Source organism: Phyllostomus hastatus, unplaced genomic scaffold, assembly GCF_019186645.2.
Source record: "Phyllostomus hastatus isolate PE091 unplaced genomic scaffold, TTU_PhHast_1.1 phas_contig_159, whole genome shotgun sequence".
NCBI lineage: Eukaryota > Metazoa > Chordata > Mammalia > Chiroptera > Phyllostomidae > Phyllostomus > Phyllostomus hastatus.
In genome coordinates, this window is record NW_025333640.1 from 27,611,098 (window position 1) to 27,755,276 (window position 144,179).

Below are 144,179 nucleotides of genomic sequence, written 5' to 3' on the forward strand. Positions count from 1 at the left end.
GCATGACTCATCGGGAAGTTTTCTCAGAAACTTAGTGGCTGTCTGTGAGGTCCAGCCACTAATGACCTACCTTCCTGTTCAGGCAGGATGTTTTCCCTTAGCCAACGACAGAAATCCCTTCTCTAAAGAGTTCTCCTGCTGAGCCTTTGGAGGATTAAGTGCCTAGTGGAGGGCCCACCACCAGGGAAAGCTGGAGTGGTTTTGGTTTATTTCCGAACTCTGTGGAATCCGTTTTTGAAAACCGTCAGCCAAAGCAGATTAACAGAACGATTACCGTAAGCTATTTGTGGATTCTACCTAGAGTCCTGAGGGTTTGCACTGAAGACTCTCCTATCTTGAATGGGATGCATTTGAACAGGGAAAAGTAAAACAACCCATTTCTATGAATCTTGGCGTTTTATGAAAATCGGGCCTAAGCTAACCCAGTAGGATTTGTCAAGGGAAGTCTTGTTGCTAGAGGAGTTATTTTTCTCAGTGTTTCCCCGTCCGGCAGGTTATTGGAGGTCTAGTTTATCTACTTCTTCCACTAGGTGGCGGGACTTTTAAGCAACGTTGCAGACATGTCCCAGAAAGTTCTCTTGTTCTGACAGAGGAGTCAGAATTGTCAACATTTGATGCAGGTCAAGGAGTTTAACTGGATTACGCCTCTGGGTTTCTGTGATGGCCTTACTCTGCATTCCTCCCTGTAACGCAGTTTATTTTTCCAGGCAAACGTGCATTAAGAATGTGTTTTTTGTTTTTGTCATCATGTCTCAATTGCAGAAGTGATTTTAAATCACAGATCTTTGAAACATCTGTGGTTTCTTGTTTTCAGGGGGAAAAGGAGTGCACTCTTGACTTTGAACTGACAAAGGGTAGAATCTTTCATTTCCATTTAAAATGTGGCAAGGGAGGAAGATGGAATGTTGGTGTTGGTTGGAGAAGGCTGGAGTCTTTGGGCCTGAATAGATGAAAATACTTAAAAACAAATAAAAAGAATGATAATTAGGATGTGGCAAATGCTACACATATGAAAGTCAATTGTTTTTATGAATTAGGATCTTGTGGGTTATTGGGTTCAAATTAAGTTTTGCTTAAATTTCATCACTGAATAATGGCCTTTTGAGCCAATGATTCGATGTCAGAGGCATTTGGGGTGATCCTGGCTAATTGAGAAACTAGTCAGGATGGTTTAAAATCATATCATCACACACAAGTGGAAAATATTTCCCCAGCTATCTGAAAATAAACTGGTGAAAAATGAAAAGGTCCAGTTGCCATAAACCCTTTGGCTTTTGTTATGGGCAGTGGTGAATAGCATCACTCACTCTCAGATTCTGGAGCTTGGGTTACATGAAACAATCCTCTGGAATTAAGTCGATGGGTGGTCTTTAGTTGGTTACTCTGGCACGTGGGTGCCAATACTTAATATTCATGATTAAATCCAAGGAGGAAAATGCTTGAAATTACAAGCTCCTTTTGTGTTTGGAGAAGAATCCAGTTTCAGCCGAACTTTTCATTTAACCAACATGGTTTAACCTTCCTTAATGGAGAAGGGGTAGAGTTCCAAGTGCTATTAACTGTTTACCTTTGGTTCACTTGCTGCAGAATGTGGCAGGTTTGCAGATGTGTTTCCAATACAAAGACAAGGCACCAGCTTCTCTCTCTCTCCTGCAACACAAACCTCGCTGAAGTCTATACGGGGCAGCCCCAGCTGTTGGGAAAGTTCAGGCGCAGACTCTCCCCAAACATGTAATCCATGGTCTCCCCCTCTGCTCCTGGGAAGGTCTGGCTTCACAGACAGGTGCCCTTGTTGATAAACACCTCCCACGAAGGCAGCCAAAGGTGTAAGACGTGCCTGTCAGCGTGAGTGATGGGTGCCAGATGAAGGAGCCAGGGGGGCCAGGTGGGGGAGGGGCGCTGCGGTGAGCTGGAACCTGAGCCCCTCTCATCCCTCAGAGCGGGACACCTGGAGGCTCCTCCTGCCACTTCCCCCTACCGGCCCCTGGTTTTGTCAGCCTTGGGAGGGTGGAGAGAAGTAAATAAATAGCCTGTGTTTGTGGAGGGAGGATGGGATGAGATGTTTGGGGAGTTGAATCCCAGCCAGTGAACTTCAAAAAGCCTCTCATGGCCGAAAACAAAGCTATCGGGGCAGTTCTTCGGTTTCCCATTTTGGTGGTCCTTCCACGCTGCAAGGCATGCCTTTGACCCGCTGCCCTGCAGCCTGGCTTCTTCCTCCTGCATCGTTTGCCCCTGGAAACTCTGGGTTGAAGTCAGGGCAAGGTAGGGGAGTATTTGAAAAGAACCACCAGTATGAAGTCTGCTCAGCCTGCTGCGTCATCCCTTCAGGGACTTTTGAAATGCTGGTTGGATCTTCTGCGAGGGGGGTCATGCATCACCTTTCATACTTGCAGATAAGAATATTCTTTTCTTCTTTATTTTGAATTTATGTCAGTACTCAACCGAATCCAATACTTAGTGCCCGATAGTTTAAACAGCGTTGTAATTACGTGCCTCTGTGTTCAGTTATCTTGAGAAAGGAAACTTAGCTTAGATAGCTTTAATAAGCTAAGTCTCCTCCAAGAGGCAAGGCACTGCACAAACAAGCTTGTACGCTGTGGAGGAAAGGCTTAGGAATTATGCACATTTCGTTTAAATTTCTGTCCTAGCATTTATTGCATAGAAGCGACCTTAGATAAGCGACTCTACTTGGTGCCTCGGTGTTCTACCTCTGTAAAATGGGGATGTTACTATCTCTCTGTGAGTGTTGGGATTAGGTGATTCAGTGAATGGCAAACGTTCATTGGCAGAGTGAATGGAGAATTCACGCTGATGCAGAGTGTGGGCTCAGCACCTGCTAGCTCCTTCCTTCCACACTTTGCGGTAGAACCCGGTTTAAAACAGGGATTAACCAGGAAGCAAGGCCTCCAAAATGTTATCATCTTGGTTGATTTTTCATCACTGCAGAAAAAGTTTCCCTGGATGCGCTCGAGTTTGCTGCTGTGTTCACTCTCTCGGAAGAAACCCTGGGTCCGGAAAGCAGCGAATGTTGTGGCTGGGAAATGAATAGAAACAGGAATGGTGCTCTAATGAGGAAGACTGTTTTTTTTTTTTCTGGTCATAAGACTTTTGTTTTCCCCCTTAACACCCATCTCCAGGTAGAAGCATGTACCCATGTGACAGCCATTTTTGAAGATACAGATGTGTTCCTGCCTGTTTAATAGAAATCTAGTTTTAGGGGTAATAAAATAAGATGATGAGAGCTGGAAGAAATGATCCTCATGATTAAAATGAATGTTGGAGGACTGAGAAGGAGTTTGAGAACCCAGGGATGCCACCCGGTGTGATCACACAGGAGCGGGAATGAAAATCTAGATGATTTGATTTTCAATCCGAAGTCTTATATTTTAGAAAGGATGTTTCAGCACACGCATTTGTTTGTCTGGTTTTTCTCTCGGTTGCCGCTCTTGGTTGCCTGGAAAGACGAAAGCCAACGTGGAGAAGGTGGGCTTTTGCACTGGTCTCCAAATGACCCTGTACTGGTTTGGGAGAGGAGGAGGCAGGTGAATTCAAATTGAGAAAAAGAATCAAGGATGACTTTTTTGGGGCTGGATTTCTCACAGTGACTTCCGTTCGGGGCAAATATTGGAATAGTGAATCTTGCGTTTGTCATTCATTCTACCAATTAATGATCAGCACAGACTCTCTAATTTGAGGAGTAATTAGTTCATTTCATTTTTTCTGGAGATCGAAAGGTACATTCTTTAAAGGTGTATTCTTGTACATGGGTTCGTTTTGTACTGTATAAACGAGGTCACGGTGAGATTTCTCAGGCTCCATAACTAGGAATTAAAAATTAACAAGCAGTCTCTGGCTCACATCTTCGCGCTAACCTGCGTTTTGCATCTTGTTCCAAGAGCCGGGTCCCTGCCAAGCATACCGGACGCAACATCTGCGACGGGGACCGGAAAGGAGGATTTGGCCCCGAGTTGGAAGGTGTTGTTTTTCCCATGGTTTGATTTGCCTGGCATTCTTCGCCTGGCCTTTTTTCCCTTTTCCTTTGCAAGGAAAGGGCGGAATGGGGAGCGCTGGTTGCTGACGAAGTCAAGAGGGCGCGGAGGCTGGCGGGCTTATTACTTTTGGCAGATGAACGGTGTGATGTGGTTTCACTTCCCATTTGCAGAGCCTTTCTAGAAACCTGGGCTCTGTTCTTTCAGTGAGCCCTCCTCGTCCGCTTCTATATATTCAAAAAAGAGAGAATGAAGGTTCGAAAGAAGGAAAGGGATTTTAAGAAGCAGGTTCACCAAGAGAACAGGGGACCCTGTGGGAAATCAGGCGGGATAGAGCAGGAGATGATCCTTGGCGTGTAAACATTTCCTTTCTTTCCACTACAGAGTGTGTAGAATTTGCACGCCTCGTGTCTCTCGCAGCCTAATGCAGATAATAGGGATGACAGCATCAGTGACACAGGACGTGTGTGGTACATCCCAATTTATAAATGGCCTGTTTGCACACACTGTTTCATTTAAATAAAGAAGGTATGAAACACAAAGCCAATTTTCTGAGTATTTATATTAAAGCCCCCAGAGCTAGGGTCCCGGGTGATGGGCCAGCGTGGCACAGAGGAGGTGACAGTGGCCCTGGCACCTGGGTGTCTGCATGTGGCCCAGCTCAGTCATTAGGCCCCACCCCGGCCTGTTTTTCTCATCTTTAATAAGATAAAATGATGTCAGGTGATCTCTAAGAATCCTCCTGGCACTGCCATTCTAATCCTATGGGCCACTCCCCGGGGTGGGGAGAAATGTCCATCCCTTCGAAAGGGGCAAGCAAGGCTGACTGCTCTTCGGGGAAGTCCCTCCCTTGTTACGGCAGCACTTTGCTTGGAGGTTTGGAAAACCAGTATCTCTTCAAGCGTGCAGCTAGCTAAAAAATACTGCTCTCAACACCACCATTCCTATTTTGAGTTGGGCAGCCCTCCCCGACGAGACCGATGTGGGAACGTGCATGGCACATACTGTGTGACTGCCCGCAGTGTAACGAGACTAACCAAACCAGACTCGCCTACTGGATGCCGTCAGCCAAGTCTTCCTGAATAGCTTCAGTCTGCACACAGAAGTACCGGCTATGTTGTGTGCAGAGAGGGCTCTACGTGGCTGGACAGGGGTAGGAACGTGAGCAGAGTGTGCAGAGAGGAAAGGACGAGCGATCCGTGCTTCAGCAGGGATGGGGGCGGGGTGGTGAGAGAGTAGGTGTGTGTGGGAGTGTGTGTGAGTCATTGTGTATGTGATTGTGAGTCTGTGTGAGTGTGCGTGAATTAGGGAAGGTGGCAATGATGGAAAGAACAAGTATTGTGCACTCAGAGTTAAAAAATAAAAAGGTTGGAGTGTTGCCCCTTTAACTTGGGACATACGGTTCTTCCACACACTTGTGCCTTTAAACACCTTTCAGCAGGAGGTCTTAAAACTAATGAGAGCAACCTGCAAGTAGCAGGAGAGAGAGAGAGGGGAACATCCAGTGAGACTATGTCTTTAGTAGAATGTCAGCTTCTGGGTTTTGGGTTTCTAGACGTATTTCTCCTTAGTTTCAGGAATAAAACTGTCACGTGACATTGGGAGCTATATCTTTTTTCTCATGCCTACTATTCGCTTTTTTTTTAAAGTGGCATTTTGTTATTCATTTTAAGGATTCCGTTTTGAAAGCAAACATTTTTAACATAAACTTTTTTGTTTTGGAGTAGTTTGGGAACTAAAGGTGCCAAGGCAGTGCAGAGGGTCCCTGGGTCCCTGAACACCCTCCCCCGTTTCCCTCGTGAGCATACCGGCCAACATTGGCGTTTCGCTCTGGACTGAACTCCAGGCGTGCGCAGGTCTCGCCAGCTCTCCACCCCCCCCCCAGTCGCTCCCGTGTTGCAGAACACCGCAGTGCAGGGAGCCTGCCCTGTCTCACAGAGGCAAGCAGAGGGGTCTTCGGAAATGCCTTTAAGAGGCACTCTTAATGGGAGCCACTTCACATCAAAGCTCCCTCTGGGCCCAGAAGACACGCTGCCCATTCAGGCAATGTGGTGCATTGCACAGCGGTTTGGTGGTGCCGAGTGAGGGAGACTTGGGCCTTTATTTATAGTGAGACCTGAAACTATAAGCCCCTTGAAGGAAGGGACTCTCTGTTTTAGTCACAGCTGTCTTTCCAGGTCCACCTGGTGCCTGACCCAAAGGAGGCTCTCAGTAAGTGTTTGCTGATGGAACAAATGCACGGAAAGGCGCAGAAGATGCAGAGCTGTAGGAAGACCACATTTGGCAAAGGAAGGGCGTTTGGCCCTCGCAGTCCCCACCCAGGTGGCCTTGGCAGTGGAGAGGAAGGAATCCTCCCCAGCAAGGGGGGGCAGCTGGGGGTGCTTCAGCTGTTCTCAGCGGGAAGGCTCACTTCACTGCATCACACCTGGCTGTATTTCAGAGATGAATGAACGGCTTCTTGTCAGGTTTAATATATGACTTTGACGATGTAATCATAAATTCCCCGAGCTGCGAATTACACCTTAAGGACTTGAACGAAGTTCTAGTGAGAACCCAAGAAACAGGAATCGCCATAAAATGAAAAAAGTGCCAGTTTTGAGGGAAAACTGTAAATTTTCTAGGACATTAGGTTTCAAAAGAAGGATTACACACAGACTAAACAAAGTAGAAGTCATAAAAATTTAAAGACACCACAAAACATAACAAAAATAAGATCCTTTTTAGTTATGACAGAATTCTAAAAGGAAACTTACACCAAATTATGCCACCCAAGCAGAGCCATTAATTAACCTAATGAGAAAATATGTTCCATTTCCATGGCCAGAGCATGTCAGGAAGCCTTTGACATTTTAAAATAGGAAGGAAAAAAAAAAAAGAAAGGAAGAAAGAAAGAAAGGCAATTGCACCATTCTCAAAAGTTTTAAATATTAACTTATCAGTTCCGGAAATCTGAGGTACTTTTGATAATATCCTCAATGACCCCTTGGGGAAATTTTTGCAATTGTTGCATAAATAAAATGTGGATTACAAAAGCAGTATTGGGGAAAAGAAGCTGGAATCTGTGAACAGCCAGGAAACGAAGGGTCAGAATCGTAAGTGCAAGCTTAGCCCCTGACCTTCGGGCAGGACTTCACAAGATGACCTTGAGCACTGAGGAGAGTTAAAGCAAGGACCTCCCTACCCGGACCCGAATAAAGGCCAAAGCAAAGCGTGGAGATATAAAAATATGTATCCTGAAACAAAACAAGAGCAACACAAATCCCAAAGCCAACCCTCTTTCTGTTTTTCAGTAATTCTGTTGGTTCCGTGCTTGCTGTGGCTTCCATTTCAGCTGCGGGTCTTTCCTGCCCGGGTTGCGAGTGTCTGCCCCCGCCCCCCCGCCCCCCATGCCCCCTTCGGTGCCCCGCAGCCCTCCACCTGCTCGCAGCCCGGAGCCTCGTCGTGAGCAGAGGGGGAGCCCCGGGCGGTTCGCCATGCCCTCTTTTCTTCCGTCTGAGAGATGGAGATAATAGCATCCCCCCTGGATTTCTCAGAACTTGTTTCAGGGGTCGGTGAGGTCACCCGGGAGGTCGTCACACGGACAGGGCCACAGGAGTCTAACGTATTATTAGTCAGCACTATTCGATCGCCGCGCAGCCTTGTGCTAGCCCTGTTCGAGTCCAGAAGGAATGAGTCAGGGGTTTATGTATTTCTCCCCAAGATTACTCTTAAAACTGAAATTGCAAAGTGGTCCCAGTTGTGAAAGTTGAAACCAGAGAAGGTACGAAGCCCGTAGGCCTGACTCGCACCGGGCGGTGTGATGTGGCCTGGACAGGCTCCAGGCTCCCCCTTCTCTGGTGATCTGTGGGGGGACGTGACCTTGTGCACTCTCCGAGGTGAGAGACAGTTAACGGGGTCCTGGCGGCCCTGGGAATTTTGCCTCGAGGCCTGAGGTGAGAGATGTTTTTCCAGCCTATGCTGGGAAGCTAATCTAATTATTACTAGGCTATTGATCCTGCCAGTCACGTTCGGGGAGGTCACCCATTTGGTTTACCCGACAGGAGCAGAAGAAGTGCCTCCTGGGACCACCGTTTTTCAGTCTGAGATACCACTGAGCCGTCTCTGTGCCTCCCTCCGGGGACAGTCGCAGGCCCCTGGGAATGCTGGGAGCTGTCCCTGGGCTCCAGCAACCCCAGTTCCTGCTTCCTGGCCTGGTGTCCACACCTGGGCACTGAGAGCCTGGCTTTTCAGGTGTTGGACCAGCCCAAAGATCCTGTGACAGAACCAGAGGACTGTTAAATGAGGCCTGAAGGGATTAATCTTTTTTTTTAAAGATTGTATTTATTTATTTTTAGAGAGGGAAGGGAGGGAGATAGAGAAAGAAACATCAATGTGGGGGTTGCTGGGGGGTTATGGCCTACAACCCAGGAAAGTACCCTGGCTGGGAATCGAACCTGCGACACTTTGGTTCGCTGCCCATGCTCAATCCACTGAGCTACGCCAACCAGGGTGGGATTAATCTTTTTAAATGCAAAAAAAATGCTGAGGATTTTACTATCGAAATTGCTTGTGGATGATGAGGAGGAAACCCTTTCAAATGAATGTCAATTCTAAACTCTAGATGTGTGTTAAATACATCCCACTTGTTGATTCTAGAGCGGTGGGTCGGAGGTCAACGTGTGGAGCCAGCGGCTAAAACTCTTCAGTTCCTCTGAGTGAACCTCGATTCTCAAGCTTCAGGGTGCCCAAGCATCCCTGGAGGGCCCATTAACACACCGAGTGCCCAGCCTCGCCGCTGAAATCCCTGGTTTGGGCCGGGGCCTGGGAGCTCTCCTTCTTAACAAGTTCCCAGGTGACGCTGATGCTGCCGGCCTGGGGGCCATGCTCTGGGAGCCACTGTGCTAGGAGCACGGGCTGTGAGATCTGGGGTGTAAACCAGACTTTTGGCCTCCCCGAGGGTGGCCCTGGACCAGGGCGGATATCAGCTTCACCTGGAAGCCTGTTAGAAACGCGGAGACGGAAGCCCACTGTCCACCCACTGCCTCAAAACCTGACTTTTCTGAGATGCCCAGGTACTTCTATGGACAGGAAAGTTCGAGAAGGGCCACTCCCGAGTCACCTGTGAGTGTCCTGGATTCTCAGGATGGAATTCTCTGTCTGAGTCACATAGTCTTCACTGTGAATACAGCTCTGATTGGACAAGGCCAAGTTCTCCCTGAGAATCAGCTTAATAGCCTATAGTCTACGGTTTCACTCAAATCCCACCCCCCCAACCCCGTCTCATCAAAGAGTGCGTTGAGACCTGTGCAAGTGGCCACTGAACAAAGTCAAATGACTTAGGTACGCTGGCAGGCTTGCTCTTCCCCACAAGAGCTAAAGGCACCAGGAGGGCCTCTAGCACTTCTGCCACTATGGTTGGAGTGATTCCCTTTGAGCCAGAACCCTATGAACCAGACAGAAGCTGGTGGGCGTCCGCCTTGCAGCCCCGCTGCACAATTCCGCAGAGCAGACCCCGCCACGCTGCTCTGGGCAGGGCGGGCTGCCACGTTCTCTGTGTGAAGGCAGGTGCTCCACATCAAATAACACGGCCCCGGACCTGAGCAGCCCAGAGGAAAACGTCAATGAAACTAAACAGTTATGACAAGAACCAGTCGACCACCCGGTCCACCCTGGCCCAACTCATCCCGCCCCCCTCCACCTCCCTCCTCTGCTCACCGAGCTGAAGTGCCTGGGAGCATCTTTAGAATTTCAAATGCTCTTTAAAGGAACAGACTCCACAGGCCTGAGGAATCGGGGCAGATTTATGGAAGGCCCTGGGCACCAGGGACTTCCCCCAGAAGAACTGACCCGTCAGGATATACAGTTGAGGACAGGGTTTTCAGATTACAGTTTACTAAACGTGCAAGATTTGGCTACAAAATCAAGTGTTTGGTGTGTGTCTCGTGGTTTTGCATTGTTCTGGCAAGTCATTCATTCAATGAGTATGTATGCAGTGGTAGGGTCTATGGGGTAATACAGAAATGAAGTTCCTTGTTGGGGAGGTTACTGTGGAGATAGAAATAAAATGGAGTGCAAGGCTGAGAGAGTCAGGACTGTCCTGGGCACCAGGAAAATGCAGAGAGTAGCGGGTCAATCTCTAATCTAGGGAAGACACAGGATACGGCAATATGGGCAGAAATTGGTGACTGGGGTTGTGGATGTACTCTCTTTGATGTCACTCAATTTCAGTCTCCAGTGGACACCGGGCCCATTTTGGGGATTAATGGTAATGTGCCAAGGGAGCTGTGGCCAAGGGGGAGAGCCTCGAAACCAAGGCAGCTGGAGAAATGAGCATGGACTGGCGGGGGTGGCTTTAAATCACACAAGGGCTTTCCCAAGTATTGAAAAGGAAGCCCAAACTCTTCACTGGTGCCTACAAGACCTTGCATGATCGTCTCCCGCCTGCATCTCCAACCCCATTCTTCCCTTTGCTCTCAGCACTCCAGCTAGCCTGCCCTCCAAGGCCGTGACCGTCCTCCCTGCCCTCCAGGTCTTGGTTTTCACTTCTGTCAGGGATGCCCCTTTGCGAACTCTGCACAGCTCCCTCCTGAGATGACATCGCCGTGGCCTCCCTGTTTAAAGTGGCTCTCACTCCCACTTTATCTCTATGCCATCACCCTGCACGTTTCCCTCTGAACCGTTCCGTTTCTCAATTACTATACAAGAACGCACTCCAAAAATTTGTGGTTTAAAGCAAAAGCTATGCTTTTGTTATATCTCTAAGTTTCTTTGGGACAGAAATTAAGGAAAGGCTTGGCCCGTGGCATTGGCTTTTGCTTGGGGTCTGTCACGCTGTTGCAGGCAGGAGGTAACTGCAGCTGTGGATGGCAGTATGGGGCTGGAGCAGTTGGCCTGGATGAATATCACTGTCTTTCTTACTGTCCCCTGATCTCTCCAGAAAGACTAGTTTTAGGTGCTTCTTCCCAGCATGGTGGGCTCAGGGGAGTCCCACTGCTTCTGTGAAGGCTGAAGGCTTCCAAAGCCATAAGTTCTTATGAGCAAAGTAGAAGTCATGTAACCTTCCATGACAGTGGCACTGAAAGTCACTTAGCATCATTGCTACTTTTTAATGGCCCGGATTCAAGGGTGAGGGAGTAAGACTGCACATTTTGATGGGGGGTGACTCTAGGAAAGCATGTGTGAGGGGAGATCTTGATGCACACCACCTCGGAAAAGACAATCTGCCACAATACCATTTCTTACAGCATGTAATATAGTCTTTATTGTTGTTTTCTCTATTATGTCTGCCTCCTGAGAACACGTGCGCTCTGAGGGCTGGACCTCGTCTGTCCTGATTATTCCTGTACCACCAGCCTAGAGGGAGGGGTGTGTAGTCGTGGAGTGAATGCCCAAATGCCAGGACAAGTTGGGGCTTCGACTCAACTCTTTCATGAAACTGAAACACGTCACTTGTGAAACGGTCTTTCTCCTTTGACCCGCTCACTTTCTGAAGGAGGCAGCGATACCTGCACAGCAGCAGTAAGAAGCCTCCCCTACCTCTTCCGTTTAAGGCAACAATTCTCCAGTGCTACTGAGTCCTCACTGGGGAGACACAGACATTCCGAGGCTCTGTCTGTGCTCCTCGGCCGTCTTGCCCCAGGACCGCATGACCCAGACCCGATTCGAAATGCAGTGTTTGCTGAGCAAGCACCTTCCTCCCGCTAGTCTTCTGCCCTGCTAGCTTTCCCAGCCACTCTCCAAGGCCCCCAGTGCAGGGCCGTGGGGGTGGCGAGGGGATTGTCCCTACAGATGCCCAATGGAATGATTTTATAGATCACATCTGACCTGGCCAGGAAGTGAGGCAATTGGCCACTGATTAGCTTTCCATATAATTTTCCGCATCTCGGTAAGGAACTGTTTGTTTGCTGGGCATTTGGGGGCTGCCATTAAGTTTTGTTTTTCCTCTCCATTAGCTCAACTCTCTACTACCTATACCTCAAGAGTTTTGTTAAATTGCTTAGAAAGTCATTTGGGAACAAGTGGAATTGAGGTTGAATTGGTCTGGTCAAAGTTTCTCAAGCAGTTTGGGAGGTGGTGTGGGTCGTGTGAGTGCTTTTTAGGGGCGTACGTGGAATACACTTTGAGGGTCTCTCCAAGGAAGTGGGATGACGTGTCTTCACAGGGTGGTTGTCAGGTGAGGATTCCTTACAAATATTAGTGTTGCTGCTCTTCCTCTATAGCGAGGCCAGAAGCAAATTGGATAATGATGTAAGGCTGGAGGTGCGAAGTTCTAACATGGAAGAGCTCCACACTCCCGCTTTGCTTCTGCAGCAATATTCGGGTTGTCTTTTTTTTCATCAGGGACTTTAACTTCCTAGAGCATTAACCGAAGATGTTATGTTTGGAGCAGTGTGACCATGCCAGCCTGTCCCTAGTCCAGGCTACCTGCCTGCAAATAAACGTTTCTGAACCTGGGTTTGTACCTTGTTGCAGCTGCTTCCACCTCTGGTGAAGTGGCTCCGGAACACAAGAACAAAAAGGAGAGCAGAGACCTTGACCTGGAGTTGAACAGGCAGGCCGACCCCCGCGGTCGACATCGGGAGCTTGTGACGCCAGGGGTCAGTGGGAAGCTGTTGTTAGGCTGGCCCGGTCCTCCACTAGGGCCTGGACAGCGATGTGGGAACGAACAGCAGGGAATCCTGAGAGTGCACGGGGTGACAAGCGATGATGACGCATTTACTTAATGGACTGAGCGGAAACCGCACCTGGAGTCTGGATTGGAACACAAGACCTCACACTTCTCTCTTGGTTGGCCCAGGCCCCCAAACACAGGCCTTACGTAAATAATTAACTAATATGGATTGGTTTGAACAAAAAACTTTGCTCTGCCTTGTGAGTACTTTTGGACACAAGCAGTGTTCTCTTTAATACTGGGTGTTACTTCTCCCTCCGCAGTCTCGGCACTTGGAGAACGAAGAGCCGCCCTGGGCGCACCTTTGCGTGCCCGGCAGGGCCGGGACTAGCCTTCAGTGGCGGGTTATTAACTGGTGGCGATTCGCTGTATATGTTCGTTCTTGACCTGATCCTGTGATGAAATCGCTGTTTCCTGGTCCCCATGCCCGGTTTTATTGTGTTAACGAAACGAGAGAATGTACACAGAAAGAAAGCCTCCCAATTTCTTCTTCTCTCCCTCTCTCCTTTCCTTCCCTCCTCTTTTTTTGCTCTCTCTCTCCTTCTCTTTCTTACTTTCTCTTTCTTCCTGTCCCCCCCTTTCCTACCACCATCTTTCTTTGATTTTTCTCTCCCTACAGAAATGTAGGGCTGGGTTTCTTTATTTTTGTTTTTTTTTTTCCCCTCTAATCTGGTAGTCAAGCTTTCTCCCTTTACATCTCTTGTATGTATAATACATTGATATGAGGGGTTTTTTTTTTTTTTGAAATCTAGTTCTACAGAGGGAATCAATCAGGGGAAGCACATTCGTATGAGGTCCCAAGTCAAAACAGGTAGAAGTGAGATGCTTTCCAACAAGCTTCTAAGAAGCCAGCAGAAACAAATAAAGTCATTTCTTACAATGAAACAAGGAAGTGTAGAGGCCGGACTTCCCATATGTCCATGGTGGGAAGGGGGTTAAGTGAGCTCAGGCCTAGAGTAATACTAGCACAGTGTTTTGCGAGGTAAACGGAATCGACCGCCCACGTGACTGCCCCGTTCGATACGCAGCATGCTTCTGCCATCCCCGCGGATTTCGTGTTTACCAAAGTTGGTAACCAAGCGAGTCCAGCTACATCACAGGCAGAGGTACCAGCAAAGCGTGACTACGTTGTAGCGCAGTAAACTCATCGTCAGAAATAAATGTTTGAAAACAAGATGCGGGTAAACATTATCATGAACTTGGCAGCATGTTGTGGCAGGCAGCACGGATACCTGGAAGTCTGGCGTAATTAAGTCACTGTAATTGTAATTGTAAAAAAACCAGATAGACAAATGTAAATGAATTCCAAGTCCCCTTGGTCTTTTTCTCCTTACCAGAAATAAACGATGCTGTCTATTTTGCCAAAGAGATGCTGGACCAGTCTGATCCGTCAGATACACAGTATATTCTTATCCACAAAACGCCATTTTCAAAGTACTTTCATGTGGTATCTCCTTTGATGTTTGCAAAGCAAGTGGCAGTTATCCTTGTATCCAGTTTACCAAATATGGAATCAGTATAGATGCTAATTTCTTCCCGGTATTAGCTTTCTGACTCCTCCTGCCTATGACATTGGAAAGACCACCAATCAGTGACCGCTGAGATTCTGACTCAGTTTCCATTGCTGGCCCACAGTCCCACCACCAGGCCATTATCCAGTCCAGGTTATCGTGGGCATGGACTATGAACACAGGTTACTTTGTACAGTTATCATTAACCTGTAGATGTTCTATATTATTAGAATAGCACGTGACCTTACATTATACCCTAATGCCAAGGGAGTATGAGAATTGCCATACCGACCCACCTGCCCTCTCTTTCCCTTTCTGGGGCCACACTCCTTAAAAGAATACCATTGTTGTCTTTAAAGACATCCTTGAAATTCCAATGTACGTCAGCTTCAGTCTCCATTTAGGTCTCTGTTTCTGCGCATGGTGTTTCTTCTTGCGCAGGTCCACAGAAGAAAGAAGACAACCTTTAGCTTCATGCAGCAATACCTTAGTCCAACAATTCAGAGGTCCCTTTGGAAAGATTTGGAGGGATGGGTCAAGTCCTCTGAAGGTTTGCTACTCAGAGAAGATCTCAGGGGAAGGGACATTGAAATGACCTGGGAGCTAATTAGAAACAGGCTCCACTTCGTACTGTGTGAATCACAGACCGCTGTCCAGGAGATCTGCAGAGAACTGGAGAGAAAGGACATTTAAGGGTCATTAGGACAGACCTAAAAGACAGAGCACTAGTGCCCTGGGCTGAGGGCCTGGGATCTGGGTCAGACACAGTGTCCGAGCTTAGGAAGTGGACACAGTCTTGCAGAGGTTGGGTTTCCCAGAGGTTTGGTGAGCGACGCCTGCTGTTTGAGGTGTTTGACACTAGAGGGCACTAGAGGGTGACATTGGGCGGCACAGCTAAGTCAGCAAGGCCTCTCCAGGAAGCCAACGGGCATCTTAAAATGGTGTGCTACCAGAAGTTTTTTGGAGGTCTCTTCTGTTAAGTTTACTACAGTCACCAAATGATGACTGTTATTTATTTAGCAAGAACTGCGTGCTGAGCACTGTGCCAGGGCCTTTACGTGAACAGCCTCATTGAATCCTCAGAGCTGCTGCTGTTGCCTGACGTTCTAGACAGGACACTGGGCTCTGGGAGGTCAGGAAGGACGTTTGCAGTCACACAGCTGACAGGTGGCAGAAACGAGGGAGCCCGGCCCCGACCGGGGCTGGGACGGTGAGCCTGGGACTCTGACCCGCGCACTGCTCGCCTTCTCTGAGCTGCCCTGGACACACCTCCAGGGCAGGCACCAGGGAGCAGAGCCTGTGACTCTGTGAAACAGTTAAAGCAGAAGAACAAAGGAGTAAGTCACAACGCTGTGCATTCTTGATGCACTTCCCTTGTGAGGCAGGAGTGCGTGGAGGTGACATGCTCGGGCTCAAGGTTGTTCTGTAGGACGGAGGAGCCATTAGCCAGGGGCGGCCATCGGGCACTTGCAGTGTGGCTACTATGACTTAAGAACTGAAGGTTTCATGCGCTTAGTTCTAATTAGTCTACCTTTACAACTGAGACTCGAGTCAGCTCCTGGAACGGTGCTAAGTGTGTTTCGAACAGCTTGGGTATGTGACTCTACCTCTTCCACTGTCAAGTATTTTGATAAAAATTTCCTGTCTGAGTTAATTTATGCTCTAAGTGTCGAATACACACTGGTTTTTCAAAGACTTAGTATTAAAAAAAAGAATGTGAAATATTTCCTTAATGATGTATATATTGATTACATGTTGAAATGATCATATTCTGGCTACCTGGAGTCATATAAAACATATTATTAAAATTACTTCCACCTGTTTCTCTTTACTTTTTTAATGTGGCTACTAGAAAATTTAAAATGACACATGTAGTTCACATAATATTTCTGCCGGACCAGGCCGCTCCTGAGCCAGACTGCTGGATTCAGATCTTCACTCTGCCACTTAATAGCTGTGTCCCTCCATTCCCTCCTTTGGAAAATGGTGCCAGGCTCCCTACCTCACATGGTTGCCGAGAAGGTTAAATGAGTCTGTACTGGCGGAGTGCTCACTGGATAACAATTCTTCAAAGGTTTCTGTGTTTCTGCACATCTGGTAAGCAGAAGCACCAACTGCCTTTCTTGCAGACTATTTCTTCAAGGGTGCTTGTTTAGCAAACAGCCTCGGAAGACAAGGGATAGCTTCTCCCTCTAATGTAAAGGTCAGGTAGGTTTGTCTGCTGTCCATCATAAAAGATTTAGTGTCCCTAAGCTCAGAGTTCCTCTTCTGCAACTCAGCTGACTGCTGTTCAAGCATCGCCTGGCCCTTCTTTGAGAATCGGGGCTCGCAGAACTACTTGCTGGTTATGACCTGTCTGGTGAATAATAAACTGTTCTTTGTCTCCAACCTGGGAGTCTTGCGTCTTCTGCCAGCATCCATGAGATCACGGCAGGCTGCTTGTTAGCTCCTGATTAGAGTGAAATCTCAGACCCTTCCCAGTCCTGATGGTACTTGGAAGAGGAGCCTCGCACACAGCACCATGTAGATGGTAGGTGTTATTGCTGTCGCCCCACTTATTTCCACTGGGATCTGCTGGATCACTATGCTGTCTTATGCCTTCTTCGGCCACTTCCATTGAGGGAGGGATCTGTTCCCCACTCTCTCTTTGGACCTCGACATTGCCCTTGGCTGTAGCTCCCTGCTTAAGCCTCATGGGCACTTCAGGTTGCATGAGGTGAGATTGTTAGAGAGCCAAATGGATTTTATTTTCTCTCTTTAAATATTATTTGCTATTGCTCCAAAATTCTTCTCTTCCAGGAGAATTTTATAGAACAAAACATAAAGGCACATAGTGGCATCCTCATGCCACTGGTCCCCTGTCTACACTTTCTCTGACACAGAGGAGGGCTGGGCATGTGACGAGTGTCAGCCCCTGTCCCTTCTCTCCACCAGCAGTTCTCTCTGTGTGCGGTGGTGCCACGCCCCTCGTCACACTCAGAGGGGTGTGTGCACGTGATCAGAGGGCACGCTAGATTTTGACTGTACTATAAAACTGTGCCTAGAGTTAAGAATTTTATTGGTTTTGGGGAAAGGCCAATGTGAAACATTTCAGAGCAAAGAGTATGTGTAGTACAATTTGGAATAAGCTGCAGGATCCAAACAAAGTTCAAGGGAGTGTGAAGCATTTCACTGTGAATTGTATAGAAGGGACCGTCAAACACATGTGTCACCAAGACATGTTAATCGAATCGTGTGGATTGCCTTTAGCGCTGATTTTCGAAGTAGCCAATATAAGGAGACACTCTATTTCTTACAGGCAACTTCAATTTACTTAAAATGAAATAAAATGAAGCCTTCAGTTCCTTGTTTGGATCAGCTGCCCGCAAGTGCTCGATGGCCGCACGTGGCCAGTGGCTGCCGTGTTGGGCGCTGCAGCTGCAGGACGCCTCCGTCGTCACGGGAAGCTCTACTGGGCAGCCCTGCTCTGAAAGTACGCATCAGCGTTTGAATCAGATATTAAGTCTTGTTCCACAGTGAATAGCCCTAAGAGCTGCTTCCAAGACACTTTGATCTAATTCTAGATGCATTTACGACTTTAAGTTTCATGATTATATCTTGGTGTTAAGATGAAAGTATAAAATCTTATTTCTGAAAATTCAGCATAACAGAGAAGTTCATTTTCTTTTTTTCAAAGTTTATATCTTAAGTATGTTTATTCACAGTGATATCTCTCTTTTTAAATTTTCTTCTTTTGATAGGAGTTGTTGGTAGCTTTCTGTGACGACCACACACTACCGTGGCAGAATTTACACAGCTTAAAACAAACATGCACTTTATTTTACGGTGTGCGTCCCTTTAGCAACCTTGCTTATCTTCAACAGACACACGGAGTCCACCGTTCATGAAAAGCTCGCCCTTGCCTGGCGACCACAGTGCGACTGCCGCTGTCGTCACAGCAGCCCGGAGCCCCAGCGTGGTGACGATGACGATGATGATGATGATGATGATGACGACGAAGTACTGCCCCGCCCCCCTACATAGTCTCTCTGTGTGGCACCTCCTACTCGACTAAGCGCAGCATTGGAATTAAGATATAGGACATAACCATTTGCTTTTCAGAGGCCGAAAGTCATCTTCCCATCGAGCCTTTTCCTGTTTCCCTAGTCTGCCCTTGAAGTCCACGCAGCCTGTAAAGCTTTAGATCCTCGGGCTTCCGAGTGGGGCACTCGGACCGGCGGCGTGAGCGTCCCCTGGCGGTTTATTAGAGAGGCGCAGCCTCAGCCCCACCCAGCCCCACTGAGTCAGAACCTGTGTTTGGCCCAGCGCCCAGGTGACTGGGGGCACGCTGAAGTCGGGGAAGCGCCGTTTTAGACATGCAAATGAGACCTCAGGAAGTCTCACGTGGTGTCTGGGGCACGGTGTTAATAGGTTGGGTTGAATTCTGTCTCCCCACCCAATTCATATTTTGGGCTCCTAAACCTCAGTACCTCCGAATGTGTCCTGGTTTTGAGATAAGGTCTTTACAGAGGTAATCAAATTAAAATGAGGTCCTTACGGCGAGCGCCCATCCAGTACGGCTGGTGTCCCTGTGAAAAGGGGAAACTGGGACACAGACATGTGTTGTAGGGAGACTATGTGAAGACAGGGAGAAGATGGCCGTCCACCAGCCAAGGAGAGAGGCCAGAACAGGTCCTTCCCTCGTGGCCCTCAGCAGGACCCAGCTCTGCCACACCTGGAGTTCAGACCTCTGGCCTGCAGCGCTGGGGGGCGATGAGGTGCCGTTGTCTCTGCCACCCGGCTGGTGGTACTGTGAGGCCGGCCCCGCAGACTCGTGCGGGCACGTCCTCTGTGTCATGAATCACCTGCCTTTTAGATGATGTCTTGCAGGCATTTATGCCCTGGACCCACCCAGAACATGGCATCTCTCTGTCAGGTAGCGTGCCTGCGACAGTCTTCTTGGGAACACAGTTCGTGGAAGAGAGACGCTGCTGACAGTTGCAAAACTGGACTCTAAGGGCCCTGGAGGGAGTGGCAGCCTCCCTGTCATGGCGCCCTTCTCCACCACAAGGACAAATGATGATAGAAAGTACGTTTAAGAGTGAGAGCTTTAGGGGTGTTACAGGATTCCAGAACTGCCTTAGGCCCCAGAGATTCCACTTCTGGGAGTATATCTGAAGGAACCGAAAACACTAATTCCAAAGAATATGTGGACCCCTGTGTTCATTGCAGCGTTATTTCCAATTGCCAAGAAGTGGAAGCATTTCCATTTCTATCAATAGACAAGTACATAGAAGAGCTGTGGGACATACACACAACGCAATATTACTTGAATACAGAAGAATGAAGTCTTACCTTTCGAGACAGCACGGATGGACCTAGAGGGTATTGTGCTCAGTGAAGTCGGTCAGACAGTGGTAGACAAATACCATATGATTTCACTTACATGTGGAATCTAAAGAACAAAATAAAGGGACAAACAAAATAGAAACAGATTCACAGACACAGAGAACAGTCTGATGGTGACCAGAGGGGGAGGGGGTTGGGGCCCTGGGTGAAAAGGGTGAAGGGATTAAGAAGTATCAATTGGTAGTAACAAAACAGTTACGGGGATGCAGAGAATACAGGGAATACAGCCGATAATATTGTAATAACGGCACATGGTGCCAGGTGGGCACTTGAAGTATCGGGGGATCACTTTGTAAAATATACAATTGTCCAACCACTATGCTGTACACCTGAAACCAATACAAAATAATGTTGAACGTCAGCTGTAATTGAAAAATAAAATGTAGCCCTGGCTGGCGTAGCTCAGTGGATTGAGCGCGGGCTCTGAACCAAAGTGTTGCAGGTTTGATTCCCAGTCAGGGCACATGCCTGGGTTGCAGGCCATGACCCCCAGCAACTGCACATTGATGTTTCCCTCTCTCTCTCTTTCTCCCTCCCTTCTCTCTCTAAAAATAAATAAATAAAATCTTTAAAAAAAGAAAGAAAAATAAAATGTAAATAAAAGAATAAACCGTATATAGATGGGAGGACCAGAAAAAGACTCAGAGAACACATCAGAGAAGGTAACAGGGAACCTCAGAGGGAGGAGGAGAAGAGTCAGGAAGAGTAGAGAAAAATGAGTAAGAGCGTCTTTTCTAATTATGTAGCCACCACAAATTAATAAAAAGGAGTAGTTCCTGGACTCCTCTCTGAGATTTACAATTTCAAGTTTGCAATATATATGTGCATCCCAGGATTAATAACATTTCATAACAATAACTGGTAGAGTTGCAAGGAACCAAGTCTCACTTTACACCTAAGGCAAGAGCCCCAGTGCAGTGAAGGACTCACCCAGTGCCGCCCAGCTAATCACTGGGAGACACGAGGCGGGGGCCGCAGGCACAGCCCCAGCCCAGGGTTCCTGCCGGCACACCTGGCATGCGCGGCGTCTGGTGGCTGTGGAGCATGCAGCGAGGTAACTATGATCATCTAAATTGACTTACATGAACCGCATGGATTTTGCATCAAGTAGCTGTAATTAGAAGGCTGTAAATATGTGAAAGGGATCTGATGACACCTTATTAAATTGCAACAGTGAGCTCACGTCGTTTCTGATGTGGGCAGAGTCCCGAGAAGAATGAGCTTCGTCTTCAGGAGCGACCAGGCTTCTCGCTCCTCTCCTGCCCCACCCTTCCCCCCTTTTAAACTCTGTCTGCTTGTTTTATCATAGAGAATATTGTATAGAAATCAAAGAAAAACTTGTGAAAATGCAGAAGATAGTTCATCCCAGCTGATTTTCTTCATTATCCTTCCATGTATTTGAATGATAGTAGGATTCAATCTCCAGAGAGAACTCTTTGGAACTGCAAATAGAAAAGGCTGTATTTTTTTCTGATCGAGGACTAAGTGTGGCTGCTATCTGAAGTTGTACTTCCATTGTCAATAGTACGTTACTCTAAACATTCTTTTATAGAAGTGAACGTAAAGAAGCCAGTTCTTGGAACTGTCTCTCACATGAGCTGTCAGTTTCCTGGGCAGAGTGGGAACGGACAATTTTAACAGTGCAGATGTGAGCTCTGAAACTTCTTAGGGACAGCTGCGGGGATGACAGCCTTTTGCTCTGGTGGCCACCTAGGTCGTTTAAGGGCCACAGGTCGGCTTCGGAGGAGGGGCCGCTCCGGCCCCACTCGCTGCGATCACAGTGGGCTTCGAGGCCGTGGTTTTTTATCATGCGCTCCTGAGGACAATCTCGGCGTGTCCCTTTGGGATTCTACCATGTTCTCTCTCTCCATATGTCTTAACTCATGTATGTAGCTCACTCAGTCTAGAAAGGGAACACAGAAATCACGCCAGGCGTTCACCACGAAGGGACAGTAACGCCGGGAATCGATGCCACTGGTGATGGCAGAGCTACGAAGTCAGTGAGGGGGCGGTGAAGGGCCCGATCGGCAAGGGCAAGAAACCCCATCCGCCTCTAGGCCGCTAGGGACGTATTATTATTCTTTTCCTGATGGCAAGTGTGCAGGGGCTGCTCTGAGTCTGCCAGAGAATCTAGAAAGAGGAGACAGGCCCTCCGGAGGTTTCTGATCTGGTTGCAGAGACCAGATCTGCGCAAGAAACAAGGAGGGTAATTACGGGCGAGACCCCTGGGACAGATTCTGAGATGTGGGAGAGCAGAGGTCAACAGGGAGAGGTCACCAGGAGGGAGTTCAAGGACACTTCTCCTGGTGTCACGTTGCCTAACTCAAAACCAGGGAGTCACCCAAACTAAGGGCCTCTGTGAATAAGCTTGTAACACATTTTATTCTCTTAGCAATAGTCATAGAGACAGAGCTTTTCTTCCTGATGAGTCAGAGCTGTATTTACTCAAGGAGAAAGGAGACTAGATGAAAGCATTTTGTTCTAAAGAATACTGGCAGATTTAATACCCATGTTCAAAACAGCATACCTGTCCTTACATAAATACTCTCTATGGGGTTAATGGGAAGCTAAGTGGCAAGGTCAGCAAAGTCTGGGGGAGTCTGCAACCCCCCGTTTCTCATGCCCTGCCTTGTCTGCTTGCCTCTTCCCTTCAGACTGGGCTCTCAGCGCTCTCAGTGGCTCGTTTACATCCCTCTTAAGTCTTACCTACCTGAGAGGATCCGACTGAAGTCTTTTACAACTTCGAGTACACTGAAGCCAATAAAACATCTCAAGGCTGCCTAATACACCCACACAGTGAAGCTGACCTTTAGCGTTGGCATACATTTGGGGGAGTAAAATTTTAAACTCAGAATATGAAAAATGACAAAAGGCAAGAATATTCTGAAGTAGTAATTTGGGTATAGAGTACCTAAAAACTGGGGTTCCTATTATCAGGATGAACATTTAGGAACACTTTTAAATACTAAAACAAAAAAAAAGAATTTTAAAATAGCACATGCATATCAGGTCGTAAGATAAAGTTTAATACATTTGATCATGTTAAAAGGCACAAAACACAGTCAATCTAACCAAATTTCAGGCATGCATTTACATAAATATATTAAATTAAGAAAAGAAATTGTACACTTAAACATCCTTTTCACCTAAAAAAATCATTAAATCCACAGATCAACAATAAAAACCAATTCTCTGCATTTACCACTTCAAGATACAGTTGTTCTATTTTAAAGATAACACAAATACACTTGTTAGAATTTATATGCATTATACATATATTATATATTACATAGATAGTGTGTATACATATGTCGTGTTTGTACAGATAGATAAATATATATACATGGGTGTGTGCACACGTACAGATACACACAGGTGTACTTTCGGCCATCTGTACTCCTAGCGCTGGATTCTAATGCTGAGCTGAATCGGAGCGGGTTGGGCGTGATTAGTACCTTTCGATTCAAACATGTTTATCATACCACTGGGCTCACAATCCGCCACGATGAATGTCCTGGCCTGTTCTCTGTCACATAATCACACTAGATACCTCAGTAAATATTTACTGAAACTAATGAATGGATGGCTGGCTGAATAATAGAAGGCTGATCAAAGAGAAATGTGTCTTGTAATAGCTTGGTTAAATAAAGCAGAGTAATGCAAATGTCATTCTCTGAGCCAATGACTCCGCGTGCTTGTTTTCGGGGGAACATTTGTAGGAATCCCAGCTAGTGCGTACACCAGCTCTGCTCCCTCAAACACGCACCTGCTTTTGCACGTGTTCACACAGCCTTCTGCCCTTCGCTACTAGGGATTCAAGCAAGGCTTGGCTGGGTGTCTTCTGCATGTGAGATTATGGACGAATCACCCCAATTGTCAGCAGCCTGAAGGAAAGCGGACAAGTAGGGAAACCGAAATGTATTAGAAGAATGACAAAGGCAACCATTCTTTTAAAACTGCACCAAGTGCGTCCCAGACAAAGCCCAGGAAGACTGGGGAGTTTCTTTTTAGATTTCTCTTACGCTTGTGAAGGATAGTGATTTAGCAATGGTTTCATTTTCATTAGATGGGTTTTTTTTAAATAAATAGTCTTCTTTCACATATCCTAGGGAATCAAGCTCCACAAATTCCGTAATACCTCAGTGTCATTTACCTTGTCACTACATAGTTCTCGGTGAAATGCATGTCCAAAAATGTGCTGTCAGTGTATCTGATATCTGATAAAGTTGTCAACTTGATTTCTCAACAATAGTATTATGAATAGAATGAATTAATGTATTAAGTAGTATTAGGCCCTATTACACATGGAATCTTATCTTATTCTAGGAAAGTTGTCTCAGATTTTAAGAATATGATGTAAAGAAATATCCAAAATATATTTTTGGGCAGAGACTATCCCAAACCTGATCATACACTGTCCATGTGAATGGAAAGTGTTGCTAGCTACCTATTAGTTTAAAAGGAAATGGACAAGAATTAGTTTCTAACTGCAAAGACAAAGTTTATTTTATATTTAACTATTATGAATTTCCCATCACTGTTAATGCTCTGTTCTTTCTATCTTACGTGCCAAAATGTCTTTTTAACTCAGAGATTATAGTCAGGATAACTCACCAAACTTTTAAGTTAACTTGCTTATATATGTGTGTGTATGTAGCTTGATTTTAAATAATACATCACCTACACTTGCAAAACCATCCTGACTGAAATGTGACATCATTTCATCCGGACTTTGTGATGTACACGAGAGGTAACCTTAGAATTCATATTGATACTTTTTTTTTGGTAAACTACTATGTAGTCTGGCTAAAAAAAAAAAAGCAGTAAACTTTTGAGCCTAGTTTTTTGTTGATACAAAAGATCCATTAGTTATTTTTAAAATTTTTCCAACCAACTTGTATGTGACCCATATAAAAGTAAGCAAGGTAAATGATGGATCTACCTTGGGTTGGTATTTGAAGAATTTGGGTTGGTAAATGAAGAATTTAAGAAAAGTGCCAATCTGACAAACGAAGAAATCTCTCACGGCCACACTACAACACTCCCTCGTGTGCTCGGGAATGCATCTTAACTCTCCTAAACACTTATTCTAAGGCAGCTTCCAAAACTTATGAGGAGATATTTAAGAGAAAGAAGTGTCGAAGTTGGCTAGGACTAGTGTTTGACAGTTCCTACGGTCATTTTTGATATCAGAATGCTTCTGTTCTTAGGTTTCCCACCTTCACTGACATTCTATGCAGTACTGGACGCATGGCTAGCTCGTGTTGGTGTGGTAAAGAGAAAGAAGGTAAGAAAACAAACATATATTTCTTTTGGATGTTCTAAAGAGGAGCTGTATGCAGGTATCGCCAGCATTCACAGGAACAGGCCCACTACATTCCTGGGGTGTTATAGAAATAGGCGCATTTACCAGGCATGGGATCTGAGTTCTCTGCAAATTCAAGTGTCATCTGAGGCGGGAAAAGAAGATGCTAACGTCTCCACTGAGGAACTGTTTCTTATTCTTTCCTCATAGATTTGGAATAATCTCCTTCTAGGAAATAGCTACTGATGTTCCCTGCCATTAGCTGAGGCTCTTTGCTGGGGATATTGGCGTGTCTCTTCTGTGTCTGTGAGGGCGTTCTGGCTGAACGCGAGCATCTGGCTGGTCATCATTTCTGCTTTCGATCACGCCTTTCAGTGACTGCCAGAGATCAGTCTGGGGTGTTTCTGTTTATCTCCTGGTCCTCACGATACAGAGTCCCAGCGAATGTGAGACCAGGAGAGGGTATTTTCCGGGAAAATAAATAAAAGATCATAACCAGCAAAAGTCGATAGCAACTTACGGCGGGACATCTTCATTATGGGTGTATTGAGGACATGATTGTTGAGTTAAAAAAAACAAACAGAAATAGAGAAGGGAGAGGTTAAAAGGAAGAAGGCTATATTGGGGTGGGCAGGGAGGGGGGAGGGAGGGGGAGAGAGAGGGAGAGAGAGAGAGAGAAATAGGTCTCATAAGTAACATTCTATAGAGATGCTCAGAAACTTCATTGATCGGCCAACTACAACTGCCTGTGCTATACCTTATTTTTTCTCTTAAAAATTTGGACTTGGTTTCTCTTTTATCTTTTAAAACTAAAAGTTTGACTAATAAAAGTTTAAATTATTGTGTACTTTAAATGACCCTAGATGTAGCATCTAACCTCATGCCTTCATACCTAGTAGACTTTTGTATACGATTCAGAGATACAAACGATATTAAAAAGAAATATATTAAAATTGTTAGTACATTATTATCTAATTATTTTCAAACAAATAAATAGAGAAGTGCTTGTTCTGAAGTATGCAAATGAAAAAGTTTTCTATTTAGGTTGTGTGTACATACTGGTGTAGGTTTCTTTGCTCTTTAAGAGATAATCCCTTAATCTGAGAAAAACATCTGAGTACTCTTTGTGATGAAACAAATTTTTTATAATCCACATTAAAACAAAATTCCAAGAAAGGTATGGATGAAAGTACTTTTTATCATCACTCGGGTTTCTGAAATCGCCCCTTCTTTTCACTTTAATAATGTGTCAGTTCTGTGTTCTTCTCATCACCATATGTGACTGGCAGGAAATCAAGGTTCTCTGAACTAGGGAAAAGTGTGGCAGAAGCCGTGGCAGAAAGTTTCTTTCCAACTCTTTATAACCTGCCATAACAGCAGTTCCGATTAAACTGACACTCATATATTAAGCTCTAGAATGGACAAAGGCATAACCACAGACCTTTTCCCACTTCGCTACTTTGTTTCACACACCTGTGTTCCCAGCGAGGGCACTGTTCTTCCAGGTGGAGGGGGCGCGCTCTGGACCGAGTTGGCGCAGATGCCGTCACCGTGTGACGGGGCCATCGCTTTTCCTTAGCTCATACTTTTTAACCAGTTCCTCTCAGTCCCTTTTTATGAATCACTGAAGACAGTTCTCCAGTTGTGGATTTTAAAAACCTACTTGAAAAGTTCCAAAGATTTTGGAAATGATCACTGAGTTCAAAACGCGTAGCCATCCGTTAACCTCTGCTATTTATGTCTTTTCTGAGAACGGAAAGAAATGACTTTCTGTTCTTTGCTCAGGCATAATATCCGCAGGCCTCGCTCTCTTCCTTTTTGGAAGACTTTGGTCTTTCCTTCCAAGGACTCACAAGAGCAAAGGCAGTGACACTTGGGGTGCATGTGTTCCTGGGGAGAGGCCTGTGCCAAAATGTGGGTCTGGTCAGTTTAATATAGATATTTTTAAAGAGGAGAACTAATGGCAATATCACACCTTGTTTTTTGCAAGGGTCCTTTTGGAAGAGGTGGAAAGATTAAGGACGTGAGGAGAAAGGCTGGATTTTCAGATCTTGCTCCATCTATAGCAATATCGTGATTGCTTTCAGTGAAGCGATGACTGGGAGAATGTGTATAAAACTGCACAATCTGCCAGGTTTAGACAGCTGGCTCCCTCACAAGAAGTTCACATTCTGTTAATGTCACCATGCTGAATAAGGGACAATTAGATGGTAAGGTTCATTTACAAAAATGGTTGTCAGGACATTTTTTTTTTTAATTGTAAAACTTTCTGTGATGGAATTCAGTAAAAGGGCTACGAAGAGAAAGCCGTGGAGACAAAAGACTGCTATTAACCTACAGATGAAGGCTACTGCAGGGTTCATTGCAAGATTTGTCACACTGTTGGTCCAATGAAGTGTTAGCGTGACTAGCAGGGACCACCCCTTTTCTGGGGTAAGAGGGCAATTTGGTCTCCATGCTCATTTAATCCTGAGACTTCTTTGAATAGACTGTCAATTGAATCTAAATTGTGCAAAATTATGCATGCACTTTTTAATGCAGGCTATTGTCCACTAGGCACTGAACCAAGATTTCTCAACCCATTTCCATTTGGCATGAGGTCACTCGAAACTTAAGTCATCATATACGGAAGACAAGCACAGTGCACTTCACCGGTCTTTCCACGCTGTGGTTCCTGCATAAATGCTCCCTGCGCTCTAATTGCATCTCTCCCGCCTTAAAACAATAGAGGAGTACTAGTGGCGAGATCGTATTCTTTTTAATTGAGGTTCGTATTCCTAAAAGTAAGGAGCAGGTCTGGAAAGTCAGCCTGTGCTGCATAATCTCCACTACTCTCCAATTTAGATTCTGGAGGGACTGCTGTTCACTGAAGGGAAACCTACAGAGGGTGTGCGTGTGTCACGACAGGTTTTTTTTTCAGTAGTGCAAAGAGGCCTTACAATTTTGTCACAATCCAAACACGGAGAGCTGGCCTTGAAAACCGTTAAGAGAACTGTCTATCCGATGTTTTGCAATTGTAAGTTAGAACATAGCATTGCTTTCAAAACCTGGACAGAACATTTACAGAAACTGATTCATACATTCACCACGGAGGGTTTTCACTGAGTCCTGAAGGAACATTTACACGAGTCATATTTGGCAAGAATTACTGTATTAAAAATGTGTCCAAGTGACCGCTTAGCACAGCCAAGATTTGCTAAAAACGAGTGAGTTCTTGTCCAGTGGGGTGCGACCGAGTGTGCCATCTGTGACATTCTAATCACATCCACTGACAGTCTCGCTACGGTGAAAAGCACTTGACCAACGTGTAATGCTGGAATTTTATAAGGATTGGCTGTTTTCTTGCTTTTTCATCCGTCGTTAGTGATTACATGTCGGCCCAAGGATCCACTGCTAGGTTAGATCCACAGCACCTTTAAGGCTGTCTGCTTTCTCACTCCCCTTCTTTCCAATTAAGTTGGTGAAAAATGTAACTTTAGTATTTTACAGGACAGGGTAAAGGTGTTTCATCTAGGTGATGTCTATATTATAAAAATAAAATTAAAAATATAAATATGTAACACAAACCCAGTGCCTATTGTTAAATAAAATATACAATAAAAGCAGACCTTTTAGGAAGATTGGTTTTAGAATATGCTGTTATGATTTAATTATAAGACACTTGAAAACAGTCTTGATATTAAGCTAGAGTAACCAGATTTCTCTGCCAATAAAAAGGTAAGTGCATAACATTCTGTAATTGGATACAATGATAAAAACGAAGATTACAATTTTATATCAAGTTGCCCACACTGAAATCCATCAGGGAGTTCTGAAACATTCTCACATTATAGTCCTTTAATATAAAAATATTGCCTTTTTTATTAGTTCCATCAGATTGCACGGTAATGTTTCAAAACTCCATTAAAGTTGACTTTAGTTATTACAGACAGAAAATTCCTGGGAAGTCAAATAATCTCTTCTGGTGACATAAAAATGCCGTTATCAATTTACAGTGGAATTTCTGTGTAAATTGCTCCACACGAGGAAATATATATTTTTAAAACCCATCTGTTCTGCAACCACGCCCATGTCCTGGGGTTGTGAGTGGGTGCGTGTCCGTGCACATGCGGACACATGCACCAACACACACACACACAGACTCCGCATGTTTCTGGAAACTACTTTTAAATTAAGAGAAGAAAAATGAAATCACAGGAGTGTGTAGCGGGGTAACAGTCTTTCTTTTTAATGACAGGATAAAAAATAAATGCCCACTGGAAAGGAATCTTCCAAACAGTCCCAGAAACTATACAATGTAACTTGTTAGATCCAGCAAATAGGATGTCATGTCAATGATCTGGTCAAGAATACCTGCCCGGGTCACTCGGCGGACGTTTCTGTCCACGTGTTCGCACTGGGGGCCGAGGTACCCTTTCTTGCAGAGGCACTTGCTGGGTCTGATGCAGACTCCACCGTGGCGGCATGCCGGCTCGCATTTTGCTGGGAGGGGGGGAGAAAGCAATGAAATCACACTCCCATTGTGTGTGTGTCAGAAACAGCCCACACATTTGAGGAGTAAGGGAAGGGAGGGAAAGAAGGTGGGAGCCAGACGCAAATGGATCCGAAAGGTAATACAGACAAAGCGGGAAGAGTACTCTCGGACCTACGGTTCTTCGGGGGCGGACCTCAGCCGAGAACCAGAGACGTTTCCGCAGAAGCACAGATCACGGAAACACGTTCAATCCCTTGCGTAACTGACTCTTTAAAACGGGGATTTCAGTTTTCACCTCTCGGCTCCACTAGGGCAGTCCCAGCGCAGGGCCTTCCAAGCAGAGCTCTGTGCCCACTCCACCAGGCCAGGCCTCGAGGTGAAGAGGGCCGGGCCCACGAGAGAGCCCCCCCACCCCACTTGAGCATCTCCAATGCAACGTAAAGGCGCAGTCAGTTCTGACTGACCGGCTAGATGGAGTGTCTACCATTTGGACTCCCCAGGACCCTCCTCCACGCTCCCAGCAGGGACCCGGCTCAGGCCTCTGTGCACGTGGAAGGTCCTTCCTGGGTCAGTGCCATTGGCCAGCCAAGGGCGTTCTTTGCAGTCCTTTTCAGGGCTACTCTACAGCAGAGACGCTCAGCACAGAAGGACCGGATCACCACAGTATGGGTGAGAGGGCGAAGATTTGGGATGGAGAGAGCAGAGCCAGTCTGTAACTTAACCGGCTTTTACTGATAGGCTAAATCTGGGCGGGTAGCCCTGCAGGCAGAGTCAAATTCCTTGAATGCATTTCCTTGTGGGTTCAGGGGACAGGGTCATTTTAATCTTTGCAAATGCATTAATCAAAATCCAAAAGAAGAACAAAAAGGAAACGGATATTTTTTCTCCTTTGAATTTGTGGGAGATGAGTCAGCTATGTGAGTACAGGAATAAAATTCTAGCTTGGGTCACAAATATGAACGGTTTACTTTTATAAAATGGTTCTGGCTTATCTTGTATATTCAAATTATTTAAATTGATTGTGTGGAAAAACTAAAGTACTTTTATTGAAATAGAACTCCATGTTAACTCAGACAATATCTGTGTTCATTTATATCACCTATTATTATATTATTAATATCTGTTATGGTGTGTATCTAATACCACCCATATTCAAAAAATTTGTTTACCTTCAGTTTTAACATACTCGTGCTAGAAGGCACTCAATAAATACTTGTTATCTAGTAGTTTGAGAAGTTAGGCAAAACGCAAAGTGAGGAAGAAAACACAATGGACACCACATAAACGGAACAGAGAGAGCACATACTGTCAGGCATGGGGGGGGTGTCGGGCAGAGGGAAGCACAGTGTCAGAATTTAGAGTAGTGGTGTAACTGAACACTGATTCTTTTTTTTTTTTTTGTCAACTAAGGAAAAGGGAGACAGACTGGGACATATAAAGTGCGAGCATTTGTTTTAAATAATGTAATTACTTAATTTCTGTTGGATTTAATTCTGATAGCTCTTTGCTGGATATGTAACCATAGTATCAATCAATCAGGCAGTGTTATGAATACTGACACAATTTAAGCTTACAGTGCAGACTGTCTATGTGGCTTTAAATGTTGGTTAGTTTTTGTCACACAACGTATCAAGTAGACAAGTTAGGGTTGTGACTTTTCTGTAACAAATATATGTTTAGGATTAAAAAAGATAAAATTTATGAATTAAGAATGGGGCTTTTCATTTTCATTGGCAAGAGATACTGTAATATTTGATATAGCAGAGATACAAAGTTTTTGTAAGCAATATGCATATGCTGGTTGTTGAAAATGCACTTTTTTATCCTGATGGCAACTTTTTTCCAGTCTTACTTGAGAAATAACTGATAAACATCACTGTATGAGTTTCGAGTTTCTGGCGTGCTGCTCTGCATGCCAGAAACTAAACAGATTGTGAAACGATTACCACAATAGGCTTTGTTCACACCCAACACCCGATATGGAGACAATGGAAAGGGAAAAACTATTTCTCCCGAAAATGCATTTTCAGCATATACCTCTTCAACTCCAAGTATCTACATTTATGTAGGGTTTTTTGTTTTATTTTTAATTTCACACCAAGTAGAATTTGAACATCACTGCATGTGAATGAGGAAAATCCTGGGTGAAGGTCAGAGGAATCCTGGGATGCCTCTCCTGACACCTGGTTGATGGTTTACAGGGGAGTGGGAAAAAGGAGTTAAAAATCTCACATATGCCTCTAGGTAATTGCGTTTCCCCCTTTTATTCAATGACACCCACCGAATACCCTGGTTTTGGTGCACTGTAGCCAGAGAGCAAGCAGTTACGTTAGAGAGGCATTTGTGGGGTGTTGGGAGAACGCGGACACTGCAGAAGGTCCTTGGCTGGTGGGGAATCTCCCAGCCAGGACTGAGAGCCTAGACAGACGATCTGCTTCCAATTTCTACTTTTTGAAAGGATGCACTTATTTAAACGTCTTTTATGTTTATGTCTAGCTTATGTACGTGAATTGTTTGCATTAAGAAAACGGGGAAGATTTCATTTACTCCTTCTGGAGCAGACCGAGCATTGATATTACTGGAAATGACTGAAGGTTGAACACTCGATAATTCTAGAAGAAATAACTTGGTGTCAAGCTCTCCAGTCCCTTAGGACCATCCGATGCCCCGGGTTTCCCGGGGACAAGGGAAATACTAACCGATCCTGCAGAAGTCCCCTTCCCATCCTGGGCTGCAGCAGCAGGTCCCTGTGGGGGTACAGTAGCCGTTGCGACAGAGCCGGGAGCACTCGGAGGCCAGCGTCTGGGCAGGCTGCACGGCCACTCGGCACGTCTCGGGCACCAGAGGTCTGCATCGGGAGACAGCGGTGGAGAGTGCATTGTGGGTGAAAGTCAACGCAAGGAGGAAATCGATGACTCTGCAGCTGACAAAGCATCTCTCTTCCTTTCTAAGCAGACCGTTCTTTGAAGTGACTCAGAGAGATCGGCAACTCCCTTTCTTTTTGACAACTTTCTAAGAATGGAAAACCAACCAACCGGTTTTCAACCAGAGAGAACGTGACAGACAGCCTAAAAAACTTGATCTGATCAAAATAAATAGATTAAAAAATGTAGTTATATTGATATTTTACATTTAGTGGCTAAGAACTTCTAGCAATTATGAATTTAAAAATAAAGATATATATATATAGCTGTTTTTTAAACTTTCCCCCCAGATCTACAACAATTTTTAGGAATAGTATCGGAGATAGGTTTCACTTGTTACGGACCTAGTTGACAATATCGCACAGCTGAAGGTATTCATCAAAATGAATGCTCGTAGCCTAAAAAGCTTGGGAATCCATTTTTGTTTCAGTTTTATATTCGTTTTCAGATACTTTTTTTAGGCTGAGTTTCTTGAAGGGCTATCCCACTGCGTGTGTGTGTGTGTGTGTGTGTGTGTGTGTGTGTTCTATCGCCTCAAAATTTCAACTCCTCATGTAAAGACTGATATGCACATAGGTGAGTGTGTATATATACACACACACACGTTTAAAATTTTAACATTGTGTCCTCCTAGGCAGAAAAACAATGCCCTTGGTAGCAAAGAGAAACATCTGACGAGTAAAAAGTCACAGATTTCCCTTTATTTGCCCTGTGACAGCCGTCATTCAGAGAGGGATCCAGGTGCCTTCAGAAGAGGTTTACGGTTCCAGCTGTGTCAGGAGGAAGAGGCCGTCTTTCAGGCTGCGCTGGGCTCCGAACCCCTCACCACCTGGCGATCTTTGGGAGAGGATGGGTGGGTGGTGGTGTGCTTTCCATCAGTCCCTGCTCCCCGTGCCGCAGGCTGGTGAGAAAGGAATGCAAACGAACGTCCTCACCAGTCAAACTGCCCTCATTAGAGCGGCCAGAGCAGCTGGATTCCTTAAGCACCGTATCGGAGAAGGTGATAATTATAGGTCAGAACCACCATAAGGGGTAAACGGTGTAGCCTTCTGAGAGATGAGAGTAATCAGGCCCTTGAGACGCAGTCTTCCCCAGTTTTGCCCCTATGGGCACTGTGAATGGCAATCATAATTGGGGGGCTGACCTCAGGCTGTTTCTGCCATGACTCAAAACCATATTAAAAATACACAGCGACTGCTTTAGCTTCTCTTGCCCATTAAAGCCCCAATCTAAGTTGAAAGTACTGTGTTTTACAACTAACGTGACAATTCGGAAAACTCCCTTACATCCATTCAACTGCTTATTGAAATGTAGAAACGGTCCGTTTCCAGAAAGGTCCCTAAGGCATTCCATGGACTGAGCACATTGTCACTCCGAAAACATTAACGGATAGCTTCACGTGCTTCCCAAGGGGGTCTCTCCGGGGGTGAGGGCGCCCGACGGCTGTGCTGAGCAAAGTGGGGGCATCATCTCTGCCTTCTCCTCGTTGTGGTTGCCTCGCTCAAGTGTGCCCTCTTTCTTCCTCCTCGGCAATTCTCCCTCTGTGAGATGGTGGTGGCATTTGGGACCATCCGAGGAGCCAGGAAGTCCCCGAGTCACCTGCCGTGATCACTTACCAAGGGGCATTGAGCACACAGGTGTCGTTCAACGTTGACTGGTCACTGAGATTCTGCTTATCCAGTCTCACTTGTTATTCACTCGCCTGCCCTTTCTCTGACTCATTCAAGAAGGGAGACCTGGAAGCCGAGTGTGTCAGAAACATCTTACATGTTACGTGGGATGCAAAACACGGAGGCGCGTCACTCGTGTGCACTCGACCATGTGGCTTATACGCCCGGGCAGATGAATCTAAGGACAAGACCCCATTTAGATCAACAGTGTAGGTGGCTCTGGTTAAAGGACAACAACCAGGAGGTGTTGCCTGCTTGCCTCAGAGTACAGGGGCATTGCGTCACGTGGGAATCCACCGGGGAAAGGAAGTCGGACACGAGAACCAGCACCCGGTGCTGAGGAGCAGTCCCTTGGGGCGGCTCCTCGATCCTCGTCTGCACGCTGACCGTCCAGCTGGATGCTTCGGCTACTTTTGATCAAGCATTCATATACATGGAAATACAGATTTGGGAGGAATCCAACTTGTTCTTCTGCCTAAGATTTAGTAAATGTTTATCTACCTACGGGTGATATTATTTTATATTTGGCCTGTTTACTTTCGCTCATATATTATACAAGATGGTGTGGCTGCCACATACAGTTTTATTTGAATACCTGGAGCAATCATCTTTTTCTTCTTTTATGAAGTCGACAACAAACATTCCTCACTTAGCAGGTCCAATACATTTTCTTTCTCTTTTAAACTATTATTCTATTGAGAATGCATTCACCTGAAAACTATATAAAACATTGCCCATTTCTCATAGGACTTGATGTCTCTTAAAGAATGGGTTATGCTTTTTTCCCCCTCCCCCATTGGAATGAAGTCTTTCTGAGGACAAAACCTACATATTCCATCCTCGTCAAGACCTGTCATTAGGCGGGCACGTGCTGTGCTCTTCGTGGAGGTGAGACATAAACAAGACGGAGTCCCGCCCCTCACGGAGACGCCACGGGGGAGGTGGATGTGCAGACACAGAACTGGAACTCAGTGCGAGCTCTGCTGTGATACGGGCGCAGCTGAAGTGACACGGGAATACAGACGAGGGAGCCATCAGCGTGGACTGAGGGGTGTTCTAGAACGACGGCATGTAAGCCACCAAAGTACTTTGTCTCCTTCAACCACTGACACTCATGGGAGCTAGGAGAACACTACATAGGCATCCAACGGATTTTTGTTAAATGGGATTGAACGCACACAGTAGATCCTTTCTCAAGCAGGTTTTCTGGACTATAAACGACATGAAGCTAAAGTCCCAAATTTTGATGTTACACTTTTTGATTCATTTGTCCATGTTGACAAAAGCAAGTCATTGCAGCAACCGATTTTTTAACTCGACTAAAATGAATTAGCTTTAAAAAATGATGCTAATAGGTAGTTTTTTTTCTTTAAAAAGTACATTTTCTTCTAGAAAACATCTTTTTACAAATTTCTGTGGCTGTTTTACGGGAGATAAAAGCTGCCTGAGTCTCCAGCGCTGCAGCATCTGGCGACACGCCGCCCCACAGCAGAGGTGTGGGGTGTCCAGAAGGTTCCATGCTGTTATCTTCCACCAGGCCAGGGAGAAACACGGGGATTCAAAGAAATGTTTTTCAGAGGCTTCGACTCTCTAACAAATGAGTCTTATTTTGGAGAATATATCCTTCACTACTCCCATTTCTCCATTTTATGTCTTTTTAACAAATACCATTTATAAGTGGGAATTCCATCACGTTTTCATAGCAAGCTGTACAATTACTCTAGGAACTGATATTCCAACATTTAAAATTGATAGTTTAAGAGAGCCTATAACATCCATATAAGAGGAATTATATAACCATTTAAAAAGAACATGACCATTAAATAATTTTTTCATAAGTTACAACATTACATGATCTTTTCTGTTTACTTTGAAATGAGTGGTGGTGGTCCCACACAGCACTGCATGGGTCACATAAGTATGGTTCATACGTAAACATATGCAAATCTTGGTAAAGCATGAAAAAAATTCCAGTTATGCTTAGGCCATTACTATATGTATTATATGCGTGCTCATCCATTTGTTAGAAATTTTTACTTCACTCTCGCCCTATTTTTCTGTAACATACCTTTAAAATTTCAGATGCTGTATTACAGCCCAGAAAGGATTTGTTAGTTTTTTAGGCCCTGTGCACCACCACAACTAAACTACAGCCCCTTAAGAATAACAGATAAGCTGGCAGATGTATCCACTTTTCGTTACAGGCTACGCAGGAAAATCATAGTAGCGAAACTGTGGAACGTGCTGCCTCGTCATTTCGACTGACTTCCAACCCACCGTGCTGAATGGATTTTTATAGGGCACAGGCTTGTTCATGACCTCCAGCGCTAAGAAATTCTGTCATGTTTGAAAACTAGTCCCTGGTGGGGCCCGTGTCCCTGTTAATAGCTGGAAGGTCAATGGAGCTGCTAAACAGTTTGTGTTACCGTCAGGGTGGCCATGAAAACACCGCCCGCGGCAAGAGGACTTGGCAGCTGGGTCAACAGGCACGGTGGGGATTTATCAACCTAGGGGGGCCACGTGCATAAAACTTTGACTGATGAACGGGGACGCGACGGGCTTGTGGGGCTAACGCCTCTCTGCTGTGCACGACTTTCCCTGGGATGGCCGAGCTAGCTGCCTGCCGGGTCCCTGCGACACATGCAGGGGACACACAGCACCGACTTCCTCTGACGGAGCGATTAAAAAACACACACACACACACAAAACCCGGCCCTCTTCAGCATCCAATATAATAATGAGTAGGATGAAGATATTTTAAGAAAATAAACAAAGGGCAGTGAGAGGGGCCTTGGAGGGGAGCCACAGGGAGGAGGCAGGAGGAGCCGTTTTGGATACGGGTCACCCAGGAGTTGGAGGTGCCACCTTTCTGTGGAATGACCTCTCCAGCCTGGAATTCGCGCTGTGCATTTATAGGCCTCTTCAGGGAATGGTCTGCCAGGATTGGCAGGGGAACGGATAGGCAGTAGGTTAAAACGCACTACGGACGTGGTAATGAAATCAACGTGATGAAGAATTCTGTTGTACAAATTCCCGGAGAAACAATCCCAGAAACATTAAAAAAGAAAAAAAGTCATCTGGTTTACAGTCATCTGAAACAAAAATGAAAGCATCTTTGTCAAAAGTGCAAGAAAGGGTGTGGTCTAACAAAAAAGCTTGGGGAATTCACAACTCTGTTAGAATTCGTTGGTTTCTATCCCGCAGGAGCGATGCTTGACTCAAACGATTTCAGAAGCATCCAGCACCCAAGGGTGCTGCTGGTGGGCTTTTGGGTGTTCAGACACTAGGTGTGAGGAGCTCTTTACAGCTAGCTCTGCGGGCACTTTTACCCTAATTTGGAACTAATACAACCTCAGATGTCAAGGAGATCACCTGAAAGTCATTCTTCTTGGCATGGAATGCACACCAACAATACTAAAGAATTTAGTATCTTTTAAATGGATTATTTAATGATCTTCCTAGAACGCTGCAGGGAGGAGGCAGGGCAGCGTGATCGCCGGCACCTTACCAGCGGGCAAAGCGGTGCGCTGCGGTAAAATCACTGCGCGCAGGGGCTGGCCGAAGGAGGTTCGGAGACAACACCAACTGACTCCCGGTCCTACTGGGGGAGACACGCTCCTACCCGTGACCTGTCTCGGGCTGCACTGCTGAGGGAAACTAAAATGACTCCTCAGCTCTCGTGCTCACTGTCCTGGGATCTGCTTTCTGGAGCTGCTGGCGGAAAGAGCACCCCAGATCGGGCACGCAGGACCCAGGACCACAGACCTGGGGGGGAGGACGGGCGGTGCGCTGGCCCAACAAGCTGGCACCTGGGTATGGACTGGGGCTTCACCCCACGCGGTGTGAGATATGACTGCTCTGCCACGGAAGACCCTCCTGGGGAAGAGTTCAACGTTACAACCTGGAGGCAAAATTCTCCCTTTTTTTGGGTTTTCCTTAAGTAACTCCACGGTTTTAATGAAGTTACTTAAGAATTTGCAAAAGTTACTTAGAAAACCTGGTTGTATCCTCATTGAATTTTTTTTTTTCATGTTCAGTAATGGCACTTGGTTTTTATAAGAGGTTATCTGGCCACCCTTTTCTGAGAAGTAGGCCCACTCCTCATGTAAACGATTGTACATTAATGTGAATGGTTATGTAATGTGGAGCCTCGCACCGCACTGTCCTCACGGGCGGAGCTGATGCTGCTGGAACCTTGCCCGCTTTCCCCAAAATGGCTTAAGAATATTGCAAATGGTTTGTAAACTCCCTCATCTTTCTTGAATGTGAGTGAGTGAGTGGTTTGTGTGTTGCGGGGCCGGGGCGGGGGGGTTGTGTAGGGAAAACTAGAAACATCCAATCCTCTGGTAAGAAAGTCACTTCCGTGACATCTCATATAGAATATAAAAATTCCATAATTTGTCATTCTTCTCTTCCAGGGCCAGGAGTCAATTGATGTTTGCAACTTACTCTGAAAACATTATTCTAACAAATCCGGCTCCTCCACAAGAATACAATTAACCTAAGCTTTTAATTTGAGATAGATTTTTGATGTAACAAGAAATGTCTCTATATTGTTTTTTTTTCAGTCGATGAGGCCTTTTCTTTCATTTCTCCCTCAAAAGTTTTAGAAAAACACTTTGCTTTCAGGCAGGCGTCCTGAACACTGGGAGGCTAGTAATTAGCTTGTGTTTTCAAAATAATCCCGCTCACAGACACTCACGTGTGTACTTCTAGAGAAGTCCAACTCATCTAGGCAGAAATACTATAATAACAAACGCTGGCATCCAAATCAAAACAACGTGAGGCCCCCAACCAATGTTTATGAAAACACTGGTTTTCTTACAGTCGATTTCATTTCGAAGGGTCCACCCATGCCCGTGTACAAGGACGGTGTCTTGGGGACTCCGTCCCTCCCCCCACCTTCCGAAAACCAAACATGCATCTTAACCCTGGCCCGCGCGTGACACGGCCCAGCAGACGCAGGCACCGGAGCAGGAAGCCAGGCCTTTCAGGTATGTCACGCCGAGACCACCCTCCTAGCGGCGGCCCTCGGATCGCAAAGCCAAGGTCCCTCCTGGCAACCCTGGTAATTAGACCCTAATAATGGGTTGAAGGTGTAAAATTCACCTCGGTGCACCACCGGCAGACTAAACAATCCAGACGAAGAGGGAAAGACTTTCTCGAGGAGGAGGGAGAATTAATTGCACCACGACCAGGAAGCTTGCACAAGCAGCTCGGCTCTGACAAACGTAATGGAAAAACAATGGCTATTTTGAAACTAATGGCATGAGATGGGAGTGAAATCCCCAGGCCTCATTATGACTCATTAGATTGATGACATTTTTATGAATTAACATTAGTTTGAATTTCACTCTTCGCATTGCCAACTTCCACCATCACAGAGGAGTCTGATATACATATATATATATATATATATATATATATATATATATATTCATTCATTACTTTGCTTTTCACAAAGAGAACATTGGTTTCATACTCAAGGAAGAAGAGAACCCCGCCACCACCCCCAGCCCCCACAGGGCACAGACGGGTCCTTTCCTGACAGTGACTGAAAACGGGCACCATTAGAGAGGAACGCTATCACTGCGTGATCAACGCCTGCGTGTGATGCTGTGGGGACACTGTCTAGAATTGCGTAGTCTTCTTTTTGCTCTGCAGGGCCAATGGCAACCTCTGTTTTTCTCAGAAAAGACAGTGGTTTGTGGTGTGGTAAAAGGACAAGAATCTCCATTGTGTTAGTCGGAGACTTTTCCAGAAAAACGTACACAACTTACAACTTGCAAATAATTTAAAAACAGAGCTAAATGACTGCTTTTAGTAAACTTTGTTTAGATTTCTAGAATTTATTTTTCTAAAAGACTTGAAATTCAGGGATTGAGATTTGCTGATGGGTCTAGGAAGATAAGTTAGTGCAGCACTAATTTGAAATTCTCAGCATGGTGTCGCTGGGCTCCGATAGCTCCTGGAGTTCAACACCAGTCGTGTTTGTGAGGATATGTAGGTTCTGTAATAGTGGTTCCTCAACTTGCGGCTAGTACCTGTTAGTACATAATTGCAGTGGCTTCCGATAGTCCGGTTTTATCCATGAAATTCACAACTGACTCATTATGATTCAAGATCATTTGAACATCGTGTGTGTGTGTGTGTGTGTGTGTGTGTGTGAGAGAGAGAGAGATGGGTGGGTGGAGAGGCCAGGGGAGGGGTCAATATACTCTTTAAAGGATTATAACCTTCAGATCTTCTTTCTGCTGAGGTACATAACAAAACACTCTTTCAGTTTTCGTTTGTCTCTTCACAGAGGCCTGCCTGCGAGCTCTGAGCTTCCAGACAGTCTGGAAATGAGGCTCAGATGTTGAACTGCCAAAATAACTTCCCCCGACTGCCCAACAAAAATCATAGTAGGCAGCTGTAACATCTGCCAGCATGTCTCTAGTTTTCTCGAAAGACAGGGAGGGTTGGTTCATTGTCTCCCACGAGGAGAGCTAAAGCCACCTCCCCACAAATCCAGGTCCTCCTCTGCGTTTAACCGAGGACTCATTCCACAAGCATAACGCTGCTCCCCGATGGCAACAAGAATGGCGTGAATATGGGGTTGCAATAGGCCTTTAGGTCTCGGCACAGCCCAGCCTGGCCCTCATGGACTCTCAGGGCCACACAGAGTCTGCGGACAGGGCAGGAGCAGCCATCTTTCTTGGTTGCTAATTGCAATTTGTCCGTCACTAATTTGAATGTGCAAAAAACAATGCGGAGAATACCATTTCTTGACTTAAACAAATATAAAACAAAATCTTACCTTTTGGGATCTACAATTTTGTAGAGTTTTCCATTATGAGTCTGGGTCATACTTTTACTACTTGATAGAATGTAAACTTCCCCTATGTAGAGAGATATACGATGAATTAATCCACAGTATTACAAGGCTTTACTTCCTGTTCCCTAGCAGATTATTTTACTTTTTAAGATTTTGTGCATTTATTTTTAGAGAGCGGGGAAGGAAGAGAGAAAAAGAGGGAGAGAAGCATTGACTGGGGGGACCTGGCCCGCAACCCAGGCACGTAATCACTCATACCAGCGACTTCTCGATTCACAGGCCGGCACTCATCCGCTGAGCCGTGCCAGCCAGGGCAGGTATTTTATATGTATAGTATGCGCATGTGTATATACGTGTGTGTGTGTGTGTGTGTGTGTACACACACACAGCCCACCTCAGGAAGACCACCTGCCTGAAGACCATGCCCGTCTCACACGTCCACCTTCACGCTCACCCGGATCTCGCTCACTTCCCTTCGCCTCCCACTGCTGCTCCGGTGCAGGCAGCTAGTAGCTTCTTGCCTGGATTGCAGCAGCAGCCCCTGAACTGATCCCCCTGCTGCTGTCCTGTCCTTCCACGTTTGCTCTCGATGTACCGGCCGCGGTGCGTCTTGTAAAGCCAGTGAGACCCTCTAGGTTGGACCACACGCTTGTGTCCATATCCTCCGAGGGCTTCTGATCCCTCTCAGGAGAAAAGTAAGTTCTGAGAGTGGCCTGCACTGTCCCCCCGAATTGCTTTGACCTCATCTGCCATGTCTTACCCCCTTGTTCCCTCCTTTCCAGCCTCGCTGGCCTCTTGGCCTTGAACACGTGAGGCACGTTCCTGTCCCGGGCTCCTGCCTCAGGCCCCGCTCCCTGCAGATCACCAGTAGGTTCGCCTTCCACCTGCCTCCCTCAAGTCTGTGCTAACGTACCGCCTGTCCTGGCTGCGCTATTGAAAACTGTGCGGTCCCAGCCTCCGGCAATCTCTGTCCCTCTTCACAACTAGTTTTTTTCTCCTAAGCACTTACTGCTGATTGGGACACAGTATACATGTATTTTTAATTTATTTTTAATATCCTCCTTTAGAATATAAATTTCATGACAATGGTTTCGATTTTTTTAATCTGCTGCTATATCCACAACACCCAGAACAGAGCACTGCACGAATGAGCGCTGAATGGCAAGTTTTATCTCGATTCATTCTGCCCGAGACAGAAAGGTGTGATCACCAACATTGCCATTGTTAATTGATAATCTGAGGCCTGACAGAATTGGGGTACTTCTTTTTAATGTTCAGCTTTTTAAAACAAAACAAAAATCTGGAAAGCGAGAGGGAGAGAGACCTTGACCCTCAATCCCAGCTCTGACTCCTGGCGCGAGGCTGTGCCCACGGCGATGAAAGGTACTGGAGGGACGGCCCGGCAGGAGGCACCCGCTCTAGCTGATCACCAGCACCTTCATGTAACTCAGTGACTGGGGCTGGTCGCATGCACGGGGAGTCAGAAGCCGTACTTATGAGTACATGTCTACAGGGCTTTAACATTTGTATTTGGTTCTCATTCATGAAATTGCCCTTGACTTAGTCAGTACTTCTCCATTCCACGCTATTATTGTGTATTAAGCAAACCCTACTACTTTCTTACCCTTGAAAAGGATGTATAGATTTACATGAAAAGCACAGACTCAACAGAAAAAGTAAAAACGAAGATAAAAAGCAATGTAAGTGACAAGTTAACATTCATTGTATCAAGTACTTTTTAGATAGTTTACCTCATCTGATCCTTTCAACAAACCCATTCTGATTTTATAGTTAAAAAAAAACACATAGAAAAAACAGTCAATAATTTTTGTTTCAAAAAATGCAAAAATTTACGCATTTTCTGATATGGCTCTTCATTAAGCCCAAGTTCACATTAAAGCATAATTCAGTGAAAGTGCATTTAATTATGAAGCACACACGACGTTGTGGCTTTTGGACAGTGGGACTGCGTGTGCCTCATTCATTGGTTCTGCTCCCGACACAGCAGTCAGGGCGACAGACAGACCCCTGGGTGTCTGGACCAGTGATGCTGAAAGGGGCACTGATGGCGAGTCATCTGTAGCAGGGACGGGGGAAATCTCCACGCCTCAGTCACAACACCCAAATAGTCATCTCTAACTCTGCCACAAGCAACTCAATCCTAGTTTGTATTTTAAATGAACGGTATGCCAATGAAGTTTAGGTTCCATAAACTTACATAAAAGGGGTATCTTTCTGGTTCCTATGAGTGGGGCAGGAGAATATAAAAGGGAAAGTTAATTGTAAAATGCTTTCAATGCTGGAACAAGAAAAGGACAGACCGGATTTCTCTTCTCTGAGTCATTGTATCCTTGTGGCTCTGAAATACATGTTATGCATTTCAGGAATCTGATCTGAGGTCCTCGTTAACCTAAGTAAGTGGCGTGCAACTATTTCTGATGAATCCTCTGTTTGCTATAGGGAATCCAAATCTGCAGTTTTAGAGAAAATGTTCAGATTTAGATGGGAAACACAACTCTTGCTCATCACCGAGAAACCCGTCTCCGATGGAAAGGGGCACAGTGGTCATGTCTGCTTGTGGGGGTCATGATGTTTGTTTAAAGGGGGTCCTATGAAAGTGACGTTCATCTCAGAAGTTTAAAATTAGTAGCGTTTCCACTGTGATCACATTCCAATTTCAACTTCTTTTTGTAGACATTTTGATGACAAACCAACAAATAAATTTATGTTATCTCGTAGATCATCAACAAAGAGATAACTTCCACTCCGTTGAAAGCAGGTCTACAAACAGATTATTTTGCACAAATTTTGTGCCCCAGTGGGCAAAAATTTTTTAAAAATTAGGAAATAAAGGATAAGGTGAAATTCAGATTGCAACAAAATTTTAATTTATTCCAAGAGACGTGGTTAAATAGAAAGGTTTTCAGATAAAAACATAAACAAAGGACTCAGATGCATCAAAAAATATCACTAGACATTTAAAATTTTTCCCTTCAGGACTCAGAACTTATCTTTTTGTTCCTGCCTCCCATGTTCCTGCATTGGTTACTTTCATATTGGAAACAAGATGTGCCCTGGCTGGCGTAGCTCAGTGGATTGAGCATAGACTGTGAACCAAAGCATCACAGGTTCGATTCCCAGTCAGGGCACATTCCTGGGTTGCAGGCCACGGCCCCCAGCAACCGCACATTGATATTTCTCTCTCTCTCTCCTTCTCCCTTCTTCCCTCTCTCTCCTTATTCCCTTCCCTCTCTAAATAAATATATAAATAAAATCTTAAAAAAAAAAGATGTGAAGACCCACACTTCCCCTGCCCACCCACCCGCCCCTGAGACAGGTTATTGAGAGTACAAAACTGGACCACCCGAAATCTCTACAGCAGGCCCATTGCTGTCACAGTTCCAGCGAACGGAGCACGAGAGGGTTAAGCTTATTCTTCTGAGCAGGACCCCACCTGTCAGCAGGGGGGTGAGAAAGGAACTGGATAGGGACACTATGTACAGTACCTAGTTCATCTTCTCCAAATCCCAGGACGTGACCGGAAAAGTACCCCCGACAGGAAGCACCGTTGCCGAGACAGAGTGGTTTTTCTTGCCATTGCCTGGTCACGGGGCTTTGCTGGAGAGTTAAGAAATTCCTACAACACAAACATGCCATAAACCCATGTGACTTTGCTTAAAAAAAAAACCAATCAGATGTTTAAAATAATGCTCAATACATAATTGTTGTGCCACAGGCCTGGCTTCTAAAGAGAAAAACAGTATATAGCCCATAACGTGTGTGAATACTGTGAAATTCCCACGTGGGGAGAAAGTACTCGAGGAGGAGAGTTTGTTGGCGGGGCGCACTAGAAGTACCTGTGTCTGAGAAAAGCTCTCCCCTTCACCCAGGGATGATATGTTCTCTGCAGGACTAGACTCCGTGCTGAGCGATCAGTCAGAGAAACGGACAGGGGAAGGCTGGCGGGTCAGTTTGCTTTTCTCGGTCCTTGTAGCCACTAGCAGATGAGCTCTGCCATTGGCCCGAATGCCAGCAGCGACTCGGGAAACAAAATTCTTAACTGGGGTTTCATCCCAAAAATTTCTTAAAATCATCCACAAGGTGACCTCTAAACTTCAGGCTAAAACTTCATTCTGGAGTATTCTTACCAATAGACACAAATTAACTTGCCGGAAGTTCTGAAAGTCAGGCAAAAGCAAAAATTCTCAGCCTTCCAAGATGATCTTTAAAATATTTATGAACTCATGTAAAACGATAGTTTTTCAAATTACTCATTATCATGGTAAACGTATGGTAAAAAGGAAGGGAAGAGCCTAAATAGTATGAAAAGTCCTTCCGAAGTCTTCTTTGTGCTTCACAAAATTGGTTTATGAACTTGATCAAGTCTGTTTAAAAAGCATCTCTTAGGTAGTTCTTGAAACCACCGTGCATAGTGGAAGTAAAAATAAATAATATTTGTGTGTGTCCTGGAGCTGCCTCCCAAAGGGAGACACTCATCTGGACATCGCATGGCGGTCTGCCCACCGATCAACGGGTACACCATCTACCTTTCACGGGATCGGGGCACCTACCCATCACGGTCTCCAAAGACGTAGCTCCCGTACAGCCTTTCCGACTGGCAGCCTCGGTAAACAAACCCACCGACCAAAGGACCGTTACTGAATGGCTTGAATTCCAAAAGTGACGGCTCGCTTTCTGGAAAGGAAGAAACAGTAGCATTAGATAAAAGTAATGTAGGCCACGCAACAATTATTCCAGTCATTTACTTTAACTCTGAAGTGCGTTCCGTGGTACACAACACAGAGCTTGGCTATAGATATTTGGTGAAAATAGTTACTCCTGTTGCCTAAATGGTATAACATATAAGGGACCTCCATGTACAGCTAAATGAAGTGGGACTGCTCTGAAATGCTTGCTGTTATTATAACTGCCAAGACATAACAAGGTTTCAATGAAATTCAAGTCTGGGCACTTTGGAAATCCTGGTTATTTACTTTAGAACCAAAATACTTAAAATAATAATTTTTTAATGTTGAAGTTTTTGTAGGAATGCTTCTGCATTCACTTAATAAATTGTATCAGACCTCTGTTACGTTATATAACCCACTTAAAAGCCCACACTTTAATGAAAATAATAACACAGTACATAAAAGATCTTTAAAAACCACATCTGTGCATTTAAGACATTGTCACTTAGTCAAGTAATGTCTTCATTTATAATATTTGATAGTTTTGCTGACTGATAGAGTTATGTGGCTAATAAAGTCACTGCAGCCACTCCTTCTGGGTCCCCTTCGTACGGACCTGGCACTGAATCTTTCCACACGTGTCGTTACATACTGAAGACACGTATGCTAATTGCCATGGGAAAGATCTAAAGCCAGCTGCAAATCAATCTGGAAAGTTCTTATTCCTTATCAGGTACCCTACGTGCTTAGTATCAATAAGTCACTATCAACAGGCAGTATTTCAGGCACAAACTTTTGTGGAAAGACAGTAATTTTAAAGCCCTCCCCCCACCCCGTGTGATTATGGTGAATACGATAATATAAAAAGTAGAAAAGTAGGTTTTAAATAATTAGTACACTGAGAGGTGGAATAATCGAATGATTGAGGACATAAACTCTGGAGTCAGGCTGCCGGGGTTCAAATCCAGGCCCTGCCAGCGTATACTGTGCGATAGGTAACCTCCCGTGTCTCAGTTTCCTCATCTGGACAGTGTGGCCAATAGCCGTGCCTGTCGCATGGGGTTGCTCTGTGCATGAAATGTGTCAAGTTTGTACAGTGCTCACTACCGGGGCTGGCAGGTAGTGAGCACTGTGCACGTGGTTATTTGGGTTTTGTTTTTTCAGCTTTACTGAGGTATCACTGACAAACAAAATTGCAAGATATTTAAAGCGTGCATCATGGTGATTGGTTATATGTATACTTTTTGGCAGGGCTCTGTGGATGTGTGTTTAATACACAAATGTAGGGCTGCCGATATTGTGACCAGTTTCAGTTGGACCCCCACTGAAGTGCTTGTAGAATTTAGCCTAATTGACAAATAAAGCTGGAACTCCATCAAGCTAGTGACTCATTAGATTTGTTTTGCAAACCACATTATTCTTTGCTTTGGCTTTCATAGGATGCACAAACACACACACACACACAAAAATACCTGAAAAAAAAAAAGTAAAATAACTGAATACCACATGAACGAACACAGCTGCTTCACTCCTGGTACTAAATAAATACCTGTATTGAATGAGTAAATAGAAGAAGCAATCAATTTAATAATCTTAATCTGCTATGTTCCTGAATTATAATGTTTGATAAATTGCTTCCCCCAAAAGGAGTAAATACTAAAACACTGAAAATGTTAAGCATTTTTGACTTCATATTATCCAATTTTCTTTTTTATGTGTCTCTCTGTAGTAGTCATGGCATTAGAAAGCATGTCTAAACATCCCATTTCCATGACTTGGGTAAGTACCATGTTTTTGTAAGGCTATTACTTTGTTTCCTCAAAAAAAACCCCACATTTAAAAATTGCATTCTTATTTGAGACACTTATAATTTTCCTAATTGCTAAGACTAGCATGCTGGTTATTGAAAAATGTCTTACCTTTAACACTTGTTTTTTTCCTCTGCATATAAGATGTTAAGTTCTCCCTTACATGATAAATAAATAGAAGGTATTCATCTTGATTCTCAGAGGAGCAAAATATAAACCGCTCACTTTTGAGGGTCCCCATTAAATTTGGGGGACCTACAGAGCACCACTGAATCTGCAGGAAAGGTAATTACCTGAATGGAGCCCCCAGGACTGTAAGTGTCACCGGACCTTTGACAAGTGAGCCATCGCGCCCCTCACCACTGTTAGGCCAGGGTTTTCCTGCCTTCCTGGTGCTCGTTTTGCAGAAATCCTTTTCTCTTCAATTACTATGCTAAAATAAGCTAAAACCCAAACTAAAGCAAAGTCAACAAATGATGCCCTACTCACCATAATCTTTCCCCTTTATTATCTGTAGGATTCTGGCTGATGATCTGTTCTTTCCATTGGAGTCTGAACAGAGTATTGTTAGATTGATGTTCACATCGGTGGGATGCCGGTCCACAGCGCACCTGCATAGCAAACGGGACACCTGTGAGCTCCTACGTGTGCCTCCCGCGCTCCGCCCAGACAGCCCCAGACAGCCCCGACATGGGAACCCTGTGTGGGCTGGCAAGGGCCCTTTGGTTGGGCTGTTGAGTCTGGATTCCCTAGACGAGGCAGGAGGAAACATCCTGATGTGTTTGTTCACTTTCCTGAAGCGTAATGATCTCTAGAGAATATTTCTTAATTTCCCCTGGTGTCTTCCTCCATCGTGAATTGAAACACTTGCTACTCCGCCATGAAGGAATATCACGTGGACACAGAGCTGCTAAGGTGGAAGAGCAAAAATCTGCTGTAGTGTCCACCCACTTGTGCGACATAAAACACGAAATTAGTGATATATTCGTTCCATGCATCTCCCACGGAATCGCTACACTCTCAGACGCAGGCCCCTCTACCAAAGGGAAGCGTGCACTCCAATTTAGGGAATAAATAAACCTGGTCCCACGACCGTGGAGGTCTTACAGTTGACTTTCGTCTTCACGTTCCGGACCAGAGTTTACCTGTGACTTAAGTTACTGACTGTGAACTCCATGAGGACAGGAGCCACTTCCCGCTTCTGTGTCTCTGCACCACCCAGCGGAAACGTGGGCATACAGAAAGAGCTCACTGCTTGCTCAATGTTTAAGTCCACGAGGGGCTAGCCAGGAGGGGTTTGGATCGGGGGAAGAATAACGTTGAATAATATAATTTTGAAGTTCTCACAAATATGGAAAACAGTGTTGCATGGTTCTTAGGTTTGTCAAACTGGTCGTTATGGACACATGGGGACAGAGTGCCATCCCGAGTACAGTGCGATGTGCAGCAGCATCTCTGGCCACGACCTTCGAGACGTCAGTAGCACGATCCCTTCCTCCAAAGTAGTACACACAAAAGAATGTTTCTGGATATGGCCAAATTATCCATTAAAATCACTGTTTAGGCCACACACACACACACACACACATATGCCCTTGGGGCAATTAAATAAATTAAAAAATAAATCTGAGAGAAGGTTCTGGGTCTCAGGCAACACGTAGCAATTATTTAAACAACAGCAAAACAAAAAACTGCCGCCTCCAGACGATCCCGTTCGTCACGGGGACACGACAAGCACGACCTGCCAAAGCCGGGTCAGCAGCTCTGCGGCGGCAGCCCCTCCGCTGTCCGCTCTCAGGACGGGTTTGCCGCTTATGGTGCCTGGCAGGGATCGCGACATGGTCACGCCGTGACTTAAGGTGGAACTAAATACGTACAGGGTGAGAAAATGTCCCCTATCTTGCTTTTCTTTTTAAGAGGAAACTGTAACCCTCCCCACAAAAAAATAGGTCTGACCTGTTCCTGACAAGAAAGAGCACACCTGGAGGAAAAGGCCAGGCCTCTCCCTGTTCCCATCCCCCCCCGCCCGTTCAGTTGCTGGAGGCCAACAGGTCTTTACTCTGGCTGAGTCCTGGGCCCACTGAGAACCACTTGACCTTTCTAACCTTGAGTTTCTCATGTAAAAAGAGTCTGCGAGTGAAACTTCTGTATGATCCTATAACGGTAGACACGTGTTGTTACATATCTGTCCAAACCTACATACCATGCACACCACCAAGTGCGCCCATTGCAGACTGTGGACTTGGAGTGAGTATGATGAGTCTGTGGAGGCTCAGCAGTTGTCACGAATGGACCGCTCCAGGGGGTGGATAGCAATAGTGGGGGAGGCCTGGCACATGGGGCGGCAGGGGGTATGTGGGAGACCTCTGTGCCTTCCACTCGACGCTGTCGTGAACTTGGAAGTGCTCTGAAAGACCTGAAGCTTTATCAGAAGGTGGAGGGCCTGAGGCCAACCCCCTTGGAGCGCTCCTTTGGGGCACGACGGTGATGAGCGTAAGATCCTTAGCTCAGTCCTGTGTACCAAGGTGCTGCTTCATAAAAGTCTGCTTTACGTGTGGCCAGTAATTGTTTTAGTCCCCTTTCTGCTTTATCAAATCTTCCTCTGTCCAAAATAACCTTGGGGGGAAGCATGACTGTGCCTTCCACCGTCTGCCGCCAGGGAGGAGGGACTCGCCTGCGCAGGCGTGCTGCTGCAGGTAGGTCTGTGCGGGCACCTCACCCTGTGCTTTTACCCTGAGGTCCAGACCCCCCCCCCCCCGCCCCCTGGGGAAGCGGCTGGAAGTGAAGCGCCGGTGGGATGTGATGACTCAGGCCGCTGGACTTCAAAGTGCTGCTTTGTGGTGGCATCTGTGAGCCCTGAGCTGTAGGAATGGAATGTGACAGTTTCCTCCACATCCTGAACCCACCTTAAGTATTCCCTGTTGCACGGAGTTTAAGATCTGCTGAGATGCCAAAGAGGAAATGAAGTGTAGACTTGGACTTTGATGGGGGGGGAGGGAGATGAAGGGCATGAGGGATTATAAAAATAAAAAGTTCGAAACATACTCACCTTGCACACAGCGAACACTCAATAAACATTAAACAGCAATAACACTTCAGCTAGTAAACGAGTGAACCTGGCCGGAGAGCCCTTCGCCTGCGGACTGGGTGAAGCTTTCATCACCAAACGGCTGCATCAGACTTCGCAGCTTTCTAAAGCGTACCCCAACTTTTTCACTCTACATCCTTCTTAGTATGGCTTTCTTGGCGGCTCATTATAGTAAGTAGTCAATATTTCATTTAGAACTCCCTCAGTACTTGTGATTTTTTTTTGAAGGAAAAGAATGTCAACATTGAGTCAACTCCTTACAAATTGATATGGAATCGTCACATACATTACGTGAAGCTATGATAATAAAAGCTGTAATTTACTTAAAATCTACCACGTGTGTCAGACACTCCATTTCATGCTTTACTTGTAGATCTGTTTTAAATCATCACAGCATCCTTGCAAGGTAGCTCTTACCAACCCCGTTTAAGGCATAAGAAAGTACCGTTTGGACGGATGGAAGGAGACACAGGGTTGGCGGGTTGGCGGGTTGGCATGCCTCTCGTTATTCAGACTGAAGTCTGAACGATTGCGTGGGCCAACAGTGTCTCTCTAATAATAGCCCTCCAAACTGGAAGGCGATTTTTCTCCATGAATGTGTCTAATCTGCCGTCCAAATCTGCTTCTGGCATTAATAGAATCCAGGGCTGACAGTTGGCTCGGATACCGAACCGGTGCGATTTCAGGGGTGCAGCCTTGCACCACGCTTTTGACTACCCTGGGCCGGGACCCCTCTTTCTTCTCCCGGTTCCTGAACCCCGACGGGCGTTCTCACCTGCCTGGGTCGTGGAGGCCGTGGGCGAACACCTCGGGCGGCTGGTTGGTGCTGTTGAAGTGCGGGTTGCTGCGCGGGATGGAATAGGGCACGCTGCACACGTCCGTGTCCACGTCCAGCCTGAGCACAGACCCTGTGAAGTCGCTGGGAAACGGGAGGACGACGTAAGTGCTTTCGCTTTCGTCACATGCTTCACCTACGCCTAATGCGAACAGGCTGCTCCACAGATCACCCCCGCCCCCGCCGTCTGAGACACAATGATACAAGCTCCACATCGCAGATGGTGACGGCAGCGTGGCCGTCCAGGACCGCGGCGGAGGACAGGGCGCTGCTGCTCGCTTTCCAGGGCTGCGTGCACACCGCCCAGCGCGCAGTAACTCGAGTCAGCGCGCCTCGGCCTGGCGCCTTGCAAAACTACGCCAACCGCGGGCTACCGGCAGCCGCGTGCTACCCAATGCCTGCCGCTCCGTGTTACAGGTGCAGACACTGAGAACCAAAGCGAGGCCTTTAACCACGGCGGCGACACAGCGCAGAGACTGCTCTGCGCTCACTTGCTCTGACCCTTTCTCCTGGCACTTAAGACATGTTAACATCAAGTGGAACCTGCTTTTTGTTTTCTGTTTTTCACCTTAACCCGTCCATTTCTTCCATGTCATCCAGCGTGATCATCCCGTCGCCGAGAATGATGTAAAGGAAGCCGTCGGGGCCGAACAGCAGCTGCCCTCCCAGATGCTTTCTGTGGAGCTCGGCCACTTCGAGAAACACCCGGGAGGTTCTCGAATCCACTTGGTGGGGGTTTTTCCTGCGTGGTGCGGAGGAAACAACCGGATGACTGTTAGGGCCGCGCGGTGCATCCCCCGGAAAGGAAAGAGTGCGCACCTAGGGAAGCAGACACCTGGCCTGTAAAGGGGAAACCCGTCCTTGAAATGGGGCTAATAAAAAATGACCTAGAAGTTACGTCATTTTCCAAGTTACAGAAGTAGCACCGAGGGTGAAAGGTAACTGAGGAAAAGTACCAAAGCTATTATTTTTCACATTTCTCTTTCAAGATGCACGTGGGGTTTTAAGCAAGGCGGAGACTTATGGGTTTAATTATTGCCACCGTTTGGTTATCTATTTATAATTTTTAGACAAAACAATGAAGCGATATAGAGAAAATACGATTAAAAAATGTTTATGCCTGCATGCGTTTCAGGGATACCTGGATACTGTGTATTCCACGACTCGGAGAATGTGGTCGTGAGGCCCCATAGCCCACCGCTCCTGGTTGGTGGTGTAAGACACATACAGCTTTCCGTTTTTCTTGTAATTGGGGTGGAATGCAAGGCTTAGCAGTCCTCTTTCATCTCCTCCCTGCAGTCCAATGAAAAACACAAAGAATCGCGAAGTTAATTATGTCCTTTGTTGTGTTTCCACTGGAACCCCAAAAGAGTCTCTTTCTTTCTTCTGGATAATCTTTGCCCAAACTCTTTTCTTTGCTTCCTTGCCTACTGCACAAAAAAGGATTATGAAACGTTTCGCTTTGCGGAACTCTTTCAGAGTGAGGGCGAGCCAGTTGCCCTGCGTGGTTATCTACGCACAGGACACTTCCACTACTTCTGTCGAGTGATTTGTGCACGTAATCTTGGGAAGCTAGGACGACAGGCTTTAAGTGCTGGGAAGCATTCTTTGCCGGGTTACTAGGGTTGCCTGTAGTCCATGGAAGACAAATAAAAAGGTTCATAATCAGCAGTCACTTCTAATCCAAGTCTCCAAAACCTAAAACACAGTGTGGGCTGCCAACTCCCACTGTCTTGGCATTATGTTTAGAAAACAGTTAAATTGCTTGTGTAATATGTAAACCTTTGTTTTACCCCGGAGGCATCTCCATCAGTTGTCACAACGATGGTGGTCTGTTCATCATAGTGAGGTAATAAGCAGCCCTGGCCTATCTACATAGCAATGAGGTATTTTTCCATGGACCCCTTCACTGCTCAGCGTGTTTCTTTACAGAAGGATGGGGACACGGGAGGAGAGCAAAGAGCCAGGGCTGGGAGGGGGGTGGGAGAACTATGAGGGAGGAGAGGGGACACTAGGAAATAAAATTCCCAAACAACTTTCTTTTGTTATTATGTGAATGTCAAGGACTGTGTACATTAGGCATGCCAAATGCTGTAACAATTAAAACATCATCATGTTCCTAAATAGAAAGGCATTTTATCTTTATTTTCTGCTAATTCAGCTGGAAACGCAACGCGGCCTTAGCATTTGTTTTATCCCACAAGTAGTCTAGGAATTTCTATAAGGAAATCAAAATATCTAAAATTATCTAGATCTGAGACTGAGGTTCGTATCCTAGGGAGCCAGAGAGCATTTTCTCTGCCGTCTGATGTTACCCACAGTGGTGAAAAAAGTGACATAGAAATTGAAGGCTGCTAGTACATCACCTTATACGCACCCTCATGAAAAAAACACCTCCTACGGCAAGAAGTTATAACTCACTCCTCAGAAGCATTAGCAGAGGGCCAGCAGTCTCCAATACTGTAGCCCCTCACGGTTATGCTCAGTACGGAGGCACTCTCCTGCATCTTGTCCCCAGAACAGCATGTATTACTAGCAATGCACAAATCTCTTTGGAGTTTGTATTCTACAAAGATTTGAGAATTTTAAGATTTAGGCATAAAAGCTCAGTTTTGGTAAACATTGTTGATTTCCTGGATTAAAGAAAAAAATGCTTTCAGATATGTGCCATGCAAAGTGGAAACATCTGAACTGTAAGACTATATAAATAAGAAAGTCAACACGAATACCCCGCAACTAGCAAACCATTGTTCAAATGTCAAAAAAAGAAAATATCAGCCTCTTCATTTGCATATCACAATATGCAATAATTTCATAATATGCATATCATAATATGCATAATATCATAATATGCATGCTTAGTATTAATTTTAATCAAAAGAACAATCTCATTGAAGAGTAAGGCCCTAATGACTATGATTTATGTATGAGCCTCTATCTTTCAGATTATCTTGTTATGATGATTTTAACATCAACTTGATGTTGCTGGTTTGCTTTTAACATTTTCATGAAGCCAACATCTCTGGCCTTTCTTATGAGACTTTGAAAGCTCGGATGTGTAACTAAGGTTCGGTTGCAGAAAAGCCACTGCACATTTAAACCTCCTTGACCTCTGTGTGAGGTCACCCACCCTGGGGGTGGGGCTCAGTCTGTGGTTAATTCCTCCTCCGCCCAGATTCCCTCTGAAGCTGCAAGTGCAGGGGATGGACTGTGCGCCCACTTCACAAATGTTTGTGTTCCACTCTAAGAAGCTTTGGTTGAAAGTAGTTCTTTTGTAGTTTTTAATCAAATGGTCTGAAATCCAATTGGAGTTGGATGGCAACAGGTTTCAAACTGCACTGGTTGCCTTTCAGGAGTTAGAAATGCAGAATTCATGGACAGAGGGGAAGACTGCTGGGACAAGAGATGGGCTCCAATCCCAGGTGTTACCTGTCACATGAGGGAACTTGGGGACATCGTTGATATTGACAAAAGTGCCAAATATGGACAGAGAATGAGACATTTGAATGACAAGAAATACATAAAAAAACAATTTAAAAATGTCAATAATTTTGAAATGTTCAGGTTATCTGATTTATATTTGTTTAATATTTACATATGATTTCATATTTTTACATGCATTATATTATTTATGTAAATGTTTAAACAATAATTTCAACCTCACGGAGAACTTGTAGAGCAATGTAAAGAAGTTCCATATACCTTATATCCAAATTCACTCATCTGTCACATGTACATATATATACATAAGTATATCTTTTTCTTTCTTTCATCCTTTTACATTGTTTAATCATTAAATATGCATTCATATTTTTAAGTCAATGTCCAGGTACAAAATAGTGTTCCAGTTGGTTAAGAAACATGACTAATTACTCTTATTTCAGAGAAATATTCCCTTTCATAACTACATTGATGAAAACTTGAATGTATTGTATAAATATCCTACAGTGTTTCTTGAAATTAGCTCTTCAAATTACATAGTATAAGCCAACCCCAAAATGTCCAGAGACCGGGAATGAGGGGTCCCCGGCGGTCAGGAGATGAAAGTGCTGAAGGCTCACCTCTCCGATGCAAACCCTCCTTGGAGGTCTGGGTCAGTTTTCCAGCTCTATACAAAGTGTGTTGATTGGCCACTGAAGGCTGAACTGTGGACCAGGGTCAGAGGCCATAGCACCAGAAACACCACCAGGCATTTGAGGCCTCAGGGCTCTGTGGCCGCTGCAACGACAGCCTTTACCCCGGGTCGCTGCCCCAGCCTGAGAGCCTGACCAGCTAGCTCTCCGGGGTCTCAGAAAGTCCTTGTGCCAATATCACAGACTCTCTTCTTACTCCTTCCCACCCTTTCCCCTCACTACGTGCAGTTTATGGAATTGTCAAATATGGAACTGTTTCTAGTGAGCATCTGGAGGGCAGGAACCCCTTAGGGATTATTAGTTTGGCCAAGCTGCTAACAGGGAGAAGAGCGCATTAATAGAATGGCAAATGGAAGACGGCTTTCAAAAAAGGCACCGACTTCTAACATTATGCTTTTGAAAACTGTTAACTAATGTCCAGAATGTTTATCCTTACCCATGTGCACAGCAGCGGTTTGTCCACATGTGCACATGATCTCGGACTGTGGACTGCGTCACGCATACTAAGCGCTTTGAGCGTGCACTGTGCTCCCGGGAGTGTAATCGCTGCTGGAGCCCACGGGCAGCAAGTGACGCACAAACACGTTAGGGCGTCCTCTGTCCGGGTCATGGGTTTTTTTTTTTTGTTCTTTTTGTTTTTGTTTTTGTTTTTTTTTAACTCACTGAAGCCTCCTGGAGCATCGTCAGCTCCCATGAGAGCCTCATTCCTTCCCCTTTTTTTCTCAGCCTTCCCAACACTACAGCAGCTCCTAGACAGCCCCACGCCGAGCACAGCTGACTCTCCAAAACCAGGGAGTTGAATGACGGGAAAAGAGTGTCCCTATACACTGTGGAACTTTGAGATCAAGCCCTGTTTCAGAGTAAATCATAACCATCCTCACACCCACCCCAAGGGACTCTTAGTAAGTAGTTAACTGCCATTCCATTATCATTCAGTTCTCAGGGTAAATTTCACAGGGTCAACAGAAAAGAGGCAAAACCCCCAAAGAAAGAGTATTGATGACTTTAATGTAGGTACAAGATCAGATCTAGTCTTACGGTTTGGGGATACATATACTCTTCCCTGGTGGACAGATCAAAGTTCTAACTAGTTGACTAAGAATATTCCTGGTCTTTGAAGAAAACTTAGTATCCAATATTTGAAAAAGAGAAATAAATCACAAAATGATTATACCATGAAGTATTTTTTTCTTTTTTAGAAAAATTGCAAAGCACAGTCTTTCATTGTGAAAGACTGTGTGAAAGACAGTTTTGAAGAAAACACTTCACACTTTCAATGGGGTTAAGGTTCATTTTTCCTGATTGCTGGCCTCTTTAAAATTTGCCTTAACCGAAAGCCCCATTTTCCATTTTTGCACAGTTTTTCTTAGTGCCCTTTTGGCAATGGACTGGCTTCCAGTTCAGTAATCTACAAAACAGCCCCATGGTATTGAGAAATCAATGAAGCGTCCTTTAAGGTTAACAATGCAGTGCTAAGTTCAAGATATGCCTTGTTCTTGCCTTGTCAAAAAAAAGTGTGTATTTAACATTTGCTCAACAAATATTTATTGAATGCCTTGCTCTGTGTTACGTATCGTGCTTGGCGCTAGGGCTGAGACAGTTAGTGGAAAGCAGCTCCTGCCCTTAAGGAGCTTATATGTGGAAACAGCTGACAAAGAGCAGCTCTCAGTGCTTTGATTCCCACCAGACTTTCTTACGAGGCTCTTCTGGGGGGAGGTAGAGCAATGCTACACTTCCAGACGTGTGCATGGCCACAGACAAGTATTAAAGAAAATAAATAAATATTCTGGGTAACTCTGACGCAAAGGCTCATTAGCATATTAACATCTGAGGTTTTTCCACTTGAAATTTTGGTAAGGAAAAGAAAAAAAGCTTAGTTGTATGAATGCTCAATTACATGAGGAATTAGGCAGCATCTTCAAACAGTAAGATTGTCTTCTAATTTATTTTACGTACATTACACCGGCGCATGGGTATGAATGAAGACCCCCAGTAGAATTGTCCTCTTTCTTAATAGTGAAGCAGCTTCTAAGAATTACCATAAGAACAGAGTGGTGGTAATTTTAACTCTCTACGAAACACATGCTTTTATTACAGGGCAAGTCATCACATTTCCTTTGTTAATGTCACTCACATGTCTCCGTTTTGCGGGCACACATCAGGGGACTTGGAGACCACTACGGGCCCCTCCTTGTGCAAACAAACCTTCACTTCTCTGAGGCTGGAACCTTTAGCTCTTTGGAAATGCGAAATAGACTTCTTTTAGAATTGTTAGTTCAAACGCAACACCAGATTGTGTCAGTTTTCTGTCACTGCTGTAAAAAGTCACCACAAACACAGGGGCTTGAAAGCATGCGAACCTGTTATCTTGAAATCTGTCGGCGAGAGTCCAGCATGAGTCTCGCTGGGCTCCCACACGTGTCGGTGGGGCGGCGCTCCCCTCTGAAGGGTCCAGCAGGGGTGTCCAACCCACGGCCCAGCCCATGGGGTGCACGCAGCCCAGGGTGGCTATGAGTGAGGCCCAACACGAAATCGTCAATTTATTTAAAACCTTTTTTTGCTCACCAGTTTTCATTAGTGTTTGTGTCTCTAATGTGTGGCCCAAGACAACTCTCCTTTTTCCACTGTGGCCCAGACACACCAAAAGGTTGGACACCCCTGCCTAGGGCACAATCCATTTCCTTTCCTTATCCAGTGTTCGGACACCGTCTGCATTTCTTTTTTGTGTTCTTTCTACTCCATCTTCAGAGCCAGCAGCCGTGGGCCCAGTCCTCCTCACATAGCACAGCTCATACCTCTGACCTCCTCTCTCTTCCAGTTTTCAGAATCTGCGATGATACGGCGCTTCCCCAGGGAATCCGGGATAATCTCCCTATGCCGTCTTTGGTAATCTAATTCCACTGCCGCCCTCATTTCCCTTTGCCACGCAGGGTAACAATGTAGTCACAGGTTCTGGAGATTAAGATGCAGACATCTTTTGGAGAAGGTCATTATTTTGCCCCCCCACTGGAAATATTAATGTGTTTTTAAAAGATCCTTTATTTATGACTTACTTGAGCCATGTTGGCCATGGCCACAGTGAGCACCCTGAGAATGTTGACTGGTGAAGCTCACCTATGAGTTTACAAGGAGATACGTAAGGAAAGCCCTGTCTCTGTAAGCCTTCGCCTTCAGACTCGCGGGGAGGAGGCCGAGAAGGAGGCTGCCTGCTAACGTGGGCATGGGTCACTGTCAGAGATGAACTCAGTCAAGAGCAAAGCTCATGCTGTGTTAACCACAGGATGCAAGAGTCAAGGGTCAGTTCTCCTAACCGGAGGACATTACGCTCACTAAAACTGTATTAGTTTGCTTTGTTCATAAGTTTCGAAACACCGTGGAGTATTAATTTCTTCCCTCTCCCTGGGGAAGATGAGAGGCATTGCTTTTCACTGGGTCCAAAGTCTAGTTTGGTCTCAGGAGAGGAGTCAGTCCCTTGAGGGTCCCCAGTCAGCTTGGGGAGCTGTTGCATGATCTGTTTCTGGGACAGAATGAAAAATACACTTGGTCTCTAGCCCCAGTTCCTGGCACACGGCTCCTGAAACCATTGGGATTTCCTGAGTGATGGGAGCATCTTTTGTTATTCATAACGAACTCCTGCCAGCCTTACCGGAGTTTATGCTAAAAAGGGAACTCAGGCAGTTCCCTGGCAATCTTCAAGATGGGGGCGGGTGGTCAGAGGAACCAAAAAATGTGATTACAGGATTGGAACTTTCAGCCTCACCTCCACCTCACCCCCAACCTGCTGGGAGGGGGAAGGACTGGAGGCTGAGTTCAATCACCAACAGCCAGTGACTTAATCAGTGATACCTAGGTAGTGAAACCTCCATAAAAACCCCCGAGCAGTGGGGGATGGAGAGCTTCTGGGCTGGTCCACCCGTGGAGGGGCTGGGAGGGGGCATATCTGGAGAGGGCACAGACGCACCCCTCCTCCCATGCCTTGTTTCCGTTCAGCTATGCCTGAGTCATGGCCTTTCAAACATACCAGTACTAGTAAGTGAAACACTTTCCTGAGTTCTGCGAGTTGTTCTAGTGAACTTCTGAGCCCAAGGTGGGGCACTTAGGGGAAACTCTGAATTTGGAGCCAGCTGGCCAGAAATGTGGGCAGCCGGGGCACCCCATTTGTGGTTGGCGCCTGAAGCGGTGGCCAGCTGTGGGGCTGAGGGCGTCAGGACTGAGCCGCAGTGTTGGACGTCCAGCTGCTGTTGGATAACTTGTTCTCGAGGGAAAAAAAATCTTATTTGGTGTCAGAAAATGTTACCTTCTCCCCACCCCACCCCACACCCCCAAAAGAACACAGAGATTCCTTAGTCCATCCTCCTGCGTAGGAAGAAGGCAATCGTGAATAACTGTACTGAAGTGAAAGAATATATGAAATACTGTGGAAGTCTCCCTTTCATACCAACCTGACTTTGTAACTTAACGTTTTTATAAAATATCTTGCGTCATTTTATTATTCACTCTCGGCTTTTCTTGCTTCCACTCTTCTCTGAGGGTGAGCCCGGCCTCCGAGGACCTATCCCTTGTAGTGCTAGTTCTCCCCCTTCCTTTAAAATTTCCTCCGTTTTTCCAGACTTGGCTTTTCTTCCAGGTACGTCCTTCACGTACTTGAGTCATTCTCTGCTTTCCTGACCTCGGAATGCTGAGGATCAGCTCAGCTCGTCAAGGGCTCTTTCTGATCATTGGTATTTACCTGCCGCTCCAGGTGCTCTGGGAAAATGCATGAGATTCTCAAATGCTGGCTGGACCCAGACCCCCTCCGCCGCCCTCCCCTGACCAAGGAACAGGCTCTTCTTCGCAAGCGGAGCTGCCAGGTGGTTCCCAGCAGGGCGGCGTTTCTGGGAAGTGCCTCATGGGGTATATACTGTCTGGTATGCAGCAACCGGTCCGTGTCGAATGTGTGTTTAGGGCTACGCATTTTATCTTCTACAGGTAGCAAATGCAAAGACAGATTAGAACATGTCCAGATGGGAGAATGGAATATATTCTAGATGGAGACCAACTACCGGAAAGTCCCACCAGCTTTCTTCGGCGATTCTCTTCCCCACGCTCTTCAAACGTAAACAAAACAAGTCAGTCACCCGGGGTTTAGGTTACAACCTGCCCAGAGGGAAGACGCTAGAAGTGGTTATCATCTAGATTTCCAGCTCCCCAGCCGCTGCTTATTCCATACGCTAACGTTCTTTTGACATCTCATGCCTATAGGGAAAAATGTATATGCACACTCAGTTATACGCTTAAAAATGATTATGGTCACAATAGCTGATGCATGTCTGTGCATGAGTTATTTTATATAAGCCATATATTTGCCAAATCGAATTGAGTTTCATATTTGCAGTTTTCCTTGGGCATTTTTACCTGTTTGGACTGTGGGATTTGATGCACTAGGCGTATTAGTTAGCGGACTGACTTGTGTCTTGCACCTTGCCCAGGTAGTGGTTAGCTGCTTATAGAGCAAGCCTCCACTATACGCGGCCCAAGGAACCCAACGTGGTATCAGGGAACGGCTTGAACACTAGGGACTATTTGTCTCAATATGTGGCAAGTACTAACAATGTGGTTTTCCAAAGTTCAGTTTTCCAAAACATCCTCTCTAAAAGATAAATGCTTCAATAACATCAAACTTTGAAACATCTTTTTGAAATAATAAAGTAACAAAGTAATAAAATGACAGAAAAGTCTAAAGTCTTCTCAAAAACAAAATCCTAGCACTAAATGTTTTTTTTTTTTTGAAGAAGGAAAATTTATAGAAAAATTGCCAACACATAGAGAAAGCAAAGCTCTTATACTTGTGTGTTCAGGCTTCATGAAAATAAATGAAAGGTCTCACAAAAACGACAAGGATACTTACGGGAACTTAAAAGAAATAAAAATGACGACTTATAAAGCTGTATAACTACACTTAACTCTTCTATTACAGTCTACAGGTTTAATTCTTCTTAGACCTTATTTTTTAAAGTATATATCTCTAGACTGAATTGTAAAAGGGTCAATATTAGGCAGTTAGATTGTTAGACATGGCAAAACCTCAGATATGTAAATTAAGAACTAGATCAGTTCTCTAGACCGTAAGCTTCCTGAGGGCAGGGCCTCATCTTGGTGTTTCTGGTGTCTTACGAAGGGTCTCATCTATAGTAGAGACCTTGTCATAAAAGTTGTGCCAGAGAGGATGCTCTTAGTATGTGCCAGAGAGGAAGCTGAGTATTTAGCAAGCATTATCTTCTTCAACTTTATAATGACTCTAGAGTTTAATGCTATTTTATATCCTTATTTTCTGGTAAAGGATTTGAGTGTCTTGCTCAACATGCACAACCAGAAGCGGCCTAGATGGTCTGTGATTGGAGGACGAATAATATATTGTTATATCGCCCCATCGCATACATCCTGCATGAAGAAATGAACCAACAAAGGATAGATTGTCTTCCCCCATCACTACCCATTGTTCTCGGAGTGAGGTGTCCAGAGCCCTAGAAGGGAATGAAACGAAGCTCACAGCTGAGCCATTTTCTCTTGTGGGAGATATAATACAGTTTATGTCTGTTATGTTAACACAAAGGCTAATTTCTGTTTTAGAGCAATGTGCTAATACACAGACAATCTGGGGGAAAAGATCCTGACTTGCGTACATTTTCGTGACATAAATACTGTCTCCATGGCTGATTTCAAGCGGGCAGCGTGATGTCACCGGTTGGTGTGGGAGATGCCAGCCCGGCGCACTGAGCTCTCCCAAGCCCACGACCACCATCGCGGAATTTCTATTCTCCTTCCAACCCCTTTGATCCTTTCCCTCCAGTTATTCTGCTCTTTTCTTTACCCTCCTGTTTTGAACTTTATGTCATACCTGTTCCTTTCAACATGTAGCACCCAAATCTTTTTGTAAATTAACCTGGGGCTTAACTAACCACATAAATCATTAATTAAAGACAGTAAACATGAAAGAAAAGGTATCTCCTACCAGATTTTTCAACGAAACACGCAAAAAACCTAGCATACCACTGAAAAATAGAGCACAACAACCCTTTCAAGGAGTTCACTTTGTTACTGAATGGGGGAGAGAGGCAAATGAAAACTCCTTGGTAAATATCTTTCCTCTTTCGCAGAAGGTTGCTCAGATAAGAAAGTCACTCTGTAAATTCCAACGTGGTATTTGCATTGAAATTATAGCTACTACCACAGAGATGTAAGAGCCATCCTTAAATTCCATCGATCAATCATATAAGATTATGGGAGGGAATGTGATTTGGAGGTAGGGAATATGTAGCCCTACATTTCAATCAGATACGGAATGCATTTAAATTATGTAGGAAGTATTATTATCTTGCTGCCTACCATCCAAAGAACGTCTGGACTTCGGAAAATTGCAGGCATGGAAAGGCACATTTATACTTATATTTAGCATCAGGCTCACCACATAGTTTTGATAGAGATCTGTCTGTATCTCTTTAGGGGGTTAGATGGTATATGTTACCAGGGGCTTATTAATGGATGATTTGCAGGACTTGAGGTAATCTGAATTTTTATTTTAGAGTTGAAACATACATACTTGGCCATGGTAGGGATATTACTTTCTTTTCAGTTAAAAAAATATATGGTGTTTTTAATAATCTAAAGTTAAACGTAAGTGATGTCTTTAGGAAACAAAGCAAAGGAGCCCTGGCTAGTGTAGCTCAGTGAATTGAGCGCGGGCTGCGAACCAAAGCATCGCAGGTTCGATTCCCAGTCAGGGCATATGCCTGAGTTGCAGGCCATGACCCCCAGCAACTGCACGTTGATATTTCTCTCTCTCTCTCTATCTCCCTCCCTTTCCTCTCTAAAAATAAATAAATAAAATCTTTAAAAAATTTTAAAAAAAAAGAAAACAAAGCAAAGGTGTAGTGGAAACAAATCAACCCCAACACATGTGTTCTCTAATAATACCGATGGCGAGTCACAAGGATATTCTCTCCCCATCCAAAACAAACTCTATGTAAAAATGCTCTTCCAAGATTTGAATATGCATTCTTAACATTGGCAAACAGTTGTGAAAATTACCAGAGAGCAATATTTACACATATTTGTAGAAATAAGATACTGAATTTTGATTCAGATTTGGATGGATATCTAAATGAAGAAACTAATGAAGAATATAAGATTTCTCAAGGAGTGCATAAGAATATGCACATCATTAAAAATACATGTATCCCCCAAATTAGATAATGCTACTGGATAAAGGAAATGTTTGTTTATGTTTGGGGGGTTTCAATTTTTGCTCTTCTCACTCTTTTAAGGATTTCCTTCTCAGGATCTTTCTTAAAGTATAATTAATTTTAAAAGTCATTAAATTGACAAATATGGGGCAAATCTTGTTGAAAAACAAGTTAAGTCCTTTGGAACAAGGGAGACAATTTAGAAAATGCATTAACTTTTTCAAACCCACCTCCCTCGCCCCAAATTTATCTTGCTTGATGGGTAAGAAAAAGGAGGTGTCCTTCTATTGTCTTGCAGCTTGGAAATATCGTTTTTAGGATGACCAAGCCTATAATAAAGAAAAATAATTTTCCCATTGTATTAATAAAAGTTTTATGAGCACAAGGGCTATTTTCTTTTATAAGAATAAGAGTAAATTTTTAATGGGATTATTTGGAATATTGAATTTTTATATTAAAAACAAACAAAGCAAAATGACTCACAGGATTTCATTTCCCATCTTGACAGCTAAAATCTTTGTGGCCTAAAGTCTGACCATTTTGTTTTAAACCTTAAACCCCAAAATATAAAACATGTTTCCTTGATAGTTTCATCTGATTTATACTTTTGTAGTTTGAAAAAGACTTCTTTTTCTCCTGTCAGAAGATGGAACAAAATTATTTTTAATGAATTTGACCTCTTGCTTTTATAAGGTTTGTTTTTTAAGAGGTGTGGCCAATCTGGTGGCCATATAGCTAAAGGCATTATCTTCACATCGCTAGACAGAAATGTAACCCTCGTATGACGGGTTTCCTCGCCATGTTTCACTGCTCTGCGTTATGATGTATTTCCTATTGTTACTCCAAGGAAGAATTCAAATTGACTTATACGAGAACAAACATTAAACAATTAAGTAAGATTATTGCTTTGAAAAAGAAACCTTGAAAAAAAAAACCCCAACAGTTTAGACCACCAAGAAGCACTAATAAATTTAAGAAAATACGAGGTTTCCTCTATGTGACTTCTCTTGAGAAGTTATGTAATAGATGGCTGGAACTTCAAGGTCATGTAAAAATTATGGTACTTTTAAAATTATTTTCTGAGTAGAGTTTGTGTTTATGTGATTTATATGTCAGTTAAACTTGCAATTTACCAAAAGAGCAAAATCAAATTCTTTGGCTCTTTGATATTTTCATTAACCACTATTTTACAAAATGATCAAATGCAGAATTTGAGTAGCATAAAAAGGCTAAAAAATGATAAATCCATTCTTGCACTAAAAAAATCATTCTAATTCCAAAATGTCATTAGTTACAAATCAACATTTAGAAAGCAAACATTTGCCATGCCTCAGATAGCCAACTTAAGCAACTCCTTTTGATTTTTGGTATATTACATACTTACACAAATTCTGAATAAAAACAATTAATATATACTTCTTAAAATGCATCTTTAATATTAAATTATGCAACATTTAAAATATAAAGTTTTGCAACGTCATGGTTTCTATCATCAGGAAACTATGATATCACTCCATGAAGATGAAGTAAGTGTGGGAAGTTACATACTGCAGGTAACTGAGAAATCTGAAGTCCATGTTAAAGATAGGAAAGTAATGATAAAATCAGAGTAGGATTTAGGAAGAAAGACTAAAGGAGGAGGCTTGGATTTCTTAAGTTTGAAAAAAAATGTGAGTACACTTAACTTGCTTTAAATACATGAAGGTTTATTTTAAGGAGGACAGTGTCTGGCTATTCACCTTTTCCATGGGAGATTTACCAGTAGGTGTTTTCAATGCAGAGGAAAAGCTGTGTTCCCTAGAATTCTTAACATAATGGAAATATACTTTACATATCTAGGAATAATATCACTTTGGGCCACAAGTCAGAACTCGGGGGATTTTCTGTTATTGAAATTGCATGAGATTGTGTTCTCCGTTAACCGAGGGAAGAGCCACACAGTGAAGACAACCCAGTTTCCTAATACGTTCATCATTTAACATGTACAGCAATTTGGACAAAACCGATGGCACATTAATGCTTCCTATCTTCATTCGCAGAATCGCCGCACAGAGACCGGTTCCCGGTTCTACCCCAGGGCCAATGACGCGTTTGGTGAGGGTCCCCGCCTCCCGAACGCCAGGCCCGCCCCCTTCAACATCTGCAACGTCATTGCCATCCACCCTCGCTTCCGGCACAGCCCTCGGCTCAGACCCCAGCCCTCCACTCAGTCATCCGGCGGCCAAGGTGGTAAGCCAGTTGCTTCCATGTCATTCATTGTGCCTCGATTCCTGTTCATTCGTGTTATGGACTCAGGGGTGCGGATTGCCTGGGGTTGCAACTTGGCTCCTCCACTTGTTAGCTGTATGACAGGGGAAGGTTACTTAGCCTCTCTGTGTCTCAGTTTTATCACCTTCAAAACCAGGGGTGGGGATTTCTTACCCCATAGGCTGTTGGCAAGTAGTTCATGGACAGAGTGTCGAGTGGGCCCGGACATGCTGTTGCTGCTCGATGGGAGTCAGCATTGTTACCGTGTGCCGTGGCCAGGCTACTGCATTCTAGTTGGGGTAAGAGACTTTGAACAGTAAGGCTGCAGGTGAATACATACATTTTGAAGAGGACGATAAAAGGGAAGAACTGGGTGTTATGGAAAAGCCGGTTGGCGGAGTCCAGTGCAGATCTTGGCGTCAGGGAAGGCCTCTCTGAGGATTATGTTCAGGCTGAGACTTCCAGCGGCCAGAGAGACAGAAGAACATTCCAAGGGAAGAAAGAATAGCATCTCCCAGAGAGACACCCCCCGCCGAGTGTGATTCTTTGGGAAGAGGGAAAGGTCGGGGAAGAGGACCGGAGTCCGCACACGGGCTGGGGAGTTTTCTCTGAGGGCATGTGTCACGGAGTGGCACCGGTGCAGGTTTCGCACTCCGGGGCTGGGTTCGAGTCCTCGCTTTCCAACCTCCCGGCTCTTTGACCTTTGACTCTGCATGAGATTCAGTGCAAAGGTAACTTAGCACCTTTGAGTCTCTGGGGTTTTCTTTCTTACTGTAAATGAATTATAACTTCTGCTTCATAACGGTTCTTTTTCAATGAAAAATATACAAAATAAAAATTGTACATGACTAGCACTCAGCGGGCAGTATTAGCTGCTCACTTCTCAGCTCTTTTCTTCCTCCCTGCAGAGGGCGGGGGCGAGCTTGCAGCTGACGCACAGGGCACTGGGCGGTAGGGGTGTGCTCCTTAAATGTCAGGGAGAACCGAGTTTAAGAGTACGTGCAGGGATCAATGATCATTTATTCGTTTATTGATCATTCTGTCAGACTTTTGACCCCAAACCAAGATGCCTCCCTTAAAATGTATAAGGTCAGCTCTAAAAGAAATGATAACTCAATTGGTCCTCCTGGGCACTTCCAATTTTTTCATTTTGATGGGAAAAACTGTTTGTTCCCCATTTTGGTGGTGCCAAGTGGAGAGCTATAGTTGGCTGAAGTGTTTGGTTTTTCCCCTTAGTTGAGGGCACGTGTGGCCAAGTGACTCTGGGGTGTGAGCCCCGGTGCGGCCACCACTGGGACACCTGGGACACCTGGTTCTCCGTGTGAGGTGCCGGCAGTGACGCTGCTCGTTCTACACTGTGTTTTTAATATTTGAAATCAAAGGGACCAAGTGAAAAAGGCCTTCTTACATATAAAATCTAAGTCTACACAGACACATTTAATTACCTAAATAAAGATACTTATGTTTATGAATATCAGCAACATCCACACAAACACATTAGCAAACACTACACAAGTATTTCAAGAATCATCATATGGTCAACACAGCACATGTCTACGGACAGCAGTTCATCAGCCTAAGGTAAGGATGACACTCACGAACTCATCAGCAGTCCCCCAAAACTGCCTTCTTCTGATCTTCCTTCAACAATTTCAGATGCACCACACACTGTCTTTCACGTTACACCTACATGCTTGGTTAGCGTAGGGAATCAGGAAATATAAAATTACCTATCAAAATTAATATGCATGATATGAAACTTTTATAGGATCTTTTTATCTTACACTTATAACCAAGACGTAAGGCTATATCAAAGTGAATATTAAAAATCCAGGTATCTGGGAACCCATGTTTTTCTATGATTTAAAAAGTTACTTTTTAAAAATTGGAAAATTAGCAACCTCCCCATTGTGTGATAGGCAGCAGAACATCACAGATACAAGGAGACAGTATTTCGTGAGCTACCATACATCATTCCAGAACGGTCGAGAGCGGGGAAGGGCCTGAGATGGGGCTGCCCTGCCTACTGCTGGGGAGAGCGGCACCCATTGCTGCTGAGCTGGTCACACACAGATAAAGTGAAGTTTTCTCTGAACCAGTGCATTTCCCGTTATACATCTAAATGAAGGCAAGGGAACTGTGGACAAGATGAGGGACAGCTCGGTCTTCTCCCTTGGCCACGAGAGTGTCTGGTTTCTGCTGGCTGTGTGCGATGGTAAGAAGAGCCTTCCCCCCAGCTTCCTTCACACAGGTTTGTAACAGACAGATGCCATCATTTTATCTTGCCTCCCGAAAACGGCAGCAAAACCAAACCAAACTTTCTGACTCTCATCACTGAAGCAACAAGTCCACGTGATTTAACAGGGAACACCAACCCCTTTCACAGGATGGCCCTAGCCTGCCCTTCCAGCCTCAGCTCCGCCATCCTGGCTCGTGTTCTCGTTCCCGACACAGTCAAGTTCGATGCTCCCTGGGTTTCACATCCTGACGTTTACACTTGGTGGTTCCCTCTGAACCCCCATCTCCACAGCTGCTCTGGGAGGACTGCCTGCAGTCTTGTCTGACTTGAGTTCGGCGCACTCTCTCTTGACTCCATGACACGTCGCACACCACCGTGTCATGTTGTGTTGATCGTCCCTACCAGTCTTCCTACCCCATACAGAAGAGATCTCGTGTGGAAGTCAAGTCCATTATCCTTTGACTGTATCCCACCGCACAGTCCAATGGCTGCACCTACTAGGCACTCAAATATTTGTTCAGTGTATGAATGCAAGACAGTAAGACTGTTAGCTCCATCTTATGCATTACACACATCTTTACCCCACACTCTTTTAAGGCTCAATTTTATCAATGAAGTCATTTAAAAGAATTAATTTAGAAAAGGTACTAGGGCACAGCTTCAGTAGTCACAGAATGTTAATGACTTCCATTTGGCATTAGTAGAACAAAGGAGCATATTGCTTATTATGAGAAGCCTTCCTCTGATAGCAGCAAGTGGATGGTCTATAAAATACTAGTCTGAGATTGTTTTTTGAGTTGTAGTAGTACTACAAGCAGTACTTCAGACAAAAATAAAAGGTAATTATTTCCCATTGTGAGTTTTAAGAAAATTTGCGCTTTATTACCATGCTGTTTTTCATGATGAAAGTGTAAAAGAACACTAAAGATAATATCATAACCTTAGAATTACTGCCTAGGATTCCTGTTACTAGAAAACACCAGGTAGAATATTAAGGGATAACACTAGACAGTTTTTTTATAACTATTTGTTTAGAGCTTCAGAGCAAAAACACTAATAAAAGTCAGTCATCATTATGATGTCATTTTCATAATTTCCTTAGAAATAAACTAGCAAGTACAAAAAATATTTACAATGTACGACATCATCTATGTGCCTTTCCATTGCTTAAACGTCAGATTATATTTAGTGAGGCTTCCTGTTTGTTACAAAGAACACTTTCTGGGTGAAATAAAATACAGTAATGAAAGTGCTCTGAAGTCAAATTATCTTTATAAATCACAAGTAACTGTGCAGATGTAGCTTAAACACTATGGACTGAGACAAATGTATGACTTAACCCAGCAACGTATGAAAAGATTGTTTTCATTTCTGCAACCCAAACTCTTTGGAAAGATTTATCTGTCACCAAAATGGTCTCAGTATCCAAAACTAGCCCCCAAATGATATTTGCTTACTGGTATGGCATGGACCCTGGGTGACATTTGTAAGACACCAACTTGATGGAGAAATGAGTGCTCCGATGACATTTATAGTTATAGTTTTTGGGGCTCCCACTCAGAACCCACAAAACTTCCATGGTAGTTACCCACATCTAGCGTATAAGTAATGACCACTTACACAGAATAGGAGATATGGGAGAATCGAGTTTTGTGTAACGAGAATGAATTCTCAACCCTTCCACTCTTGTATGTCACTTCTTAGATGATGTGCTTTCTCACTTGTCCCATTCTGTAACTGTTTCATCTGGCAGAGCTAATTAGCATCTACCCGTTTATGAGTTCTTTGACACTTAACACACTCCCGTGGCATGTATCTTTTGGAGGATGAAACGGACTTGGGAAAACAAAAGCACAAAAGAGCCCCGGGTTTCTTCAAATACATTAGAAGAGTATAACCCTTCTCCCTAAGGTCTAAGATTTAGACTCTCAATTTATTTCGGTAGAAAATCAAACTTTCCACCCACTCAGGGAAGGGAAAAGGCTGGCTTCACCACATGAGCCTCTTCCCCAAGACTTTCGTGAATAATGTATCTCCACCTGTTGGCTGTCTGGGACACTCCATCAACCAGCATCAAACTGGGGCTCTTCTAGCAAGCCACACGTAACTTCCTTGACAATTCGTGTGGCTCAAGGCCAAAGCCAAGGGTAGCTTCTTTGTCGGCTTCAACAAACTCTTCCGAAGTTGACCCGTACTTGGAATCAGAGGCTGGCAGGAGCAGGAGCATGACTCGGGTCTAACTGTGTGTTAGTGTGTTATGCGTGCTCACAGAAGACAGCAGGCTCGGGAATCAGTGCTGGCTCTGAAGCAAATCGTCTTCAAATGTTCACAGGTTGGATTGTGGCTGGTTGTTGGATGGATTTTGCATGGCTACTAGAGTCAGACAGACATGAGTTTGAATCCTAGTTACTAGATTGGGGAGACTACTAAGTTTTCTAAGCATGAATGTTCTCCTCTATAAATTAGGAATAATAATAGCCAGGTTATAGGACTGTTGCCAGAATTCAGTAGGGTGCGTCTGGAACTGGTAGAACTTGGCAAAGACCCATGGCCTTCCTTAAGTTAAAAAGCGTATGTAAATACAATGTCAAGTATCACATTTAGCTTTAGCTTTGATAATGCTAAAATGACCTATTGGCCAATAGCAAAAATATTTCAAAAGATATTCGGCACCTGGACCACCTAAAGCACTCATTAGACCCAATGACCTTTCTGGCTCTGTGTGGGAAGATGACGGGATTGATGGTGGGAGGAAGGGGGATGCTGAAGCACCAGCGTAACCTAGGGCCGCTCTGCACAGACAGAACCCAACGCTGCACGGGGCTGGCTTCTCCCTTCCCGCGTAAGGCTCAGTGACTTTTGAGGCTATGTAATAAACTTCCTTAGGTCCTCCTTCCAGGAGGCTGAAATAGCCTCTGTGAAACTGGTAGAAATTAAGCAGGAATGCAGCATTAAGTTTTATACTAGTATATGATTAATGCATTGTCTAAACCAAAGGGATGCAGAAGACTGCCTGTGTAAGAGATGGATTTGCCAGGTAGTACACTCAGTCCTGCGATTTGTTCCACCTGCACCATCATGGGGTCGTACTTCACACTGAGTGGTGGTCCTTCTCCTCCTCCCCCAAACACTCCATTTACAGGAAAGCAATGCTTACTGCAATGTAGTCTTCTTGGGCAGGATACATAAAGAGACTGGCATTAGGATATCGGAGGAGTTACCACCTGGGTGGCTGGTACCTAGACAGACACCCATAAGTAGGGTCACCCGGTTCTTCAGCAACAACCAATGAGTGGGATGAGGACCAGCCACACAGAACAATTACAGAAAGTGACAAAGCTGTGGTATATTACCACAGAATAAATCACCCTTGTCTCTGATCATAAAATAAACCTTGATCGTTTATTTTAAACCACTCTGTCGGGGAGCCTAAGAGATACTGAGCAATGGAAGAAAATCCAGTCTAAGCATCTTTGTTGTTAGTGTTGAAGCTTTCACACACATTCTGAGGAACTCTGGTCCCTGCATAGCTCTGACAGCGGCACAGGTGGCTTTGCGGAGAAGGCCGTGTGGGCTTGCGGTGAGCCCGACTTCTCTCTACAACTTCATTCCTGTGTCCCCTTCTCTCCGCGCAGAGGTCTTTATGCCTTTAATAACCTTTCAGTAGTCTGCACTAAGTCTGTAAATTAGTGGTCCAAGTTGTTATCAGAAACTTTACTTTAAGTACAATTTAACTTGGGTAAACAGAGAGCAAATGCCTTCCCCAAAATCCCTTTCAGGAACACTTCCTATTTTTCCTTGGTTTTCAGCATTTCACATGCACCTGGAACCCCCCTTTCCTCCCCCATCCTAACTCCAGTAGAATCTTTAATCCTTAGACACACTCCTCTTTCGAGAGATATTGACTTAGGGTACTCAGGATTGCAGAAAACAAAATGTTGTATTTTAACCAGCCCTTTTCCTTGAACAAATCTTATTCTGTTCCCACTGATCTTTTTTTTCTAACTTTGCAACATTTCCCCCAAGACTGCTTCTCACTAATTTCCTGGCTCTTAAAAAATTCCCTTTCTTTAAGTTTGGTGTCATAATAATACTTCTTAGGGTCTCCAGGGAGGATACTGACCTTAATTATATCATGGCCACTGTAATTTGGTGGGTCAGCCACACGTACTTCCTTAACCAATTCGTATGCTACTCAAGGCGAAACCAAGAGTAAACCTCTCTTTATGCTTAAGCAACCAGCTGTTCCAAGAAAGTGTTGTTTATAGTATTGAGAAACTGCTCCTCCAAGCCACAGCCCGGTGCAATGTTCAGTTGGCAAAAAGAAGGTTATATGTTGTTCAGCAGGGAAATCTGTCTCATTCGACCACCCAAGAGGGCAGCAAAAATAAGTCACCTAGTAAAGGTGGTCTTTTATACAAAGGTCAGACAGAGCTTTACTGGAAACTTTGGGTGGACTGGAAAGTGCTGGCTTAATATAGTGAACTGCATAATTTAACGTGCGCTTGAGCTCTACTGTACAAGTGAAGCTTACTGAAAGATCGATGCATGCCCAACTCTGCTTTTTTCTTTGAGAAAGCAGTGATTATTAAACAGGAGGAAAGATGAAGCTAGATGGCTTGTTCGAGACATCGCCTCCTAATCCCAACACAACCCTTCATCGGCTCCCTTCTTCCTTCTGCTTTGCTCCCCTACTTTTCGTGGTCATTGTCTAGGGTGACACCCACCTGCTGATCCTGGTGACTGACAGGGAGGGAAGGTGCAGGGAAGGGGTGGAAGTAGGAAGCAAGAGGAAGCGGCTGGGTCATCATCCTGCTGCTTTTCACAGACGCAAAATAACGCATTGCAAGTTAATTGGCATTCCCTCAACTTTTAAAACATCTTTGTTTTTGGTAATTTTGTTGCCATCCTCAAGGTCATTGTTGTGTCTATTTTACGGTAAAGATTTAATGATCAGATACAGTGTAGTTAAGGATACTCTGTACTTTTAAAATGGGTGAAGCAGTCTGACCATGTGTCCTAGTTTACTTGGACACACTTCTGGTCTGTGTTCTAGGAAAACGATTATGAGCCTCTCTTGACTCTCAGAAGTATTCCAGTTTGGACGATAAATTGAAAGGTCACCCTTACTTTCATATGTATTCCAACTCTTGAGCATGGGCAAAGGAGGAAAATTCTAAAAGTCTGTTTTTAGATGAAAATATCAGCTCTGCATGGTCAGTGGTGCCAAAGGCTCGAGTGGAGGTAGGTGACATCGGTACGGTCCCTGTCCTCCAGGAACGTGTGGCAGCCAGTGGCGGTGGCAGCTGTTGAGGATGTAAAGGATGCACGTCACCAAGAGCAGGCTAGGGCTACTGCATATACTGCATATACTGCAGGAGGATGCGGTTATAGACTCAGTGGTGCACTGAGTGGTGGGGAGCAGCGGTATGTGCAGGGGGTCAAGCCAACGGGGTTGGGATTCGAGACGTGTACCCATAAAAGCCTGGGCATGCCAATCACTGATGGAACCCCGGCCCCCGCCCCCGTAAGTCATTTAGAGCAGAAGTTGCAGAATGCCATCAAAAGTGCCTCTACCACTTTCTTCTCACTAGTCCCATCTATGGAACTCTCAAAAATAGTTCTTTGTAATGATGTCCTAAAAAATTCAAAGCCTGCCCTGGCTGGCATAGCTCAGTGGATTGAGCGCTGGCTGCAAATCAAAATGTCGCAGGTTCGATTCCCAGTCAGGGCACATGCCTGGGTTGCAGGCCATGGCCCCCAGCAACCGCACATTGATGTTTCTCTCTCTCTCTCTTTCTCCCTCCTTTCCCTCTCTAAAATTAAATAAATAAACACCTAAAAAATAAAAAAATAAAAAACATTAAAAAAAGAAAGAGAATTAACCTATGTAAAAATCCAAATGTCAAAATGCATATTTAAAAAAAAAATCAAAGCCCTAGGAAATACAAACCATGAAACAATTAGCATACTTTTTGATAAAAAATGTAAATTTAGAGAAATATACCAAGTTTTCAAGATATCCCTAATCTGTTCAAATATCACTGTGTAAATGGCAGTCTAGTGTCTTCAAAGATTTAAAGCAACATGACTTCTCAGAGAGGAGTGTTTTGAGAATAACTAATCTGATAAGCCAGACTTTTCTTAAAGGGCCAGATAGAGAATTTTTAAGGATTTGCAGGCCATAGAATCTCTCTGTATGGCAACTTCTCAACTCTTATGTTGTAGCTCAAAAGTTGCCATAGATAATATGTAAACAAATGGTGTGGCTGTGTTCTAATAAAACTTTATTTATAAAAATAGGCAGTGGGCCAGATTCTGTCTATAGTTTGCCAATTCTTAATCTAAGTCATTACTACATGGTATGTCTTAAGTGTACTTTACTCTGGCCCACAAGCTACAAAATATCCACATATGTGGTATAACTTATTGCAAGGTTTAAATTAAGTTATTTAACTATAATCTTAAATTTAATTTCCAAGAACCAGCTATTGTAACCACAGTGATCTTCTGTTAATTATTTAACATTACTAAAACAAAAAGAAAATTATGTAATTAATGCCATTTTTTTGACCACAGGTCAACTTTTATATTCATAAACTCCTCCTAAATATCCCACACTTGCTCTTTATTTCTAAAAAATGAAGAATAAAGTAAATAGCATTTGCTCTGGTCACTTATCCCAAGTGGGGATGAAGATGGAGAAAATATTTTACCTTTGTTCAAGCTGATCCCAGATTCTTTATTTTAAAATGAAAATGAGGAACATCAATCAGATTGGAGATCAATAGTCTAAGCCAGTTAATAAGGTTTAAACATTCTTAACTCAGAACATAAAAACTCCTGTGATCCGACCACGGAGCTCCGTTCTGGAAGGTACTATTTTCACGTGGGCCAGGTTACAAACCCGGAGATTTGTTTCCAGTGCCCAGACTCTCCCGGGTCCTGCCTTTCTTTCTCTGCTGAAAGCCATCTATTTCTACCCTTCTGAACACGCACATCCTCCAGGTTTCTCCCCATCGAAACCTGCCCTTGAGAAAAGAGCTGAAATTTGTTCTCTAATTCAACTAAAAAGCCCAGGACAGAAAAGAGTCAGCTTTCCCTGGGACGTCTGCATTGTAACGGAGGCCAAGCTATAAAAATTGGACTGATGATCTTTAATGAGTATATTTCATACATCCTTGCTTTTTGTAAATACAATTTTAACTTTTTCTTAGTATCTTAGTATACTACTTTAAAAAAAGATCTCATCTGTATTTTGCTCTGCACATATTTTCCCCCTGCAAATAACTATCAACAAACACTAATGTTCCCATTTCATATCTCTCTGCCCAAAGAAATCTCATCTCACTGAAATATCATTGAGAAGTGGAGGCAATTCTCTTTTTTTTTTTACTTTGACATCTGCGGGTGTTTTTGCGTCTTTCTAAATTTACTTTTTAACCGAATTTGTGGGGGTGACATTGGTTAGTAAGATGATGCAGGCTCCAGGTAAACAGGTTTGCATCACTTGGAATATTGTCTTGTGTGTTCACCACCCCAAGCCCAGTGGGGTTGTTTTGAAAGAAATAAAAGTCACACAAGGTGAGTGGGTCGGCGACAGGTAGAGCCACACAGGCCCTCCCTTTGTGTCCGGGGAAAAGCATGGCGTCCGCTTTGATTCCGAGCATCGGAAGGGCCGACAGATAGACAGACAGCGTCGCCCCAGCGGGAATCCATTCGTCGCGCTGTCTGGCCTTCGGGGTGTGGGTTGGTAGGAGGTTCTCACCCTGCTATCAGCTTCCACTGCTCCGTAAATCAGCCTCTAGAGCCCCCCCCCCGCCCCCCATGTCCTCCGCGTTTCTCATCCACTGTTCACCGTCACTCAGAAACATGAACATTCTGGGGAAACCTACAGCGAAACAGCAGACGTGTTAAAGAAGGAAATTTCCTTTACGTATAATTCAATGTCAGTCCGGCTCTGCGCGCCCCGCCGACCTCAAACAAATCACTGCGCCTCCGCAGGCTTTAATTTCCTCGACTGCAGAACGATTCCAGAGGTCCCCTTCGAACTTCTGAAAGTTTTTATGATTTTGTAATGAAAGCACTTAGTGACAGCTATTTTCTTTGAAGCTTGGGAGACATTTTTGCTTGATGTCGCTTTCCCAGCCCGCCCCTGAAAGGCGATGTTGAACTGCCACCCAAACGAGACGCTAAAGCACAGCACTAGGACTGAGCCCGTCTGCAATCTCTGCTAGGCAATACTGAACCCCCCAAAGCTTTGAAAAGCTTTTTTAAAAATAGGTTTAACGGAAACTTATTTGTCAGAAGAACTAGACCTGAACTGCTGTGAGGCAGTTTATAGTCTTTACTTATTCTACGCAGTCTGAATATTCAGATGTTTTCCCGCAGCTATATGAATACTAACGATAATGTTACAAACTGCTATCCCCCGCCTCACCAGGGTTGGCAGGGAATACGTCATGTGCGAACCAGACCGACTTAGTATAAATCTGAAAAATCACTGAATTCTGGAAGTTACCTAGCTTCAAGGGTTTCATTCCAGGATGGCAAGGGACGGCGAACTCAACATGTTTCTAATGACGATCTGAATACTACAGTATTTTACATTTTGCATCTAAGAATAAACAGTGTTTGGTACTGTTCTCATCAACACTTCATGTGCATTCTTTGAAAATCGGTATCTTTCCCCATGTACCTTTTCAATTATTACTTAATAAGAATATTCAGTTAATAAGATGCTCCCATTCCCTGTTACCGATAAATGGTTAAGTTTATGCATTTTAGCATTTTTCAGGCCAATACTGGGAACAATGAGACAGCCTCATGCCAAATAACTGTACCAGCAAATGGGGAGGCATCTGCCCTGCCTGGAAGGTAGGTAGCCCTAGGACACTAACCCAAATGTGCTCCTTCCCTCCATCCTCCTCTCTAGTGCTGTCAATCTCTGTCTGAGTGTTTACGGTTAACTCGTTGTACTCCACCGACAAAAAAAGGACAGGATTTCTGCACCTTTTCCAGTTCCTCTGGCTCAGTGAGAAGTCCAGCAAACCTTCGCCTGATGAATGAATCACCAGTGACTGAAGGACACCCCCATAGCCACCTCCCCCGTGGGGGGCCAAGCCGTGTTGGCTCTGCAGGTCTACCAAGCTCAAGGAAACGGTCAGTATGTTCCTACACACGGACCTTCGTACGACAGATGATTCCTCTGAGCTGAATTCCACAGCTCTGTCAGCTTTCTGATTACACACAAAGCAGCTTTATTACCATTTACTGGTGAACAGTCCTCTGGCTGGATCCCTACCTGAACCTTCCCATCAACGGACACAACCAGGTGGCAGAATGAATGGGCTGACCAGCGGCCGGTGTGGTGAAACAAGGCAGAAGGGCCAAACCATTTCAACTTTCTACGCGGACACATTCAACACGGCTTTTCAAGCCCACACCAAATCTAGGTTGTGTTGGACCGCATGTCGTACAAACGAAAGCAGACGTCAGCAATAAATTAGTATCATGTGCACATGAAGAAAGTGCCATCTGCCCTGGTCAGTGTGGCTCTGCTGGTTGGAGTGTTGTCCCATACACCAAAAGGTTGTGGGTGTGATTCCTGGTCAGGGCACACGGCTAGGGTACGGGTTTGATCCCCAGTCAGGGCGAGTGTGGGAGGCAACTCATTGATGTGTCTCTCCCTCTCTTTTTCCCTTCCCTCCCCTCACTCTAAAAATAAATAAATAAATAAGATCCTTTTAAAAAAATAATTTAAAGCAGCATGGGGATGAAGGGAGGTGGGATTGACTGTTGAGAGCCTGGGCTGGGATCTGAAGGGGTCTTCTTGTCCAGTGAGTAGTGATCGCCTCCTGGCAACAGCGCTTGGATTTCCCTTTGGGGCATCCCCTCCTCTGCACCCAGCCCTTAGTGCTTCAGACCAGGGATTTCCCAGCTCTCTCTCCTCACGGCACACAAAAACCGATTACTAAAATTGTTCAGCACACCAAAAAATATATTTTTGCCAACCGGAGGAAAAAAACAGGTATAATTTTGATTCATTCACACTGATGGCTACTGTTGTACTGGCTGCTGGCTTTTTCTTTTGGTAACAGTCGAAGGGGAAAGAGGTGATCACCTCTGACCAAACAGTCAGGCACTGCATGTTTGAAAGATACCTGTGGCACACTGGCTGAAAACATCGCTGCGTCGGGCCATGCTGATCACATCTGCTGGCTGCAGAGAAGGGCACACGACTCAGGCTGAGCATGGTGGCCCGTGACTGGAGCCCTGGCATGGCATCGGCTCAGCGACTCGGGTTGGAATTCATAGGGAAAAGCCGCTCCTGTTCCTCTAGTGTTGCCGAGACGGTAGGATGTGGGCCCGGAGCGGCTATGGTGTGTGCCACAGGAAGCAACCTGCCCAAGGATGAGGCCACCTTGGGGGAAAAGGAAGCCCAGGCCGGGGACAGCAAAGCCAGTGGTAGTTTTGTTTTGCTTTTTGATTAAGCCCATTTGAATCGAGTTTCGGTTTTTCCTAGGATCTTCTCCCCTTGCGTTCACTTTTCTCCATTTTTCAATTCTTCCTAGATTCAGTTCTTAAGCTGCCTTTCCCTCCAGACCAGGAGAAGCTCCCAGAACCCCTCCAAGGGAAAGTAGGGCAGTCCCAGCAGCCTGAAGAAACCAGCGGGCACCACGGGAGCCCAACACACTGCTGGGCGCTGGCCATGCCTGAGGTCACCCTCTGCCATTAGAGGAAACCCAGGATCCCTAGCTGAGTGTGGAAGACCCCTTCTGGGCACCGTCTCTTGTCTCAGGCTACATATGTAGCCTGATCTCGAGCCCTTCATGATGCTTCCTGCATGGAACGCTCTTCCGTTGGTCTGTCCATACCCTTGAAGAATCGGTCCCTGTGTGAGGTGCCACTACCCTTGGATGGAGTCACCTGCTCTTTCTACTGGGTTCTCCCAGACTTTGTTTATACTTAGCTTTGACGATAGCACATACTAGGTCATTTTTTCTTTTGGTCATTTATTCTACTTTCTCTTCCTCATTAGATTTGAGTTGCTCATACTCCAGTTGCTTTTCCTGCCCACCATGCATTTTTTTTTCTGGTCAGAGAACTTTGGTTTTCCTGTGGGGCACGATCTTCACAGTCCAGGCCCTGTGTTTTGGGTTGGGTTCCAGAGATGGGCCCAGTTCAGTACCTAACACATATCCGGAATGAGTTTCCTCGTCCATGTTTAATGGTCATTGAGTAGCAAATCTCCAAACAATGATAATGTGGAATAGGCTATAGTAGTTAAAGCCATCAAGACACTTTCACATGAAAATTTTGACAAAACCAGACAAATGCACCAATGAAAACCAAAGAGTCATATCTCAGCAGTATCAGACATGATGACAAAGAAATGCTTTTGGTAGGATTCAAATAAGCAAAGTTCATAGGACAGTTTGAATATTAGTATCTTTATATGTCATCTATTTCATTCTATCACTTTCAAAATGTGTTTCAAAATAGTGACATTGAGTGCCATTGTTTTCGAGTAAAATCTTCCTACAGTTATCAGGGAGTTATGGCTACTTCGTGTTTTACTACGAAGATTGCCGGATCCAAAGATAAACCACTGGGGGGTGGCGCCGGGGGCACAAGACGCTGCGGGGGAGGGGGGGTCTGGGGGCGGCCCCTGGCTGTGCTCTCACATCCGTGTCATCGGTTCAGTATTTTCCTCCCTGTTTCAGGAGTGTTCTCTGTTGACAACTCTTTTACCATTGAGTTTCACTCCTGGGTGGCATTTAAGCTATATTTAAATCTTACATCTTGTTTATATATGCTCTGGAGCCAGATCCTTTGGTTTACAGGAAAGAATTTGCTGAACTCTTTCCTTCCCCACTGAAACATTACCGAAGTCACATTAATTGCTTCTGTGACTGCTAATTGTTGATCTCCTCAAGGGGTTGCTATCAAATGCAAGGCTCTCACTGCTTGGCTTTGCTTACGCCACAATATGAACTGCGAATCAAAGAGGTTATGGAAATATTCCACCTTTAGTCTATGTACTTATACACCTACACATTGTCTGCTTAAAAATTAGGTGTGTAGTTTTTTTTTAAAAGGTTATTTTATTATTTCATTCAACCACCCAGTGTTCTATTGTACCTGTAGATGTATAAAAATGTATATACATATTTTTGAATCATATAATACACTTAATAGACAGTATAACGGAGCAAAGAAATACTTTTCTTTAGGAAGGAATTGAAAATACCAGCCCATGAAATGTCATCCAAAAGTAATGGGAAAAGAAGAAAAATCAGACTTTCATGGAACCAAAACAATGGAACTCAAATACAGACATCTGGGTTTACATACCTAAGTCATGCCCTAACCATTAATGGGAAATTAATGATCGCTTTATATTTTATATCCTGTAAAAAGCATTATTTTCCAATGTTTTCAGTCTAATATAGCCAAATAAGGGTATTTTTTTCAGACAAAACTGAATCAAAATTCCTGATAATTTCCATGTACATTATTGCTCCCAAATAACACAATAAAACCTTGCTCATAATGGCCACAACAAAAGAACTGACAGGACCTGTTCTCAAAAACGACATAGTTTTTGACAAAATACATTTATTCTGATGGAATATCATCGTTCACCTCTAATGGCTCTTCTACATTTTCAAGGGCCACAATAAATTCAAATTAGCAAAAGCTGCAGGGATTAAATTTTCTAACCGTGTTTTCCAAAGGGCACCCAAGACAGTCATAAGGTAACTACGGATCCCTTTTGAACTCATTTACACTTCAACTCATTAAGTGTCTGGCATTTAAAATTAAATCACAGAAACAAAAAGCTTAACTGGCATGCCTCGCCTAGAAGTTTTACCAACAAATGTGTGGTGGACACTGCCTTCTGGCTTTGGGAGAGGTCTCTCTTTTGATACGACATCCTCCCCTGTGACTGAATGCCTCCCAGAAACTTGGCATTAGAAATGCAAAGGTTAGATAAAGTTAAAGGTCATCCCCCCCGCAGGCAAGAGGGGCCAGCTTCCTAGCCAGTCCCTAGCAGAGCTGCTTCCCTAGGGCACATCATAAAAGTAATTTACTGACAACTCACCTTACCAGGGGTCACTGGGAGCCTCGAGTCTTCTGGAATTCCCTTTTAAGACGCATGATTAAGTGGGGACAACTATGGGCCCTCAAGTATTTACACCGAGAACAAATGTCTGTCAGAATTAAATTCTTTGTGTGCGGTTGGTTTCAGACTTGAAAAAGATGCGTGACCTGATGAAAAGCACATATATTCTCTTCGCCAAATTAAAGCTCAGAATGAGCATTGGCTAATTGATTTATTAGGTTTTAAAAAAAATACTCCAGAAATCTGAAATCACCAAAACAGCCTAATAAAATAGAGAATGTATTTATTACCAATTTAGTTAAAAATCCTCCTCGGTCTCTCCTGGTGCAGTTTTGCCTCGCGCTGGAGGGAGAGCACTCTCACCGGATTTCAGAGAAGCATGAAGATGCGACGGATGCCAAGAAAGTCGACGTCCTTTAAAAACGTTGCAAGAAAAGCCATTTCCTGATTAAAACAAATCTCCTGCTTTTAGTGTTTTTGATAATTTTGACATGAACTATTTGGCTTCATATTAGGTAGAGATGGTTTTTCCACATTAACAAAAAATGACTAAAGGTTAAAATATGTGTGCACTGGACCAAATTAAAACAGATTACCTGCCACTGTGTGTGGGAAATAGCTCTATCTACGCAGTGCGTGGAAACGAGGCTGGGATGTTTGGTGGTAAAGCGCACGTCTCGGTAGTAACAGGGGAGGAGGAGGCGTACGATTTCCAGGAACACCCACCATGAAAATCATTCTTTCCTAACAGAGAATTGTTTTGGAATAAGTTAGGTTAATTGGCACCACAGGACTTCTCTCAAGGAAACACTGAAATCCCTCCGTGTGCAAGTAAAATGATCAGGCAGGAGCTTCCTTCCCTTTCCGAGTTTCACATCTAGTTCACTCTGTCCCCAGCCGAATGAGCTGCTGTAGATTCACTTGCAGGTAGAGAAGAGCAGACAGTTTCCCCCCCACACCCAGCTTAATTTACAGCCTGAAGGATTGATTAGCTAAATGAGGTTCAACGGCCAACAACAAAGGGAAAAGAACCTCACTGAGAGTGTATCTGGGAATTTCTACTTTTGAGAGTGAATTATGGGTACTTTATAAATCAGGGCATTCTTGTTATAACTGAAAGAGTTAGTTAGAAATTCCCCACAGCGGCAAATGCGTATCCTCCTTAGCCGAGATCCTTAATGTTGTATTCCATCGCACATTGGAGTCCTCTCTGACTTTAAGATTCCTGGATTTTGGCCTCTTATATGCTAAATCCAAGTATAATTATATCTTTAAAAAACAATCATCCGACCCCCCTCTTTTTCTACTTAAATGTGCATCGCTCCAAGGAGGAACCTGTGTGTGCACTTGTCTTTAGTTGCAGCTACCACTTTCCCGAACTACCACTTACAGCCGGCACAGCGTGAGCCCCTCTCCCTCACATCCCCAAAGCGGCGCCCTTCTGTAACGCACAGCCTTCCACCAGCACCCATGAAACGTCCTGTGCTGCTAATGCGCTAAGTTTCAAAATTTGTCTTTTTTAAAGAAACTATGGGAAAGAAGGCATAAATTTAGGAATCACCATGTGTAAAAATGCTTACACACTTACTAGGGTCACTTTCTACATATTCCTCCAATTACTGACCCACCGAAAATTGGAATGGATAGGAACCTCCGCTATTGTAGATCTTTTCATTCCCCAGACGGAACCCTGAGGCTCCGGTGGGCAATGGCTGGCCCGAGGGCGCACAGCACGTTCAGAGCCGAGCTGGTGTGAGGGGTCGGTGTTCCACCCGCTGTCTGCTTCTTGTCTGGCCCCTCCTACTCTGTTTTTGATGCGGCTCCTATTTACTTGTTTAAAACTCTGTCAGATCCTGTTACTCTTCTGTTCAAAATCCTCCAATGATTCCCCATTTCACTCAGAGTGAAAGCCAAAGATCCTCCGGTCCTTGGCGCATGCTTCCCGAACCCGCCAACACACCCATGCTCAACTCTGCACTCTCCTGGGCTCAGACCCCTGTCCTCTTCCTCCACTCAGCTCCGCGCTCTTTCCTCCTCAGCACACCAAGCACTGCCCACTCCGAGGTCGTGGTGTGTCTTCCCTTCGAACCCAGTTTGAAAACATACAACCCTGTCATCCCTGGCCATTCACCAAAACCCTGAAGTCTCCCTTATGCTGAGTTAGGCTGCTTCTCAAGTTTAACTGGAGCAATGGTGAGTGCACCTATTTGCCAGGGTGGTGGGTGCCTTGTGGGCTCTGCACTGGCAGAGACTGACTGTGTGTCTGGGTCCCATCCAAGCTGGGGAAACTGGGCTAAGGCAGAGGAAGCAGCACACTGAGCCTGGGCAACCTCGGACTCCCAACGCCGGAGCCCCACTGACCGCTTGCATTTGTCTTGACCACAATCCTCTTGCACTGCTTTCTATTTTCACAGAATTTTAGAAGTGGAAAGGACTAAGGTAGCATTCAGCTTAGACCAAAGATAGGCTTCAGAGATCCCAGAAAGTTACGCAGATTGCTCCAAGCCATTCAACAGTGGGTTGAACGGGTGCCCTCGGGTGGGCAATGGGTGGGTGCCGTGGCCCTGCAGGGCTAGGTCTCCAGCGGAGGTGGGATGTTGCAGGGACAGGGCACGTCAGGATCAAATGGGTTGACAGTTGATGCTGTCACTAAAAGTTTGACTTAGTACTACCTCCAAAAATTAATTATTTACAAGGGAAGTAGCTCACCTGGGCAGTCATGGGAGTTTTTGGTTGTTTTTTTTTTTTTGGCAGAGGTTTTATATGTATTGATATTTAATTAAAGCCAAAATCTTAAAATATACAACACACACACACACACACACACACACACACACACACAAAGAGACATTATCTTTAGGTTGCAATTAAGAAACTTATGCAATTAAGGAAGTATGCCAACTATTGGGTAAATCTTTTTGGAGCTAGCCACATTACTGCAAGTCACAAAATCCTAGCTACGATCAGCCCCCAGGGTACTGCTCATAGAAACCCTGGGTGTAAATACATTATCAATGTCGTGGGGTCAACCCGATCTTCCAAACCCCTGGAGATTTACACAGAAGCTTTAATGGAGGTCCAGGGAAAAAACACAGACTGAGTAAGAGAGAGAATGAGCTATGTGGCTTTTTCAACCTCAGGTCACAGGCTTGAGCCCAGTCTAGGCTAGTAATTGATAACTTATGACAGATGTTTGGTGACCTGTGTGTGGAGGGAAGTCAGTTCAGGTTTTGTTTCACTCTTCCTGAACAGGTGTGTTCACATCCATCCACAAAGACACTTCCACTGTGGGAGTCTCGTCACCCAAGCTTTCCTAGAAAGGCTAACCGTTTCACAGGAATTAAATTCAGTTATCTTTTTATCCTCTTAAGAGTAGTGTTTTCCTAATTCCTTCCAATCTCTAGCCTCTTCCCTTCATAATGAGTACAGAGTTGTTTTTTTTTCTTTTTTAAGGAATTTTTCAGGCCCTTTGACTAAGGGCTCTTAGAACAGATGTGTTTTCCCTATCTAGAAATAGCCTGAGGACAGATGTCATTTTATTTAAGTTTGTGATCCATTTGGATCAAAGGTGCTTTAGGATAAGAGGCTGGTTTAGAAACAGCTCATTTGATTTTTTTTTAAAGTAGAGTTTAACTACTCTTAAAGAGAAAGAACATTTGATATTGGAATGGAAAGTTATTTTCTCAGGAATTTTGTGGCAGTATATAAACCTTTAAGATCCTTTGTCATAATGTTTTATTTCTGCAGTAGCTTCAGTTTATTGGGTTCAGTTCTATAATCAGATTAAATAATTTCAACTGCTAGCAATGATGGAATTAATTTAGATCAAATACGTTAATGATCTCTTTTTCTGGTCTTGTCTTACTACATATATGTATATATTTTATCTTAAACATGTAGTGTTTTTTTTTACAGATTTTCTGTAATTTGGATTTTAGGCTTGTGGATTTTAGGCTTGTAATTAGGATTTTAGGCTTTAGGATTTTAAGTGAATGAATGGATGAACTTAAAACGAAACTGTATATGGCATGCCCCGACAGAGTAAAATGGAAATTCACTCTCTGAAGGATTCAAATTTCACCTCCCTTTCTGTGGTGACTCCTGCAAGAGGCTGTGGCCACAGGCACTGTCACCTGGCATCACAGAGTCATGTGAGGATAGAAAATCACATGATTGGTACATTTACACAATGGAATTCTATGCAGCAGAAAGAAAGAAGGAGCTCCTACCCTTCACAACAGCTTGGATGGAGCTGGAAAGCATTATGCTAAGCGAAACAAGCCAGGCAGTGAAAGACAAATACCATATGATCTCACCTTTAACAGGAACCTAAACAACAAAACAAAAAATGAACAAAGTATAACCAAAGACACTGAAATAGAGGACAGGCTGACGGTGACCACAGGGGAGAGAAGAGGGAATTTCAGGGGAGAATGGGAAGGGTTCAAGGGAACAAACTTAAAGGACACATGGTCAAAAACTAGGGGGAGGGTGGTAATGAGAGGGAAGTGGGGAGGGATGGGGAGTAAAAGGGAGAAAACTGTATTTGAACAATGATTAAAATAAAATTTTAAAAACCTTCCTATAGATACACACTAGCCTCCTACACCCCCACTTGTGCTGGTGAGAAGGGGGTGTAGGACAGAGTGGAATAAAGGGGAGAAAAATGGGACAATTGTAATAGCATAATCAATAAAATATAAGCTTTCTTCAAAAAAATTAAAAAAATAAAAAATAAATAAATCTATATATTTCATGTATTAATGTCAAAAGCAAGGAAGCCAGTAAAAGCAAAAGGCTACGACGTAAGCTCCCAAAGTCGGTCAGAGGAAGGTGGCAACCAACCAGAGGGCAGAGAAGCCTGCAGGTTTCGGAACTTTTCTCCGAGCACGAGTGCTCGCGAGAGGAGGCGTGTCTGTTGTAGGCTGGGTTCTGAGGGCAGACGGCCCTGCCCCTTCCAAGGGGCTGTCCTCACGCCTGAGCTGCAGCACATTGCACGGACAAATCAGGAGACATTTGTTGCTGTTGTGTAACTGAAACCTTCCTTTAGAGTTCTCCCTTCCCTGACTTCCTAGAACCTTGTACTGATCGGCTTTAAAAAGAAATATTTTTTTGTTTGAGTTGAACCCTCTCTGCATGGTGGCATGACATGTTCACTTCACAGCCCTTTGCCCGACGGCTCCCCTCCCGGGTCCTTGAGATTCTACATCTGTGCTGGGAGGGGTAGCTGCTAGCGAGCAAAAATACGTGCCTTCTTAGTTTTCAGTCCCAGTATATTTCCTTTGCAAATCCTACAATTTATTAACTCTGGGGCAGATTGACACAAACCCTGTTCCAAAATAAACACACAAAAAGACATACATTACTATAATATCCAGGTTTAGAAAAACTACTCTGAAAGCAAGGAAATTCTGATGAAAGGTAGCTGCCGGCCTCGTGGGTCAGCTGGTCTGTGCTTAATCATGGTTAGGCCCGTGCTCTGACAAGCTCTGGGACCGGGCGCCTCTGCACAACCAGGCAGGTAGCGAGGCCAGACAACTAATGTCAATAGGTGATGCTGTAAAAATGAAGGTGTTGTCCTTCTCTAGTTACACATTTAAATAAAAATATATTTTAGATGTATCCGTCTGAATAAAAACCCACACACATCCATCAGGGTAGCTTTATTTCCGAGGGACTGCCGTATAATTTTGGTGCAAATGCTAACACTGTCACAGAATTTCCATAAATTATTATTCAATCCCATGTTAAGGGGCACTGTTAATACCAGGGAGCATATTTCCCGTGGCCACTGGAGCTTGTGAGTCATTCTCGGAGCTGGCGCATTTTCCTTTCCTTCCCCTCCTTTTCGTGTTAGTAAGACAGATGACAGTACCAGCTAGTGCTTATAAAGTATCGCTGATTCACGTGAGATCGAGCATGGGCAGTACTGGGTGCAACCTTTTATTACCTCTGTGTTGCAGATGAAGAAACTAAACCTGAACAGGCTAAATAACTTGCCTAGAGTTCCAATCCCAGCACGTGGGGTCGACGCAGAGTCTGGCACCCACCTGCCTGCAGGTCTAGGTCCGCAGCCTCCTCACTGTCCTGCCAGCCAGGACAGGTGGCACTGAGCAGGCCAATGCCAGCATCACCAACCTCTATTTCTTAAACATGCTCCTCGGTCTGCCTGCCCAGAGCGTTGTGGAGGGGAGCCCAGCCTCAGCCAGGCTGCCCTGGAGATCCGGCCCTGGTGACACACTGACTGCCTTATCGCAGGCAGTTTATTTAACTTCTGGGCCTCGGTCTCCTCATCTGTGACATGGGCTGGCAATCCCTGCCTCCCAGGGTTACGGTAGGGATTTCGGAAATAATCCCGTGGATTATGGAAATAATCTGCACAGTAGGTGCTTAAAAAATGGCAGTTGTGTCTAGTAAGAAAGGGCAGCGTGCCCGCTCTAGCAAGACGGCTTGCTTGGAGACTGGAGCATTGGGAAAGAAAAGCTATTGAGTGTCTCTGACAGGGAGGGCTGTGCTACCTCCTCCAGTTGAGAGAGAGTTCTGTGTCACCCGCATTTCCTTCTCATCAGACGAAACAGCGATAACAACGACCATCCCCAGCAGGTCTCTCTCTCTCTTGCTGGCCAGGCCATGAGATGGTGGCTGCCACGCTCAGGCAGGTGGTTTTTTAAAGGTGGCAGAGACCTTCTCTGGGCCCAGGTGTGTCTTGGTTTCTCACTCGTTTTAAATGATTACCATCGGACTTGTCAGGTTTATAGAGTCTGTTTCCTCTGCACAGCAAACCTTAGGTAAATGCACAGACAGTCACACGCACACCCTCCTCCCCTCTGCCGTGCCTCTACAGGAGGCAGGCGGGAGCAGGCAGGCCCCTCTCCCCCCACCTGGAGGCGCTGCGCACACCACTTCCGCGAGAAAGGCCGCAGGCTGGAAAGGGATGTGCAGGGTGCACCGGCGACCCTGGCCCAAGAGGCCTACGTGCACGTTCGTAGTGACGAAACCATCTTACCAACAGAATTGCCAATGCCAAAATGAAGACGTGCGAACACCGCACGTGAAAACTAACACAACGAAATAGGAAATTACACTGAGATGATTTCACCTCCCTAAGGGATTGCTTGCTTTTCTCTGTGGACACTCACAGTAGACTTACAATGAAAATTGATTTCAAGTTGGAAACATTTTTCACAGAGTACAGGGTATTCTGATGTAAAGGGCCAGCAACATTCAATAATAAAATATAGTTGGGTTTAATACTGTATCATTACTACTTTGATATAAAAATTAAGTGTATTAAAAATTTTTACTTGTAGAGCTACATTTTGTCTACATTTTAATTTAAATCATTTGGAATTAGAGTTTTAAACTACAAAAAAAGGAAGACATTGAACAATTTTAATTTTAGGGGAGACTATGCAATTTAAAGTGGCAGGCCACTTTTCGAATGCACTTACCTAATGGTTATTTGCAACAATACAGCAATTCTCTTTTTAAGATGAGGTTTAACAACTTCAAATGCAGTCATTTGCTAGATCAAAAACTTTTTTAACATTCCAAAATGGTGATCCTTCCATCGTAATATTTACCACATATATTTTGTTGTTTTCTGTCAATGAGCCCATGCTTTCTTCCAACTGAAAGCGCAATTAAAAGTGGGCTTCTAATAGTTTTCCTGAGGAAGCATTTGCCACATGGCCCAGCCATTGCCACATGTACCCGTGAGCGTGCTATGTTTTCCATACTAATTCTGAATCGTAAATTGCTTCTAACTTATGCTCCGATTCATAGCACTTTAACAAAAATGCACTAACATCTCCTGGGCTATGTCATAAGATCACAAGTTAAAGGCAGAGGACAATGTGAGAGGTTAGGTAGGTGTCTGACAAAGTTCAGAAAAGCAGGCCTTGGAGCCCTTGGATTTCACTCCACTTTTGAGGGTCACGACTCTGCGTGTGATGTACAAGCACGTGAAATCAGAGGCCACCCGGCAGGGCTTGCCCGGACGCACCCGGCGTCCTCCCCATATGCTCCTGAGGCTCCCGGGCACCCCTGCTGCTGTCTCTCAAGAGCCTCACCTCAATGGGCTCAGTCACCCGGACAATCAGCAGCTTTCAGCCTTACATCCTCCCCCCACCCCTACCCCGGTAAAAGGACCACTTCAAAAAGCATCTCTTGAAGTGAGGATCCAAGTAGATAGAGAGGGGACAGGGGTCCAGTGACACTCGTCCCAAGGACAGACGAGTCTCTCTGCATTGCCTGCTGCACACCGCAAGCCAAAGCAGCTGTGCATGCGAGACACACCTCCCCTGCCTGCTCAGGAGAGCTGGTGGCAGAGATCGGGGTTGTTGGTTTCCTAAAGGGGCCACCGTGCAGGTGACAGGTGCAGGCTTGTTTTACTGCTGCGCACCTGAAAAGCCAAGGCAGGCTTTCAGATGCTTGGTGGCCGGGGAACGTTTGGTGAAATTATACTAGAGAAACTTCTGGTGTCCTTGCCATTTTTTTACGAGAGGCTTTCAGGTATTTTTAGTAGACTACATATTTAAGGAACAGGAGTGATAACAGTTTCGGCAACTAGATGAATACCAGATTCCGAAAAGGAATGAAACCAGGACAAATTTAATGGGCAAAGCAATGATCCAATTAGAATTAATTGTTGAGCTTTTTAAATGCCACGTTTCAAAACTTTCTATCAAGAATCCTACATGCTGCCAGAGTTAACTCACCTCCTCAATCAAAGTGAACAAGTACTACGTGGAAGGCCAAGTGAATGCCTAAAGATACAGGATAAGTGACAAATGGTGTCCAACTACTTGATCCCAGGGATCATTTCAGTATTAGGATTTGGGCATAGACTGGGAGGGCTACTGGGGATGGGATCATCTTTTCCTAAATGGAACAGCAGTTTCAATTCATATAGCATAGAATTCAATCCATTCATCCAGCTCCACAATTAATTTTCTATAGCAAAAAGAAGTCGACTCTTTAGTTTGTGCTTTGCATTTCTGCATAAAACTTTTGCTCAATGAAACTACAGACAGTTATGCTCACAGGGCACTGACAGCTCCCAAGATCTGGGCAGCAGCACCTGGATGTGTCAAACTAGACAGCGTTCAGTTAGGGCCCATGTTGGGAAGAGCTGTCCGAGTTCCGGGAAAGACTGGTTCTTTGCTGGCTCCAAGAATCAGGGCTCGTACAGGTTTAAGGGGATCAACCAAGGCTAGTTCCTGCCGCAAAAAGGTCAGTCCTTTCTCATGTGACAGAAATCGCTATCAATTCTTAATTGACAATTAGCAGAAAAGGAATTTCAGATTCCCTTCCAGCCAGGAACTCTTATAATCAGGAATTCTGCTTTATGTCTGATTTAATCTACTCATGCTGGTCATTAATTAATATCATGGAGGATCCCACTGTGGTTCGTCTTGTATTCATTTCAAACATATGAAGGTTGGGTTTAGGATACATTATTAATTGTGTGATCTGAGTTTTGGCACCAGTACTGCTCTCTGTTAAAATGGCTTTATTCCCTCTCTTGGGATTTTAAAACAGAAAGGATAGCAAAGAAGTGATATGTATAATAATTTATGAAAATTCCTATTTGCATGACTTATGCAAAATGTGGACAAATAAAGAATATTGCCATGCACACACTAACTATTCATATATCCAGGATCCTGAAAACATATTCTTTTGTGTGTTTCTGCATTTATTAATATGGACCGATATTACCTTTATGGTCAGGAAAAATTCATTTACTTTTTATATAAAAACTGGAAGAAAGTATATCAAGATGTTAATAGTGATATTCTTTAATTAATGCGATTATAGGCAATAGGTTTTAGAAATACTTTCCCCAATTTTTTTTCTTTTTTAGAGAGCCTAGTTAGCCTCCACAGTAAGAAAGCTACACTCTAGTGAGTAATGGCCTTGTAGCTGCTCCTCTGTTCTTGGCTCACCCGCCACCCTGGCAGTGAGCTATCAGAACACACTCAGAATCGTTACTGAACTCTCATGTGCCGAACACTAGTGCTTGAAACAAAAGTTTCGAGAGACTTTTGATGATGTACAGAAAACACTACTAAAGAAAAATTGTATTGGAAGAAAGTTGAAACTACGGAGTTAAACAGATTTTCCAAATGATCTGTGTCTTGGTGCCAAAGTCCTTTTTCTTCGAGGACCGCAAGTACAAGGTGCTCTTCCAAGGCAGTATGTTTCACTGACCCATGTGGTCTGTCGCCACCTGAACTTGAGGCTGGGTGGCCCCAACCATAAGGCATTCCCTATATTCTAATTGAGTCATTCTAATTATTTTACATGGTATGCACCGAATACAAAGGTGTCTGGAATATATGTGTATTTTTTCCAACTTGTTTGTTCTGGTTTTGATGTGCTTACCTTTGAGTAGAGTTCAACAAAACAAGGAGGAGGTTATTTCTATACAAGTAGAAGAGTATAAATCCTCCTTTCAGGTTTTTTTCCAGTTAAGAAATGAAAGGGATAATCGGTTCTTCCCAAATAATATACAATGACCTTGTTTCATTCTAAAATAGTCATGAGTTGTTCTACCTGCCTTAATTTTAGAATGCCAAAATTTGCTTTACAGCTTAGTACTGCTAATATTATACTATGTTACTCTCTTGTGAAACAAATTAGATAATTTTATTTACATACCTACTAGACTATTTAACATGAGCGCTCAGATTGGAGAAGTGAAAAAGAAGGCAAAAGATGTGCTAGTATGTTATAAAGATGGCTTATTGTAGGTAAAAATATTTGACTTACCTGGAAAAACATCGCATAAAGAAGTCACAATGTAAGTAGCATCTTTTATGACACAGGCTCAGAAACAGATGTTTCTGAGTCAAGAGTGATTGCAAAGGCCAAAATAACGCCAAGGCCTCTTTGATTCTACCAGCAAATGCTGATACACAATTCTGCAGTTGTAAGTATCATGCTGACTGAACAACATTTCAACCAATACTTCATAAAACCAAGACTTATTTTAAATGTGAAAATTACATCAGGAAAGCATGTCAAAATACCAATCTGGTTGCACTGCTTCATAGTCACCAAATAACATGACAAATTTAACGTCACTGTCCCGACTCAGTTGCCATAGTTATTGTTCCCTTATGTTGTCTCCTTCTTTTCTCCTTAAACATTCTTTTATTATAAAGAAATACCTTCAGCGAGGATAACACTAAAATAAAAATTAACATAGCCAGAGCAAAGATAAAGAAAATTGAAAAAGCCAACCTTTATTCCACTTTGAACAAGTTTGTGAATATCCAAATAAGGCTCCTTGAAAATGTCTCCTTCGGGCGTGAGTATCTTCACGTACCCTTCTTTCTCCAGGATGAAGAGCCGCTGCGAGCCGTCCCCACTGTGCAGGGCGCCCACGGGCTGGCGCAGCCCGCTCACCACCTCCTGGAGGCAGAAGCAGCTGTGCTTGTGCTTTCTAAACAAAGAAAGGAAACCACTCAGCCTTGCTTCAGGTGCGGGAGGGAAGGGATGCACGTAGCATCCTTTTCAAAATACGTTTCCTCTAGGAATCAGTGGTTTGGACAATCCGGAAGGGCTGCTCACCCAAAGGCCCAATATAATTCTTTTCAACTGGGGGGAAAAAACCCCTGTCTCCTATTGGAAAGGAAAAGAGAAAATCAAAACATCGGGGGGAACACTTTGTAAAGTATGTGACTGTCTAACCACTATGCTGTACATCTGAAATGAACACAAAATAATACTGAATGTAAACTGTCATTGAAAAAATTTTAAAAATTAAAAAAAGAGCCCTGGCTGGCGTAGCTCAGTGGATTGAGCATGGGCTGCGAACCAAGGTGTCGCAGGTTCGATTCCCAGTCAGGGAACATGCCTGGGTTGCAGGCCATGGCCCCCAGCAACCGCGCATTCATGTTTCTCTCTCTCTCTCTTTCTCCCTCCCTTCCCTCTCTAAAAATAAATAAATAAAGTCTTTAAAAAAATTTAAAAAAGAACTACCATCCATATGTCTATCACCCAGCTTCAAAAATTACCAAAAAGTATGTATTTTAAAACTTCATAAGCTCATTATCACATCTTTCAGTGACTATCATTAAAATGAGCTTTACTCACAATAATTACACCTGCCAGAGAGGTACTCAGAGAAAAAGTTCTAAGATCTGTTTATAAAACTCTGATTTGCTAGTAGTCATTGTCCTGAATATTTCCACAGTGCCGTAACGTAACAACAACCATAAATTTCAAGTTAATACTATACTCATAAAACTCACATGATTCATGGAGAAGCCAAGCTCAGAACAGGAGATTAGTAGTCTAAGTATTAAAAGCATTTAAGCTAATATGATTGCAGAGAAGCAAACTACTAAAAAAAAAGCACCAGAAGGATGTAGCTGCTGGACACAAACAAAGACGGACAATTCACTTTCAAAACCACAAGATTTGTCAAGTTTTTAAGGAAAGATCCAAGGGAATTATCTGTATGAACCTGCTGATCTCTTCCACTTTGTCATATTCTTCCATCTGGTCCAAGTAGTTAGACGCCGGTCCTCTGATTTGTTTCCTCGGGAAATCTGGGAAGCATAGCCCACCGTCTCTCCTCGCATAGTAAAAGCAAAACTCCTCAGCAGTAGTTTGAAGAAACCCTTTAAAAAATGTAAAAAGACTCATTAGCAATAGTTAGTGTCATGTAAAAGCATCCTGTTTGAAAGATAAACTACAGGAAAAGAACTTTTAGAGACTATAGGAATATTCTAGGAAAGCACGGGTATATAGACAAAAATAAAAGGGCAGAAAAGTTTTTTTTTTGCTTGGGATTTCCATATTTTAACCAACACTTAAGAGGTTTGGTAAAAGTGAAATAATACTTTATTGGATATATTAAAGGGCTCTTATAAAATATACATTATATAAGCCCAGCATTAATCTTATAACTGTAGTGACTTATTTTCAAGCTTCCCCATTACCATCTGTTGCCCTTATGAGCTTATCTGATACTAGTCAGCATTCTTTGTCTTACAGTACTAGTAACTTCCTAAGAAAAACAAGTTAGAATCAAGAAACAGACCCGTTAGGTGCTAGTTTGGGCTGTTTTACAATTCTTATTCCACTGTCACTCACAAGTGATTAAACAACAAACCTAATGACGATCACAAGGTCAGTATATGCTATAATAAGTGACTGATTCGCTGTGCAATGATTAAGCAATGAGTTGATGCTAATAACAGAGCCACCATTTTCAAATATGCAGGTGCCTTTTTCCTATACCTCACTTATAGGAGACAATGATTATTTTGTAAGACACAAATATTTAAAATACCCTTTCAATCTTCTCAAGCAGAGTAGCTGACATACCACTCTTCACTAAAAACAAATTACAATGAGCGAAAACAAAAATGCAAAATAAGCATCTGAAAGATAGTTACTTACTATATTAATACTTTATATGAAATGAAAATAGCTCTATTTGAATAAGAAGAGGGCTTTATGATAAGACAGAATTTTGACATTCCTTTCATGATTTGAGTTTAGGTATTGGTTTTTGGGGAGGAGGGCATATTAGTTAATAATTCACTTCCATATTCTGATGATTTCTACTATCAAAAGAGTTTGTTGATACCAGAGTTGACTTTACATGAAGTCCTAAATCCCTGCTTTTGGTCTCATACCTTTAATTATGTTTCACATCTTGATTTTTGCCCAACATATCAAATGATCATACCCGCATCAAGACTGTGATAAAGGAACTCAGTGGAAGTTCAGAAGCTGTGTAACACATTCCCGTTTGCATGGATTTCTTTTTTTTTTAAAGATTTTATTCATTTATTTATTTTTAGAGAGAGGGGAAGGGAGGGAGAAAGAGAGAGAGAAACATCAATGTGTGGTTGCTTCTCACATGGCCCCCACTGGGGACCTGGCCCGCAACCCAGGCATGTGCCCCGACTGGGAATCGAACCAGCAACCCTTTGGTTCACAGCCCACGCTCAATCCACTGAGCTACACCAGCCAGGGCTGCATGGATTTCTAAGAACAAGCATTGGAGGGCAACCAAGTGAGGCTTATTGATGGAACCTCTTAGGCATGCAAGTTTATTTTCTGTGAGCTTAACCTAAGTCCCCTCAAATCAACTAGTCTTGGGAACCGAGGATCCCAAATGGTTAATACTTGGTATAGATTTTTGACCTAACTTTTGGGTAAAATGTCTCACCCCTAAATTTCTGAGACAGACTCTGCAAGGCCAATATCTGATGAGGCTATTGAGAAACATCTTCCTTGGGGGGGCCCAAAAAAGGAGGCAAGGCAGCTGGGAAGGGTGCTCCCTGGAAGGGACAAGACAGCTGGAAGGAGGTGATCTTTCTTTGAAAAAAAAAAAAATCAGGGATTAGAAATCGAGAAGAGGAATGACAGCGGCAGCCACATTTACTCATCTGCAGTAATTCACTGTTTGAAAAGGTCAATTTTTTCGCCCTGGCTGGTGTAGCTCAGTGGATTGAGCTCGGGCTTTGAACCAAAGAGTTGCAGGTTTGATTCCCGGTCAGAGTACATGCCTGGGTTGTAGGCCATGGCCTCGAGCAACCGCACATTGATGTTTCTCTCTCTCTCTCTTTCTCCCTCCCTTCCCTCTCTAAAAAATAAATAAATAAAATCTTTAAAAAAAAGGTCAATTTTCTCCTCGAGTCTTTAATGGCTAAGCACGCAGAGGAAAGCTGCCTAGTATCGTTCAACAAGTCTCCTTGGGTTAGAAAGAAGAGAAGAAAAACTGAGTTGCTACATCAAACTTTTGAATAGTTTTGGGCTAGATCTTTCTATGTTTGGATATATAAACACATATCATATAATATCTCTACTTATATATCTATATAATTTATATCATATATAAAATACAGATTTATATAATGTACGTATTTTATACAGATGTATATGCACCCTCAAACAAGCAAGACCCCCATACCCATCTCCATACATTTAGGAAGAGTGTCAGACTATGGATATATTTATAACTGATTGTGTGAAGGAGAAATTTTGGGCCACAGAAAAGTTTCGAAGCATAATTCTGAAGAAATTTCGGATTTGCCTTTTTTTTTAAAAAAATCTGCATTCCAGCCTTAGAGTCTGCAAACCAATACCATCTTAAGGGGAAATGAAGGAACAGTGCGGGTGGCTGATTCCACTTTCTAAGGAATTAACAGCTGGGGACAAACATGAGGAAATGAGAAATCAGAAGATGAATGGTGCCAATGCATACACTCTGGAGCTCCAGAGGTACCATGCTCGCTTAGCATATTAAAAACAAAACACAGAAGGTTGGCAAGGAATTACTCCAAGCTTTTTACAGAATCTAGACACAGTGAATCATCTAAGTGTGAAAGAGGGAGCCAATCAGAAGACTTTTACATATAATATGGGAGTTTTTCTTACAACCAATAAATGCAGTGGATTTTTCTGGGAAAAGCTAAAAGGGATCCCGTTCAGGATGTTGGGCCACCAGTTAGTGCCAGGGAAGATGCGGTTCACCAAATGGTACCCTTCTGTTTGGGAGACTACACTGAAGAGCATCTCTCTCGAAGTGAGTGTTTAGCTCCCCTCAGACCACCATAATAAGATCAAGTCTGCTAATGACGGAAGTTCACTGATTGTTCCAGTAACTGTATTTGTTGTTTAAACTCCTGATAACGTATCAACTGTCTTGCACCTGGAACTCTTCTCCTGGACCCAAACCCCATCCTACAATACCACGAAGCACCTTGTAAAACACTGTCGTGTAAACAAATACTCTCTGTGAAAAATTTTAAGCTCTAGCTTTTCTCTCAGCATGTATGCTAGAGAAAAGTTATTCTTCCTCCTTACATGTGGTGGTCATCATGATAAAGAAAAACTGGGAACTACCCTGCCACCCACTGTCAGTGAGACCTGCACTCCAGAGCACTTTTCTAACAGGGATGGTGGATTCGATATGTCCATCCGTTCCCTCTGGTTTGCTGTCCTGGGACCTAATAAGACACATGTGTAAGAGATCTGACGGGGGTCAGGAGTGGCTGTGGACTAGAGAAACTCAGTAGAATCAAGTCCTTGACCTTGGCCTCATTAGCAATGGGATTAAACCAATTGAACTAATTGGGTGCAGACATGTCACACTACAACCACCTACAGACGATGCTCTAAGGGTGATAAAAATCATTTGGACGACAGGTGTAAGCAGGGAAGCAAGGCTTTGCAGAGTGCAGCGTGCCATCCTTCAGCGGGCGGCAGAGCGTCCACTCTGTTCGTCATAATTCGGGCAGCAGCGGAGCACTGTGGTGTCAGAAAGGAGCTCCTGCGTGGGTGTGGGTGTTTTCCTTTTACTGTAATTTCAGTCTTTTTCGAGTTTTAAGAATTTACCTCCTGAAGTAAATTCACAAGGGGAGAATCTGGTTAATGAAACTCGAGTGTATCCTCACTACAGTGAGTTTTACCTTAACTTCCTTTCTCGTTTTTGGGAAAATAAGCAGACCATGAATATTTCAGAATGAAAGTTTCTAGAAAGTAGCTTTCTCTCAGGGGTACATGTGTTCTGAAGGGTTCAGTGTGTTCTTAAAGCCCAGAAGGCGGAGCAAAGGGACAGATCATTTAGGGACGTGTTTCTGCATGGATGGGGCGAGGGAGACACGAAGGCGTCTCTGGAAGTATCTCCAACCCCTTTCAGCAATTCCCTCAGCCAAACACACCCCTCAGGTGCCTTCCTCATCACGCTTTTGATGCTCAGAAAGGGGAAGGTATTAAGGAGGATGGTCAAAATATGTTGACTAGTTTCTTGTAAAAAAAAGAATCACAAAGCAAGGTTTTTTTTTTTTGCCATTTTGAATTTAAGACAAAAGTAAACAGCGTCATGAAACGAACTGAAGAACTCGCCTTTTGAGCAATTTCTGGAAAAATCTGTGTTCTAGAATCCTCAAGAGCCTCCTGGGTTAGGGCCAGGGCTAAGGGCAGGATCACCCTCTTATTCATCACACTTTAGGAAGCAGCAACCTACATGCCAAGGATCTGGCTAACAAATGGATCAACATAAGCAACGCAAAGAGAGCATTATTCCCGCTCCCTCTGTGGACACGCATTTAGAGCAATTATCAGCATTTGACGGACTCAGGGGGAGCCCCTCTGCTAGCTGTCGAAGCCTGCTGGCCTGGCCCGGGACAGCGCCCCGGCGGCTCCGTCCACCGCTGGAGCGGAGCTTTCATCTGGTTATCTTTCAAGGCAGCCTGGGTGGCCACCGAAAGCACTTGACATCTTGATGCACTTCAGCAGTTTTACATATATACAAACTTTGTAGAAAAATAAATTTGTCATTCGTCACCACATCTGTTGATCTGGGGAGTGAGGTGCTTGCTGTTCTGGCTCCTGAGCTGTCCGCTGTGCTCTCTCCCACAGTGGATATCGCTTTCTGGTGTTTGTTTTGGAAGCTAAAATAACTTCAGATACAGGAAGACCCCCGCGGATGAGTTCCTAAATCCAGCACGGTTTTCTTTATCTCGAGGGGAGAGAGGTAGACGAAAATGCTAAGTGTCGATATCGCTTTCAACCTAGGGTGGTAAAGGCAAACCTTCCAGGCTTGAAATGTGCAGCGGACCTTTATGGGACCTAATCTGTTATCGCTTCTCGACAAGCCATCTAGGCAACCGTGACCTGTTCCCCTTTGCTTCGGGGAATGTGATAAAGAGGAAGAAACAGCTGGCTTCAGAAAAGCCTTGGGAACATGGCTGTAGTTTATAAAGACAATAATAATATTTTCACATGGAATGCGTTTACATATATGTTATGGCACAGCAAAGGAAGCAGGCCACCTAGTCAAAATGTTTTCCTAGCTTATTAGGGGAGCTCTATAAAAAAAATACCAAAGAAATCTACACTTTTCTGGGTCAGAGAAAAAAGGGAAATGTGCATAGCAGTTCAAAAAAAAATTCTCCCAGGGCATCCCAGAGTTCTTGAAGCTTGTCTTTTCCTCCAGTGCCATTTAGCTTCATAAACTGTTAGCTTCAGTAGATTTGTTTGTGTGTGGCTTTGCCTAACTAAACAGAATCTGTCTCGTTAAATTCTTCTCTACCTCTATGTTGATTCTTCCAACTAAACCAACAACCAAAGTTTACAAACTTTTGATGGTAAAATTAATCAACACCCAAGACTCTATATGTTTATCAGGGCCCAGCCCATGATGGTGAGCAGGTATATTTGGAACACTGTGCGTGCAAGCACTTGCACACGCGCTCTATCACTTTCTCACTGTACCGCTTCGGTTAAGGCCCCGGGGGTCTCCTGAGGCTCAGTTGTCCTCATCTGTCAAGGGGAGATGACTCTACCCATCCCACCTCCCAGGGGTTCTGAGGAGCAAGTTAGTCCTTATATGTGAAAGTGCTCTGTAAGGCATTGCTTTTTTTTTTGATTTTGAGTTGTATTTTATTTAAGGAAATACTTTCAGAGTCAGTGGGCAGTCTGCACGGATGTGTCAGCCATGTACAAGAGGAGGCCGTCTGGATCCCGACGTTGGATGGGTAAAGACACCAACCAGGAATGTGCTGGTGATCCAATGCATACCATGATGTGTGTGAAGATCGCCAACTGTATCACTACGTCCCCAACAGAGCCAACATACTGCTTACGGACTGAGACGACAGTCATGCCCATTGGCAGCAATGAAAGGGCACGCATTTGAAAAGGTTAATGGCGAGGGAAGAATAGGTATTTTGGAAGATGACATTCACATTCCACTCCTGTATGCAAGCATTTCAGAACAGGTGTCCTGGGAGCGGTTTATTGGATTTATGCATCTCTTTACCTGGAATGTGGCCTCGGCAAGTGTAGAAGAATTCTTTGCAATAGTCTTTGCAGAGCAGGGGAAGCGCGGGGTCTCTGTCCATGGCTTCCCTCTCGGGCGAGTGGAACAGGCCCTGAGAATTCGGAGAGCAGAGCGCGCATTTGATTTCTTCCAGCAACTTCCCACACTCAGTGTTGTTGGTCACTGAAAATATCTGAAAGCCGGAAATCAGAAATAAACTTTTTAGTGACGTGAAGTTAGGTTTAGTTACTTCTTTTTTGTAATCGTGTAAGTAGAAGAGTATACTTTGGCCAATGCAGTAGTCTGAGAAGAATTACCACGTGACAATAGAGAATGCCTTTATAAGGATGTAAGTACTCCCATGTATGGGATACAAGGGCCCAGAGTAGGAATGGACAAAAGTCGTCTTACTCTCGCAAATCAAAGTGGTTTGTCTGTCTTTCGGATGCAAAAAAATAAATGACAATTTTATGTAGACCCTCGAATCCTTTACCACTTGACTCTGCCTCAAACTGCATACTGATTGATACTTAGCTTTAAGATTCCAAAATACCTTTATCCAACAGTATATAAAGCAGAATTTTTTTTAAACCATGGTTTATTTGTGTCTTAGGTAAAAATCTATTTCACTCCTGGAATTCCTAATATGATAGTCTCAAAGGTGTGAACTTGAATTACATTTTTCTAATTTCAATTCATTTTCAATCTACAGATTACATAGGGAAAGTTTTCTAAAGTGGGGGAAAGTCTTTCTCTTTCATGTTTTATAAAAATGATACCTGAAGCTGAATCAAACAGGTTCAAGAGCAATTTTCATTATTCATTGTACCTTAGCCAGGAAAAACCTTCTAACTAGCTCCTCAGGTATGTTATATGCAAAAGTAAACACAAGAGTCTAATAAAAGTACTTTTGTATAGTTATTGAGTGAGTTCTAATGGGAAAAGGCATACTTTTATCTTTATTTATACAGTTTATGTCTTTTATTTCAATAAGACCACTTGGGGAGCCATCGACTCAGTGAGGTTAGGTCTCCATGTCTACTACTAACTTTAAAAAGCTGACTCCAGAAGTCCCTGGAATAAATAAAAAGGAATAATATCAGCACAATATTTGATTCTCAGGCCAGTACTCCATCCACAGAGCCATCCCAGCCAGGGCAAGCACAATATCTGAGACGTGAATATGGTGCTTGTCTAAGCCAATAACTGATTTTTCATATTAATAAACACCATAATGGGATTGCATTTTATACCTTTTCCCAACTTTTGTAATGATAGTTATACTTTATCATTTCTTTAGAACTGTAAACTGAAATTAATATTTGAATCTCTTAAAGCAAACATTTCATCCACAAATTGAGATTCTAATTTGAGTACATTGTATGGCTTCTATTTTTTTGGAATGAAGATATTCTAGGTGGCCACAAAATTTGGGTCTGAGAGAGCAAAGCAACTAAAAAAATAGTCGAATACAAGCATGCTGAAATTTTAGTATGCATTAATTAAAAATTCATTAGAAGTAACCCAATTTCAGGAAAAAATACAATATGTAGTAACGATCTACAACATTCAGAAGTCATTTTTAATGACAACTATACTTACATATTAATTTTTTATCAATTTGCTTGAATGACAATTGCTTAAATGGTTCAAGTTTCCTAAAAGGAAACATACACCAGGCACTTAGAATTTGCATTCCAAGAATGTTTTAAATGTCTCTTATTGTCCATACCCTGGCAGCCTCACCAGATCTTTCAATATTAATACTGTTGGACTTTGTTCTGTTTGTTTATCACACAGCAGCCCTCTGAGAACAAAACCACCGCAGGGTGCTGAAACCACCTCTCAGGCCGGCTGAAAAGCTGCAGTGCCATCACCTTTGGTTTTATGGGGAAGACGCTTGCTTCCATTTCTTTAATAGCTGAGCCCACACGATCCCCATGTACGCTCCCAGCTGCTCTCCAGGAAGAGCTTGATTTTAGTGCCTAAAGAATTTTGTCTTTGACAATTTTTGGAATGTGTCCTGGCCACAAGATCTCTCATCAAAAGTTTCAGGAATAGGATTCAATAAATTATCTGAAATCAAGTATGATATTATTCTTTGTAAAGCTGCATGCTGTTCCGGCTCAGCAGGATGGTAACATTTTGCTCTGTGTGAGGTCTGCAGTGTAAATACCCATTTGAAGATAGATAGAGCCATCATTCTGGCTTTGGTTTCAATGAACCAATAGTCTTACTGAAGTCAATTAAACCGACTCAGCCCAAGCTGCAACACTGTTTTGGACAGATGTGTACTGCTGTGTGTGTCTAGGGTATTTTTTTTTTCTTTTGGGCCAATGTGTCTGTGCCTATATAGGTCCTTAACTTTATGCCTGACAATGTCATCAATCTTAAGAAGAAATTTAAGCTAATTTCCTGTTTCGATTTTTAAAAGCCATATACAAAACCATCAAATTATAGTGGTTTAAACTAAATATACTTTGGAAATCATGTAAAACTTCGAAACATTATTACAGCATGCCTAGTAATGATTGTGGCTGTTGCTAACTAATTTATAACATCTGGCAGGTCATCCTTTAATCTTTAGCCACATGAAAAGTAAAATCCATAGAAAAAAGGTAAGATAAATCCTGGAATACACAGTGAAGCGTGGCCTACAACTAGAGCTTATCAACAAATAGTAAAATGGGTGACAGAGACCTTCTGTATTTCTCTTTATCTAATCAAGCAACTGAACAAAGAGAATAAAAAGGCCCCCACATGGGCCTGAGGAGTGGACAAAAGGAGAAAATGCATGACAGTATATTAAGATGTCACCTTAAGATCACTTGGTACATAAAACGTTATTTCTAAAAATCATATGACTACACGGTTCTTCAGCTGTGGGGTAGAACCCATGGGTCTCTGGACTATAGTGCTGGATTATGTCATTAAAGAGTTCAGTTTCAATTTTAGGCTAATATGTAAATAGATCATTGTACCAAGGCAGCTGTTAAAGGGACCCCAGGATGAGTTATTTGTTTAGTTGGATGTGTTCAACAATAGCCTTTGTCCCTGAAAGAGCCAGAGCAAACAAATGATTGTAAAAGGGCACACTTGAAAACAATTACTTTTCACCCATTCCTTGACAGCTTTGGCTGTGAAACCACCCAAGGTAGCGAGATCTTCTATGCTTCTGTGGCTACAGTCTAAGTTTTAGAAATGGGGGTATTTCTGCTAGTTGCAGATTCAGTTTGGCTAATGGGAATTAGATCCTTTTAGCATGCTGTACTTGGGAGCTACAAAAATATTAAGACAATATAACTTCCTAAATGTTGGCAATCATTATTTATAATGGTTGTTAGCCATCTCATTACAATACATAAAACTATTAAAATGTACAAAAAAAATTTAAAATATAAAAGCATAATACTTTGGGGCTAAAGAACTGAACTCGAAGCTAGTTCATCACATGAAAGAAAATGTGTCAGCCTGGAAACTGGATTTAATGGCACAGTGGAGCCTGCTCAATACTCCTACCCAGTTTGCTACTATCTATTTGTCTATGAAGTTTTTTTTCCCCCAATAGGAAAAGGCTGCTCCTGTCATTTCTTGAAACGTTGCAGAAATATTTCTGGGGGGAAAAATTTTTTTTCATAAACAAAAAAGAGCCCTTTCAAATAGCCATCATCTCTTCTGTGCGCACATATGAAATAAGACCCTCACATATATTATAAACCAAGAAGGCTTAGGGAAAGAAGGGAAACGGTGAGGTTTATTATAAAATAACATGTTTTAGAAACTATTACAACCTGAGAGCTAAGGTAGGTCAAGAATGCACAGGCACAGCTATGTCAAGTCTCTGATTTGAACAATTTGAGTATTGTTGGTTTGCAAACCATTTGTAGTGAAGCCAGCAAAATCCAGTGCACCAAATTTAATTCAGACACACTTCCCAAATGAGTAGGGGTTTGTTGGAGATTGGAAGGATGTAAAACGGAAAGGAATGTGGATAGCTAACATGGCAGATTGCTTCCTAAAGAATGATGTCTTTAAAAAAAAAATTTGACGTGACTTCTCTTAAGGATTATAACTCCCATCACCCTCTGTCCCCCCTCTCCCCCTCCCCCAACCTTCACTACATTTAGTTCAGAACAAAGTTTTCATTCCTCACGCTCCTGTTCAGTACGGCAGGGGGCTGGAGATCTTGGGTGTACCCACAGTACACGCTGCACACAGGGAGACTTAATGGGAAAAATTTCTAAACCTTCCTCTGCATCTCTGCCTCTTTTGGGATCCTGGCAAAGCCCTGCAGATGATGTGAATGTAGCTATTCTGTAACTTAATTCAATTACAACACAGGAGCTTAATGACATTGTTTTGAATAAAACGCTGGAATATCTGTCCCCGAATCTCAGGCTCCTGCTGCATATGGTAAGAATAAAGAGTGAGCTGCAGCTGAAAACCTGCAGCAAGACAGTTCGCACTCATCTGGGAATAGAGCGCGTTGGACAAATGCTCCCTCAAAAGGCATGAACATTTGGACAGAGCTGGGGACTGAAAGAGAATGATGTTCTCTAGTTTCACCCATTAGTGAACCAACTAACAAACACAATGGTGTTGTTGTTATTCTTTTGCCATAAGCAACAGGACGCTGTGTGTGGGCAGCAGTTTAGTGGGGAGGAGGATAAGTCGACCCCTTTTTGTCCTATTGATTTTTTCCTATTTGCATGACTTGAGCAAATTAAATGATGCAATATGGCTTTTTGTTACAAAACAAAGTGAGAGATACCACCCAGACACATATGTTGATTCGTAGGAGCTGTTTACATGAGAATAGAGTGAAATCTACCGTGAACTGAGCATAAAAATTAGATTCAGCCTGGGTATTTTTCTTTTTCTTTTTTTTTTATTATGCCTGGGCCAGCAAGACTGAAGCACAGGTTTTCCAAGAGTCTCTCAGCCCTTCACAACTGCAGTGTTGTAACGGAGGCATTCTTAATGAAACCTAAAGTGGGGAAAGGGAGGGGGGAGCAAAGACACCTGATTGTTTATTTCACGTGCAGCGATTGTTAATGACGCGCCCCCCCAGCCTTTCTTAGGAGTACACAGTAGACAGCACACATCACTGCATCCCATCATGGCACGGGGGATGTTGCAAACTCCAAAACAAGCCTGCCTTTTCACTCCGCCAACACCCTTTTCATACTTGTTTAAACTTATCGACACGAGGAAAACGTCAGTGCTCTTCGTCCTGAAACACGTTTCCAGGGGAGATCTTCCCAGACAACGAAATACCACTGAAAGCCGGAATTGATGGTACCACCAAACGTTCCAAACAGAGACGGAGGATTGTCTTGGTTTTCTGTGGTCAATACGCCCCAGCAAAATCTCTCGCCAGTGTTTCGGGTTCTCAACGAGAGTCCCAGGAGTTCCCTTCTCGCTGTTTAACGATTGCAACGTTAGACAACCCCCTCTGACGGGGCTGGGGATCATAAACCAACCATGCTTCAACATCCTTGACGATTCAGCCCTCTCCCTAACCGAGCACGTGGAGAAAGATGCACGAATCTTTTCACTCTAGAAAAATAAACCGGAAACCACAGCCACCCTAATTTACAGTTTCCCTGCAGCCCATGCCCGACTCGATCCAACACACACTGTTCATCGCGATTCTTTTAAAATATTTGCCCAGCCCCGAACGCGGGTACCACAGAAGCTTTTCTGAGACAGTTTTGCACAGCATCCCGACCGCGGACTCTTGGGGGTGGGCGAGGTGTCTGCGCACCCCGGAGGAACGCACACCGGAACCACGCCAGAGCTATAAAAAAGTTATCAGAAAGAACTTCCCAAACAAGTGTCGCCCTTCTCCCGGCCACCAGCGTCGCCGGAGCCGCAGGGAACCCCGCCCGGCCAGCATGCCAGTCTCGCGGCGGCGAGGCGGGTGCGTGCCTACCTTGTGATCCAGGCGCCCCAGCCCAGCGCTGTCACTCCGCAGGCAGCAGGACAGCCGAGGGTAGAAGCCGCCGCATAGCATCTCTCCCCCGCTGAGCAGCTCCAGCTGGGACATCATCCGCCTATCTCTCCTTTTCAGGCGCTTCGGGGGGTTCCCATTCAGGCACCTTCTCCTCCTCGCTCCGCTCCCTTCGTTCCTTTCCCCAAACTTAGCATCTCCTTCGAAGAAGCCCAGAGCCACGGCCAGCAGCAGCAGCTTAAATGAGAGCATCTTCAGCATCGTCTGCCCGGAGCGGCCGGGGGTGGGCGCGGGCGAGAGGGGGGGAACGCCACTGCCCAGCAGGGGCACTAGGGCGCAGCGCCGGGAGGAGGCTGCAGGGCGGCGGGACACTTGCGAGGCAGAAGGAGGTGGTGGGGACGATGCAACTTGGCCAAAAATAAAAGACGAGGGTCCAGTGCCTTGGGGGAGCCCGAGGAGCGAGAGAAAGTTGTGCGGATGACACCGTGTACAGCTGTGCCAGTGTCAGTGGGGTTAGGGGCTTTCTGCTGCAGCTGGGCAGTGGGCGGAGGGGCAGTTGGAAGAGGAGGAAGAAGAGGAGCCGGCCGCGGAGGTTCACTTGTCCGTGTAACGGGAGTTGTTTAGGTGAGACAGTAGCTGGAACAGAACCGGCGGCGGCGGGGCAGGCGAACGCAGGGCCGGCGCTGGGCTCTAGATGATGCTGAGGTCTCCTCTGCCGGCGGCTGCAGCTTCTCACACAGCCTCTCATGTTTCGTTCCCTCTTTTCTTCTTCTTTTTAACTAGCGCGCGGGGAGGTGCTGCCACCGCGCGCCCCTTGACGTCACCGCTTCTCGCGCGCCCCCGCCCGGACTGGGGGGAGGGGACGGGGCGGCCCGGGCGCGAGCGCGTCCCCGGGGCCCAGCGACCTCCGGGATGCGCTGGGAGGGGTGGAGGGCCGCGGCGGCGGGCGGAGGTGGGGGCCCGGCCGATCTCTCGGAGCCAGCCTCCGGGACGCGGAACCCAAGGGGCCCGCCTTGCCCGGATGCCCAGGTGGGGGCGTCCACCGCCCTGGTCCTCCCGCTGGTCGGCCAGGGGTTAGGTCGAGGTCCCGAGAGTCCCCACCGGCTCCTTTCTCCTGGCCGCAGCCCCTCCGCGCGACCCCGGGCTAAATAGGCGGCGGAGCTGAGTCTCCGAGAGAAAGTGAGTAGGAGTGGGCCGCGGGAGGTGAGGAGGGAGGGGCCCCCTCCTCGGCCTCCCCGTCCGGGCCCCGGCCCGCCCCTCACCCCGGGGGAGGATGAGCTGAGACCGCTGGAGGTGGCTGGAGGGAGCTCTCCGTCCCCTTCCCCGCTGCTGGCCCGCACGGACTCCCCAGTGCCCTGGTGAGTTTCAGTGTGAAGCTGTAGTCCATAAAGATCTTCCTTGGGGTCTGATTTAGTGGCGGGTGCAACCCCGATGCTGCGAGCCGCTGAGTAGGTGGAGACGGTTTGAAGACTTCGGAGAAGGATGCCCATCCTTGCCTAAGGTCCTGCGCGCTACGGAAACGGCGCGGACGGGGTGCGCGGCGGAGTCTGACTGCGGGAGGGACTGCGCCCACCTGGGCGGTCTGGCCCCTGACGCCCCTTGCGGGGGCCCCCCACCTGTGCCCTGGAGCTCTGCCAGGCCCCGCTGGCGCTCCCCTGGAACGCAGGCTTCCCCTGCCCCAAGTGGAGGAGAGGCGAAGAAGCTGGCTGTGAATCAGCTTCATTTACAATGGAAAAAAAAAAAAATTCCCGAGGAGAGTTCCCTGGGGGTTTGAATACGGAGGCGTTAGTTCTGGAGGAAGAATTCGTGGCAGGTTTGCTGAGGTCCAGAAGCGGGATGCTCTATGTCTCCCATGTACCTAAATAAATTAAACTCCCCCTCCCCCCCGCACCAGTTAAACACAGTCTGCCTAAAGAAAGAGTTTCTAAAAAGATCTGCAAGTTATCAAGCGTGGTGACTGGACGTTTTCGAGATCCGCACAAGTCGGGCATCACAGGGACTGAGCACAAGGCGTGCCTAGTGCCACTCCAGTGTTTCCCAGGGGAGATGACGTTTCCGGTAGATGGATTTTGAAGAGGAGATAAGGAGGTTTTCCCATTTTGGCAATGGAGGAAACGTTGGCCGTATTTGGATTTGCTTCACTGCTGGCCATTAATTTCTCCAAACTAATGTGAAAGGTGGTGGTGGTGGAGATGCGTAGCTGATTGAACTATACTCACTGTTAAAGTGGGCCCGGTGGCTAGATGAGGCTTCTGCCCCTTTCACTTCCTGGGCCTGGATTTACTAGTGGAGCTACATGCCCCCCACCCCACCCTCCAAAAGATGACCAATTTAGAATAAGTGAAAAAATCTCCTGGAATATTCAGCCCAGTACTGACCTCAGTTCAGGGCCCCCTATAAAAAAACACTTACCGTTTCTCCCAGGGGCTGCTGTGTATACACGTGTGTCCTGTGTACATGGGATCCCAAAAGCTTCTTCTGATCCACAGACGGCTCTGACATTTTTCCTGTTTCGAGGACTTATAAAACATAGCATAGAGTTATGCAGATTTTTAAGAGGAGAAACTCCCATTTAATAAACAGATCTGGAGATGAACCCCATCAAGACTGAATCACACCATGTCACCTAATCGGGTTGCTTAAAAACTAGAACCCAGGGACCCAGCCTAGGTGGTATTTGCCTATCCAAGGCTCTATACCCCAATACCAGTGTTATGTTCTTTTTTCCAAAATAAAAATCTTTCCAAAATTATGTCTTAGTCATTTGAGCTCTTGCTCCAAAGGATGAATTCATCTTCATTGGTTCAAAACAGGCCTTCCTTATGGTTGTACTTCGAGGCTAAGGTCACTTACAGGTAAATTACTGGTGGTTATAAAACAGGCAGCTGTTATAACTTATGACCCTAAGTTTCAAGATACAGAGAGTTTATAAAGGATCACAGAAACGAGACAGTCGTGGCAGTCAGTAAATTGGGTCACTGATGAGACAGCTGAGCCTATTCTCAGTGCCACTGATAGGACCTCCAGATGGTCACTAAGCCGTGCTAACATGGGAACTAACTTCTGATTTTTTTATTTTTACCTTTTGCAGAGGGAAATTACAAAGCTCAACCACAGCCAGGTTGGCAGCATCAGTTTCTAGGAATCAAGAATGAACATTCGGTTATTCCCTAAGATTAAACCTTGAAAGCTCCCTTGGAGGTGGCCACACACTACGCACACACCGAGCATGGGAAAGTGGTCTTCTTTGTCAGGGACGACTCCCTCTTCAGAAGAAGGGACCCCACCCGACCATACTCATCCAGACATATCGGTCTTTTTTTAAAGCAAGGAATGGGGCTGCACAAGGGTGGCCAGGTCCCCATGTCCCGCTCGCACCAGCACAGAGGAACCCCATCCGGGGCAGCCGCCTACACATGGGCAGTGTCCTGAACCAGGGCACGTGGCTGAGGCAGCAGGTGGGAGTGAAGGCTTGCTTGAGCTCCACTCACCAAGCACAGTGCATTGGCGCATGGCTGCATCTACTGCAGACAGCGTGGCTTCTTCCGGTCGGCACCACGGCCCCCTGAGTGGGCTAGGAGCAGCAGGGCCCATCCCACCCCCATGCACCAGTCCTATCCAGGATTGTATTCCTCACCTCAGATGGAAGAAAGATTCTCATGAACAATTTAGGTTTAATGTAAGAGATGATGAAGGGGCGGGGAAAAAGAGAGGAAATATTTGACATTGTTGAAATTGAATTGGTAAAGCTCCAAATATTACCATGTATATGAATTATGTATGTATATATTTATATGGGTATGTACTTACAGTTATGTTGATACACATCTCTATGTATCAGAAATTAGCCCAACTTAAGTTTGGTAAATGTTTAAAATAAAATTATTTTCGGTATTACAATCAGTTTTGCATATGGATTTCTGGGCTTTGTGGAAGTATGCACTATTTCATTCCATTTCTACAAATATATAAGCACTGTGCTAAGTAATCTGTATACAGTGATGAAAAAAAAATACAAGCATCCTGCTTCTAGGATGTTAATAATCTAGCAAGGAAGACAGATGATCAAGTCACAAATTTATGGTTAAAATGGTAAAAGCTATGAAAGAAATACCAAGCTAGAGAACAATAAGGCACACTCATTTCAGATTAAGTAACTGGAAAAAGCCTCTTTGCAAAAACGGCATTTCAGCTGAGACCCGAAGATGAGTTGGAAGGAGTCTATGAAGTGACTCCACCCTGTCATTGAAGGTACAGAGCCATTTGAATTCAAAATAGAATGTGAACTATTAAAGGGAAAGCACAGAATACAGTAACTAGGAGAGGAAGGCTACAGGCCAGATTCGGAGTGTAGTTTAGAGGTCAGGTACCCAGTGAAGTCATGCTCACGTAGTTGTCATTTCCTTTTGCAAGTCCCCTTCTTTCCCACCTTATCCTCATAGATCTTTAAGTCCCAGCTTCCCACTCAGCTCCTAGGAATCATTCCAGTTTGAATGGCCAGCAGCCATTGTGTCTCATCTAACCAGCACATATGTAGTACATTTTCATTGTTTCTATTTGTGCGTTGTTGATAACCCTGAGGTTTTTTTCATATGCGGGAGCTGACTGTCCAGGACACGGTGAGCTCCACAGGACAAGAATGACATTGCCTTCTTTGGTGACCCCAGAAAAGAGTCCTGTTCAGTCTCCCCACACAATGGCAACCTCTCAGCAAATGCTGCTGACTGGCCAATCTTGTCTGGCAGAATACTTTTCAGAGGCTGACGATGGAGGAAACATTGGCATTATACAACTTTAAATTATTAAACAGGAAGACAATGCACATCATCACGAAGAAATTTCAGGAGACGTTGCTATCAATTCCACAGAGGAAGGGCAACAACACAGCCAAAGAGTAAGTGCACGTCTTAAAAATTAGAGACTGGTTATAATTCAAATACAGTGACACAACGGTAGGGCTGCTGGTAGGGTTTTTCTAGTTATTCACTAGGTCTTTTTTTCAAAAGCTGGCTTCTGCCGTGTGCCAGGCTCTGCTCTGGGCACCGTGGACACAGCAGTGAACAAAACTGGTCTCACGGAGCTCACGTGCTGTCGGGGGAGAAAAAGAACAGTCTGGCAGAAGACAGTGCGGCGAAGGTGAGGGCTCGTGGGAAGGAGAGCACGGGGGTGGAGAGAAAGAGCTCTACACACAGTTTACACTTCCAGGACCGTTACACTGGGCGCACGTTCTGAGCAATGTGTCCTGTGAACAACACAGAGCGCACACGCACAAACCGAGACGCCGTAGCCTGCTACGCACGGAGGATCTGCAGTCCGGCCCACTGCCCCGAGCCTACGCGCCTGCGCAGCACATCGCTGCACAGAACAACACGAGAGTGAATCGAGCGCAAGAGGCAATGACGCGGTCAAGAGCCTCGGTGAACAGCAGACATGCAAGGTGGCTGCTGGCGTCACAGGGCATACTGCTTTACGCAAAACGTTTGTGTAAGTAGAGAGAGTACACTCTGACAATAAGTACTATATCATAGTAAACACATAAGGCAGTAACATAGTCATTTATTGTCATTATCAAGTATTATGGACCGTAGATGATCGTACGTGTCATGCTTTTGTAGAACTGGCAGCACAGTAGGTTTGTTTACACCAGCATCACAACCACACATGAGCAAATACGTTGTGCTGTGACAGACATTGTGACGTTACCATGGCTACGGCGTCACTAGGTAAGAGGAATTATTCAGCTCCATGGTGCTCTTGCTGGGCCATCACTGTACATGGCGTCTGTCATTAACTGAAACGTCGCCATGCAAGCACGTGGCTGTGCATTGTCAGCAAAGGTGTTTGCAGAGGTGTGGGCACCGCCCAGGGCATGGAAATGAGGGGAAACTTGAAGCAGCAGGTCACGTGCTTGCGGATGTGGGCAAGCACAGGGAACCGCAAGTCGAAAACCATGAAGCGAGCATGCTTGGTATGTTGAAGGATTCGCCAAGAGACCCAGGGGGCTAGGGCAGAGTGGGTGACAGAGGAAAGGACCAGAAAGGGAGGCAGAGAAGGAGCCGGGGCCTGGAGAGTGGAGACCCTGGTAAGCTATGTTGTGGACTTTGGCTGGTACTGCAAGTGAAATGGTGGTCGCTCCGGGGTCTTGCCAGAGATAAAGAAACTGTGCTAGTTAGTTCCTATTTCCACAGAACGATTTATATATAAGGAATTGGCTGAATGGGGATCGGGAAACTGAAAGAGCCGAAAGGGGGCCCCGGAGGACACCAGTAACTGCCCGGAGCGGCTCCACCCCACGGGGGACCGGGGAACAAGGCAGGTCACGGCTGACAGCGGAGAGGCCGGTTGGCGAGCCCTGGTGGGACTGAGGAGATGGAGCTGCTGCCCCGCCCATGTGGGCACCCCCCAGCTGGTGAAATAAGTTGATTATAGGAGCGCTGGCAGAAAACTCGAGACTGGAACCAACTGCCACTGTCAGGAGGTGCTGGTGTCCTAGGGCTACCCCACAAAGCACCACACGCCAGGTGGCTTACAGCAACAGAAATGTGTTCTCTCGCAGTTCTGGAAGCTAGAAGTCTGAGGTCCAAGGGAGGGCAGGGTTGGTGTCTTCTGAGGGATGCAAGGGAGAACCTGTGGGGGCCTCCCTGCTGGTTCGGGCAGCCTCAGGGGTCCCTGTCCTCATTTCATAGATGGTGTTCTCTGGGCCTGTCCCCTGTGTTCCCTCTGTGTGTGTCTGTCCCTGTCCGCACTTCCCCTTGTTATAAGGATGTCCGTCACAGTGGATTAAGATACACCTCACCTTAACTTGATCATCTGCAAAGACCTTATTTTCAAATAAGGTCACAGTCACAGGTGCTGGGGTTAGAACGTCACCACCTTTTTTTGGTGCAGGTGGGGGAGGACACAGTTTAATCCGTAACTCAAGACAAGGGCTCACTGTCCGGGTGGCACGGGCAGGAAAGCAAGCTAAAAGCGAGAATGAAGGCCCCTCATTCACCCTGGTGTTCCAGCCTCCCTCTGGTGCCCTGTCTTAGGGCAGGCTGTTAAGCAGAGCCCCAAACAGGGAAGCTGAGGCAAGCAATGTATTGAAGGAGCGTGCTAAGCAGCCGGAGAAGGCTAAGTAAGGATGAAGCTAAGAACGGAAGCTGGGGCCTGGATTTGGCCTGATTCCACAGAACCTCTAGAACCCGAATGCACCACGGAATCTGTCCTCACCTGAGGCCAGAGTGGGGTGGGGTGGACTCATTTTCTAACCCACGTAACAGTTGTCATGTGTGTTGCTCCCTAGTGAGACATAAACCCCCAGGTGCCCAGAAGAGTTCTCAGGAGAATGGACAGCTATATTATACATGTTTGAGGAATTTGTCCTTTTCAGCTGTGGGCATAAAGTTGTTCATAATGTTTCCTTGTGATCCTTTTTATTTATATAATCTGTAGTCATGATCATTGCTAATGTGTATCTTCTATTTTATGTCCTGATCGCTGTGGCTAGAAGTTTACTGATTTAATGAGTTTTCTCAAAGAACAAGCTAGCTCTTGATTTCATTGATTTTGTTCATTGTTTTTATTTTTTATTTAATTGATTTCCCTTCTGAGCTTTATTGTTTACTCTCTTCTGCTTATTTGGGGTATAATTTGCTCTGGTTTTGCTAGTTTCTTAAACTGGAAACTAAAGTAAATAATGTGGGACCTCTCTCATTTTCTTTCTCCTTTCTTCTTTCTTTTTTCTTTCTTGCTCTCTTTCTTTCTTTCCTGCAGAAAGCCTTATTGTTTCCATTTGGTCCAACGCACAGGAGAGGGCTCCAGGGTGGTTAAATGTCAGCCTAGTGGTTGCAGGGAGAGGCTCAGGCAGAAGCCAGACATGGGGGGATGGAGAGGAGCCCCTCAAAGCCTCTGGGCTCCAAAGTCTACTGGTCTTGCTTGAGGGTGAGCCTTTGGAAGAGGTACTTGCCCCGCCCAGCCTGGGGCCGCCAGCCTGTAGAGGTGGGTCGGCTGGTCTCCCATCTGCTTGATGAGTTTCACCTCCTCACCCAGGAAGTGGTTCTCCAGGAAGTCACAGCCGAGGGTCTGTGCGGGCAGAACCCAGAGCCTGCAGACCCAAAAGGGCCTGGTTCAGGTGCTTCTTCAAGGCTAAGGCGGCTTCCATGACATCCTGAGTTTGACCCCACTCATCATGGGAAGGCTTCTGGATGTCCTGGAAGAGAACATGGCCCGCATGCTGGTTTTGCACCAGCAGGAGATGCTAGGCCCCTTGCACCTCTCCTCCGCCAACTCGCAGAAGGAGCGGCCCACTCCCTGCAGAGCCCCATCGACACGATGGAAACAGAAGCCCACAGAGAGGTAGGTGTAGGAGGCCCGCAGGTGCAGGGTGGCTGGGCAGTTGACGGTGGCCTTCACGTCGCCGGTGGAGTAATTCTGATGAATTTGGGAGCTCATGGTTGTTCGGCAATAAGGAATTAAGGTCAAAAACTGGTGTTGGCTGGTCTCGGAGGCTGAGGATGGCTGAGGTGGTTCCTCCCGTAGTGAGTGGAAAAGAGGTTGGAGGGCGGTGGGAGGCTGGAAGCAGGTCCCTGGGTCTGTCCCATCCAAACAGCGTTGAAGCAAGAGACGGATCCAGGGGAGCGCCGAGGGCGCTGCCCCCCACTTTCTCCTGCAGGAGTTTAGTGCTTTACCTTTTCTGCTCCGTGCTGCTTTAGCCACGTCTGACAAAGTTGGAAATGTGTTTTCAGTTTCATTCTGTTCAAAATATTTTCTGATTTCCCCTCGGAGGTCTTCTTTGACTCGCAGGTTATTTAAAGTGGTTTATATAGTTCCTAAATACTTAGGGTTTGGGGGCAGGGAGACCTTTCTGTTGTTGATTCTAATTCAGTTCCATTGTACAGTAAATATAATGTGTATGAATTGATTTTTTTAAACATTTTTGAAGATTTTTTATGGTCAGGACAATGGTGAGTCTTGGTACGAGTTCTGGGTACAATCGAAAGAACTTACATTTTGCTGTTGTTGGGTGGAGTGTCTGTAATTGTTGAGTGGGTCTGTTTGGTAGACAGTGTTCATTCTTCTGTCTCTTGTCTCCTTGTTGGGGTTCTGTCTGCATGTTCTCTCAGTTATTGAGAAACAGAGGGACGTCAACATCTCTGACTACAGTACGGATTTTTCTATTTCTTCTCTCAGTTCCATCAGCCTTTGTTCTGTATATATTCAAGCTCGCTTGATTGGTTGCATGAGCATTTAGGGTGGTCACATCTTCCTGATGAATTAATTGCCCCTTTTGTCTTTGTAAAGTGCCCCTTATCCTTGGTAATAATTTTTGTTCAAAATCTACTTTATTATTAATGCAACCACCCTTTCTTCTGATGAGTGTTAACAGATTTTTTCAATTTTTATTTCTGTTTTTATATTTAAAGTGCATTTATTGTAGGCTGCATATAATTGAGTTTTGCTTATTTTTGTCCATACAACAATTTATAGCTTTTAATTGAGGTGTTTAGACTCTTTATATTTGATGTGATTACTGATCCAGTTGGGTTTAAAATCCATCACCTTATTGTTTTTTATTTGTTCCATTTATCGTTTATTCCCTTTTCAGCCTTTTTCTCTTCTTTTAGATTTTATTTATTCCATTCTCTGCTTTGGCATGAGTTTTTCTTTTTTGTGTGCTTACATTAGAGTTTGCAGTATCTTTAGGTCACCAGAGTGCATCTTCAGTTAATAGTATGCCACTTCATGTATAATAGAAGAAACTTAACAGTGTACTTTCATTTCTCCCTCCCAGACCTTGTACATATGCTTCCCATATGTTATAAACTTCAATGGTTATTATTATTTTTTTCTTTAGAAAGATATTTACCTTTTAGAAAGATTTAAAAATAAAAATAAAAGTCTTTTATATTTACACACACATTTACCATTTCTGGTGCTCTTCATACCTTAGTATAGAATTTTCCCGAAGAACGTGTGTTATGAGTTCTTACAGTAAGTGTCTAATTCTGATGATTTTATTTTCAGCTTTGGTATGTGTGAAAAAGTTTTCATTTTGCCTTTTTTTAAAGAGAAGTCCGCACGTTTATGGATACAGGGAGGGGGAACCCAAACAGAACAAGGAGTTGAGGAGAGCTACTCCTCAATGCTGGCCCGCCTGTGCTTCACTGGCTTGCAGGTGATGGAGAACTCGTGCAGTAGTAGCCAGTTATCTCAGGCTTGATTTCCAAAGGTCAAAGGCCTTGCTATTGTAGATGCCCACCATGCTGTCCACTATCTCCCAAAGGATGATCACGTCCCACAGGTGTGTCTTCACCACCTTGGGCTTCTCCACAGTGGCATGGGGAGCCTTCTTCTCAGGTGCACAGACACTCAGCAGAGAGCGCCGTTTCCTCCGCAGGCCTGGGCTCAGCTGCCACTGCTGCCGTGCGCTGTACACTTGCTGCTCACGGGCACTCGAGCAGGTAGTTGGTGGAGATCCCAGCTGGGGTAGGTGAGCTTGCAGAAGGTCCGCTTCTTTCTTCTGCTCCACTTCCACCATCCGGTGGGGTCTTTGGAAAGGACCACCCCTTGCTTTTGGTTTTTGAGAGACATTTTTGCTGGGTATATAATTTTAAGTTTAGAGGGATTTCTTTTCCCCCAGTACTTTAAAGGTACTGCTCCATTGTCTCAATTGTTTTTTTTTTCAATGAGAACTCGCTCTCATTCTTATTTTGTTCCTTTGTATATAATGTGCCTTTCCCCCCAACCCCAATTGCTTGTCACATTTTTCCTTTGTTGGTAGATTTAAGCCCCTTAATTTTAATATACCTGTATCTTCTTGTTTCTTGTGCTTGTTTGTTGAGTTCTTGAATTAGTGGGTTTATAGATTTCATCAAATTTGGATTTTTTTTATTAGCTCTTCAATTATTTTCTCCTCCTTTGGGGACTTTAATTATGTATAATAGGTCACGTGGAAGTGTTCCACAGGTCATTGAAGCTTTCTTAATGTTTTTTCTTTGTTCTCTCTGTATTTTATTTTACATAGTTTCTATATCTTTAAGTTCACTAATCTTTCATTCTCCAATGTCTGACCTGCTGTTTAACCTATACCACTTACATATATTTAACTTCAAGCATGCTTTCCTTTTATCTCAAAGAGTTAGATTTGGATCTTTTAAAAGTCTTTTCAGGTCTGTATCTGCCTGTTCAATCTTTCTGCTACATTCCTGGATATGTGGAATACAGTTAAAATAATTGTATTAACGTCCTTGTCTGACAATTCTATTATCTATGCCAATTGCGGGACTGTGTCTATTCATTGATTTTTTTCTCTTTATTGTAGTTTATATTTTCCTACTTCTTTGCATGTTTGATAATTTTTATTAAATTCCAAAGATTTTGATTTTTATCTTATTAAATACGTATTATTATATCCCTGTAAATATTCTTGAGCTCTGCTCTGCAGTGCAGTTGAATGCCTTGGTAACAGATTGATCTCCTAAGCCTACTGTTAAGGCCTTATCAGGTGAAACCAGGATCACCTTTAATCTAAAGGCTAATTTTCTCCACTACTGAGGCGATGCCATTGTACAGGTGCTCTGCCCAATTTTCCTTGAATTATTAGGTTTTCCCCTCTGGCTTATCGGAACATGAAATGTCCTTGCACCTGTCTGAAGTCTGAGTATCTGCTCTTCCCAGGTGGTTCTTTTCCTTTCCTTGGTTGGTTTCTCTACAGTCATATGTGCTTCTCCCTACTCAGCTGGAAACGCAAAGGGGATCCTGCGTGGGTCACCGCAGCTCTTATTCTGCGCAGCTGCCTTCTCTCAGGACTCTGCGTTTTGAACTCCAGTTCTTGGCCTCCCTAGACTTCATGTGTCTCTTCTCAGCTCAAGGTCACTGCCTTGTTCTATTTGGGTTCCCCCGCCCTGTACTGCAGCCTGGAAAATCTGGGCTGTGAGCTCAGACAGTCAGATGGTTCACCTTGTCTGTTTTCCCTCTCTCAGGGATCAACATCCTCTGCTTAGTCAGTTGATGTGCAACGCCTAAAAGCCTGGTCCAGTTTTTTCGCTCTCGTTGTTATAATATTCTAATGAGGACAGTTCAGTTTTTTCAGGTGGGGTGGTAAAGTTGGTCCTTGCTATTCCATCTTGGCTAGAAGCAAAAGTCTAACAATATCGTGTGTGTGTGTGTGTGTGTGTGTGTGTGTGTGAGAGAGAGAGAGAGAGAGAGAGAGAAGGTTTTTAATAACTGACTCAACTTCTTTAAAACTGTTGGATCTAACAGGCCCCGCCACCAAATCAGTGGGGGATTCGTAGCTTCATGTAATCTGTACCCTCACAAAGTAGCTGGGAAGAGTGTATTTCAGTGATTTTCCATGTTTGCCCTTCATCGTGAGCAGTGATCCTAACTACCTCTCCCGTTCACATATCAAGGCCATTGAGCTCTGCCCACCACCCTTTGTTCCCAGAGCCACACCCAGGCCTTCTTCTGGGCTCTCCATTACCCTGGGGAACCCCGGGGAACCCCGACTCTCAGAATGTGTTTTTCTCTCTGCTCCAATAGCAAGTTACTTCTTTAGTTTGTGCTAGGCAATGTATTAAATTTATTTAGAAAACACACACAAAAAAGCCTTCTTCTACTTTTTTTTCCTTCGCCTGGAGGGTAACACCTGGTTGTGTATTCTAAATATGAAGGTGGGGAAATCGGCAGCAAGACTCCAGTAAATGCTGCTGTTCTCAGCCCTGCACTGTACCCCGCTGCCCATCACACCTGGCATCCTCGGGCCTGCAGCCCCGCCCCTCCCGAGCTCTGAAAGGCAGAATAGCTCCCTCTTGAGCGGCAGCCTCTTCTTACTTATCCTGGGTTTTGTCTTGTCCTGGTCTGCTTCACTCCTCCACTCACTTTTTCACCTTCCAGAACTGTGTTGAAATAGTTCATCCACTGACAAACTCCCTCATGCTCTTCTCACTGCAGTTTTTGACCCTCCCCTCTTTTAACTGGTATATCCCCATTTTGATGGGATCTGGGGAGAGTGAGGAGAGACATTCATATGCTCAGTCTGTAACCTTGACCGGGCACCCAGCTGGCTGGAAAATAGCGGTCTTCTTACTTGTTTATATTCATCTTTCTTCAAGGTATGTATAGCTCACATTTATTTCACTGTTTAATATGAAAAGTGTTTTGGGTCTTTATTTACAAGTTTGGTGATATTTTGTGACCAGAAATATGCTGTAGGAACTTAATTCTTGCTTACATCTAATTAATCGATGGGAAAATTGACTTCTTTATACACTGTTTCACTGAAAGTCATGGTTTCCAAGAACCTATCAATGATGGTGAGGACTTACTGTGTATTGTAAAGTGATTAACACAACCATACTTCTATCACTTCACATAATGACCTTTATTTTTTGTGGTGTCATGAGCAAAATTGTATTTCCAAATGTATTGATGATAAGTTTCACAAAAAAATGTATATTGTTTACTTAGGTTGTATTGTTTTTTCAAGCTTTCTTCCATGATATTTATTCTTAGTTACTATGTAGATGTAAATACCTGTGGTTTAAGTCATGAAATCATGTGAAATAGAATTATAATTCTATACTTAATTTTAATTCTATTCCACTTATATTTAATTTATTCATAATTCATTGTAATTATTGGGCTACATATAGCTAATTATAAAACAACTATGAGAGACTACATATTAATGATACCTTATTTGTTATACTTTGTGCATTATATCTACTTCTTCAGCTGAATACAATTTTGTTGCTAGGTGTAAATTCCCTAAAAGCAGCATTACCCATTAGCAGATGGTATTTGCTGAGTTTCCTTACCAATAGCTGGCCTTTCCTAAATCTCTACAGTCGGTCTGGAATCATGTCGGAACCGTGATGGAATGATGAAATCATGTCTGAATCAGATGGATTCTCTCTGCAACTGGGCAGAGAGAATCCATTCCCTGCCCCTGGGCACAGTGACGGGGGCTGTGATGGCCACGGTCACCTAACCTCTTGTGCAGCCAGCCCTGCATCTCACAGTGTGTTTGAGTCCCCAAGATTCTGCTGATGAGCCATTGAACATCCCGGGCTCTGCACATGGGCTAGAGCTGGTGTCAGTGGGAGAGAGGTTGGGATGGGGATCCCTGGGTGTCTGGCAACAGGAATCCCTCATGTAGATTTCCTGTGACGGCTGGCCGTTGTGTCTGTTGGAATTGTCTGGTCGATTCACACTTATTGCTTTTTTAAAAAATAGCCTCATTTAATCGCCATGACTTAAAATGTTATTTTTATAGTACCCACTAGAGTTTTTCCTTAGTAAATGTCAATTTCTTATAATACCTGAATCAGCTGCAGTGTGTAATTTGCTAATATGTTTTCCTTCGATGGAACTGGACGGGTGAGCTAATGGACTGAGGGTGTGCAGAAATGGGACTTAATTATAAAATAATGGAAAACAGTTGGCATCCTGAAATGACCTCATAAACAGAGCGATCACAACTGAGATGATTCAATAATTAATGATTACATCAATTAAATTAACTCATTTGTATCTCAACCCTATGTAAATGATGTGAGAAACTACAATACCTTAACCATGTAAACAATTAATAAAATGTGGAAGACATTATAAATTCACAGAATTGAAAGCCCACACAGCTATAGAATTAATTACATTTGTGTGCATTAGGTGTTTTGGAAACTAAGCATTAATTTTCTGGCTTTGACTCATATCAAGACCACCCTGTAGGAAAGTTTAATTCCTGGATGAGTGAGTATCTATTTATCATTTAACTACATGTTTGGCAACCAATCCGTAAAAACAACATATGCAAATGAATGTTTACTGATGATTGAATGAAAACATGCTCTATTTCTAAATGTACTTAATTCAAGCATAATGTAAAAATGCTGACTTATTTATTCAAAACAGGCTACCTTAATGAAGCTACAGAACTAATCCTCAGAAATACTAAGCTGTGTACAATTGTGGCAATTTGACGATCTGGCAAAACATTTCTTTAAAATATAAAATAAAATATAAAAGATTAATTCAGTATGAAGCTAGTTAGATCAAACCTAAATATATGATCATTTAAACATTTTCAAATATATATTTAAAATATTATTTATCTTATAAATAATTGCCCTGCAAAAATGGTGTGTTATGAAAACCTTTATCGTGTAGTTAAAACTGTGGATTTGCAATAGTTTTGTGGTTATTTGATCTGGAAGGGGAGAGAGGTATTTGTGAAGGAATGTTCTGACAGACTAAAGCAAAAATTTAGTCATTAAATTTTAGGGCCAAAGAAACTATTACATCTGAGGCAACTATATACCTGACTTGATAGAATGTGATATAATTAAAAAATTATCTATGTGGTGTGGTTTGAGACCACAGATTCTGCTTCATTTTAAAATTCATGGATAGCATGTATCCTATTTATTTTCAAAATGAGCGGTTTGCTTATAAAGAAGTTTTTCAGGTCTTGGTTGGAAATATGTCTGAATTTTATGTCCTACCCAAGGGCCTGAAGTTCTGCAAACATTTTCATTTATTAAATGTTGTAAACACCTGGGCATTTTGTAGACATTACAGATATTTTTACATGCATAAATTTAGAATAAATGTTGGATATAAGAGAAAGCTTTCTAACTTTAAAGTCTACTTGTATGTCATAAAACCATAGGTTCTCCAAGATCCAACCTTTTGGGTGTTCTGGTTTGTTTACCTTACATAAATGTGATTTTTCTAGTTAAAATAGCTGAAATGCATATTCTCAAATATTAACTAGTTCTTGAAATACATTCGGATAGATAGAAATGTAAATGAACCACGATGTCAGGATTCCTTATTCTTTAAAACAGATGATTATTTCTTTCCTTTTTGGTAAGGGAATGGAGAATTGTGGGTTTATTTTTGGGAGCATGAATCCAAAACATATGGAGCCAGACTTTATTTTCCTATGAAAAATAATTCTCTCCTAATCACCATGTGTGCGTTGTTTATTGCTTTTAAAGAGTAGCTCAGCATGATTAATATGCACCTGAGGAGGAACGGCTGTATTTTCATCCTGAACAAGGCAGGGGCTCTGCCTGGGAGACCAGCCCCAAGGCCCGCGCCGCACATGGGGGCAGGCCTGAGGTACAGTCTGCGCTCACGGTCAGGAAAAGGAGCTTTTTAAAATGCGTTGATCTTGTGAGGTATGGATATTGAGTTGGTATATCCTCAGGGGGAAGATGAGATCACATTTCTGACATTCAGTGTTGCATTCTGTAGGCGTGTAATCCAGCCTTATCTCATTTCTCTAGAAACCAGCATTTTTCTCTTCTTTCATGCCTTCTGGGATGTAACGCATTTCTCAGTTCCGTTTGCGCTGTTCTATTTGTGTAAACGTATGGCTATTTTTTTTTCATATAGGTTCTTCTAAGAGCTTTCTCTGTTCAACACCTGTGTGACATTTCCTTCTAGTCGTTGAATTCATTTGATCAGTTATTTTTGTGACATGAAGTTTCTGGTGTGAAAAGCCAGTACAGAGAGCATATCTGAACCCTTTATGTGCAACAATAAGTGTTTTGCATATATCATCTCACTTAATCATTGTAGCAAAATCCTACAATGGAAAAAAAGACATTTTCCATAAGGAACAAAACCTCAGTGAGCCGAAGAAATTTCTCATGGTCACATAGCTTGTCAATGACCGAGCCATGGTACAAATACAGGCTCAGTCAGTTCTCTGCGGTGGTTCCGAAAGCTGGGATTATTGTTTTGTCCTAAACGCAGATGTCCCCGCAATGTGCTCCTCTTCTCATTACCGGTGAGACCACACCTGTCTGCATGTGCACCGCTGAGAGTTCCCAGGACCTTCTTTCATCGTCTGTTTTTAGGCCTGGAGCTCATTGCATAGATAACTTCTTGGACTTCTTAGAACAGACAATTCAACCTGTTCCTCTGAGTTGTCCTCATTTCCACTGATTCCTTCCTTCCCCCTACCTCCTGCACCTCCTTCTGCGATAACACCCTGTGCTTCGTCGCCACCTCTGGTTCGACGTTCCTCTCGTTGACTACATCCTGTCCATTAGTTGTATGTGCTTCATAACGATGTCATCACAAACTTAGCAGCTTAAAACCCGACTTGTTCTATCTCATAGTTCCAGTGAATTAGGAGCACAGGGTGAGCTTCAGGGCCCCTCTGCACTGCTCTGAAGGTGGCGGCGGGGGCTGCAGTCCCCACAAAGGGGAAGGATCCACTTTCAAGCTCCTGTGATTGTTGGCAGCTTTCAGTTTCTCACAGGCTGTGGAACTGACGGTTTCTTCTTGTGCATTGGCCAGAAGCCCCCTTCTGTTGCTTCCCACATGGCCCTCGGTGTGGGTCATCTCACTGCACGCCAGCTACTTCTTTAAAGCCAGCAAGGAGGAGGGGCTGTCTCTCACAGGGGCCATTACAGTCTTGGGGAGTGTGATCACAGAGGCATAACCATGTTATGTCCCATCCCCTTGGCTATACCCTACCGGTGTGAAGCAAGTCAGAGGTCCCGCCCACTCTCCAGGAAAGAGGGTCTCACAAAAGTGTGAAGGGTGCCCCAGGCTGCTAGTACTTTCTTAACTGATACCATGTCACACCTGCTGTTTGGAGGGAGGTTGACGCCCAGGAATGCGGGAACATGAAACAAAAGTGAGGTGCCCTTAAAAAATACATAGTCAAGTAATTGTCTAACCAAAAACCATAGAGGAAGTTTTTTGTTTTACTTTTACTTCATCACTAAATTAAAATCCACTGGCAGAATCAGATTTTCCACACCTAGTGTCCTGCTGATAATACAACATACGCTAAAGGGCAAATATTGAATCGTGTATTCAGAGAAGTGGGACTTGCTGACTTCCTGATACTAGTTCCTCATGGAGCTGGGGTGGGGGGACTATGAAAACCAGGAAAATCTAACTGTTCACTTTTATCCATCAATACGTAACTGTTGAATCGGGTTTTATACAATTACCTGAACTAGCAGGGTTAATAGGAATAAAGGAGAAAATCCTCAAGGCAGTGAAAAAACCGGGATTTTTAATCACATTACAAACATGTAGAATACTTTTTTAATGGCTACCCATTTATAAAGAGCCTTAAAAAAGAATAGAGAGACTTGTCCAGGTCCCAAGTTGGGCGAGTGACAGTACTCTGATCGAGAGAAGCAAACGAATGGGGAAAACGTTTCCACATTCTCAAATGTGTTGTGTTACGAAACCCCCTGCATGCTGTTTCTCTAAAGAAGTCCTCTTTACAGCTCCACAGGCTTTTTAAGGAAAACCTAATAAACAACTGTTTTCCTGGCCCAGAAGAACCCTGCGCTATGCAAACCAGAGGAGAGCCCTGACGGGCGATGCGGGCCTCAGCCCCGCCCCTGGGCGGCCCGCTGCTCCCGCACAGAACCCCTCGGAAGTCAGTGGGAGGGAATTCACACGCCTCCCCAAGCAGAGAAAGTGGAAGGAAATGTGCTGAGTTAATATTTTGGATCATAGAAGTCACTCAAAGAAAATTCTTTCAATAGGGTGCCAACCAGAGACTGGTTATATAATTCTTAGGTAAACCTTATTTTTTCCCTCTCGAAAGGAAATTTTGGGTTTTCTCAGAATAATGGGTGCTGCTGAACATCCCCAGAGTACAATGCGAATCAGCTCACTTTACAAGTCATCTTTAATTTTTTTCTGATTATAAAAGAAATACTCTTGATGGAGAGAATGTGGAAAATACAGAAAATCGCAAAGGAAATGAAAACCATAATCTCTTCTATCTGCCACCCCAAGATGAAAACACAATATTTTGGTCTATTTTTAAAAAATTGTATAGTTTTGAAGCCAATAAATTTGGTACCTATTATTATTGAAAAATCTGAGTGATGGGCATGTGTAATTTTTAAGTCGAAAGACCAATTTTTTAAATAGACACTCCAAAACCTATGAAGGCGCCCTGGCTTCCTGCCCTTGAAAAAAGTCACTCTGGAAGGAAAACTAGACACATACCCACTGATGCATCCTTACCACACAGGACTGAAAGTCATTTGCTTGGAATTGCCCTAAAATGATTTTATGAGCCACAGAATAAAATCATCTTGTGATGTTATAACCTAAATGCTCTTTTAAAACTGTTCTTTTTTTTTTTTTTTTTTTAATTTCTCAGGCCCTCTTTACCGAGAGAAGCAGAACAGTTACTTGCAGATCATTTGTGGGAAGCAAATGTCTTCGAGTAAATTGTTACGGTTTTTGTAAGTGTATTTCAGGTAGGTTCCACCTCGAGGACTCCTGCTAATGCGAAGTGACATCTTGCATAAATCCGCCATCACTTTACGTTAGTCATTGGTTTCAATCTGTGCAATAGATCTGTTCCTGTCACATTTGCTGAAGAGCAGCTGGGCAGTTACAGCGCCGGACACATTTAAGATGCAGTTCTCAGGGAAACACCGAGGGAGCCAAACCCAGACTCCTTCAGAGGCGAGTCACTGCAAGTGCAGAAGTCACAGCACTTCGTGAGAAGGCTCAGGCCAACACAGGGCACTGCTTGAGCGTGTCTGGGTGCGCGGCCTTGGACGGCAGATAGCTGCGGCGGGGAAGTGGAGAGACTTGGCGAATAAGGGTGAACTGTAGAATGTCTCTATGACACCTCTGTGGACTGCGCGGCCTGTGGATGTGCTGGTGGGGTGGTGAAGAGTTTTCAACTTAAAGGTCTTTTAAGGGAAGAGATAGGATTGAGAGACGCAAGAGGCAAACGCTTTGAAAAGAGAAGCCACGAGTCGGTTCGGCATTGCACGCTTCTGACGACTGTTGTCTCGGACTCACCTTCTTCGGTGTCCTTGGGGTCAGGGCATTCCAACCGTTTGCTTACTTCTCTGACCACATTCAAGCAGACGGTCCTCCACGGATCAAGAACTCTCTTGAGGAGCGTTAACTAATTCCTGAGGAATGTTGACCAGTGGGTCCTGTCCCTATACCTTGTCCCTGGTCTGTGTTCAGTTGGGCGTGGTGGTAGAAACAACACAGTTTGTTAAAGGGGTGGAGGACTGCGCCGTGAGATCCCCACTCCGTGTTTGCTAACCCATGTCTCGTCTCTGTCTAGCGCTTGTCTCTGGAGCTGCTTTGCCAGTGGCTTGGGGACAGGAAGACACTTTGCAACCACAAGATGCCCCACACAATACACGCGTGGTGCATCGCTGTTGATCGCTCTTCGGCGTGACTTCGCCACCGCTGGGAAGGCGAAAGGACCTGCGCTGGTTAATTTACAACCCCTGCTGCTCGAGCTCCGCCGCGGCCTCTGGAGAAACCGTGGTCATCCGCGGCAGCTTTGCTTTCCCTCTGGACTGGATGACTCAGCCCTTGCTGTCAGCGTTCCCAGGAGCAGCCATTCCGCATGACTCAAAGGAAAAGGTGGAAATGAGTCTCACCCAAGGCGACATAAAAGCAAAGATAATATAATAAATTAAGACACTTGCTGAAATGCCACAGGAAAAGTGGTGATTCTGAGAAACGTAGATGTTCCGTTTCTCGCAAGTTCTGCCAACTACTCCCTCTTTTTTTTTTTTTTTTTCCTTTCCAGAGACTGTTTTCTGAATGAAAGGGTAGAGGGGCCAGGATGGTCCTGGTGAGTGATGGCCCTGGAGCCTGTTATGATAATGTCCCTCCTAGGTGGGTATCTTCCGGAATATCCTTTGGAAATTCTGATGCCAGCAGCCAAGAACCTCCTAGTCAAGGCAAGCATGTCATGTGCAGGCTAGGCCACCTTGTTTAAATTAGCAACACCCTGACCAAGCTAAATTATTTTATAAACGACATTACCAAGCACAAGTATTTCTGGTTAATTTACACTTAACTCATTCAAAAGATGGGTTATTGCGCTTCTTTATTAAGTGAATGAAAAAGCCATCTATCAATTTAAACTTGGAAAGAATGCTAACACATATGTGCTTTACCAAGGCTAAGTCTTAATTGTTTTCTTTTCCATAGGGTTCCACAAAGGGAAAATGTAATCTTGCGGTCACATTCTAGAGAAGCCATTTTATTTAATTATGTTTAATTTTGTTTGCTTGAATTTTTAAGTATTTTATTCACAGAATACCAATAACTGCTGCTTTCCCTTTGCTGCTTTCTAAGGGTATGGCTTTTAAAAAATAAAAGTATTGACATGATTTGATGATTCTGACCTTTGTGTCGTTACTTTTCTTGCCGTGATAATACTTCTTACATTGTTTTGCAACTTTTGTTCTTTTTGTCTCCCCCTCCATTAACAAAGGAGAGTGACCGTATCATACACATATCACACATACACATATCATCTGTACACACACATACACACACACACACACACACACACACACAGTGGTTGGTATCGTCCCTGTCACATTTTACTTGTTAAAGCACGGAAGCTGGTAACATCGACACCCAGTGGTCTCTGACATCAGCCATTCTGCTTTGTGCACTAACTTCGGGAGCCACGGGGTGTGCCCACGGACCACCTGCAGCGCCCATCCCCCATCAGACACCCAGGAAAGGAAGCCCCCGCTCTAGGGTGCTTGCCCGAGGGGCAGCAGGAAGTGTTTGCGAAAGAGCAAAGCAGGTGCTGAGATGCCACCGTGCCCAGTTAGCTAGAAATGTGCCCTCCCCCGGCTCAGGCCCCCACCCTTCCCTCTCTCCCAGCCTGATGGGCTCTCCCTTTGGGCCACTGCATCCTGAGCTCCCCGGCCTGCCCAGCAGTGGGAAGATGCTGCATTGCTCGCTTAGAGCCTAACTCTGTGTGCCAAACCTTACAGGAAAGAAGTAGTCTCTACAAGTAAAGCCCCTCCCTTGAGAACCTCAGAGCTCCTTACTTCCTCCTGCACAGTCTACTGCCAGGCTTCCTTCTACTAGAGTTCCTTCGGGTCTCTTCTCGGACCCTGCGGTGAGATGGACACATCAATCCTAAAACCAGAGACTGAAAGAGATAGTGAGAGGCGGTTTGAGTCAAAGCTTCAGAGCAAACATTTGAACAAACTAGGGAAGAGGAGAGTCTACCACCTGTATTATTTTAAGCCCTGGAGGCAGAAATTCCATGACTTTTCATAATAAGTCATGGGCCATGGTGGGTGATTCACCTCTCATCCCGATGAAGGCCATGATGCGGTGAAGGCCATGATGAAGACCAAAAAAATATTCTTTGCTTAGATCCAATAAAATCAAAACGTTATCTGAGGCTTATATTAAGGAGTTAATGCTAAGGAGCAGTAAAGTCAAAATCTGTAAATATTTTTTAAAAGATTTTATTTATTTATTTTTAGAGAGAGGGGAAGGGAGGGAGAAAGAGAGGGAAAGAAACTTCAAGGTGTGGTTGCCTCTCACCCCCTACCAGGGACCTGGCCTGTAACCCAGGCATGTGCCCTGCCTGGGAATCGAACTGGCAACCCTTTGTTTTGCAAGCCAGCACTCAATCCACTGAGCCACACCAGCCAGGGCAAAGTCTGTGCATATTTTTTGTTCCTGAATCTGAATGTCTGGGTGATCAGTATTTGGAGACTGAAAAAATAAGAAGATGGCTCCAATAAAAGAAATAATAGAATTTATTGACTATTTTGGTTGCAGAAAAAAATTCTGTGAATGTTCCCTCCTCCTGCCTGGCAGCAATATCGGCAAAGTGACAATTCAGCTGTATCACACATGAGGGCATTCGTGTGTCTGGAACACATCAGTGTCCACAGGTTTGCTCAGCAATGTCCACTGGCATTGCTAGGAGGTTCCATTAAGCCCAGTACCTGGATTTCATCTGTCTTCCTCTCCTAAACTCTTAACTTCTTAGGCTGTCTCCTATCAGAGTGCCAATAATAGCCTATTCGAGCTCCCCCTGTAATGAGCTGATTTTTAAAAAATATTCTTATGCCAGAGAATTTGGAAGGGAATCTGCACTCCCATGTACCAGGACCATAGTCTTTTAAAAGAATCACTGAATTCCACCCAAACTATAAAAATTCAATACACAAAAGCCCCCCAAAATAACAAATGAGTTCTGCGAACAGGTGTCATTGAGCACATCGCCACGGCAGGTGCAGGACATCAATGACTGTCTTGGGGGGACACCAAGGGGGCTGAGGTGCGGTGACTGCCGGCAGCAAACACCTCTCCAGGGAGACAGTGGTACCCGCAGGTGTGGCCGTGGCCTGTGGTAGGTGCCGGGGAGAGACGGAGACTCCAAAATTTACACAGAGGGAGAGAACACATTACAACCAGACACTTTCACCGAGAAAGTGGCATCGGTATTTAGCCTCAAAGGACAGTGAATATTTTAGTATCTTTTTTTTAAAAGAAAAAGATACTAGAGGCCATGTAAGGCACATGGGCCTTACATAATTCAGGAGGGGCAAAAGCATATTCAAGTGTCCTGGGGATCAGTAGTCCAGATTTAAAAAAATTAGATAGATAGATAGATAGATAGAGCAAAAAATGCTGGCAGCTAGGTTGCCTTAAATTCCCAATGACAATTATGATAGGACAGCTCAAATGATGTCATTTTATCAGTAAGGGAGGTTGTTTGGCAGGGCACCTCATGGAACAGGTTTTAGATTCAATAAATTCCATATTCATACTTCTGCTTTGATATTTTCTGAGACTGTAGGCAGGTTACTTAGTCTGAGCCTATGTGTACATCTGTAAAATAAAGATAGTAATGAGACCCTCATAGGGTTATTGCATTGACTGAATAGAGCCGTGTGTATAAGCCTGTGACCCAGTGCTTGAAGGAAGCCCTCAACAGATGGTTTGTGTACTTAACAGATTATTTCAAAACTTTACAAAACGGATCTCTCCTATTTCTGCAGCACCCTTTCCCCAGAGAAGAGGCTTAACTAGCCCGTAGTAAAATCCAGTGCTATAATTCCGATCCCATGTCTATCCCTTTCCTGATGAAAGGGTAAAGAAAAGAGCTCAATCTCTGAATATGCAGGTCCACAGCCTGGTGAGCACCCGGGCACAGGCAGGTGACCGAGGTTTTCCAAGTGCTTGTCCTCAAAATGAAACTTTAAAAACCAGCCTGGCATTGCATGCCATCCAATAGCACTTGTGGTGTAGTGTTTTTTTGGAAAGAACTCCTAAGTGGAGAAGAGAAACATTAAAGCAGTGGAGCTTAACCAAACCTATGAGTGCGCAGAGGAAATCCTTTGTTTGTTGAAGAAATGACACTCTTACCTTTGCAGAAATGGGCTGGAGGCCAGAGGGCTAAAAAGGAAGAAAGACCAGGTAAGACAGGCAGGCTGTCATAATAAGTGGAGCCCCCTGAGAAGCACCCACAGGAACCTGCTTGCCACCTGCAGCAAGAAGCAACAGCAACTGGAACCTTTTTGGTCACAATTGACCTATTTACTGCCCGGAGGGCCCAGCCAGAGACAACTGCCATGTTGACTGAGCGGAGAGACGTCTCCGCGGGGCCTGTAAAGGGAAAAAAAAATCCAAACGGACTTTGGGGCAGGGAGGCGGGGGTGGGGGGTGGGGGGTGTTGGCGGCAGAAAGACAGTAAACCACTTCTATTCAGAGGTGGATCAACTATAGTTCTAGGCTGTGTTTCCTGGGGAGGCTGGGAGGGGAGACCACAGGCTTCGCTGCTATGCAGAGCAGTGCGCGGCCGCCTTGCTGGGCCCGGGCCACGAGGCCTGGTTTATGGGGGAGCAGAAGGAGAACACTGTTCTGTCCTTCCTGGCTCCACTCTGCAGCGCCCAGTGGTCCAAGAGAGACACACGCTCCCTCTCAAGATGAATGGGTATGAAACTGTGAAGGTAAATAGGACTTGCCACCCCCCTCTCTGTCTCCAACACTCAATTGAAAAACAATTTTATAAAGAGAGCTTTATTGTATAATAACACTGAGAAAAAGCGGAGAGCTCCTGGGGTCGAGTCCCCGGAGACATTATTTTGGCAGGCCAGGGACCAGGGCTGTTATTAAGCACCTAGAGGGTAAATAGCTTTGCTCTGAGTTGAATGGATCAGAGGGCAATGGCAATGAAGAGGTGGATAAAAAAAAGATATGGCATTGGGATCTTTAGGCACTCTAGGCAGGCTAAAAATCTTTTCTGGAAGGGGCAAAAGGGCAGAGTGATGTTGGGAAACTTGGTTGTGAAATCATGGGGCCCAGCATTAGAACTAGTGTCGCGGAAGCCATGGGTGGCAGCAGAGGTGGCTGGGAAGTTAGGCGGGAAGGCTGGGCGAAGGAGGCAGGTGCAGGAGGTGCCTCCCACCATCCTCCACGGCTTAGACTGTATCCCTACCTTTAGATACGCCGTGTAGTGTGTTCTCAAGAGGAAGTGGTGAGACAAGGGAAGGGAAAAATGAAGGTCAGGTAAAGGAAAGATAAGAAGTAATAGAGGGCACTTTGAAATCTTTCCAAATGCAGAGGTGTAGTAACGTGCAAGGAACTGAGGTGTTATTCTTCCTCTCTTCACTGCTTCTCAGGCTTTGAGATTGTGGCTCTGTGTTGCAACCTCAAGTCATGTGACAGCTTCGGTAGTGAATGATTGACAACACTGGATCGTGCCCAGCTATGAGCACTGGCAATGGCTGTCCCAGGTGCATGTCCAGATCTTTCCACAGGGACAATTTTCCTACCCTTTTTTCTCTTCCTTTCGCTTCTTCTTCCTCTTCCCTGCTCACCTCTTCTCCTCTCCCGTCTTCTTCGTTTTCCTTTCCTTCTCTTCCTTCTCCTTCTCCTCTCCTTTTCCCTCCTCTTCCTCTCTCTCTCTCATTGGTGTTGACTTTGTAATTACATTTATTTTAAATCCCACCCAGGGTGGCAGTCATTTATTTTCAAAATGGTTACGTAAGAGAGGAGAACCAGATGTTCTGTCTTCTGGAGTAGAGAGCAGCAACTCTGGGCCCAAGAACTGACCTGAACCACCCGCCCCCGCCCCAGGCCACACTCTGTCCTTTGCCACTTGCCGCTTAGCCTCAGATGAAAGTAAAAGTGTCGTTTAATGCATAGTTATGAGAAGCCTGAGGCCGAATACTAGACCCTGGCATACACTGCACTCCGAAACAACATGACAGCTAAAGGAAGGAATACAGAGCATTTGGACAGCATGGCACTGGGGACATGAAGGCCGTTAAGCAAGTGTTCATTCATACATGGGGATCCTCTCCTTCACGTAGACTTTGAACTGAAACAACAGCCTCTGAGCAGAACGGTGGAAGTGAAAGTGTTCTGACAAACGTTAAAGAGAGAACATTGACACAGCAGCCTGCTTCGGTGCTATTATGCAAAGCCTCCAGAAGATTCCCTAGGATGAAATGAAAGTGCTCCTAAGGTTTCAAGGTCTCCTTTTTGAAAATGGAGTGAATTATAATTAGTTACTAGGTGGCATTGGAATTCTAAGGGTGATGAAAGAGAAAGAAATATTCTGGAGTCAGAGCGCCCTGTTTGACTACTACCAGGCAGGGAGTTAATACATTAATGAGGAAATATTGGACCTAAAATGACTAAATTCATTATTTGTTCTGCTGCTAAAATTTTGTTTGGATAACTGAAAAAGATGAAGTGGAAAAAGGAGACATTCATGTCTCATCTGGAAGGAAAGGCCTGGTTGTGTCTGATATTGGAGAACAGATTTTTCTGGGACTATTCATTCTCGTGAAAATATTACCTTTGTGTGTCTGCCAATGGGAGCATTCTAATTTGTGATTCAGGGCTGTTTGTCCTGTTGTGGTTGTTTTATTCTCCTTTAAAATTCATCCCTTTTCTTCATTACTTGTTTTGCTTGAGAACTCCAGCTGATGTATGTGGCCAAGTACTTTTCCGAAAGATGAATGAAGCTAAAATCTCAGTTGGCCCTCAGCTACGGGACCACTGAAGTGGTTCTGAGGTCATACACTGCCCCCCATTCGGAAATGGATTTGTGCATTTCTTACTCTCAATCAGGCGTGAGTAAGGCCTCTTTCTTGGGATGGAGCCCTGATTTAATGCCTTTTGTTGTACATTGGTCTGAGTCATGAAAATGATACCTGGCAATACAGAATGGGCATCTTATTCTTGAGTTAATCAGTGGGTTTGTCTTGGGGTCTGAGGGTCAGAGGCTGGACCACTGGGTCCAAAGTGCCCAATTCCATTATGCTCAAGGAATCTCCAGAAAACAGCGGGATCATGCTAGATCCTTGGGGATCCAGGGATGCACAGCTGCTTTGGGGACTTTGTTTTGACCTTGGCCTTCTTTTCTTCCACAGGAACATCTACTCCAGGTGTTTTGAAATGTGCAGGAGAAAATACAGGAGTCCAGAGGATGGCAGTTATTCGAAAGTCCCAAAAGACACTGATGGAAATTCAGTTTTATGCAGTTCTGAAAGGGCTCACCTTGTTCCAGTAGGTTCCTGGACATTCGAAATTCTTCCCTCTGCAGTGGTTCCAAATACATTCCTGGAAACTTCTCTGACCCAAAGTTACACCGTCCAGAGATCACTCACATTCCCAGAGCCTCAGCTCCCCTGGGTATAAAGAAACTGAGAATTTATCTGGCTCACCTCCATCTGTGTCTGGCTTCTGGTCCATATTCAAGGGTCCTCAGTACCTTCCAGTCTCTGCACCCGCCCTAGAATGTTAATTTGAAGGCCATAGTGACTCAGAAAGCTAAAAGTGATTTATATTTGAGAAGAAAGATTACGGTGTATCACCACAGTACCTTTTCCTGAAAATAATAAACCATTCTCTTTTTATTCTCTCAGAAGATAGCATAGCTCAGTGGATTGTTAGGTTCACTCTCTTCTTAACAAGGAATTTGAGATCTTGCTCTTGTAGTCAAATCAATCCTGTGTTTGTGGGTCTCCACTGCTTATACTTCCTTGGTTAGTAAGCCGTAAGTCCACTCAATTAAGAGTCGTGATATACTTCAGACACCTGAAATGAATTCTGGTGTCTGAAGGGAGAAACTCTTGTTTCTGTGATGTGTATTGAATATTAAGACTATTATTGCTACTATTACATTTAACATGTAGTTTTGAATTGTCATATTAAGTAGTTGTGCTATTATGATTGATAGGCATAATGCCCTCTAGGTTTGTTTATGTTGCTGTTCGACATACTTTGAAATGCTGATTTCAGTTCCTTTGGATGTATACTGATAAGTGGGATTACTGGATTACATGGTGGTTCTATTTCTAATATTTGAGGAACCACTGTCCTGTTTCCCATTATGACTGCACCATCTCAAAGGCCCATCAATAGTCTGCCAGCGCTCCCTCTCTCCACACCCTCACCAACACTTACCTTTTTTTTTTAATAGTCATCCTGACAAATGTGAGGTGATGTCTCATTGTGGTTCTGATTTGTATTTTCCTGATAATGGGTGTAATTGACTGCCTTTTTATGACTGGCTTGTTGGTCATTTGTATATCTTCTTTGGAAAAATCTCTGTTCAGTTCTTTTGCCCTTTTAATCAGTTCCTTTATTTTCTGCTAATGATTTGTAGAACTTCCTTATATATTTTGGATATTAAGCCTTTAGCAGATATATTGTTTACAAATATTTTCTGTAAAGTGACTTACAGATTCAGTGCAATCTCTATAAAAATCCCGATGGTGTTTTTTACAGAAATAGAAAGACAATTTTAAAATTCATAGGAAACTGCAATAGATCTCAGATAGCCAAAGGCAATTTTGAGCAAGAAGAACAAACTTGAAAGTATCATACTTCTTGATTTCAAAATACATTACAGATTTCTTTCTGGTCAAGATGGCGGCATAGACAGACATGGCTCACCTCTTCACACAACCACATCAAAACTACAACTAAAATATAGAACAACCATCACTACCATCATAAATCAACTTGAAAGGAAGTCTGACAACTATGGAATTAAAGAAACCACATCTATCCAGACTGGTAGGAGGGGTGCAGACACTGAATAGGCTTGTCCTACATCTACACGTGGTGGATAAAAACTCGGGAGGGATATCTCAGGAGTGAGGAGTCCCGGCCCCCCAAAAGGCCCCCATCCCAGGGTTCCAGTGCTAGGAAGACGAGTCCCCACAACTTCTGGCTACAAAAACCAGCAGGGATTGAGTCAGTGGAAGAAACTCCTGGAGCCCCAAGAGGTTCCTCTTAAAGAACTCATACATGGACTCACCTACTCAGACTTACTCCCTCCAAGCTTCAGGGTCAGGGTAACAGCTTGAAAGGCACCCGTGGCATACAGGGAGAAACTGAAGTCTGGCATCAAGGCAAACAGAGGCCATTGTTCCTTTTCTACCCCCCCCCCACCCCAGCGTCACAGAGCTAGCAAGCTGGTGCTGTATATGAGACTATATCAATCCTTGAGATATGCAGAGATTCCACCCCACCCAATTTACGGGCCCAGCAAACTGCTTTTCCATATGAATGGCTGGTCTTGGCTCATGCTTCACAACTTCCTGAATCCTATCGAACAAACAATAGCTGGCCTCAGTGAGCCCTAGGCTGAGGGCTAGCAGCAGCCAGCCTAGATTCACAGCTTGGCTTTGCCTGCGAATCTCCAAGCCCAGCACAAGTAGTAGCCATCTCAGATAGCTTTTTAGCTCATGCAGGGTGGCCCCAAGGAAAACACAGGTGAGGGCTGACCTTGGTCTGTACCACCTGGGAAACCCCAGGGCCAGCACACCCAGTGGACAGCTAAAGACCATGTCAGAGCACCACCACCCTGCCTCTGCATAGCTGATCCTCCATGGAGGGTGGAGGTTGGTGGTCAGTGGTCACAGCCAGTCCTTACAGCTGACTGGCCTGGGTAAATCCCTCCCATTGATCTGCCAACAAAGGTTCAACTACAAGAGGAGGGTGTACTCAGCTCGCACAAAAGGCACACCATAAGTACCCAGCTTGGGTGATAGGGGAGGCTGTGCCACTGGACCCAGCAGGACACCTACTATATTAGGCCACACTACCAAGATACAGAGTCAAAGCAGCTCTACCTAATACATAGGAACAAACACAGGGAGGCTGTCAAAATGAGGAGACAAAGAAATATGGCCCAAATGAAAGAACAGATCAAAACTCCAGAATAAAGAGCTGAACGAACTGGAGATAAGCAATCTGTCAGATGCAGAGTTCAAAACACTGGTTATAGGATGAATAGGAACTTAGTGGGGACCTCAGCAGCATAAAAAAGATCCAGTCAGAAACAAAGGATACACTAAGTGAAATAAAGAACAATTTACAGGGAAAGAACAGCGGAGTGGATGAAGCCAAGAATCAAATCAATGTTTGGAACATAAGGAAGCAAAAAACAACCAATCAGAACAAGAAGAAGAAAAAAGAATCCAAAAAAATGAGGATAGAATAAGCAGTCTCTGGGACTTCAAGAGGCCCAACATTCACATCATAGGGTACCAGAAGGAGAAGAGAAAGAACAAGAAAGTGGAAATCTATTTAAAAGAATAACAAGAGAAAACTTCTCTAATTTGGTGAAGGAAATAGAAATGCAAGTCCAGGAAGCACAAAGAGTCCCAAACAAGATGGATGCAAAGAGGCCCACTCCAAAACACATCATACTTAAAATGCCAAAGGCTAAAGATAAAGAGAAAATCTTAAAAGCAGCAAGAAAAAAGAAGTTGCCCAAAGGGGAGTTCCCATAAGACTGTCAGCTGATTTCTCAAAAGAAACTTTGCAGGCTAGAATGGATTGGTAAGACATATTCAAAGTCATGAAATGCAGAGACCTACGGCCAAGACTGCTCTACCCAGCAAAGCTATCATTTAGAATCAAAAGGCAGATAAAGAGCTTCCCAGATGAGAAAAAAAACTAAAGGAGTTCATCATCACCAAACCATTATTATATGAAATGTTAAAGAGACTTACTTATGAAAAATAAGATCAAAACTATGAACAATAAAATGGCAAAAATACATATCTACCAACAACTGAATCTAAAAAACAAACTAAGCAAACAATAACAGAGGCAGAATCACAGATATGGAGAACATTTTGACGGTTGCCAGATGGGAGTGGTGAGGGGGAATGGGTGAAGTGGTGAGGGGACTAAGAAGTACAAATCAGTAGTTACAGAACAGCCATGGGGATGTAAAGCACAGTATAGGAAATAGAGTAGCCAATGATCTTATATACTGGATATATGGACATGAACATTGGTGGGGGGATTGCCTGAGGGAGTAGGAGTTCTGGGTGCGTGGGCATGGCAAAGGGGAAAAATCAGAACAACTGTAATTATATAATCAATTAAATATTATATATATATATATATTACAAAGCTACAATAATCAGAACAGTACCATACTAGCATAAAAACAGATACCTACCTAGACCAATAGAACAGAATACAGAGCCCAGAAACATATGGCAACCTATCTTTGCCAAGGGTGACAAGGATATACAATGGGGAAAGGATAGTTCCTTCAATAAATGGTATTGGGAGAACAGGATAGCCACATGCAAAATAATGAAATTGGACTCTTACCTTACACCACACACAAAAATCAACTAAAAATGGATTAAAAGACTTAAATGTAAGACCTGAAGCCATAAACTCCTAGAATAAAACATAAGGGCAAGCTCCTTGACGTTGGTCTTAACAATGATTTCTTGCATATGACACCTAATGTACAGGCCACAAAAGCTAAAGCCGACAAGTGAGACCACACCGGACTAAAGATCTTCTGCACAGGGAAGGAAAACAATCGACAAAGTTTTGAGTTGGCCACCTACGTTAACGCACCTACGTTATACTTTCACTCGTTTGAAAACTACTATTGTGTGTCCCACGCCCCCAGAGAAATCTACATACATTTATGAGACGGCAGACGCCTCCCGACTGGGACACAGAGAGTCTTCACATTCTGACCGTGACAATCTTCGGTGTCATCTTCTGCCCTCTTTCCCCACCCGGCCTGTTCTTTGGCCACTCTCCTTCCCTGTGCTCCTCAGATTGTTGCCTCCTGCCTCTCCCCGTATTCTACGACATCCCTCCCCCACATCTATTTGTTTCTGATTTATTTATTTTCATACACTCCTTCGGTTATAGAAATAATTGTTTCTCTTATCTCTGTAGCCAGGCTGTAATCTCCTTGGGAGTGGGCCAGGGTCTATGATTTAGATTCTAAATAAGTGCTTGTTGAATAAATGCATGAATTTCGAGGCCCAAGGAACTTAGAATAGAAGGTCAAAACTGGTTTTAAAAAACCTTGCACTGGATATTTATTGGGTATCTCCATAGCATTCATTTCTTCCTACTCTCCCTCTAACAAATGCTGGAGTTTCAGGGGGCAGGCACACTTCACCCACATAGCTGAGGCCCTTTGATGGTAGCAGTCCCCATTAGTCTAATCACAATAAAAATGCAAGTATATTGTTTTGCATTTGAGATAGACACATCGTCTCGGAGTGTGTATCCTCAGATATCGGTGGCTACCTGGTGACTGTGAGGGTAGACAGGCCGAGAATGGTGCTGACACCAGGCTGGAGGGACAGAGAGAAGCAGATCCCTGAGGAGACCACTGAGGCAGAGTCTGAGTCCAACCCCAAAGCCTGCTGTCCGGCTCTCACACTCCCTGAATCAAACAATCCCTCATCCTTCCAGTTAACTTGAGCTGGGCTTCTCTGTCCTTGCAGCACAAACCATTCTAGTGCAGACCATTATGAATTCGCCCCTCAGCAATGATCTGAGAACAGGAAACTAAGGGCTTGGATTATGCAGCATCTTTGCAACTAAGTGAAAACTAGAACCTGGATCTCTGTACTCCTAGTCTAAATTCCTTTTTATTAAATCCCATTGTATCTCATATTTTCAATGCTGCTACTTTTGCTTCTAATCAGGACATGATAATTTAAAATAACCTTTAACTGTTCATGGGTTTACTACTCAATGGTGAGTTTGCATAGATAGGTAATGTGGCCCAACAATTATTTAAATTTATACAGATGAGTTTCATGAATGCTCATGGTAATATGCAAATTTATGCAACTTAATTTTCAAATGGGGCATTTAAGACTTGGCTTTTTAAATTTAATTTAATTTTTAAGCAGGAGGGTAGCTTAAGCATCTCTGGCCTTATTTCCCCCCCAATTACTGACACTGATTATAGGAATATTGTAGTAAGTCTACAGTTCTGGCTAGGAAATTTCTAGTTCTATAAATCCTCATAGGAATGAAATATTAACTGTTACATCAATAGTCAGATGTCTAAGGTGAAACACTTATCATAGAGAGTTTATAAGAAGTGCTTCAGACAATTTGCCATGCAGTCAACTTTAATGAAGACGCTGACAGGCATGCAAAGCCATGTTATCGGGGGACTACAGAGGTGCTTAGGCATATATATCACATGTTTGGCTGTGAAACAGCAGTTGCACATTTCTCTAGGGTTAATGCATCATATTTACATCACTTAGCAATGTCCCTGCACTCTGGCCAGTGAGCCCCTGATGAATGTGTATGGCAAGTCATGCTGACCACGGTAAGCTCTGTTGAATGTTTCGCAGTCTAAATAAACTCGCCACAATGACTCGGGAGCCAGTACGAGGCAAAGTTTATCATTTTGGGTTCTTGTGAAGAATCAGTAAGAGCATTCTGTTTACTTATGCGACGAAGTGCTTTTGATGGGTCCAGGTTCCTGAAGGCGGCGGGGAGACGAACTGCTGAATGGTAAGAGACTGTGAATGTCCTTCCCTCACCTGGGCTTTCCTTCTAGGGCACTGTTCTTTCTTGTCCGTCACCTCTCCGTGAGCAACAGCTGCACGCACACCACTCGTCCTGACCCTTGGAAAACAGACACGTAGTCTTTTCTCTTATTGCCATAAATGCCACTCAGTGAACCAGCCACTAGGTCATGCTCATGTGCAGTGCAATCTGTTTCCTCCCTCCCGGGCTCCAGCCTCACCTTTGTCATGACTTGAGCCGGAGCTGTCCCTCGGGGAGTCGGTCGTCCTACACCTAGGCTTTTGGCGGCTGACAAACATGAAGTAATTTTCCATGTAAGCTGGTCACACAAGCATGAAGTTCCCAAGTTGGAAAATTTTATCAGGTAGGATCCAATTTAATCGATGAAATGAACTTCTCCATAAGTTATAAGAGAATATTTAATTATGGAAATATCCTGATGTTTTTATTTGCTCCCATAGAATCTAATGCTTTTATGAACAGCTTCCCCCTCCCCATATAATGCTTCTCCTTCACATGTTTTTAAGGAAAATTTATGCTCTTTTCCGAGGCTTTATAGAGGGTGTATTACAGTACTCCCAAAGTCGGCATCATGAGAGAGAGGATGGAGAAACTCAAAGATAAAGATTAGAAAGCACTGACAAAATAAGATAAATCATAGTAGAAAATCAACCAGCTCTAAAATTATTTTGTTGATCCCTGGGAATAGAGGAAAAAATGTACAAGGAATCTCAACAGATTTCACATTTAAAAAGTAGGCTGCATCTTACCATTCCAAAATTATGACCCAGTGCTATTTTCTCCGAGTGTTCAGAAAACCATACCCGTGGTCCAGATGCTCTACCTCTCAAAATATGCACGGGTTAAATTTAGACAGAAGGACATGTCTCAGATTTGTAGCTGATCATGCTCACTATGTCAGGGCAAGAAAGGGCTGCTCTTTTTAAAGCCTGCTTGCCCTGCATGAGTTCAATCAAAAAACGCCGAGAATGCCCACCCTAACTGAGCATTCCTTTCTGCCCTTAGAAATTGATTCTGAACTTCACACTCCGTGCCTAGCGCCATGCTCCGTGCATAGCAGGGCCTCAATGAATACTTGCTGGGGAGATGAAGAAGTGATGAAAGACTTTTGGAATCTGTTGTGCCTCATCCTGCTCTGCCTCCCAAGGGAGGGAATTCCATGGGGGCTTCCGGGGATGACTTGACCTTGGGTTTCCCTCTCTGAAATTTCAAGGAGTGCCCCATGGTCTAATACGCGACAGACCAGCCTGTGTGGTTTCTTTCCATGCCTAAGGATGCCGATGACCGAGAGAATGCGCTTTGGAGTCAGACCCACTGCGGGGTCCCTGCTCAGCTCTGCCCTGCTGTGTGACCCAGGTCCTCACTTGTAATGTGGGGGTGAGAATACCTCCCTCCTAGGCTGGTTGGGAGGACTGAATGTGATAGCATGTTGAAAAAATTTAACATACTGCCTGGCTCACAGTAAACACATAGGCTATTTATTAGCTTGATTTTAACTTCGAACCTGGGAGGAAGACTCCTGCTTTCTAAAGTTTATTTTCATAAGCTTCTCGATCCCTGAGAGCATTCTATTTTCCTTTGCCTCTAAAGGGTCAGTGGCCAATAGTCCTTGAATATAATATTCCAGGGACAGTCCACTGTGGTTTGGAATGGCATTTTCACATTTGATATCTGGTATTTTATGGCTCCTTTTGTCCACAGCACTGCATTAGAATCTTACATTCAGTGAGCAGCATGCTGTAATTTTAGAACACTTTCTTAGTTTTGATTCCTTCACTTATATGTATTATTTAGATATTCTTCCCAAATGCAATTCTTCCCATATGTCTGAGCTACAGCTCACCTGACTCCTCGAATGTTCTGTGATAACATCACTTAGTTAGCCATTTCAGTTTTACATTGCAAACCTTCCTTCCATCTGGAAACATAGACGGTACTTCCAAAGCTGAAGATTTTAAGAAAATAGAGAGCGGGGCCAGCACCGGGCCGGTTCTGGGAAGAAACCCTGTGTTAGCACAGCTGCACTGAGCCCCCCTTTCTGTTGTCGGGTAGAACATGGTGGCTAAGACTCGGGTTTTTGTTTTTGTTTTTTAAACAGATTTCTGTGCAACTAGAATATTGACCATCTGTTTTCATATTTATGCAAAAATTTCTACTTTCTTTGGTCTTAATTTTGTTTACCCATTTCTGACCTAAGGAAGTTCTGTGTTTTATCTAGTTAACGCTCTAGTATGTTTTCCTCTTTGTGATTTCTTTTGCTGCTATTTAACTTAGAAGTTCTGTGGCTACTGCGTTCAGATAAAAGTCAACCAAAAGTTTCTTCTCGATAATAATGGGTGCCTTTAAAACATTGTTCACATTAAATCGATCACTTCACCTACCATTTCATTGTCATATGTAATAGTTAAGAATGACTTAAAAATAGATAATGAATTACGTTTGCACCATTTATTGAATAATTCTTTGCCCTCTACAGAGTTGATTTGTAAAGCCATGCTTATCATATACTCAATTTAAAAAAATATATTCTAGCATCTGCCAATGGGTTATCTCTTATATAGGTTGAGTCCCTGATCCCTCATTGAATCAGGGTTCTACTTTCTTTTGTTTCTTTGTTTTTGCAGCCTATAAGATGTTCTACTGTCTTAAAGCATAAGTTCCCCCATCCCTCGGTGGACTCTGTCAGCTCCCTCTTCAGAACGAATGCAGAACCTGGCTGCTCATATACCCGAAGCCCTACCACTTAGCCACTTCCACTGTGACTACGCTGGCATTAGCCAGGGTCATCTCTTGCTGGGTTTAGAGCAATGATCTTCATGGAAGTTATTCTTCCAGATTCTTCACCTTGCACCCCAGAGTCTGTTCTCCCCACCACAATCACAGTGTGGCTTTCAAATGGAGGTCAGATCAGGGAAGATCAAGACCACGTGGCTTCCCTTCTTACTCAGAGGGCCACGCCCCTGAGCACACGGGGCCTGGTCTGTCTCACTCCTCCTGCCTGGCTCACTGGCTCCCGGCACAGGCCCCTGCCTTTGCCTATGGGCTGCCCCGCTTTCTGTCTCCCCTGGAAACGGCTTTGCTCGTGACCTGCCTGCTACACCCATATTTTCCTGGTCTGCCGCTTCTGACTCCCCAGAGGGGTGAACATCGAGGGACCCCCTTTCCTACTCCTCTCACTCCGCTGTTGTTTTCTTCATAGCACGTATCACCACTGTTGGGTTCGGGTTTATTTTTTCCTGTAGGTAATAAGAAATAAATGTAGTTTATGAAGACATGTCGGGGAAGGGTGGATGGGCATTTTCAGTGTCTAGAGTCATTCCTGGCATGTAGTACGTGCTCAGTTTTATGCAATGAGAGGATTTTGGAATTTGAGACAATTCTCTGGTAACATAAAGCATAAATCCTTCCCCCCATGGATGCTGCTCTTTTCAGGCATTCTACTTCTTGAGACAAGTACTGTTTTTCTATAAGACTTACCTATTCACCAAACATTACTGAACATCTCCGATCTCCCAGGTGCTGTTCTGGATTCTGTGCAATCGGCACTGAATAGCTATACTTCAACTTTTATTAATATAGTGTTTCCTACAACTTTAAAACTTAAATAAAAAAATGCATTCCTGTACCTCCCTATGTATCTTCTTTCTGATATTAAATTTGTTATTCAATTTAATTTTTCTTGATTAATTTTTACAGTTTTTAAAAAAATAACTGGGATTGAAAAAGCTATGACATAGATGTAAGAATTGAGTCTTTTAAAAGCAGCGTATTTTTCTAATATTTTGTGTGCATTTTTTAGTTTAAAAAAATAATACCATAACTTTATTTACTTTTTCCATTTTTATTTTTAATTTTTTTCAATGACAGCCGACATTCCACACTCGTACTGGTTTCAGGTGTACGGCACGGCGGTCAGGCCTTGACACAACTCACGCAGCGATCCCCTCGGTAATCTGGTGCCCACCTGGCCCCGTGCACGGTTACTACAATATTGCTGACCCTGTTCCCTAGGCTGTACTTTGCATCTCTGTGACTGTTCCATGACTGCCGATCCCTACCCCTTCACCCCTTCATTTTTCACCCACCCTCCACCTCCCACTGCCCTCCCATCCGGGAACCACAAGTGTGCGTGCAATTTTTAAATGTTATTTTTAGTTTTTAGTAATAGTGTTTACACCTATGGTCTTATCTCTACATAGAGTTTTGGTGACAGTTGATCATTATTGCCTTGTTTTAATAGTATCTTAATTATCCTATAACTTTCTGTCTAATCAGATCCAACATTTATTTAGATCTGTCCAGTGTGGCTGGAGTGTAGTGAATGAAAGACAGAAAAGTAAACAGATTGACTCAGATATGTTTGTTACATCATTCCTATATTCCATAAAGTACATTTTCGCAAACATAAGACATCAAAGGCAGAGAGGGCCGTGCTGAATTCAGGATGAGGAGGAAGCAGCAGGCAGGGCCCAGAGTGTGCAGGGACCCACAGAGGAATCAGAGTCCTGTGCCAAGAGCAGGGTTTGGTGGGCGAAGGGTCAGTGAAAAAGGATTTGGACAAAAGTTCAGAGATCAGTTAGAAAGTTCTAGATGCAGGAAAGGGAACAATTAAAAGTCTTGTTTTTTTGTTTGTTTGTTTGTTTTTTGCCCCGATGTGTGGCTCAGTGGATTGAGCACCAGCCTGCAAAGCAAAGGGTTGCAGGT

General features: G+C 44.3%; 1 protein-coding gene and 2 pseudogenes across 2 annotated transcripts; all 3 read right to left on the reverse strand.

Moving 5' to 3' along the window:
• Positions 1–25,490: 25,490 nt before the first annotated feature.
• On the reverse strand, positions 25,491–106,670 carry LOC123814193 (hedgehog interacting protein). 2 transcript variants are annotated; one of them, XM_045831849.1, is made up of 14 exons: positions 105,849–106,670; positions 99,914–100,106; positions 93,596–93,752; positions 92,368–92,569; positions 52,289–52,440; positions 51,716–51,889; positions 51,088–51,231; positions 47,714–47,835; positions 45,300–45,423; positions 44,235–44,365; positions 40,711–40,792; positions 32,017–32,165; positions 29,197–29,325; positions 25,491–28,364 (listed from the first exon to the last, which is right to left on the reverse strand). In XM_045831849.1, exons 1-14 carry the CDS (start codon positions 106,125–106,127, stop codon positions 28,354–28,356), a joined length of 2,049 nt encoding a protein of 682 aa, XP_045687805.1. In that variant the 5' UTR covers positions 106,128–106,670; the 3' UTR covers positions 25,491–28,353. The 2 variants fall into 2 exon arrangements, with proteins under 2 accessions (XP_045687805.1, XP_045687804.1); XM_045831848.1 differs by lacking the exon at positions 25,491–28,364 and having other exon boundaries at positions 28,464–29,325; positions 105,849–106,669.
• A 7,100-nt stretch (positions 106,671–113,770) lies between these two features.
• On the reverse strand, positions 113,771–114,299 carry LOC123813977 (annotated as a pseudogene).
• A 1,680-nt stretch (positions 114,300–115,979) lies between these two features.
• LOC123813979 lies at positions 115,980–116,385 on the reverse strand (annotated as a pseudogene).
• Between the last annotated feature and the right edge of the window lie 27,794 nt (positions 116,386–144,179).

What these genes read in the sequence shown, in the direction of transcription:
- LOC123814193 (XM_045831848.1), bottom strand. Translation starts at nt 106,127, where the DNA reads ATGCTGAAGATGCTCTCATTTAAGCTGCTGCTGCTGGCCGTGGCTCTG. An exon ending in TGGGGCGCCTGGATCACAAG is followed by an intron (nt 100,107 to 105,848) that starts GTAGGCACGCAC and finishes TCCGGCTTTCAG; the next exon opens with ATATTTTCAGTGACCAACAA. An exon ending in AAAGTGGAAGAGATCAGCAG is followed by an intron (nt 92,570 to 93,595) that starts GTTCATACAGAT and finishes TTCTTTGTTTAG; the next exon opens with AAAGCACAAGCACAGCTGCT.